This window comes from Eulemur rufifrons, chromosome 3 (genome assembly GCF_041146395.1).
Source record: "Eulemur rufifrons isolate Redbay chromosome 3, OSU_ERuf_1, whole genome shotgun sequence".
Classification (NCBI taxonomy): domain Eukaryota; kingdom Metazoa; phylum Chordata; class Mammalia; order Primates; family Lemuridae; genus Eulemur; species Eulemur rufifrons.
In genome coordinates this window covers 4,348,230-4,488,383 of record NC_090985.1, presented here as the reverse complement: position 1 = coordinate 4,488,383, position 140,154 = coordinate 4,348,230, and the positions used below count along the sequence as shown (strand labels likewise).

Sequence of the window (140,154 nt, the reverse complement as noted above, 5' to 3'; positions counted from 1 at the left end):
GAATGCTTGCTTTTTTATTTATTTATTTATTTATTTTGAGCATCTGGATGCAGAGGGGTGGAGGCCGAAAAAGGCGTCCACCTTGAATGCTTTCTTGAGCCTCTCGTTGGACTTGTGCTCTTTTCTCTGCTCTTCGGACAGTCCCCTGTGACCCTTGTGGGCCTAGGATTTGTATCTTGAGCTTTCTGCTGGATTATAGGCTGCTTGAGGGCAAGGACTGTGTCTTAGTATTATTACAGTTCTCAGAGTGCTTGGCACACTCAGTAAACATTGGGATAAATACACCAGTCTCGAAGGCTGAAAGGGCTTTTATTCATGTTTCTTGGGTCTATCTCACCTTGTTTAAATTTAACAAAATCGTTGGAGTGTGTTGTATGTGTTTTAACAAAAAGCTGAAATACCCTTAAGCCAGTGATTAATCTGTGGAGTAATTAGTAAAGCTAAATTTGGCCAAGTTGGGGTTGAGCAATGTTCCTGGGCCCCTTCCTTCTGTTCTACTTTTGTTCTGCTGTGGTAGGAGGAGTGGTAGAATATCATGTCAGAGAGCTGTTTTGACAAGTTTTGTATTATAGTTTCTGAGCTACAGGCGTCATATGTAGTTTCCTGTCCACACAGACAGGAAGGATGTTGCAGATTTCCCCAAACTTTGAGGATGACCTCAAAGAACTGGGGATGAGGGCTTGCCAGTGCTTTTGTTCTGTACGGGTTGGAAACACACCTTGGGTCTGTTGAATTCATCCTCTTTCCCTGTGTGTGTCTCCCTTTCATGTCCTATTAGTATAGCAGCTGCTTCAGCTCCTCTCTCTCTGCCAGTGGGACAGCCCAAAGGGCTGATGGCACAATGGCAGTTCCCATGTTGTCTTCAAATGTTTGGAGTTGATGGAAGTTCCCCAGGGAGGTGCTGTTGAAAGAATACAGGAGGGGCCAGAAGACGTGTCTTTTAGATGCAGTGGCTCATCCCTGTAATCCTAGCCCTGTGGGAGGCTGAGGCGGAAGGATTGCTTGAGCCCAGGAGTTCAAGGCCAGCCTGAGCAAGAGCGAGGACCCCCCCCCCCCTACAAAAGAGAAAAAAAGAAAAAGCAAAGAAAAAAATTAGCTAGATGTACTGGTGCACACCTGTAGTCCCAGCTACCCAGAGGCTGAGGCAGGAGAATCACTTGTGCCCAGGAGTAAGAGGTTACAGTGAGCTACAATGCTGCCACTGGACTCTAGCAGGGTGACAGAGCGAGCCTCTGTCTCAAAAAACAAAACAAAAGAAAAAACAGCAAACAAAAACCCAACAACTAGGTCATCTACAGCCATTCCACTTTGAATGTGCCCAATCTCATCTGATCTCCGGAGCTAAGCAGGGTTGGGTCTGGTTTGCACTCAGGTGGGAGACACGCCTTTTAGATCCAGCTGCATCAGGCGTTGCTGTGTGTTTGGCAAGTCCTGGTCCTGAGTTTTCTCAAGTGTAAAATGAGGCTAGATTACCTGAGGTTTGGTAAAGATCACTTAAAGTAATTTGTGTGAAAGTGTTTTGTAAACCTTTCTCAAAGGCAGACCTGGCTTAAATATGTCTGCTTATTTTTTAACACAAATCTCTTTGTGTTTTTGGACTCTGTGTAAGTCCATAGTTTGTTCTTTTTTCTTGCTAAGTAGTATCCTATTATATGAATAAATCACAATTATCCATTCTCTTGCTGATGGATACTAAGGCCATTTCTAACTTTTTGCTATTTGACTTAAGCTACTTTGAATATCCTAGGATAAATTGGTTTGTAGACATCGGATTTCATTTCTCTTGGGTAAATACAAAGAAGTGGAATTACTGGGTCATAGGATAGGTATATGTTTAGATTTTTAAGAAACTGCTTGACCATTTCTCAAAATGGTTATACAGGAATACACTCATACCAACAGTGTATTAATACAGTAAAAGTTGGGTTGCTCCACATCCTTGTCATCGTTCGGTATTGTGGTGTTAGGATATCTATGTTGATTTTCATCCACAGTTCCTGTGGAGCTTCATAACTCCCAGAGTCTTTGTTATAATGTTGGGTGCTTTAGGCCTCAGGAAACAGTGTCCTTCTATCTAACCTTCTCCTGTCCTCCTTTCTCCTGCTCAAGACATGATTCTAATCTGATTGTGGCTCAGAAGGCCCTCATTCCAGAGAGGGTCCTGCCCCATACCCTGGAGGAAGGAAGGCCAGGAAGAATCTGGACAGGCCTTGCTGGATTTAGATCGTGCGCTTTTTGTCCGATCACATTTCTACACAGTTGTCAATGATGCCTATGCAACGAAGCCTCCATAGAAACCCAAGAGGACTGGGTGGGTAGCTGAACACCAGAAGGTTTCTGGAGGGTGGTGTGCCCAGGGAGGGCAGAGAAGCTCCGCCCCCACTTCCCCCATACCTTGCCCTGCGCAACTCTTCATCTGCATCTTTGTGATACCTGTTATACTAAATTGGTAAATGTAACTGTTTCCTTGAGTTCTGTGAACTGCTCCAGCAAATTAATGGAACCCAAAGAGGGAGGGGGTCATGGCAACCCCAACTTGAAGCTGGTGGGTCAGAAGCCCCAGAGACCTGGACTCGCCCCTGGTGTCAGGGTGGGAATGGCGGTGGGGTGGAGTGACACATCTTCGGAACTGAGCCCTCCCGCTATGGGATCTGACACTATGTCAGCGTAGATAGTGTCAGAGTTGAATTAGAACTGTGATCCCCAACCCTGGGCCCAGTACCAGACCATGGCCTGTTAGGAAGCGGCCTGTTAGGAAGGCAGCTGCCCATCACTGTCATGAAACTTAGGAACTGGCCTCACAGCAGGAGGTGAGTGGCAGCTGAGCCTCTCATCTGTGTCATCTGTATTTACAGTCCTTCCCCATTACTCGCATCACTGCCTGAGTTCTGCTCCCCCACCCCCATCCGTGGAAAAATTGTTTTCCATGAAACCGGTCCTTGGTGCCAAAAAGGTTGGGGACTGCTGAATTAGAGGACTTCCAGCTAAGTGTCCACTGCTTGGTGTGTGGGGAAAAGCCCCAGATTTTGTCACAGAAGGCCTGTTCTGTGTTGATTGCTGTGGAGTTTAGCAGAAACCTTGGTCTGAGGGGTGTTTTCCCAAAGCAGGTGTCAGTATTTTCACGTTAGCCATTCTGGTGGCTAACACCAGATTTGCATTTCCTTGATGATTAATGACTTTGAGTACTTTTTCATGTTCTTATTGATGATTTACTGTATAAGTTTTTTGAAGTTTATTTTAATACTTTTTTTATTAAAAGGAAATAGAAATATCAAGACCTCTGGGTTGGGAAGGACTGAATAAGCAGGTTACACAAGGGATAAAGTACTTTACTATAAAGTAAAGAATTGATAAATTTAACTATGTTAAATAAAGACCTTCTCATCAAAAGAGAATGAAAAGGAAAGCCAGACACTGGAAAAAGATATTTGCAACGCATAATCCCAATCAAGGATTAGTATCAGAATATATATAGAACTGCTACAAGTCAATAAGAAAATGACAGGCCGGGCGAGGTGGCTCCCGCCTGTAATCCTAGCACTCTGGGAGGCCGAGGCGGGTGGATCGCTCAAGGTCAGGAGTTCGAGACCAGCCTGAGCAAGAGCGAGACCCCGTCTCTACTAAAAATAGAAAGAAATTATATGGACAACTAAAAACATATATAGAAAAAATTAGCCGGGCATAGTGGCGCATGCCTGTAGTCCCAGCTACTCGGGAGGCTGAGGCAGTAGGATTGCTTAAGCCCAGGAGTCTGAGGTTGCGAGGCTGCTGTGAGCTAAGCTGACGCCATGGCACTCACTCTAGCCTGGGCAACAAAGTGAGACTCTGTCTCAAAAAAAAAAAAAAAATAAGAAAATGACAGTCCAGTTGCAAAATGGGCAAAGATTTGGGCAGGCACGTCACTGAAGAGGAAACCAAATGGCCAATAACTCTACCCAAAGATGTTCAACCTCATTGGGAAAATGCCAATAAAAGGCACAAGGAAGTAACATTTTATACCCACCAAATTGGCAAACATTTAAAAGCCTGACAGTATTTTGAGGAATTCCTCAACACTAGGTAGAAGTGTAAATTAATTCCACCAGGGATTAATTCCGATGGGTGGGCAGGGAACCATTGTCATTACCAAGTAGAGTTGAACATGTTGCCCTGTGACCTAGCGATTTCACTCCTAGAAACTCCTACACATCTATGCTGGAAACACGTGCTAGAATGTTGAGAACAGCATTGATTTTAATTGCAAAGTTTCCTGTAAAACCCAAATGTCCATTAACACCGTAATGGATGACCAAGCTGTGATATGCTCTAAGAAAGGAGTACTTTACACCTGTGAAAATGAATGAATTCTAGCTCTAGGTGTCAACCTAGATCGATCTCCAAAACTTCATGTTTAGAGAAGGAAAACATTAGAGAAGAATTTATAAAGTATAATTCTTTTTATTTAAAGATTAAACAGATTTAAGAAAAAGATTAAATGAAAAGATTAAGTAAACAGTATATAGGTATATACATAACACACACATAAACATAGATGTTAAAGCTGTAAAGAAAACCAAAGAAATAATTATGATAAAATTCTGTTAAGGAAAGAAATTTTATTTTAAGGACTTAAAATGGTTAGCAGGCTAATGTGAGTACTTTATATTGAGGATATTGGAGGAATATGCCCTGCCCTGCCCTGAAGGAACAATTAGTCCTTTCTGGAAAGGTGGGAGTCGTCTCTGACCTGGAAGTGATGGAGGTGCCTTGAGGGTAGTGGGAGGGTCAGTAGCGTGGTCTGGATTGGTCATAGGCCCAGAGAGAGGAAGGGAGGGAAGGGTTTGACAAGGGCTAAGGACACTGGGAGGTTCTGGAGAAGTTATCCCAGGCTAAGGGAAAGGGTGGGAGTGTTTGTTCAGACTGTGAGGAAGGTGAGGAAGGGTAGGAGAGAAGGCCTGAAAGCCAGGTTGAGGATATTTGAAGTCCATGCTGTAACCTCAGAGAACTTCCAAAGGCTTTTCACTTTCGTATTTTATGAAGATTAGGTCACAGGCAGAAATTGCAGTGAGTGGGATGAGGGGCAGCTAGAGGTGGGCACTATCCAGGGGGGCCTGTTGCAGTGGTTCAGACAGTAGGTGTGAGCAGGTATAACTAACTTATTCCTCTGTCTTTCTTTCTTTTTCTTTTCTTTTCTTTTTTTCTTTCTTTTTTTTTTTTTTTTTTAATTCTACTGGCACTGAATTGAAGCTCGAGGTATAAGTAATTTAGCGCTGTGGTTTGGGAAATGAGGGAATGAGTGAAGGAAAAACTGACAGGCTGGGGACAGACTGGGTTGGGAAATTGGTGGGGCGAGTGGAGGGTGACTCAGAGGTTGCGGTTTGCCAGCTTAGGACTGTGATAACATGCCACAGTTTGTACAGTGCTTTGATGGTTTGCCAAATACCATTTTTATACATCATCTTATTTGATGTTTCCCAAAGCCCTGTGAGGTAGAAAGGAGGGATTTTATTTTTCCTGTTTAAGACATAAAGAAGCAGACATTCAGAGAATGAACAACTTGTCCAAGTTTGTGGTGGCCACTTACAGAAACAGGTTCGCTGTCACAGCATAGGGTAGAAGTCAGAGGAGAGAAAGGGAGTTTTTTAAAAAGGCTTTCTCATCGTTTGGTTCTGGGTTCATTTGATAAAAGTCAGCTTTTACTCTTCCTGATTGTAAACGTCATGTTCATTACAGAAAACTTGAAAAGTATAGAAAAGAACAAGGATCACTGAAATTGCACAAGCAGGAGGTAACTTCTTATAAAATGGTGGTGTGTTTCCTTCCATCCTGGTAGATTGCCTTAAGGAAGTGTAATTAACAATTATTTTTTAAACAGTTTTGTTCTTTAGTTTTAGGAAACATTTAGCTATATTTCTTCAAGTGTTATTCCCTTATGTTTTCTCATTGCTGTTCTTCTGCACCCCCCTCCAGAAGACAGCATTTAGACCTGTCCTTCATGTCTCTTCACTTTTCTTTTACTTCCCCTCTCTGCGCTCACTTCTGGGGGGATTTTTTAGCTCAGTCTTTTAACTCATTAATTCAGTCCTCAAGGTCTACTTGGCTCTTTAGCCCAGTGAGCTTTTAAATTTGACAGTTTCTTTGTGTTCAAGATTTATGGTTCTCTTTTCATAACTGCTTCTTCATGTTCTATGGTTGCAGCAGACTCCCTTATCTCCTTGAGGGTGTTAATTATACTCACTTTCAAGTCCTATTCTGATTGCTGTTTATTTAAAACACTTTTTTATTGACTTGTGCAGTCAGCAAAGTGTACAGAATCCCTAGGGGTACAGCCTGATGAATTTTACCTATGTATGTCCCCATGTGACTGCCACCGAAATCAAGAGAGACTGGTTCCAGCATTCCAGAAGGCTACCAGGTGGCTGTTCACTGTTTTTAACATTTTGTTTTGAAAAATCTCAAACATACAGCAATCTTGAAGGAATTTCACAGTGTACCCTTGTGTACCCAATGCCTGTGTTTTACGTTAGCATTTTATTATACTTGCCTTATCACAAGTGTCCATCCGTGCATCCTCTGTCTATCCATCTTCTTTTTGTTTGCTACATTTTGAAGTAATTGTCCCTGTATTGGCAGAAACATGAAAAATAATAAATAAATAAAATACTAAAACAAATGAAAAAAAAACCATTTTGAAGTAATTGCAGATCTCACTATAGTTCCCCTTAAATATTTTCAGCACGCATATCATTAATTAGAGTTCAATATTTGTTTAGAGTTTTTCTCTTTTGAGGTAAAATTTACATACAGTGAAATGCACAAGCATTTAGTGTACATTTGCTGAGTTTTGACAAATGCATACATATATCTGTGTAATCCAGTCCTCTGTCAAGGTATAGAACATTATCACACCAGAAAGTTCCATCATGCTCCTTATCAGGCAGTCTCTCCCTGGCGTTCCTGCAGCCACCTTTCTGATTTTTTCCCACTGTAGATTAGGTTTGCATGTTCTAGAGCTTAATATAGTGGAGTTTATAGTATATAATCTTTTATTTAAGACTTCTGCCACTCAGTATTACATTTTTGAGATTGATCCATGTTTTATGTGTCTGTAGTTCATAGTATTGTTGACTGTTAACCTTTTTTCTTTTTTTGAAATCCTGTATGGAAGAGTGACTATTAACGTTTAAAAGCTCATCATGTTGTTAAATTACCCCCCCACCCACATTTTAATCTCATAGGAGCATGTGTGAGAGTGCTTTTGTCCCCTTTGACAATCTGATCGTGAGAGGTGGTATTTTAGCTTGAATTTATTTCACTAATTGTTTATTATCTTTTTCCCCTCAAACATGTTTTGGACACTTGAACTTTCTCTTCTGTGAGTTGTCGATGTGTGTTGCCTATTTCTGTATTTGGGTTTTAGAGTTAAAAAATTTATAAGGACTTTCTCATATGTTTGGAAGTTAAGTTTTGATTCTTGTGCATATTGCAAATCCATTTTCTTTAATGAGCTTTTTCTTTTTATTGGCTGTATTATTTAAAAAATTGTATATATTTTATATTTTTATCCAATTAAATCTAGCAGTCATAATTTTGTTTTTTATTCGATTTATAAAATATCTTTTATTTCAGAAGCAGCATATATGCCATGTAGAAGATTTGTAAATTCTGAAATAGTTTTCATCCCCTTGAGATCATTCATTGCAACATATTTGTATGTTTCCAGATTTTTTTCTATGTGCATATACATGTGTATTCATGCACATTTTCACTGAAATTAGATCATATAGTACATACTGTTTTTTAAAAATTGTAGTAAAATATGCATAACATAAAATTTATGATTTTAATTTTTTTTTTTTTTTTTTTGAGAGATAGGTTCTTGCTTTCTCACCTAGCCTGTAGTGTACTGGTGCAATCATAGCTCACTGTATCCTCCAACTTCTATGCTCAAGTGATCCTCCTGCCTGAGCCTACTGAGTAGCTAGGACTACAGGCACATGCCACCACACCCAGCTGATTTTTAAATTTTTGGTAGAGATGGGGCCTTGCTTTGTTGCCCAGGCTGGTCTTGAACTCCTGGCTTCAAGCGATCCTTCTGCCTTGGCCTCCCGAATCACTGGGATTACAGATGTGAGCCACTGTGTCCACCGGTTTTAATAATTTAAAAGTGTACAGTTCAGTTGCATTAAGTACATTCATATTGTGCAACCATCACCACCATCTATCTCCAGAACATTTTCATCTTCCAAAACTGAAACTCTGTACCCATTAAACAATAACTCCTCATCTCCTCCTCCCTGCCCCTGGCAACCACTCTTCTCCTTTCTGTCTGTAGGAATTTGATTATCTAGGTGTGTCATATAAGTGGAATCCTACACTGTATTTGTCCTCTTTTTTTTTTCAAATCAGAGTATTACGGGGATACAAACGCTTTGGTTACATAAATTGCCCTTGCACCTCCCAGCAAGCGTGCCCATCCCCCAGACAGCACACAGCGCATCCATTAGGTGTGGATTTACCCATCCCCTCTTCCCGTCCACTTGCCTGACGCCCTGTGAATGTTACTTCCTATATGTGCACCATAGTGTTGATCAGTTAGTACCGATTTAATGGTGAGTACATGTGTTTGTTTTTTGATTCTTGTGATAACTTCACTTAGAAGAATGGGCTCCAGCTCAATCCAGGGTAATACAATTGGTAGGTCATCATTTTTTTATGGCTGAGTAGTACTCCATGGTATACATATGCCACATTTTATTAATTTGCTCATGTATGGATGGGCACTTGGGTTGTTTCCACATCTTTGTGACTGTGAATTGTGCTGCTATAAACATTGAAGTTCAGATGTCTTTTTTATAGAATGTCTTTTTTTCCTTTGGGTAGATGCTGAGTAATGGGATTGCTGGATCAAATGGTAGATCTGCTTTTAGTTATTTGAGGTATCACTCTATTTGTCCTCTTGTGACTGGCTTATTTCATTTAGCATAATGTCCTCAAGGCTCATCTGTGTTGTAGCATGTGTCAGAATTTCCTTCCTTTTTAAAGCTGAATAATATTGTATTGTATTTCTATACCACATTTTGTTCATCTATTCATCCATTGATGGACACGTGGGTTGCTTTCAGTATTATGAATAATGCGACTGTGAACAGGGGAGCATGTATGTTCTCGAGTGCCTGCTTTCAGTTCTTTTGGGTATGTACCTAGAGTGGAATTGCTGAATCGTGTGCTAATACCGTTTTTAATTTTTTGAGGAACCACCATAAGTACATGCTGCTTTGCAGTGTACTTTTTTCAGCCAACAATCTGCACATTTCTATTTCAGTCTTTTTAGAAATCTTAGCTAATATCTATATCATACTATGCCAATATCCCCTGATTCCAGAAATGTCCCCTGCATTGCATCTGCTTATGACTCTTACATTTCTTTTAGTCTGGCACCTCACACCCCCACTTTTAAAGACACAGACTTGTTAAAGAGGCCTGAGCAGTTGTGCCCCAACTTGTTTCCTGTTGTGTCATTTGGCATTCCCTCTTTCTGCCATATTTTCCATAACTGGAAGTTGTGTCTAACGTGGATTCAACTTCAGGAGTTTGGCTAGAATACATCGTTGGTGATTCAAGAATCACCTGAGAAGACATGCAGTATCTGATTGGCCATTACGGATGCTGAGATTGGCCATTGAGTTAGGATGGTGACAGTCTGATCCCTCCACTGCTGGATGATTAAGTCCCCCTCCTATGACCAGAAAGGGATCTGTGTGGCATTTGGCACCATACAAATGTTCACTTCACCGTAGGCTACTCATGTGAGGCTTATCTTTTCTTCTTACTCTCTTAGTATTAATTGATAATTCTTATCTAAAATAATAGTTCTGGCCGAGCGCAGTGGCTCACGCCTGTAATCCTAGCACTCTGGGAGGCCGAGGCAGGTGAATCGTTTGAGCTCAGGAGTTCGAGACCAGCCTGAGCAAGAGCAAGACCCCATCTCTACTAAAAATAGAAAGAAATTATATGGACAGCTAAAAATATATATAGAAAAATTAGCCGGGCCTGGTGGCGCATGCCTGTAGTCCCCGCTACTCGGGAGGCTGAGGCAATAGGATCACTTGAGCCCAGGAGTTTGAGGTTGCTGTGAGCAAGGCTGATGCCATGGCACTCTAGCCAGGGCAAAAGAGCGAGATCCTGTCTCAAAAAATAAATAAATAAATAAATAAAATAAAATAATAGTTCTGATTAGAGTTAATGAAGGATGTTTCCTTATTCAGTTACATTTCTACATGCAGTAGTTGGTGTTCTATAAAGTAGAAGTTTCCCTCATCAGTTGGGGTTATTGGTTACTATTAAATATAGTTCTTATTGGAGAGTCAGGATAAATAATACATTTTTTCCTTTAGTTAACAATTTTAAAGATAAGGAGTTTGCTGCCTCAGATGGTAAAGAACATGATGGATTTTTTTCTGGATTTCACTTTTGTTCAATTTAGTTATGGACATAGGGATTTTCATTGGGCGTTTGGATGGATCTATTACAGTCTTTTTTTTTTTTTTTATAAGACAACTTTGGCTAGTTGGGCTCCTTCATATTGACTCTTATGTGCTTTCAACATGATCCTGTTAATCTTGGAAAGCACAACTAATTGTCCCAGGCTCAGGCATGGGCCTTTTCTCCAAGGTGCCCTGATTCCTCTTAGTGGGAAATAGTGTTGGAAACTATAATTTGGGTATGACAGGTACTCATTAGTTGAGGATTGACATTGTTTTCGGGCCATTTTAGTGGATAAATCTGAAAAATATACACATCAAAACCCCCAGAACTATGTATTGATATTTCTTTTCAATTTAGATTTAATAATTCAGTGTCTTATTTCAGTATGTTTGATTTTATAATTGTATCCCTTTTCTCTTACATTGATAACTTTGGTTTGGTTTTAAGCTCAAGGCTTTATCCATCCAGATATATAATAGTTAAGTATTCATTCATACATTTAAATTTTATTTTCTTTATAGTAATGGGTTGCTTAATGACAGGGATACATTCTGAGAAATGCATTGTTAGGCGATTTTGTCATTGTGCAGACATCATAGTGTACTTACACAAACCCAGATTTCATAGCCTACTGCACACTGAGGCTGTATGGTGTGCTCTGTTACTCCTGGGTACAAGCCTGTACAGCATGTTACTGTACCGAATACTGTATGCAGTTGGAACAGAACGATAAATATTTGTGTATCTAAACATAGAAACAGTACAGGAAAAATGCACCATAAAAGATGGCACACGTGTGTTGGACACTTACCATGAATGGAGCTTGCAAAACTGGAAGTTGCTTTGGGTGAGTCAGTGAGTGAATGTGAAGGTCTAGGACATTACTGTACACTGCTGTTGACTTTATAAACACTGGTCACTTAGGCTATACTAAATTTATTAAAACAGTTTTCTTTCTTCAATGATAAATTAACCTGAGCCTACTGTAACTTTTTAACTTTATGAACTTTTAAATATTTTTAACTTTTTGACTCTTTTATAGTAACACTTAGCTTAAAAGACAACTCCTATGTTAACAATGCCTTCTTCTGGACTAGTTCCTGAAGGACCTGCCTGAGCCTGTTTTACAGTGAACTTTTTAATAAGTGGAGTACACTGTAGTGATAAAAAGTATAGTAAATTTATAAACCAGTAACATAGTCATTTACTATCATTCTCACGTATTATATATGAAACATAATTGTATGTGCTATACTTTTATACGACTGGCAGCACAGTAGGTTTGTTTACACCAGCATCACCACAAACACGTGAGTAATGTCTTGCCCTAGAATTTTATGATGGCTACGATGCCACTAGGCGACAGGAATTTTTCAGCTCCATTATAATCTTAAGCACCACCATCATATATGTTGACCTTTGTTGGCCAAAATGTCATCATGCAGCACATAACTGTATATTCTTTCATTTTTTAAGCCAATCAAATTCAGCAGTGGGGGGTTGTATACCAACTTTAGTGACACGAATGTTCGTAAGTTCTGATAATCCACTACCAAATGCACTCTCATCAAGCAGTTTTACTGTATCAGAAGCAGTAAAGAAATTGAATACCTGGAATTTCTAAGCTTGAATGTCGTTAGGGAAGTTTCTTGATGATTGCTAAGTGGCTCTGTTTTCATTTCAAAGACAAGTACGGATACCTGTTTCCTCTTCTTAGTTTGTAAGTGTACATTCAGAGTTGGAGTTGACACGCAGTGAAACCTAAAGTATTTACTTAGTCATTCATGGCATATGTGATCAGCTTCCTTTGCTGTCCTAACACTTTTTAGATAAAAGCAGGAAATGTTCCCTTTTCCTCCCCAAGTCATTATGCCATGTGTCTTTGTTATTCTAGAGTTAAGAAACAGGGTCTTGAAAAGCCAAAACTTCTATGTGGAGTGAACGATAGTAAAGCCCTGCCTTGGATGAAGAGGGCAGGTCTCGCATCAGCCTGGCCCTGCAGGCCAACAGTGTTACCAAGAGGCTCAAAACGGCTGTGCGCGGTGTCACACCTGTAATCCTAGGACTTTGGGAGGCCAAGGTGGGAGGATTGCTTGGGGCCAGGAGTTCTATACCAGTCTGAGCAAGAGCGAGACCCTATCTTTACAAAAAAGAAAAGATAGAGAAAATTAGCCAGGCATGGTGATGCATGCCTGTAATCCCAGCTACTCGGAAGGCTCAGGCAGGCGGATTGCTCAAGCCCAGGACTTTGAGGTTGCTGTGAGCTATGATGATGCCACTGTACTCTAGCCCAGGTGACAGAGGGAGACATTGTCTAAAAAAAACCCAAAAGGCTCAGCATGCCTCTGTGGTGATAAGTGATAGTTGACTTTATAAGCAAACATATGCTCATTTCAGTATTGACAAAAATCAGTGCTTCCATTAGACATTAATCTTTAGTGAGATTAGTTTCATAGACTGTGAGTTAGGAAGTGTTTTAGTGGTCTTTGTCTCACTTAAACTCCATTACAGGCGTTCTCTTGTCAGTTATCCATCTACACAGAGAATTGTAGTTTGGTACATTTTCATGGTAAGGAGGTCACTGATTCTTTATTGAGCAATAAAATGTTGCCTTGTTTATTCAACACACATTTAGTGCTTACTGTGGGCGAGGAACTGCACTGGACATTTGCCGGTAATGTGAAGATGAGTAAGATGTGGGCTCCCTTTTGAGATGATAAACTCACTAGGGGACAGGCTTGCCTCTAATAATCGTATGTGTCTCCCCCGCGCCTTGATTCTGTAATACCTGTTCAGCAATCTGAACACACCATTGCTGTGCTATAGTCAAAGAGGGCAGGGGAATCGGAAGCAGAAAACTTGGGTTCAAAGTGTGGCTTTGGCTTTGGTACTTGCTTAGCCATGTGAGCTGGGACAAACCATGTAACTTGTCTGTGAGCCACAGTTCCTCGTGTGAAATGTGGATGTGAGAGAAGGTGTGGGAAGATCCTTCTAATGTACCGTAAAAGTGACAGACTTTTCTTGTTTCTCTTTGCTTATTAAACAGAATGGTGTTTTCTGACCATTGGGTCAGTGAAGAAGCTGTGTTATCATCCTTTCAGTGCTGCTGAATGTACCGATAATGGAAAAATAAACAGCACTGCCCTGGTTTTCTGGTTGTGAACCAAAAAACCTGTTTTCAGTGCCAAAAGCTGTGTTTGCCTTGAGAGGCCAAGAATGTTTCTACAACGCAGGACAGCTTCAGATCCCATGGTGAATCTCTTGGGTAATCACAGGGTTTTGGTGTAGGTTCAGTTGTTCATAGGGCGAGCTTTGCTTGCTGTGCTCAGTTCCTGCTGGAGTGAAATAATGTAGGCTGGCTGGAGGTGGTCTCTGGTCAGGCTGTCATGAATTGAACTTGTTCTCCCAGTGTGCAGGCACTGGCTCATCGGAGCAGCGTGCCTGTCCCCTAGCCAGGCCCTGGAAGGACCTCCGAGCACGGCCCTTACACTGGGCCCTGGCTCCTCACCAGGTTGACTTGGGGTCAGTGGTTTCTACATGGTGGCAATGAGGGCTTTGCTCCAGCCCTTCCCGTTCTTACATTTTCAACTACTGTAGAACCAGGTTGCTCAAATAATGTGCTTTGTTTTTCTCTCTCATGAGGACATTTTCTGGAATTTTTATCTCACCTTATCTGTTCTTCTGAACAACATGTCTTCAGACCTCATTTCTCTAGTTCCCGGATAACCAAAACCCACATGCGGGGAGGTCCAAGAGATCTCTACCCTGCACGCAGAGGTTCAGAGGAGGAGCAGGGAGAGCACATGCAACCATGACTGTGCCATTCCCATGTCTAGAACCTCCTGTGACTCCCCACTGCCAAATTTGGACTCCTTTCTTTGGCCTACAAAGCCCGCCTGGTGGGCTTTCAGCCCCTCTCCAGCTTCATCCTGTGCCTCACAACCTGGATGCCTCAGGCACTCACACTTCCAGGAACTCGGTAACCTCTGGACTTTGTGTGGTTTCCTTGCCAAAGCTTTGCTGAGGGTTTCTTCCTGACTTAATCAGCAGAATTAACCAAGATCCTTGAAGGTAGAGCTCTAAGAATGAAGTAGGTAACTGTAAGAGGAGGTATTTTATGTCTGGACGAAATGCCCTCAGATTTTTGTGTTTGTGGCATTCCGTTCGAAAAACAAAAACAAAAAGCCAGGACTGCGATGAGGTGCAGGGTTCCAACTCTTAAGGCCATGCATGCTCAGAGGCTGGAGAGGTCCCTGTGGTGTGCTCCGGGACGGCTTTTGCCCTCCTGGCTGTTTCACTGTGGCCCTGAGAACCCAGAGAGTTGAAGGAGGTCAGCAGAGAAAGGATGGACATTCTGGGGCTGGAAGAGTGTGCTGGTGGCTGACACTGCCTAGCCTTGGTGAATTCCTGGACGCGGTCTGAGGCTGCCGAAGTGGCTTCCCCTTGTTCTTCAGATAACACCTGAAGAAGTTATCCTGTCATTACAAATCAAAGCTCTTCTGGATTTGATGGTGCACTGCCGAGTGTCGAGATCACTCATGATTGTGTGGGACAAACACCCTTTTCCATGATCAGCTTGACACCTGTTGTCATCTAGCTTGTGACACCTTATCTTATTAAAACATAAGTCACCGATCAACTAAGATTGATATAACAATGAAGCTATCATATGTTGGCTGTTCATTATTAACTAAAACCAGGTACTGTTCTAAGTACTTTGTGTATATTAACTAATTTAATCCTTATGACAACCAGTGGGCTTGGTGTTGCCTTAAAACTTCACTTTTTAAGGACAACAAAACTGAGAAAGGTAGGCAGGTCTAAAGTGGCAGCACTTGGATTCAAAACCCAGGTAACCTGTTTCCTGAGTCCATGTTCTTAATGATGATTGTATAGGAAAAACTAACTTTTTCTTTCTGTACTCAAACCATTCTCAGTACTTCACTTCTGCTGCTGGATATGTGGGAGTTTCTCCCACACAAAGCAATTTTGCAGTTTTCTGCAGACACCAACTGGGTGTCCTAGCAATCAATTCAATTCTGACATTGTAATTAGTGCAGATGGCACAGGTTAAGGGTTCAGTCCCACAAAACTGCCCCCCACTTGAGATGCCTGTCACAAGTAGTAGGTCCCCAGGTTACCCACGATTTCTGTCTGACTTGGCTACACATTGGAGGTTTTTGTGATCCCGTTCTTGAGTTTTATAATTTGTTAGAGTGGCTCATGGAACCTAGGAAAACAGTTCACTTCCTAAATTACCAGTTTATTTCAAAGTATATATTAAGGATACAAATGAATAGCCAATGAAGGACATACATACGGCAGGGTCTGGAAGGGTCCCAAGCACAGGAGCTTCTGTCCCCATAGAGTTGGGTGCAGCATCCTTCTGTCTCATGAATGTGTTCTTGTTCACAAACCTGGAAGCTCCCTGAACCCATCGTTTTGGATTTTCCTGGAGGACTCATTACATAGGCATGATTGATTAAATCAGTGGCCACTGGTGACCAACTCAACTTTCAACCCCTCTCCTCTCCTCTGGGGGGAGGGTGTTCAAATTCCAACCCTTTAATCACATGGTTGGTTCCCTTGGCAACCAGTCCCCTCATCCTGTGGTTGTCTAGGGGGCTTTCCCTAAATTACCTCATTAACATAAACTCAGGTGTGGTTGAAAGGGGCTTGTTAGGAATAACAAGACACTTCTCTCACCTTGATTGGCCTGGAACTGCTGCAGAGCTGTTTTAGGACAAAAGGCCAAGTATTACAGCAAAAGATAAGCTGTGAGCCAGGAACTGTGGAATAAAACCAAAATACGTATTTCTTATTATATCAAAACTGTACTTTGGTATTTCTGTATTTTTCATTTTACTTTTTTTGTTTGTTTGTTTTTTGAGACAGAGAATTGCTCTATCGCCGAGGTAGAGTACAATTGCGTTGTCATAGCTCACAGCAACCTCAAACTCCTGGGCACAAGCAATCTCCTGCCTCAGCCTCCCAGGTAGCTAGGACTACACGTACATGGGGGCAGGAGGAGAGACACCTGGCTGAGTTTCCTATTTTCGGTAGAGATGGGGTCTCTCTCTTGTTCAGGCTGGTCTCGAACTCCTGAGCTCAAAGGATCCTCCCGCCTCTGCCTCCCAGAGTGCTGGGATTACTGGCATGAGCCACCAGGCCAGCCTCATTTCACTTTTTTGAGTTTAGTGAGATGTCACAAATTTTTGTGTGCTTTTTCAGATAATTTTCCTGATTGTAGAGGTGAGGATTCTTTGTACTGCAAGTGACATGAAGCCAGTCTAAGCTAGTTGGAATTTGTGGCCCAGCATAGCCTGGCTGACATAACCAGACTAAAGGAAGGACAAGCTTCTGGTACAAATGAAACCAGGACTCTTTCTCCATCTTTCCTTCTCGGTGGTGCCATCTTTTGTTCTCTTGGTTTGCTTTGCACTGCTCAGTAGGAAACAATGTCCTCCAATTTCATAGCGTCATCAATGGGGAGCCTCTTCTCTTAATTCCCATTTGGAAAGTCCCAGGGAAGAACCACGATGGGCCTGGCATGGAACACTTACTCGGCCCGGTGGCCAGCGCGTGGGCTCTGTGACGGGCAGCAACTTTCACAGAATGGGGTGGTTGGAAGAGGAGGAGCAGCCTCAGAGGAAGGGAGGTGCTGGCTAGATGGAGGAAGAGCAGCCCCTGCACTGGGGTTCCAAATGCTTTTTAGCTGAAGGACAAATACCACTGTTATGTGTAATGGCAGCTATTGTGCCTAGTTTCACTACAAGGCAGTTCATATTCTGAGTTACTAGAGAAATTTTCCATTTGCTCTGCTGAGAGAATAGATAACTTGTGGGAAAGTTTCAACAAGATTTGATGTAGAAAGGGCTTCCCAGGTGACCCTCACTTTGTGTCACCTGCCTAAAAGATATTTATAGGAATTACTCTGTGTTCCTCATCACTTCTTGTTTTGCCCAGTACTGTCATGGTTATCACTTGTTCTGTGTTTGCATTCCAGTGGTACGATCATTACCTCCTGTGTTCTTATGTTTCTGTTTCATCAGCTAAGCCTGTATCTAGGGCAAGGCGCCCACCCCGCAGGTCTTAAAGTTTTTCACCTTAGGGTCTGCTGACTGTTGCAACAAACTGAAAAATATACGAAAGGCTCGACCTTGACAGAAGTTTCTCAGTCACATAAAATTTAACATAGGTGTTCTCGATCAGTGGGGGACAGTCCTCTAAGTGGTGATTCCGAGACCAAGGCAAGGCGCCTTCCACCTGTGTCTGTGCCATCTTCATCACCTGGTTGCCAAGATCACTATGCTGTCTGCATGGACAAGCTCACAGAAGGGGACAGAACGTGGAGGGTCATATGTGAGAGTTTTTTAAGAGTCGAATCTAGAAGTGGTCCACATCAGTTTGTTCACATTCCATTGGCCACATGGGCACAGCTAATTTCACTGAAGGCTGGGAAATGTGATCTAGCTGTGTGCCCAGGAAGAAGAGGAACTGGGTTTGAACAGCCAAGCAGTCTCTGCCACACTTCCTTGGTAACATGTGTCATTCTTCCCCTTTCCCCTTTTCCCCTTTCTCATGCATAGCACTTGTATAGTTTGGGTGGAATTGAGCCCACTGCCAGCTCCAGGATGGACCCCAGAATGCTTCCTGCCCCATTCCTGGTTCAGTAATCGATGGGCAACCCAGGCCTATGCCAGGCAGGACGTGGAATTCCTATGGTCCTAGTTATTAGTTCAGGGGCAGGCATGTGATATAAACTGTCCCAGTGAGACTGTGCAGTGGTTGGGGGAGAGGCCACCCTCACCCAGCCCTCTACAATGAGGACAAAGCCAACTCATGGGTGAGAAGAAGCTAAGAGAATTGCCGGGTCATAGAGTTAGAGTCCTACGGAACCTTTCCTGACGCTCGCAAGATGTGACTCTGGACTTTACATTAGCAGGAGCCCGTAAATCCACTTTATTGCATAGGAATTTGAGATTAATTTTCTTTATTTACAACCACAAACATCCTGACTGATACACAGTATAAAATGGAAGGGGAACCGGGAGGAAGGGTAGAGTCTGCACTTCTAAGTTCTGCTTCCTTTCATTGCATATTTCTGTGATGTTTCTTTGACTACTTGAACACAACCAAGCAGGGTCTGAGTTGGTGTTATCCTAGTCTGACTTCCCCATTCCCTGGAATTACAGTGGGAATAATTATATTCTTTACTGTTCTTTTTTCTACCTTTAGACAGTGATTTCTCTCTGGATTGAATGATGTAGGTACACAGTTCCTCTGAAGATTAAATTGACATTCATGTTCTAAATGAACAGGACATAGTTCAAATGATTTCCTGTGTTTTAGTGACTTCTCTGGTGTTTGTCTTTTTATCAGGAAAGTATACTGACTAGATTTCTCATACACTTTGAAGAATGCATTTGGTTTACAGCTGGGTATTCTCTCTATATTAGTATAGGAATTATTTAGATTTTGAGTCGAATGTTCTAAACCCTTTTGGAATTTTAATAGTTTGTCAAATTTATTGATTTTATAGTACCTCCATCTTGAAACAAATGCCATAGGCTTTTCCTGAAAGAACATTTTGAGAGAATTATGTGGTATTCGGTAAAACAGTTAGAAATAACCTGGAAAGTATTAATATTTAGTGACTTGCTCAGAAGTCATTAGGTCAGCACACAGCCATCTCATGCACCTGCGGTGACAAGTGAAAACCATGGCTGGGTGCAGTGGTGCGTGCCTGTAATCCCAGCTACTCAGGAGGCTGATGCGGGAGGATCATTTGAGACCAGCCTGGGCAACACAGTGAGAGGAAAGAAAATCATGGAAGTCCAGCCTGACGCATTTTTCTCAGCACATGGAGGATAGCGGAGGGTGACACCCTGAGCATTAGAGCTGCCTTACCTTGCTTTGTTTCAAAAAGGAGTTGTGGTAACTCATAGTAAGATAACAAAACAAATGGAAAGGGGAGTCAGGGCCAAGGGAACACAGGGTGGACTGAGGAGTTAAGTCAGGAGTCAGGTCAGCGTTGGAAATGTGAGCCACAGGGACATGCCTGGCTGCCAGGAGGCTGGGTCACACATTTGGCTCTGAGCTCCCACAGCCTGACCAAATAGGAAAACAGTTCGAGAATTCTGGAGACTTAAAACTAGCAAGAGACTCAGGAGAAGTACATTTTCTGAGCTGAAGCCTAAAGAAATTACTGTCCTGGGCTCTCTTGAGGGACAAGGCTCTCAACAGTGTTCCCGTAATAGACGTGGTGGTGAGTGTCCCTCAGTGCAAGCTGAGGACATGGCGCCCTGCACAGACTCCAGGTGGAGCCAAAGTCAGCGGGTGCAGCCTTTCAGCTAGTTTGATTCAGGACTTAAAATTTGGTCTGCTGGAAGCATGTGGTATTACCAATTTTTAATCTTGGCCAATTTTATTGAATTTGATGGGAGAGGTTAGTCTTTGGCCAAGTGTTTTATCAGCCATTTGTAATTTCTCTTTTGTGTAATGTCTGTTTGCTACTTTGGTGATTTTTGTTTTGGAGAATTGGAGTTTTTCTTTTTAACTTGGGTGGGTTTTTTTTTTTTTTTTTTTTTTTTTTTTTAGAATGTTAGTCTTTTTGTCATGTATGGTGAATAAGTTTTTTTTCTAGTTTGCTCCCGGTTACCTTTGGGAACAAAGAAGAAAATATATTATCACTATATAGGTTTGCATAATTCTGCACCCCTCCTCCCCTTTTACTTTGGAAACCAAAGAGTGGGGGAGAGAGAATTTTGGAGAGCCTGATCCGCTGTTAACTCTACTAACCATTTCCTGAAGAACAGACCCTTCCAGAGCTGCTCAGAAATCTGGGGATGTTATGTGGAGGTTTTAGCTCTTGTTTTCTTTTTTCCTTCAATAGCTTCAGGTTGCTTAGAATTAAGGGCTCTACTAAATGACCCTGTGTTTGTTGATGAGAAAAGGGGGAGCAGGGAGCGGTTTTGCAAGGGATGAGATGGTATTTCCATGCACAATTTACAGATTTGGACCTCAGCATCTTTGGTCCTGAAGGGCTTGATGGAGAAATTACAAGGTCAGAAGGGGTTTGAGGTGTGGTGGAAAGAACAGAGATTTTCCATATCCTGCGTCTACCACTGTATACTTTGCACAAGTTATTAATGTTTTGGAGCATCACTTTTCTTATTTGCAAAATGGGAATAATAAAGTCTACCTGATAGAATTTCTGAGAGGATTAACTGAGGTAACATGATAAATGACACTTTTCCTAAGAGACAGTGAGATAGACGTAGAACAGCGAGTTTTTATCAGCTCTTTCTTCTGCTGCTTTAGTTCAACCTATTTTATGCTCTGGCAAGAGTGAAGAAATTCTGTGTAAAAGATTATCTGTAATTATTTGGCTTAGTATTTTGAAATATTTTATTGTAGAGAATTTACAATAGGTATAAAAGTGGAATCATGTCATATTTGTTCTACAACAAATTACCCCACAACTTTCTGGCTCAGAACAAAAGTACTGATCTCTCAGGGTGTCTGTGGGTGGTGAATGTGAGAGCAGCTCGGCTTGGTGGTTCTGGTCGTCGTTTCTCGGAGCTGCAGGCAGGCGTTGCTGGGCTGCATCGTCTGGAACTTCGCTGGGCCCTGGCATTTGCTTCCAAGGTGCTTCCCCACAGGACCGGCAAGTTAGTGCGGGATGTTTTGGGGGTGGGAGAAGAGCCCACTTCCTCTCCACGAGGGCCATCTTCACAGGGCTGCTCTAGTGTCCTCACAGCGTGGTGGGTGGCTTCCCCCAGAGATATGACCCAAGAGGTCATGGCAGAAGTTACCCCCTAGCCCAGACTACGTGTCATCAGTGCTGCCATGTTCTTGTTGTCAAATGGACCAGCTTTGACTCAGTGAGACTAGAGACCACACCAGATCTTGGCCCGGTGCGGTGGCTTATGCCTGTAATCCTTGCACTTTGGGAGGCTGAGGCGAGAGGATCTCTCGAGGCCAGGAGTTCGAGACCAGCCTCAGGAAGACCCTGTCTCTACAAAAAGAGAGAAAAATGAGCCAGGTGTGGTATTGCATGCCTGTCGTCCCAGGTACTCTGGAGGCTGAGGCAGGAAGATTGCTCGAGTCCAGGAGCTAGAAGTTGAAGTGAGCTATGATGACGCCACTGCACTCTAGCCAGGGCAACAGAGTGAGACCCTGTTTCCAGAAAAACAAACAATCAGGCTCTCTGGCCCTCTCGTTCGACAGACGGCCGCCTCTTTTCGTGCAGTGCCAGCACCGTCTCCGAGATACCATGGTGAAAGTGAAGGCCGGAATAAATGGATTTGGCCGGATCGGGCACCTGGTCACCAGGCCTGCTTTTAACTCTGGCAAAGTGTATATTGTCGCCATCAATGACCCCCTCATTGACCTCAACTACATGGTTTACATGTTCCAATATGACTCCAACCACAGCAAGTTCCATGTCACGGTCAAGGCAGAGAACGGGAAGCTTGTCATCAATGGCCATCCCATAACCATCTTCCAGGCGCGAGATCCTACCAAAATCAAATGGAATGAAGTGGGTGCTGATTACGTTGTGGAGTCCACTGGCGTCTTCACCACCCTGGAGAAGGCTGGGGCTCACCTAGATGGGGGTGCCAAAAGGGTCATCATCTCTGCTCCCTCTGCTGACACCCCCATGTTTGTGATGGGCGTGAACCACGACAAGTACCAAAACAACCTCACCATCGTCAGCAATGCCTCCTGTACCACCGACTGCTTAGCCCCCCTGGCCAAGGTCATCCGTGACAACTTTGGCATCGTGGAGGGACTTATGACCACAGTCCATGCCGTCACCGCCACCCAGAAGACCGTGGATGGCCCCTCTGGAAGATGTGGCGTGATGGCCGTGGGGCTCTCCAGAACATCATCCCTGCATTGACTGGCGCGGCCAAGGCCGTGGGCAAGGTCATCCCCAAGCTGAACGGGAAGTTCACTGGCATGGCCTTCCGTGTCCCCACTGCCAACATGTTGGTGGTGGACCTGACCTGCTGTCTGGAGAAGCCAGCCAAGTATGACGACATCAAGAAGGTGGTGAAGCAGGCGGCAGATGGCCCCCTCAAGGGCATCCTGGGCTACACTAAGCACCAGGTTGTCTCTTCTCACTTCAACAGTGGCACCCACTCTTCCACCTTTGATGCTGGGGCTGGCATCGCCCTCAACAACCACTTTGTAAAGCTCATTGCCTGGTACGACAGTGAATTTGGCTACAGCAACAGGGTGGTCGACCCCATGGCCCACATGGCCACCAAGGTGTAAGAGCCCCAGACCACCAGCCCCAGCCAGAGCGCAGAGGAAGAGAGAGGCCCCAGCTGCTGGGGTGTCCCTGCCTACTCAGTCCCCATCTCACTGAGAATCTCCCCTCCTCAAAACACAGTTTCCATGCCAGAGCCCCTGAAGAATGGGAGGGGCCTAGGGAGCCCCACCTTGTCATGTACCATCAATAAAGTTCCCTGTACTCGGCCAAAAAAAAAAAAATAAATAAATCTTGTGATGATCTGATCAGATCTTTAATTCATTAGTGGCGATATGGTGGCAAATGGTGATATTCTAATTCTGTCATCTCTGGTTCATTTAATACTGAATCCTTCTACAAAATAAAACTTCCCTCATTAACTATGTGATAAAATTTGAACCTAGCATAGGCAGGATAAATGCTTGTTTCTTGCCCTTCGTTTACTGGATTTCAGAATAATGATTAGTTCTCTAGCATGCTTCAAAGGGGACTAGTTAAATTTTTTTTTAGTATTACTATGAACTCAAGGATTTAAACATATTTGTTACATTTCAATCTATTGCACTTACTACCTGTATTGATGTCCATATATTTTTACCCCCTTTTCAATAAATGGTAGCGTCCTCTACGTACTGGTCTTGACCTTTTTTTTCTAACTTAGCAGTATATCCTTGAGATCGCTTCATAGTTGTCTGTGGAGGAATTCTTCATCCTTTTTTTTAAAAAAATTGAGATATAGTTCATATACTCACCCTTATAAACTATACATTTCACTGGTTTTTTAGCGTATTCACTGAGTTGTGCAAACATAACCACGAATCCTGGAATATTCTCATCAAAGAAACCCTGTCCCCATAAATAGTTGCTCCTCATTGCTCCTGCCCACCTACCCCCGCCCCCCACACCTCAGCCCCTGGCAACCACCAATCTACTTCATGTCTCTGAATTTACAAATGTGCATTTGATTCAGATGGAATCGTGTCATTTCTGGCCTTTGTGTGTGGCTTCTTTAACTTAGCATGACCTTTTCAGGGCTCTTCCATGGTGTATGTTGGGTGAGTTCCTCATTCCTTTTTAGTAGTGCAGTGCTCTGCTGGCTTGGTCTATCTGTGTTTCAGTTAACCAGCACACTGAACATTTGAGTTGTTTCTATACTTGTTATTAAATGGCCTTGTGCATAAGTCTTTGTTTTGTGAATTTTGGTAGTTATTGCTGAATTTTCCTCTACAGGGCTTGTACCATTTTGGATTTTCACCAGCAATGTGTCGGAAAGTCTTAGTTTCCTACTGCTTTGCCATAGAGTAGTATTTTGTGGTATCTCACTGTAGTTTCAGTGGACATTTACTTATATTTCTCATATAATGAAAATTGATTGAAAATCTTTGGACATGTTGAAGGGCCATTTGCGTTCCTTTTTTTGTGAATTGTCTGTTCCTATCCCTGTAGACTATTTCTCCAAAGGGTTGTTTGTTTTTTCCTTCCATTTTTGGCTTCCCTTTTTGTATCATAAATATTTTTTCATTTCTTCATCTCCCTGTTTACTTTAGGAAGACTCATCATGCAAATCAAAATTTTTATGTAATTAATTTAAACACTATTTTTGCTTATTGCTTCTCGAGTTTGAGTCACAGTCAGAAAGTTATCCTCACTCCTGTGTTAGGGAATCTTTACCCATGCACTCAATGGTTTTACTTTTTACACTTAAATCTCTGATCCATTTGAAATTTATCTTGATGTATTACATGAAGAATAGGTCCAATTTCATCTGTTTTTCCATATGGCTATGAAATCATTCCTAGCACCATTCATTAATTAGCCTGTTTTCCCTCATTGATTTGCTACCTTTATGGTAAATTCCATTCATAATCAAATCCATTTCTGGATTCTCCGTTCTTTTTTTCTCCCTCCCTTATAACCTCCCCCCTCCCCCCCCCCAGATGGGGTCTCACTCTGTCGCCTAGGCTGGAGGGCACTGGCACAGTTATAGCTCGCTGCAGCCTGGAGCTACTGGGCTCAAGTGATCCTCCTGCTTCAGCTTCCCGAGTGGCTGGGACTACAGGTGCACACCACCCTGCCTAGGTCCTTTTTTTTAAATTGTTTTTTTGTAGAGACCAGGTCTGGCAATGTTGCTCAGGGTGGTCTCAAACTCCTGGGCTCAAGCGGTCCTTTTATCTTGGCCTTCTAGAGTGGTGGGATTACAGGCATGAGCCGCTGTGCCTGGCCTGGATTCTCAGTTTTATTCCACTAGTCTCTGTGTCTGATTGTTAGGCCATTGCTACATGTTTTAGTTACAGAGCTTTATAATGTGTTTTAATATCTTGTCCTCCCTCATCTCTTTGCCTTTTCAGGAGTCTTCTGGCTATTCTTGCTTGTTTGTGTTTACAGATGAACTGTACAATTAGCTTGTCTAGCTCTGGAAAGAAAACTTGACGGTATTTTTATTGGAGTGGTGTTAAATTTATAAATTAGTATAAGGAAGAGGTGACATCTTTATGATGTTCTGTCTTACCACGATGGTGGCTGTGGATTTCTATTTGTTTAAATCTGTTTAAATTTGTTTCAATCTGTTGTGTTTTGGGGAGTGTTTTTATATCGGTCCTCATAGAGGACCTTATTAAGTTAAAGTTTATGCTTAGATCTTTTCTGTTCTTTTATTTTCTTTTTTGCTTTCATAAGTAGAGTTTTCTCTTCTATTATGTTTTCAAACTGAATTCCTTTTTTATAAATGAAGCCTAATGATTTTGATGTTTCTTATATTGCCTGCTAAATTCTCTAATTTGTAATACAAATCATATCAATTCTTTTGAGTTTTCCCATCATATCATTATGTTATTTGTAAATAGAGTTTTACTTCTTTTTTTTCTAATTTTTAGATCCCCTAATTACAGTCTGTTATCTAATTCCATTGGATAGTATCTCCAACACAACATTAAAAAGTAGAGAAGATAGTGTTTTAATACAACATAGTGACTTGTTTTTAACTTTGTAGGGGAAGTTTTAGTTTTTCTCCATTAATATTTAGCAGACTTTTACCCTGAATAAAAGGAACAGTGGAAGGAAATTATGTGGGAATTTTTTTTTTTTTTTTTGCTTTTCAAAGTATGGGTGAGATATACTCAAGGATGATGGTAGTAAATATTGTGATGATCTCCACTGTCAGCTGCATAGTTATATTATCCTAATTATTTTCACAATAGTTGATGGATTTCAATCGTTATTGTCAATTATGTAATGACACAGAAGATATTAAGTATATTTAGGTGATTAAATGATAGAATTCTGTAACTGTATATTTTCAATTTTGAAAATAATTGCATGGCAAAAAGATGAAAAGAGGTTTAGAAAATGAAACTGCAGAGGCTTCACCATCTTATGACGTTGCCATGTCAATACCTAGCTTCAGAGTTTGTTGTGTTGGGGCAAAAAACACTAGAGGGCTTGCACGTCGTCACTTAAATGCTTCGGTGACAACTCAGCACTTCAGCTTTATTATGAGTTGGATAGAACTAGTCACACAACCTCCCTAGTCTCAATCAGAAGAAATATAGCTCCTGAACAAACCAATATCAAGTAAGAAAATTGAAGTAGCAGTAAAAAATCCTCCAACAAAAAATGTCCCAGACCACATGGTTTCTCAGCTGTATTTTACCAAAGAAAGAGAGGATCTAGTACCTGTACTGTAGAAATTATTTCATAACATCAAGAACGAAGAAATCCTCCCCAACTTGTTCTACCAAGCCAATATCACCTTGATACCAAATCCAGGAAAGCACACAACAAAAAGAGAAAACTACAGACCAATATCCCTTATGAATATAGATGTAAAATTTCTCAATAAAATCCTAGCAAACCAAATTCAGCTTCATACCAAAAAATAATCTACCATGAGCTGGTGGGCTTCATCCCAGAGATGCAAGGATGAGTCAAGATATGCAAATCTATAAATGTGATTCACCACATAAATAGAAGCAAAAACAAAGACCATATGATCCTCTCGATAGGTGCAGAAAAAGCATTTGACAAAATTCAGCATCCTTTTATGATAAGAACTCTTAACAAAATAGGTATAGATGGAACATACCTCAAATTGTAAAAGCCATATATGACAAACCCACAGCCAACATCATACCGAATGGGGAAAAATTGGAGCATTCCCACTGAGAACTAGAACCAGACAAGGTTGCCCACTGTCACCAATTCTATTCAACATAGTGCTGAAAGTCCTAGCCAGAGCAGTCGGGCAAGGGGAGGAAATCAAGGGCATGCAAATGGGGGAAAGAAGAAGTCAAACTATCGCTCTTTGCTGATGATATCATCTTATATCTAGAAAACCCCAAAGATTCTGCCAAGAGACTCCTGGAATTGATAAATGAATTCAGCAAAGTCTCAGTTTAGAAAATCAATGTACACAAATCAGTAGCATTCATATATGCCAGTAATAGTCAAGCTGAGTATCAAATCAAAGACTCAATACTCTTCACAATAGGAACAAAGAAAATAAAATACCTAGGAATATGCTTCACCAAGGAGGTAAAAGACCTCTACAGGGAGAACTACGAAACACTGAGGATGGAAATTGCCAAGGATGTAAACAAATGGAAAAACATAGCGTGCTCATGCTTTGGCAGAATCAACATTGTTAAAATGTCCATGGTACCCAAAGTGATTTACAGAGTCAGTGAAATTCCTATTAAAATAACAATGTTATTTTTTCACAGATCTAGAAAAATAATTCTGTGGTTCAAGTGGAACCAGAAAAGAGCCTGAATAGCCAAAGCAACCTTATGCAGAAAGATCAAATCAGGAGGCATCAGTATATCAGACTTCAAGCTATACAACAAGCCTGTCATAACCAAAATAGCATGATACTGACACGAGAGCAGAGACATAGACCAATGGATCAGAACAGAGAACCTAGATATAAAAACATCCTCATGTAGACATCTGATCGTTGACAAAGCAGAAAAAAAGTACACTGGAAAAATAAGCCCTATTCAATAAACGGTGCCTGGAAAATTGGATAGCCACATGTAGAAAACTGAAACAGGATCCACACCTCTCACCACTCACAAAAATTAATTCATGATGGATGAGAGATTGAAACTTAAGACATGACACTGTAAGAATTCTAGAAGAAAATGTTGGGAAAACTCTTAGAGCCATTGGCCTAGGCAAAGCATTTATGAATAAGACCCCAAAAGCAATCGCAGCGACAATAAAAATAAATAAATGGGGCCTGATCAAGTTAAAGAGCATCTGCACTGCCAAGGAAACCATCAATAGAGTGAATAGACAATCTCTAGAATGAGGGAAAATATTTGCATGCTATACATCTGATAAAGGGCTGATAACCAGAAACTACAAAGAACTCAAGCAAATAAGCTAGAAAAAGTCAAACAACCCCGTTAAAAAGTGGGCAAAAGATAGGAACAGAAGCTTTTCAAAAGAAGATAGAATAATGGCCAACAAACATATGCAAAAATGTTCAGTGTCTCTAATCATCAAGGAAATGCAAATCAAAACCACAATGACATATTACCTAACTCCAGTGAGAATGGATTTTATCAAAAAACCCCCAAAAAACAAATGCTGGCACGGATGCAGAGAGATAGGAACACTCATACACTGCTAGTGGAACTGCAAACTAGTACAGCTTCTATGGAAAGGAGTATGGCAATACCTCAGAAAACTAAAAGTAGACCTACCATGTGATCCAGCAATCCTACGGAGTATTTACCCAAAGGAAAAAAGGACATTGTATAAAAAAAAAGACACCTGCATGTTAATGTTTACATAGCAACACAATTCACAATTGCAAAGATGTAGAAACAACCCACATGCCCATCAGTACATGAGTGGATTAATAAGATGTGGTATATGTATTCCAGGGAGTACTACTCAGCCATAAAACAATGGTGAACTAATACCTCTTGTGTATTACCCTGCATGGAGCTGGAGACCATTCTTCTCAGTGAGGTATGTTTGGATGGAAAAACAAACACCACATGTACTCACCATTAAATTGGAACTAATCAAACAACACGTATGTGCACATATGGAAATAACACTCATCAGAAATCAAGCAGATGGGAGGGAAGAGGAGGGGATGAGTCAATTCATACCTAATGGGTACGATGCACACTATCTGGGTGATGGGCACACTTATAACTTTGATTTCAACTGTACAAAGGAATTTATGTAACCAAAACGTTTGTACACCCATGGTACTCTGAAATAAAATAAAATAAAGAAAGAGCTAAATGAGATGATGAGGCAAGAGGGATAGAAGGTGACACAACAACAACAAGGGAAATATACTTTAGACCATGCCAACCTGTTGGGGTAGTTGAGAAATGTTAGGGTGACCTAGGGGTATTGCTGGCATAAGAACCTCTGTGGATGTGACATTCTGCACAGGTGTGTGGCTCTTTTCCAAATGGTAAGGACATTCCAAGGGCAGGAAGAACTGAACACAGTTTCTCTCCTGGGGCAGAAAACTGCTCCAGGACTGCTATCAGGAACGCCCAACCTACTGGAAAACTAGCCTGGCGGCAATCCCACATTGATGTTCTTATTTAGCTTTAGGCTAGAAATAGCTTTGCTGAGATTATTGTGCACCTGAATATCTTAACCTTCATACACAATCTTTAAAGTTTGCCTGTGGGATATCTTTAGGATATGTAATCTTTATGGAAATCTATAGAAAACTGTTTGCCTGTGGGATGTCTTTAGAACATGTTTGTGTGATTTATGATGATCTTTTGTTCTTGGGCTGAATAAATATGATTGAGGAATTACTCTCGGGGCTGTTGGTCTGGAAAGCCTTGTGTGCCCTGACCCTACTCTTTTTCTTCTGCTGTCTCGTTTCCCACTCCTACGCGATGCCCTGTTTTTGGCCCTGTCATCTGGGGCATTCCCAGCAAGTGGCACCCGAATGTGGGACCTGAAGACAGAAGGCTTCACCGGAGTGAAGGAACTTTCCACATTATGTCGCCAGGACCTGGGGAATCGAAGCTGTTCCCGCAGAGGGTGGGTAAGTGGAACCTCGGGGATTCTATAGTCAGGGTAATGATTGGGCAAAATCAATCTAAATATTCTGAATATATTCAGCTTTTACAAACTCTCTTAAAAAGGTCAAGAGTGTCTGTAAAGAGGCAGAGTTTTGAGGAATTATTCCATTTGATTCCAAAACATTGTTATTGGTTCCTTCCTTCTAGAGTTTTGAAGCAACAACAGTGGCAATTAACTGTTCATGCTTTGCGAAGAGCCTATCAACAAAGAATCCCTCTTTCAGTGTTGGTCCTTGTGCAATTTAATTTCTCTGGCGTTAGAGCCATTGCAGTCTGATTCTGAGTCAAAGGAAGGTGATGCAGAAGATAGGCGTGAACAAGAGTTAAGTAGGGGAGAAGAAACTTTAGGTTAGCATACTGGTCCAGTCACCGAAGATGAGGACTGAAATAATATACCGGCTAAGCCATTGAGTGAGGAACATGACCCCTTAATTGCAGTTGCCAGTCCCCATTATGGATCCATGGAAAGGCTTCAGAAGGGAAATTTAAAGAAGGAAGAGTTCCCTCCACTACCTCCTTTTCCTGGATCCCCTAAGTTACAACCAACTGCCCCTCTATTAGCAGATACAAATCCATTTCTGGCACCTCCTAAAGCTCAAATTATGGTGCTGAGAGCTTGTACTGGTTTACAGGAGGGAATTAGGAGAGCCAAGTAGAAGGAGATCTTGAGGCTTATCTTTTACCAGTATCTTTGATTGATGTTCCCCCAGATAACCAATATCCCCAGGGGGGGTGTACAATATGAACACACTCCCATTCCATTTAAAACTTTGAAAGAACTAAAGCAAGTTTGCATTTCCTATGGTACTAATTCCCCTTATACCTTGGCACTTATTTAAGGCCTGGCTCAAGCAGAAAGGCTAATTCCTTGGGACTGAGATATACTTGCCTGAACTGTTCTTACATTCCCTGCATTTTTGTGATTTAAGATATGGTGGTCCGATGGGCTCAGCAACAAGGCGCTCAAAATGCAGCCCAAAACCCGCCAGTTTTGATAACAGCAGAACAGCTGACCGGTGGAGGTGCCTGGTTTCAGATACAAGCTCAAGTACAGTATACAGATGAAGCTATTGTTCAGGTTCACCTTTGTTGTTTGAAAGCTTGGGAAAAATACCACACCTCGCCCTGGACAATCTACACCATCCTTTATTAAAGTAAAGGCAATTATGAGCCATATGTGGAATTTATTTCTAGATTGGAGGATGCATTGACTAAAACTATTTCCCAGCCGGCCTTTCAAGAGTTGCTATTGCAAATTTTGGCTTTTGATAATGCAAATTCGAAATGTCAGCAGGCCTTGAGACCATTGAAAGCAAGTGCAGCCTCTTTAGAAGAATGTACTAAAGCATGCCAAGATACTGGCTCTGACGCATACAAGATGCAATTGTTAGCAGAGGCTATTAAAGGGAGAAATCTCCAAAGACTGCTACAAAATGTCTTAATTGTGGAAAAACCAGGGCACATGAAAAAGGAGTGTCGTCAGACTCCAAAGAAAATGGATTTCAGTAATAACCAACCTATTCGTCCTTCCCCTGGATTATGTCCCCGTTGTAAAAAGTGTAGGGCTACTCAATGCCATTCTAAATATCATGGTGAGGGCCACCTCCTTCCTGAGTCGGGAAATGGGAATTGGGGCCTGACCCAAGGCCCTGAGAAAAACAACACGGGCAATCAGAGTCTACAATACCTGGTGTGGCAGCCCCGAAACTCCGAATCAGTGATTTATCCCCCACCCGTGCAACAGCCAGAAGTGCTGCCTTAGACCTCCCATCTCGTGATAATATCCTACTAATAACCATCTATGGCTGTTTATCAAATACGCACTGGAGTATTTGGGCCTATTGCCCCAGCCACGGTAGGATTGATTATAGGTAGAAGTAGTGTGACATCAAAGGGTGTCCCAGTCCATCTAGGTGTTATTGATTCAGATTATGAGGGAGAAATTTCTATGATGATGAGCACGGCCCTCCAATATCAAATACAAGCTGGAGACTGCATAGCTCAGCTTTTACTACTACCTTATATATATCAAGACAGGAAATACTAACATTAAGAGACAAGGAGGATTTAACAGCACAGAAAACCGAGTATATTGGCAAACATTTATTAATGATCTAAGATCACAAATGCACTTAAAATTGAATGGGAAAACATTTTCTGGACTCGTTGATACTGGGGCTGTTACTATAATAGCTAAAAGATTTTGGCCAACTCATTGGCCTTTACAACAGGTCTCCACAGTATTGACAGGAATCGGGACATGACTAATATATTTCAAAGCCAAAATATTTTAAGTTGTCAGGGCCCAGCTGATCAATCTGCCACCTTGCAGCCTTATGTGGCTGATACTGCCATTAATGTATGGGGCCGTGATTTACTACAACAATGGGGAGCTTTTGTTAGTATTCCTTCTCTTTCTAATACAGCAAAACAAATTATGCTTAATGTGAATTTTAATCCCCGTCATGGCCCAGGCAAAAAAGAACAAGGAACAAGACATTTACAACTCCTAAAGAACATTTGGCCAAACATGGACTAGGCTGTCCAAATTTGGGATAGTGGCCACTGTTGTTAAAGAGTACCACTACGCTTTGCCCCTTAAATGAATCTCGGAAGATCCAACATGGGTTGAACAGTGGCCGCTAAATCAAGAAAAGCTTGGTGCCTTACAATCTCTAGTTGAGGAGCAGCTACAAGCAGGTCATACAGAGGAATCCACTAGCCCTTGGAATTCCCCAGGATTTGTAATCAGGAAAAAATCTGGCAAATGGCGAATGTTAACAGAACTGAGAAAAATTAATTCCATCATCCAACCTATGGGGACCCTTCAGCCGGGATGTGGGATGTCTTTAGAACATGTTTGTTTGTGTGATTTCTGATGATCTTTTGTTCTTGGGATGAACAAATACGAGTGAGGAATTACTCTTAGGGCACTTAGTCTGGAAACCCTTGAGTCCCCTGACCCCACTCCTTCTCTTCTACTGTCTCATTTCTTATTCCTGCAAGGCGACCTGTCTTCAGCCCTGTCGGCTGCAGAATTCCGGGCACCAACCAATTAAATACTGGGAAACAGTGATTCCTAAACTGCTAGTGTAAAATTCCCCCTGCCTGTGGCCTTGAACCCGCATGGCCGTGGGACCAGCTGTCCTTATTCTACCAGCCCTCTATTGCTGTGAGGGAGATGAATCCAGACTCACTGTGTCATTGTGTACTGGACAGTGGCCACTTGTGCCCAGCTGTTCCCAGTGAGTAGAATGGGTCAAGGGCTAGACTGTCTCAGGGACCCTTGGATAATCAGGCCAGGCAGGCCAGGGACCCTTGGATAATCAGGCCAGGCAGGCCAGGGACCCTTGGATAATCAGGCCAAGCAGGCCAGGGGCTGTCAGCCTCTGGGGTATTGGAATGCTTCTTTCCCCTGGGAGTGCCTGCGCTTGCTGTGTAGGTGCTGGGAGAGCCCTGTGCTGGAAGACGTGGACTAGTGCCTTCCCTCGGGAAATTTTATGAGAGTTACAAGTAGGAGGTATAAAAGCCTGAGATACTTCTTCAGTCTTTGTAGTGCTCTATGTGGTCGGAAGTTTTACATGCTTGCTGCTTTCCAATATTTCTACTATAAAGTATAGAAAGTCCACTTTTCAGTGCCCTAAATGTGAAAGAAAAAATCGCTCTGGGTGTCCTTTCTGCCAGTGATTCCAGGTTTAGGAGAGACAACGATGAGGTCATGTTCATGGAACTTGACTGGGGACGAGCCTCCCTATGTGTCCACTGCTTGGACACACGAATCAACGCGAGGAAAGAGACCTGCAAAGAGCCATGAAACGAGCGTGGGCCAAACCATGGGGAGAAAATGCGGAGACTGTGGGACCACCCTTCTGACCACGTTACTCGCACGGCTCTGAATGGCTCGCTCTCCACTTACACCAATAACCTCTTTATGGTACCAGAGCCTGGCAAGGAAAGGGATTCTCTTTAACTCTTTGGCCAAGAATCCCCCTAAAACAGGAGGAGCCAGCAGAAGGACTAAAACCATGTCACATGCCCCTGAGGAGGGGGGCAGGGTTGGGAGAGCTGGAGCCGCCTCTGCGTGATGAGCCCTTCTAAGTGCTGCTGGACTGAAAGGGAGATGATACACGGATGTCTGCATGGCCCTCCCCTCACTCTGCGCTGGCCCCAGGGGGTGGGCCGGGCTTCAGAGACTGTCCTCAGGAAACAGGCCACACAGGGTGCAGAGATGCTCTGTGGTGCCACAGCTGGTGGCAGAGCCAGGACACCTTTGGCCATCCAGCTCCCAGTCTGTCCCTGGGGGTCTCCATCCTGATCTGTGCAGCCTCCCGACCACCCTGCCTGTGGCTTTCAGCCAATTCCACCTGAAAAGAGCATTTGGCTCTTGGGGCTGCTGGTCACCCCTCCTTGAGGGCAGGACCAGGGGAGAAGCTGGGGATCTCCTGGCCTAGAGGAGGGGAGAAATGTGTCAAGACAGCCCCGGGTTGGAGCTGTGACAGCAGGGACACCTGCCAGCCTGACAGTGCTGGGCTCCCTGCCGAGCTCTTCTGAGCATTCGCTCCTTTAATCCTGACAGGTACTGTTACCCACCCCACTGCTTTGCAGAGAGCAAGGAAGTTAACTAGGGAGTCAGGAGTGAATCGAGACCTGTAGGCTCCAAGCTGAAGGTTCATCCCATGATACACAGCCCAGTAAATCCTTGTAGTGGAGATCAGGGCCCACGGCGAGGTCAAGGTTGTAAGCTGCAAAGTTGGGAATGTTTTCAAACCAGCATGGCTGCTGCTGGATGTGCTGTGCCTCCTGGCTTCCCTCTGGCACCAGGAGAAACTGAGGCAGGGAGGAAAGGGCAGCAGGAGAGGAGAGAAGGCAGGAGAGGGGAGGAAGGGATGGAAGGGGCAGGGGAAGAGCATGGTTAGGGCAGGGTAGGGGCAGAGAGGCAGGTAGAGTCCGCTTGCCCTTCAGTGGCCTTGATGCGGGCAGCTCCGAGCCCATCGCCATGGAGGCTGCCCGTGGAGACAGGTGTCCTGCTCAGGAGAAACACTGAGTTTCCCAAGGTGGCAACGGGCCCCCAGCAGGGTGTAGATCCCTGCTGGAAAACTCAAACTGTGAGAATGCTGGTGTGGCACGATCCCTTGTTGGAAAATGAATGACATAACATGATATACATTTAGGGAAAAAAGTGGAGAAAAATGCCACAAACTCAGTAGTGGCCATCCCCAGGGGGCTCGGGGTAGGATTTTAACTTCCTGTGTTCTGTGTATTTCTACAGTGTTTAAATGTTTAACAGTGCACTTCTGATGCTTTGGTAATTTAAAGGACAGATGACAACAAAAATGTTTTCAAAGAGAGAGGGTGGACCCGGTCTCCATGCGTCATCCTCTCCAAACTTCCAAACAGCCAGCACATGCAGGAAACTGCACACCCTGTGCTGCCAGGAAGTATTTCTGCATCGAAAAGGATTTTGTCCTGAGAACGCCCTATTAATTATTAAGGAGATGGTGTTAATCCTGTCCGATTAGTTTAATGTTTAGTCTGAACGTTGAAAGCTAAAGGGTTTGTCCCTTCACTTTGCATACTGTTGCTTAGATGTTAGTTTCAAAAAAGATGAAATGAGGCCAGGCAGGATGGCCCACGCCTGTAATCCCAACACTTTCGGAGGCCGAGGTGGGATGATCGCTTGAGGCCAGGAGTTCAAGACCAGCCTGAGCAACATAATGAGACCCCATCTCTACAAAAACAGAAAAAATAGCCAGGTGTGATGGTACATGCACCTGTAGTCCCAGCTACTCAGGAGGCTGAGGCAGGAGGATTGCTTGAGCCCAGGAGTTCAAGATTGCAGAGAGCACCAACCTCGGCAACAGAGCGAGACTCTGTCCAAAGGAAAAGAAAAAAAAAAAAAGAAAAAGAAAGAAAGAAAGAAAAGATGAAATGAAGGGGGAAATTGTGTGATTTCATTTTGTTTTTGTGACTGTATGAATGCTTAGGCCTGGAACACTTTTACTATTTGTGGCAGCTACACCGCTCCCATCATCGTCAAGCTTAGGAAAATAGGTTGCTGGTATAATAATTACAGATCCAGTTAGAAAGGCAGACTGAGAAAGATGCAAAATGAAAGACAAAATGCAGAAGCCTGAGCAGCAGTGAGGATGGATGGTGGGGAAAGGAGGCCACGGTGTTACTGAAAAGGTCAGCACTTGTCCTCTGGGCCACGTCAGAAGAACGAGGACAAGTGGTTTGAAGAGAAGGAAAGGGGGGTTTATTAATTTGCTGGCAGTTGAGGAAAATGGCAGATTCCCATCTTAAAGTCCCGATTTCCCTGACTATAAGCAGAAAGACAGAGCGTTTAGAGGGAGGGTTTCAGCTGCAGGCTGTGTCCCTTTAACTACAGTTGATGACTCTGATCTGTCCCATCTCAGCAGAAGACAATCTCCACCCGCCCGACAGCTGTTGGGAGGACATCTGTGTGCCCAGAGGGCTGTTGGGAGGACATCTGTGGTACAAAGGACACTCCCCTGCCCCTCCCAACCACTGGTCTGAGATAGCGATGCTGGTTTCAGTACCCAACAAGAGCGCGGGAAGTTTCAAAAAGACAGCTCATAAAACACTCATGCCCTTTTCTCAGGCCGTTTCCTCTGTTACCACAGGAGGTTAGTGGACAGAGGACAGGAGTCACCCAGGAGGCTTCCTGGAAGAGGTGAACGGGGCAGGCAGCGTAGAGAGTAGGCTTCTTGGGAACTGTGGCAGCAGTGAGGGGGAGGAGTAGCAGGAGACAGGCCTGGGGTGGGCCCCCTCCTGTATCCCCGAGATAGGCTTTGGTTCCCCGCCCCAGCTGAGACTCTGGGCTGTAGGGAGGTGTTGGCCGGAGCTGAGTTGCAGGCCCAACGTACTCCCACTCTGGACTATGCCCAGCAATTCCTGCGGAAGTGAAAAGACAGGCCACAGGGAAGGCAGATTGGACACAGCTTGTCCCCACAGAAACACTTCTGTCTCTCTGAGAGCGACCTGTTAACCACAGATCTGTAAGTAGAAATAGGACCCTGCCTCTCTCTGTGCAGCCGTGTGTCTGTATGTGCACAGGGTGTTGCAGGCTCTGTCCTTGCTTGTGTGTGTGTGTCTGCATGTGTGTCCATGCACATGCCGCTGGGCATGTCAGCTAAAGCAGGCTGGCTTTCGGATAGAGTAAGGTGTCCCTCAAGGTCAGAAAAGGTGAGGGAACAGGAGTGGGGAGAGAAGAGGCGGAGGTGTTCATGGGCACTCCTGCTTACAGATGGGCTTAAGCCTATGAACTGCCTGAGTCCTTCCGAGCTCACCCCTTTCAGCTCTGGGCCCTCCCCGATTTGTCTTGCAGCTGGAAGGTCTGGCACATGGAGAACGACACGCCAAGCAGAGGGGAGTCCGTCCCTCTCAAACCCGGGGCCAACAGTCAGGAGAATCCAGGAGCGGATACCTTGGAGAGCCTGGTCTGTCCCCTTCCCATGGGCGGTCTTGGCCTCCCCTCCTCCTCACCTGAGTCCTGGCCGCTGGTGGGGGCTTTGCTCACTCTCCTCCCTCACCTCCTCCTCTGCCGCTGCTTCCTCACCTCTTTGCTTGCACAGTTAGGAAACCCAACATGTCGGCCTCCGCAGCACAAAGCAGCTCCCTTTATTTCACTCACTAAACGTTTACTGAGCACCTACTATGTGCACGCATAGCCTGTCCTAGTGTGCAGGGCAGGGGAGGTCCCAAGAAGGAAGTGACATTTGAGCTGTGATGTAAGGAATCAGAATAGAAAGCAGATGAATGGGGCTCGCGGAGGGATCTCGGAGGACGCCTCGGCCTTCAAGGCTCTGGTCATCTTGTCCTCACTCTGAAACTGCCAGGTCGAGGCACACCAGCCAGGACCTTGGCACCTAGGATGAGTCTCCCAACCTCCGTGGCAAAAGCCCCCGCTCTTCACGGCCCCGTGTCCCACAGGGTGCACCTTTCACACCATCGTCTGCAGGAATGTCCACCCCTCGCCCCAACCACCCCACAGCCTGTGGGGTACATGGTGCCCTGAGTCACGAGATCAGGATGCTCGGCCTGGGCCTTCCTTAGAGGCTTCCTCCTGGCCCCCTGCAGCCACACCTCAGTCACAGGTGTCCCTCCCTCATGAGGCCCAGGACCCCTGAGGGCAGGATGTGTCTAGAGCAGAGCCCTACACACAGTAGGTGCTCAGTGAGTGCGTTGCGGAATTTAGTTAAGCGCCTTCCAGTTCCTTCCTGTGCAACAGTCCAGTCCCGCCTCAGCCCACTCACGAGGGGCCTGCGGGTGCCCCTGTGCGGCCGAGGTCCCCCTCTCCCGCCCCTCAGCTCTGTCTGACCTGATGGCTCCCTGCTGGCTTTAGGAGGAAGGACGGCTCCCTGGCAGCGACTGGAGCCCCACAGAGGCCGGGCACAGCTGGAGTGAGGCGGGGCCGGAGCCCTCCACCTGGTAGGTGACCTCTGTGAGGGACCGTGGCTGCTGGGGCGGAGACCGCCTTGGGGAACAGGGTGGGAGCCGCCTCCTGACCATGGGGGTCGGCTCCGCGCACCTTTGTTGGAGGAAGGGGTGATGGCGCTTCAGCTCCCTTGCAGCCAGATGAGCCTCAGAGGCGAGCCAGGCCCCGGGTTCCACACCCACTTTTAAGCAGCCAGAGTGAAGTCCCACTGGGAGGCCCACAGGTGCTGTGTGGCTGGTCTGGTTGAAGTTGGGTAGGAGGCCCCGAACCAGCCGGGCCGCCCTGCCAAGCTCTCCCACCTGCTTCCACCCCATGCAGTCTCCAGGGATCTTGGGGAGCCCCGAGGCTCAGTCTGGAAACTCCTGGACTGGGCCAGGCCCTCGTTTGTCAGGGGGCGGCCAAAGCCAAGAGAGGGAAAGGGACTGACTGGTCCAGTCGCACAGGCAGCGAGTGGCCGGGGTGTGCCCAGAGCTCTGGCTCCTGATGTCCCAGCCCCCAGGGGCCGTCACTGGCCAGATCCTGAGCTGAGGAAAGCGGGAAGGGCAGGAGTGACAGTGGTACAGGGGTCCCATCTATCTGCCCGGGTGAGCACTGGGTGAGCATATAGCGGACGCTCAGCCTAGGGCAGCCCTGGAGCTGTTCAGGCCTCAGCCTTGCCCCGGGTCCCACAAGTGACCAAATGGCCAGGCAAGAATGGGCAGCGGGGGCACGTGACTGCCAGGCAGGGGTGGGCTGCTTCCAGCATCCTCTCTAGGGAACAGGAGCTGCCGACTGGGCTGCTAAGTGTCCTGGTCACAGGGAGTAAATGCAGAGCCGGAGCCTTTGCGCCTTGTTCTGCGGACAGGTGGACGTGCGGTGGGGGAGGGGAGGCAGCCGTCCTGCGTGGGCGGGTCTGTGTGTTCACAAGGTTCTGCCTTATCAGTGAATTCCCCCCAAGCCCTGCAGGCAGGGTTATCACTGGGGTAGTGGGGTCTGTGGGTGCTGCGCCTCAGCCCTGTGGGATGTCAAGGCCAGCGCCCAGCTTGCCCCCAGCACCATTGTATAGGGGACACTCCTGAGTGGCTTCTGCCCGAAGGTGCTGAGGGATCCCCACTGCGGTGGGAGTCTGGGTGCCACTTGCAGACCTGCTGGTCCTATTCCCAGGAGGATCCTGCAGCCGTTCCAGAGAGCGACACGCTTCTGCAGGGAGCACAAGCAGCTGATTCGACGCATCTGCATAGGCCTGCTCTGTACTGGTGAGCCCTGCCCAGGGGACAGTGACTCCTGGCCCAGCTGTCCATGTCTCAGGGCAGCGTTGTTCACTTACCCGATCATTCAACAAATGTTGGCTGAGCAGCGGCTCTGGGCCTTCCCCCTTGCCGGGCACGGAGTCATCAGTTAGCAGGACCAGATCCTGTTCCCGAGGCGCTCCCTCTCCAGTGAGGGAGGGGAACGGACATTCGCAGCGAAGGCAGGAAGCCCTCTGGGAGCACGGAGTAGGGCAGCGGGATGGTCAGGGAGGACTTCCAGGAGGAGGTGACATTGGGGTCTGACAGGTTGAGCAGGAGGTAGCCAGATGGAGAGGAGGAACAATAAGAAGTGAGAGGCTCCCCATGCAGAGAGGAGCAAAGGTGAAAACTGTCGGGCTGTGGGTTTTGGGAAAGTCTAGACTTGGATTTTACCCTCAAGACCAGAGGGTGCCATTGGAGGGTTTAATTTTGTATTTTATTTTAGTTTAGTTTAGTTTGTAAGATCTAGAATGTTGGAGGTTTAAACAGGGACGTGTCCATGCCGAATTCGCACTGTGGGACCCTGGGAGGGGGCAGCACAGACAGGGAGAAGGCCGTGTCGAGGGCCACAGTGCATGTGTCAGAGCGAAGAGATGGAGGACGGCGGGGTAGAGGGGGGCCTGGGGAAGCACAGCCAGCTGAACGTGGGAGCTGGTCGCGTGTGCGGGACAAAGGAGACCCTGAGTCAAGCCTGCCTCGGTTCCTGCTTTCGTGTCGGGGGACGATGGTGCCCCCCGCAGAGCTGGAGAACATGGCTGAGGAGCTGGGGAGGGAGAACTCAGACAGTTTGCTGGAGACACAGCTGCCAGGCCACTCAGGGGGAGAGGAGGTTCCCAGGGTCACCTGGAGAACGAATTGGGAAGCGGGTTAAGGACAGAAGCCTGGGGACCAGCTGCACAGAAGGGCTTGGCCGGAGCCAGAGTCCCGGAGAGCGAAGGGTTTCAAGGAGGGAAAGACCGACAGTGCGTCCAGAGGACCAGCAGGGCGAGGACTGAGCAGCGACACAGTGTCCACTGATGTAGGGACAAGGGGCTCCTTGGTGACATAGGATGTGGATGCCACAAGTGGACTGGAGTGAACGGAGCTGAGGCAATGTAGACAGCCAGTGTAGACGGCCCTTTGGAGAAATGTTTTCTGAGAACAGGGTGGGAGTATGAGTGGGCAGGGTGTGACCAGGTGTCTAGGATGGGCACGTGTCTATGAGCTGAGGTGGGAGCTTTAGGAAGCACGTGAAGTGACAGGGGATGAAGAGGTGACAGATGGAGCAAGGTCCTCTGGGCACAGAGAAGGGCTCCCGGGCTCAGGCGGGGCAGGAGTGCCTAGGGGAGGCTGACTCGTGCCATCAGTTAGGGGTTTAAGAGGAGAGGATGTGTGTAGATGCAGAGCCCATTGTAGGTGCCAGAGAGGGGAGGGGACAGTGAGACAGGTGACAGACAGCAGTGGCCCCAGTCTGCTGAGATAGGGTTGGTCCATGTCCCTTCTAGAGAGCGTGTCCTAGACAGTGAAGTCTTCGTTTGGCAGGGCCTGAATCCAGGGCCCTCTCTGGTCCCCTTAGACTGAGATTTGTTTCTCTTGAAGAAGTGATTGAATTCTCTCGAGTAGAGAATGACAGTTGCCTCGTGTGTGTACTGACCTGCCCGCTTCTCCAGCTGGTCCGAGTTCTCTGTCTTTGCAGGCAGGTGGCCCTGGGGATGCCCCTCTCTCCAGCATGGGCCTGCTCCGGCCTCCCACCCCTGTCTTCTTCTGAGCCTCTCGTGGGGACAGCTCCTGCTGCTCAGTGCCTGCAGAGGCTCAGGAGCTGTCCCGGGCTCTGCCTGCCCACACCCGCACAGGCCCTCCCTCCTGTCTCAGAAGCCCTGGCGCCTCCCTGCGCCCTGCCCAGGAAGCCAGGCAGGGGGCTGCTCTGCCTGCGGTGCCGGGGACACAGCTGGCTTTGGCTGTGGTGTCACAAGCCAGACCCCTTCCCTGGGGCCCACCAGTGTCCTTGCTCTTGTCATGCTTTCACTAGTGAGGCAGCAGGAAAGTAAAACTAATTTTTCAGATCACTTTTTTTAGTCCACGGCTGTTAGTCCTTTCCGTTCCTTAAGGGCCCTGGGTTTTCAAACTCAGAAGCCAGAGAGAGAGATTTCCCCTTTGCTGTCCATGATCACATTTCTGGAGGCCTCAACACAGACCGGCTCAGCCACTTAAAGGAGAAAATGGCAAAGGGGGAAGAGCATTCCCGGAAGGAGATTATAGATTAATATTCCAGAATACAGGCCTGGCACACACACGCACGAACTCCTTCATGGAGCAACTGACTTGTTCGTCTCCATCCTCCATCCTAGCAGGGCTCGGATCCTGGCAGGTGCTCCGTGGAGGCCCCAGAGATTCATGCTGTTTTGCTTCACGGCCTCCTTACACATCTCCTTCCCATTTGTTCGGCACTTTACAGTTTGCAAAGCCCTTTCACACATTCTGCCAATGAGCTCATGACACCCTTTGGACACAGGAGGGATAATTGTTCCCACTGACAGTTGAGGACACTGAGGCTCAGAGAGGTTGGATGACTTTCCTGCCCTCCAGATGGAGTAAGGTGGAGTCCGTGGCGGGCTGCAGGGGCCTGGAGAGGCGGAGTGGTCATCGCGGGCCCCTGCCCGGTCTCGTCCCCCAGGGTACGCAGCCTTCCTGCTGGCTGCCTGCATCCTGAATTTCCGGAGGGCCCTGGCGCTGTTCGTGCTCACCTGTGTGGTCCTCGCCTTCCTGGCCTACGGCCTGCTGAAGAGGCGTCTGGCACTGTTCCTGCTCACCTGTGTGGTCCTCGCCTCCCTGCCCTCCGGCCTGCTGAAGAGGCTTCTGGTGCCACAGCTGGGAAGGTTTAAGAAGCCTGAGGCCCAACCCAGCCTGAAGCTCTGGGCTAAGAGGTGAGTGAGCTCAAGCTCCAAGGCAGGGCGGGGGGAGCACCTGTTGGCTGGGGGTCAGCTCTGGGGTCACAGTGGGGGCTGAGGACTTTCTGGTGTCCCCAGGGCACGATTTGCTGGCTGGCTTCAGAGGCAGCAGCCACCTCTAGTGTTTGCTAGTTCTCCTCTGGTTCTGTGCCCCATTATGACAGGTGACTATGCTGGCTGAGAACAGGACTCAGCAGTTCCCTGCTCTCAGCCCATGCAAGCAGGGAGGCCCTGTCAGTGCCTCCCCTGAGGTCATCAGGGTGAGCAGGGACCACCCCTGGAGTCTGATGGAGCAGGCTGGGTTGGGGTCCAGGTGCCAGTGTTTGTAGTTACCCCCAGGGCATTCTGACTAGCCAGCCACGCCCCTGGACAGCTGTTTGGAATCCCCTGGGTTTCCAGCTGGATTCCTTGGAGCCCTGGAAACCTCAGAGATGCCACAGGGCAGGAGAGGAAGGTTGGGAGGGGAACATCAAACTCTCCCCTTCCCATTTTAACCAGGCAGCTCTAAATTTATGTGCTTTTTAAACCAAGGTTTGCAAAAAAAAAAAAAAAATCAAAAAACTGGGGAAAAAGATTTCTGTGGTTTAAAGAAAAGACCACAGCCTATTTGAATACTGATGTGAATGACTCAACTGGTGACCAAAGACATCGAATGACCTAGTCAGGACAATGCAGGGCATATTTGTGTTTCCCAGAATGAGATTCACATAGTACAGGAAAATGATTTGACTTGGCCTATTGATGAACACATGTAGAATTTTATTTATAAATGCCTTCATTTTCAAATTTTCCTTCCCTTTATTAAAATGTTTTTTTTCTTTTTTCTTTTTTTATACAAAGTCTCACTCTGTTACCTTGGCTAGAGTGCAGTGGTGTCATGACAGCTCACTGCAACCTCAAACTCCTGGGCTGAAGTGATCCTCCCCCTTCAGCCTCCTGAGTAGCTTGGACTACAGGGGCAAGTCACCACATCCTGTTAAATTTTCTACTCTTTTGTGGAGATGGGATCTCGCTGTTGCTCAGGCTGGTCTCAAACTGCTAGCCTCAAGCTATCCTCCTGCCTCGGCCTCCCAGAGTGCTGGATTACAGGCATGAATCACCGCAATCTGCCTGTTAAATAGATTTTTTAAAGGATTTATTTTTACAGTGGTCTTGTATTTATGACAAGTCAGTGATAATGGTTTCCATTTGAGGGATTCATATAGAGTTTGCTTTAAAAATTACAGATAAATTGGACTTTATAAAAACTAAAAACTTTTGGGCCACAAGTGCTGGGTCACATCTCTAATCCCAGGACTCTGGGAGGCTGAGGCAGGAGGATGGCTTGCACCCCAGAGTTCAAGGTTGCAGTGAAGTATGATGACACCACTGCACTCTAGCCAGGGTGACAGAGTGAGACGCTGTCTCAAAAAAAACAAACAAAAAAAAAAATTAAAAGCTTTTTCAAAGGACACCATCAAAAAAGTGAAAGAACGACCCACAGAAGGAAAGAAAATATTTGCAAATCATGTATCTACTAAGGGACCTGCATCCAAAATTAGAACCCAACAATTAAAAGACAATTGGAAAATGATAGAAGAATTTGAATAGACATTTCCCCAAAGATATAGAAGTAGCCAGTAAGCACATTAGAACATGGTCAACATCACTAATTATTATGGAAATGAAAATCAAAACCACAATGAGATACCAGTCCACACTCAGTAAGATGGTTATAATGAAAAAGCAGATCATAACAATTGTTGGCAAAGATGTAGAGAAATGGAAACCCTCATACATTGCTGGTGTGAATATAAAATGGTGCACCTGCTTTAGAGAACATTTATGCTGCCCCTAAATGTAAAATGTGGAGTTATCATATGACCCAGAAATTCCACCCCTAGGAGGCTGGTGGTCAAGGTGGCTCATGCGCGTAATCCTAGCACTCTGGGAGGCCAAGGCAGGAGGATCGCTCGAGCTCAGGAGTTCAAGACCAGCCTAAGCAAGAGCGAGACCCCACCTCTACTAAAAATAGAAAAAATTAGCCGGGCATGGTGGCACATGCCTGCAGTCCTAGCTATACAGGAGGCTGCTGCAGGAAGACCACCTGAGCCTAGGAGTTTGAGGTTGCAGTGAGCTGTCATGATGCCACTGCTTCTAGCTGGGGTGACAGAGGAAGAGTCTGTCTCAAAAACAAACAAACAGAAACCATGGATTTCATTTTGGCTTCCAGTCAAGATGAAGTAATGGAGACCAGGTTTACCCTCCCACTTGAAACAACAAAAACACTGGAACAAAAATGTGAAACAAGCTGTTGTGATACTGGACATTACGCAGTAAGGGACAGTGATCTTTGAGAACTAAGAAACACATGAGATGAGCCCTGTGATCATCCCTGTCTGGAGATGTCCCTGGACACTGTCTAGAGAGGGTGTCCAGGCCCCCACAGGGCAGGAGAACTAGGAGGGGGCAGCAGATCCCCTAAGCTGAAGAGGCAGAGCTGGAAATCCGGGGAGGACAGGGTGGCTGGAGTTCACGCTGCAGAGCAGCAGAGAAGAGAGAGCCACGTAGACAGAAAGGTCCAGAGATATGCAGAGAGTCCTCCCTGAACATGCAGTGGAGTTCTGATCAGTGAATGCATATGAGCAAACTCCCCAAGGCCTAGGAGAATCACACAGGACCAGCAATAGTGTCCCAACAGTCCAGGTGGAAAAACCTCATAATTCATAGGATGCTGTTAGTAATAGCAAGGGCCTTGGCTCAGTGGCAGGAAAAAACTAACCCCAGAATAAATGCTTCTGAGGCCCTGCCCTGCAAATCTTAGACAAAACCCAAAAGAGTCAAACAGAGGAGCATCAGTTAACCACGGCATGACTTTAAGTGAGCAAATATACGTGCAATTGACATCACCAAAGGAAAAGGAGGGCAGAAAGGATATTTGAAGAAATAATTTCCAAAAAATTACAAATTTCCTGAAGATTTTATACCCAAGGATTCAAGAAGCTCCATGGACTTCCAGCACAAGAAACATGAAGACGATGACGCCAAGGAACCTCATAATCAAATTGCTTAAAACCAGTGATAAAAAGAAAATCTTAACAACTGGAGAAGAGAAGACAAAAGGTATGGATTACTAGCAGGTTTCTTGTTAAAAACATGTGAGAGAAGAGTGGAACAGTAAACAACAAAAACAAACCCCAAAACCTTCTAGAAACCTAGAATTCTTTACCAGTGAAATGTCTTCCATAAAAGAAGGGGAAATAAGACCTTTTCCAGACATACAAAAGGGGAAATAATTTTGCAGGCATGAAGCCAACTTACAGTATAAGAAATGTTAAAGGAAGTTCTTCAAACAGAAGAAAAATGATACCAGATAGAAACTTGGTTCTACACAAAGGAATGAAGAGCCTCCAAAAAGGTAACTCCATGGGTAAATATAATGACTATTTTTAATTATTTAAACATCTTTTAAAAACATAACCTGTAAAGCAAGAAAAATAATATGTTAGGGGATTTATATTTTATTTAGAAGTAAATAGCACACGCCTGTAGTCCCAGCTACTCAGGAGGCTGAGGTGGGAGGCTCACTCAAGGCCAGGAGTTTGAGCTTCCAATGCCCTATGATTGCACCTGTGAATAAGCCATTGTACTCCAGGTGACCCTACATATCAAAACCCTATCTCTGAAAAAATTTTCTTAAAAAAGAAGTACATAACAATAGCACAAATGTTGGGAGGGAAGAAATGAAATTATACTGTTGTAAGGTTTTTATAGTGTATGTGAAGTAGTATAACATCACTTGAAGGTAGATCGTAATAAGTGAAAGATGTATACTATAAATGCTAGCCACTAAAATAACCCAACAAAGAGTTACAGCTAACAAGTCAAAAAAGGAGAATCTTTAAGAAATAGTCAATCTGAAACACGGTAGAATAATAGGAAAAGGGAAACAAAGAAGCAGTGGGACAAACAGAAAATAAATGCAAGATGGTAGATTTAAACCCACCTATACCAATAATTACATTAACTATAAATGGTCTAAAACCCCAATTAAAAGTAAGAGTGGATAACAAAGCAAGACCCAAGTATATGCTGCACATAAAACCTGCACATGGATGTTTATAGTATCTTTATTTATAATTCCCCAAACTTGGAAGGAATCAAGATGTCCTTCCATAGGTGAATGGATAAATAAAATGTGGTACATCCAGACGATTTATTCAATGCTAAAAAGAAAGAAACTATCAAGCTAAAAAAAGACATGGAGGAAACTTAAGTGCATATTGCGAAGTGAAATAAGCGATTCTGAAAAGGCTCCAGACTGTGTGACTGCAGCTCTATGACATTCTGGAAAAGGCAAAACTGTGGAGACAGTAAAAAGATCAGTGGTTGCCGGGGGTTGGGGGTGAGAGGAGGGAGGGATGAGTGGGCAGAGCACAGAGGACTTTTAGGGCAGTGAAAATACTCTGTGTGATGCTGTGATGGTAGATACGTGTCATTGTACATTTATCCAAACCCATGGAATGTGCAACACCAACAGTGAATCTTAAACTATGGACTGTAAGTGACTATAGCGTGTCAGTGTAGGTCACCGATTGTAACAAATGTGCCACTCTGGTTGGGATGTTGGTAATGGGGAAGCTGTGCACACGCAGGAGTGGGGTGTACAGTACATCTCTGCTCCTCCCTCTCGATTTTGCTGTGAACCTAAAACTGTTCGAAAAAACACAACGTCTTAAACAAAAATTAACCAAAAATGGATCATACACCTAAATGTAAAGCCTAAACCTATAAAACTTCTTTTAAAAAACATAAGAGAAAATTTTTGTGACCTTGAGTTAAGTCAGCATTTCTTAGATACAAAACCAAAATCACAATCCATAAAAAAACCTGATAAATAGAATATCATGAGATTTAAGAACTTTTGGTCTTCAAAAGATATTGTTAAGAGAATAAACAGATAAGCCATGACTAGGGGGAAAGGTTTTCAGATCCCGTATCTGACAAAGCACTTGAAACCAGAATATATAAAGAACTTTCAAAACTCATTAATAAGAAAAACAACCCAATTTAAGAATGGGCTCAGGATTCGAAGACACATTTAATTAAAGAAGATACATAAGTGGCAATAAGCACATGGTAAGATGCTCAACATCGTTCGTCATTGGGGAAATGCAAATGAGAACTAGAAAGAGATACTGCTGTGTGCCCGTCAGAGTGGCTGGAGTTCAGAAGACCGACCACAGCAAGCGTTGGCAAGGACATACACCAGCTGAGACTCTTGTATACAGCTGGTGGGCATGTAAAAATTTCACAATCACTTTGGAAAGCCAGTTGGCAGTTTCTTAAAAAGTTAGACCTACCATGTAATCTACGTATTCCACTTGCAGACATTTACTGGAGAGAAATGAAAGCATGTATCTCTACAAAGACTTGCACATGAGGGTTTGAATATTCCTAGCAGCTTTGTCTGTAATAGCCCAAAACTGGAAACCACCTAAATGTCCACCCATGAATGGATGGATCAGCAAACTATGCTATATCCACGAAACAGAATAGTACTCAGCCATAAAAGGGAATGAACTGTTGGATGGATCATGCAGAATCCCAGATGAATCTCAAAATAATTACACGGAGTGAAAGAAGTCACACAAAAAGTGCTGTGTGGTTCTATTGCTATGAAATGCTATTATAAAAAAGGCAAACTAATCTAGTGACAGAAAATGGGAACAGAAAGGAGATGAGGAATCACAAAGGAGCACAAGGAAACTGTGGGGGAGGGTGGATGGATATGTTCATTATCTTGATTGTAGTGATGGTGTCAAGGGGTACAGGTGTATCAAAACACATCAGATGGGATACGTTCAAAATGTGCATTTGTTGTGTATCAGCCATTGCCTAATAAAGCAGTTAAAAACAAATAAAACCAAAAAACCAGAAACATGCATTCAACATCCAGAAAACGAGCAAAGAGATGCCCAGGTGGCACACAGGCAAGGCAAAACCTGTGCGTGTAGAGTGGGATGACAGGAGGTTGAAACATGAGCAGAAAGAGAAACGGTGGACTCTGGCCGGAGTTAGCCTGCTTGAGTTCAGATCGCGGGTCCCCTCTTAGGAGCCAGTTAAGACTGCATTGAAGAGAGTAGACCTCGCTGCATAGGCTCTGGGTTAAAATCTCAGCTCTGTGACTTTCTAGATGGGTGGTCTGGGCCAGGTATTTAGCCTCTCTGTGCCTCAGTTTCCTCATCTCTAAAAGAAGGACAGTAACAGTATTTCTCAGCCCTCAGCATATTACCTGCACATAATAGGTGTCAATGAACATTAGCTGTCATTGGTAGTACCCAGTGAGTTGAGGACCAGGTTGGAGGCAGACCTTGAGCGCCTGACGCCCAGAGCTGGGCTGTCACACCCGTTGGGCTGTCTCCTGGACAAGCAAAGCCCAGACCCGGGAAGGGAAGCGTTGCTGTCAAGGTTGGATCCAGGCCTTGGTCTCAGGTGCCTGGCTCAGCCATCCAGACTGACACTATTGCTCCTAGGTGTTTGGGAGCGTGGCCCACAGTGCTCAGTCCTGGGCTGCACAGGCCCCTCCTCCCCTGAGGCCAGAGACTGGGCTGAGCGTCATAGCAGCTGTGAGAGTCCCGTACCTGGGTGAAGCCATGTGCTGGGCACCATGCTAAGCTCCGTACACACATCCTCTTATTTAATCCTCTCAGCAGCCTCGAGAAATGAGGGGTCTTTGGCCTCATTTGCCCAGTGAGGAAAGTAGAATCAGAGAGGCCCGTGGGTCTGCCAGGGGCCACACAGCTAGAGCGGGACTTCCTAGTGTCTGGGTCCAGAGCTCGTGCTCTTGCCACGGTGCTGTATCCTTTCTCCTCCTCTCTGCCCTGAGTGCCCTTCCTCTGGGTGCTCGTGTGTGTGTGTGTGTGTGTGTGTGTGTGTGTGCGTGTGTGTAGGTGGGGACATGCCCATGTTGATGGCTTTCGCCTCTCCCCTGCAGGGGCCTAGCTCTCGCGGCTCTCTTGTTCCTGGTCCTGTGGCTGTCTCTGGACACGTCCCGGCGGCCTGAGCAGCTGGTGTCCTTTGCAGGAATGTGTGTGTTCATCGCCATCCTCTTTGCCTGCTCGAAGCATCACCGCGCAGTGAGTGCTGATCTGTCAGGCCGGGGCTGGAAGGGAGTGGACGCCTCTGTCTTCTGGCCCTGGGCTGGATCTGGGAGCTGGGGTGGGAGCAGATGCTCCTGCTGGGAGAGCCCCGGAGGCTCAGAGCCTGGGGAAGACAGTGGGTATCAGGACAGGGTCCCTGTGAGGCTGGGGAAGGAGATCCCAGGACTAGAGGCCCCGAGTGGGCTGTCACCTCTCTTAGCAGAAGTCCTCAACCTCCCCAGTGGGGCAGGGGACGCTGCCTGGATGTCTCTGCAGACTTCAGAGGCTGTCGCTTCTCGGCCACTTTGGCTAAGATCAAGTGCAGACTCAGGCATGTGTTTCCTTGGTGACAGCCCCTCTGGTCAGTCCGAGACTGGTCCTCCGATCTGTTTTCTCAGGAGGCCAGACACCCAGGCACAAGTCTGGCTCCCCCTGCCCAGTGATGGCCCAGGGACACAGTGCCGTGGCTCGCCCAAGGCTGCTCGAGCTTCACACGGGCTCCTGATTGCATCTTGCCCACTGCCCTGGCCCGCTGCTGCCTAGAGCGTGGCCTATTCTGAATCCCAGGGAGGCTGTGACCATTGTTAAGTGGCCCAGGACTCTGGATGGGCCCAGCCCCTGTCTGACAGGTGGACAAAGCTCCCAAAACCCCTCAGCGGCCCATGGCCTGTGCCCTCACCCCACCCTGTGCCCTGCCCATCCCCCAGGAGCTGAGCTCACCAGACCTTTCTGTCGGGTGGGTAACAGGTGTCCTGGCGGGCCGTGTCCTGGGGACTTGCGCTGCAGTTTGTCCTTGGACTCTTTGTCATCAGAACAGAACCAGGATTTATTGCGTTCCAGTGGCTAGACGACCGGATCCAGGTGTGTACATGGGACATCCTAGGCTGCCAGGGAATGTCGGAAAAGCCACTGGTTTGGGGGGAGATGGGTGGTGACGCCACAGAGCAGGGACGGGACTAGGCAGGTGGGTGTGAACGGGGCCCCAGACCAGGTACTGCCAGCCGGACACAGTGTCCTTTGAGAGGCTGGGTCGTCTGTGGAAGAAAATCCCAGACAGGATGATCTCCTGGTACCTGACCATGGCACATGGTCAGTGGCGATGATCAGTGATTTGTAACTTAAAATAGTTTAAAGAGCTAAAAAAAAAAAAAAAAAAAATTGCAAAGAATTTACTCTGTGAGAGTTTAAAAATAACGTTTATTGAAGTTATTCTTTTTTATTTTTTTTATTGTTCTAAAATACACATAAGATAAAGTTTACCATTTCAACCATTTTTAAGTATCATTAAATTCATGCACATTGTTGTGCACCCATCATGACTGACTTTTGTCAGAAGACGAGACGACAGCAGATTTAGTTTAAAGAGCTTGATAGGCGTTTATCTGCGATTCTAGAGTCGGGGCACAGCTGGTTCTGCAGGCTGGAGTGAGTATTCCCGGGAGGCGAGCAGAGGGCTGCCGTTTGAAGGAGGGAAGAGGGCTGACGACAGCAGGAAACAAGAGGGGGCTGCGTGTTTCGCAGTTGTCGTCCCTGCAGGGGTTGAAGCAGAGGGGACTCCCCTCCCCTGCCAGGTGGGGCTTGCCGGTGTCTCTCCCTCTCCCGACAGCGCGGGAGGCCAAGCAGCAATGTGGTTCCTGGGTAGACACGTGGAACTGGAGCACGAGGGACTCCATTTGGGTGGCTCTGTTGGGCCCCGTGCAGGAGCTCGGTTAAACCAACGGCCTCCTGTCATTTTATTCCACTTTAGGAAACAAATTATCGAGGGCACGAGTGTAACCCCCCCCCCCCCGACTCGCCTCCCGCTGGCCAGCTCGCCCGCGTGCTCTGTGTGGGGTGAGCTGGCAGTCCTGTCTGCCCGGCTGTGCACACCCGCTGGCCCCACGCCAGCACCCGCGTGGCTATTGGGGAGGAAAAGACAGAGTTGCTGCTCTGGGCCCCTCCCCATTTTACAGACTGGAACGCTGAGGCCTGGGCGAGAGACGTGACTTGTCCCTGCAATCGCAGTGCAAGTCGGGACCTAACACTGATCTCCCGTAGAATGTGTGGCTGGACTCGAACGCCCAGTCCGTGAGCCCGGGATGGGGACGATATGAGAGAAGGCTGTGCCCTTGGTTGTCAGGGGACTGAGCAGGCACGAGAGGCACCACCTTTGACAGCCTTCGCCACACATCTCGTAGTCTTGGTTCCTCACCGTCCCTTCTGTATTGTCCTAACCACTCCCGACTCAGAGCATTTCCTTAAAATTGACTGAAAAGGTGTCTCTTTGGAGAATGTGTTCAGAAGGAGCCAGTGCTCACGATCGTGGCTTTACACACCCAGCCAGGTGGCACCCCACCCTTGGTAAGGGCCCAGGGGACTACGTCCCTGGCCAACCTGCCTGGGCCTGGTGTCCCTGTCTCCCAACTAGGCCGGGCTCTGGCTACGGGGTGCTCACGGCCCCTCCACCTGACCCAGCCTGGTTCTCTGGCTACTGGTTCCTGCGTCTTCCCTTCCTAGCCTCACTCCGTGTTTTGGTTTTGTTCTTTTTTTAATTTCAGGTCTTCCTGAGCTACACCAGGGCTGGCTCTACCTTCGTGTTCGGGGAGAATCTGGTCAACGATGTCTTTGCCTTTCAGGTAAGCTTGACTCTTGGTCGTAGAGGCCTTCAGTGGCCGCTGCCCAGCCACCTCCAGCTGGCAAGGGGTCTGGGCAAGGCAACCCGGCCAAGAAGGGTGGGAGGAGTCCCGCGGGCAGAGGCTGGTACTGGGATGGGCCCAGCAGTGTGTTCAGCTGGTGATATGTTTTTGTTATATTTGGTAACATTTGTAAAAGGAAGACATTTCTATATTCTTTTCCTTAGAGATGACCCCCAAGTTACAGAATTGCTGGGAGGCTGAGGACAAGGAGCAGGGGTGGGGGTCTGTTCTGGTCTCCTGCTGAGACCTCAACCCTGATGTGTCTCCAGGACTCTGGGCCTATGAACAGTTTACAAGAACACTTAGGCTCAAATCATCCTCTTCCTTCAAGGCCTCTCAAGGCCACCTCTGCCAGGAAGTCTGCCCTTATTAATCCAGCTGCAAGTACAGCTCCTCCTCTGCGTCCTCCTAGACCCACAGTCCCTGCCTCTCTTTCTCTTTCCTTCCTTCCTTTTAACAAAACTTTACTGTGCATTTGATGCACTGCAAACTATGATAGGGGAAATTGAGACAAAGGCATTGTCTGTTTCAGAGACTGTGTTATCTAACGGCAGAGCCCCAGTCCTAAGTCACAACAGGGCGGCCTGTGTGTGCTGCTGCTGTGACCTGCCGCACTGTTCTGGTGGGGGCCGGTGGTTGAGTTTCTTCTCTGTCCCGGTAACTGCTCAAGTGCCTAAAGGATATCTTTAGCAAGAACCTTTTAGCATGGTCCTCCTGTGCCTGCCTCACGCCAAAACTGTCTGAGACCCTGAGGCTGCTCCAGGCCTGGGCTCCACTGACTGGGTAGAAAGAGAGACCTGGGACCCGCTCACTCAGCACTGACCCGGGGCCCCACAGAGGGCAATCAGGGCTGCCCGCCCTGGCCTATCCTGGACCACCGTGACCATGGAACTGCTGTGCGGGACTCCATGCACAGGTTCCAGAGGTTTCTGCTCTTGATCATTGCTCTGGCCACTGTTCCCAGGCCCGCCCCCCTCCCCCCGACCCTGCTGGGCCCAGTAGGCCTTTCAGCCTAAGCCATGGACTCGGCCACGGACTTCTGGGCTGGTGCTGAGCGCTCATGAGTCCAGAGCCTCCTGCCTACCCTGACCTGACCTCTGGCGAGTTCCCCTTGGAGCCTGAGTGTCTGTGTGCCAGCAGACCCTGTGGGGAACGCCCAGGCCATCGAGGGGTTCTAAGAGTCTCACCCTAAGCAGAAGGGAGGGAACAGGTTCCTGTCTTCTCAAGAGTCTTCTTGCCCTCCCCGGACAAATTTTCCCATCATGTTTCTGAGACCAGCTCTGTGTAGAGAGGATATGGGGAGGGGCAGCCTCTGTCAGTCCCCAAAGGTCCCCTGACCCCATTCCCTTAGGGTGAAGGGGGCTGCGCCCTCCACATTTGCATAACCAAGTAGGGAGGCCACCCAGGGTTTCAGGGGAGAGCAGTGAAGGTCTGACTTCTTGTGTCCGCCCAGACAGAAGCTCCAGGAGCTCCTCACACTTAAAAAGCAAACACACAGCGCTGCAGTTCCCCTTGGCAGCTGCATTCAAGTGCAGTAAGACAGGTGCAAAGGGCAGTGCCTGGGGAGTGGCTCTAGGGAGAGGTCGTTTACGATGAGGGATGGTGAGGAAGACTCTTTCAGAAGGTGGCATTCGATGTGGAGCTTCAGGGCAGAACAGATTTGGACACACGGAGCTAGGCAGGAAGAGGGGACAGTGAGGGACGCACTCAGCTGAGGATGTGCTGCTGTGTCCACGGCGCAGGGTGCAGGTCTGCGAGACGGGCATGTAAGCCGATCCCCAAAGGGAAGTTACAGCCCAGTGAGCCAGAGGAGCTGGCCAGGCCACGCGGCTGCCGTCCACCAGGACCCCACCCCACTACTGTCCTGTTCGAGCACTGAACTGTCACTTGGCCTGCCGCTGTGTCTGCTCCCTGGCCAGTGAGCTGTGTTTCCTTCCATCTTTCCTCCCCTTCTGGAAGAACGTGCACACACCTGCCACTTGCCTGTCGCCCCGAATCACCCTTCAGAGCCATGAACTCCTAGACCGTTAGTCACAGGAGGGAGCCCAGGGGTCCTTGGGTCTCCTCTTTGTATTGCCATGGTCCCAGCAAGCGCCAGAGAGGAGCAGGGAGCCGGCCAGGATCGCCCAGTGAGTCAGGGCAGAGCCAGAGCCCGTCCCGTCCCGTCCCTGGACTTCAGGCAAGGGATGTTTTCTTCCTCATCGTGTAAGTAGGAACCAGTGGCATCATGTCTGTCCTCCAAAAACAAAAAGGTGGGCACGGTGGCACGCGCCTGTAGTCCCAGCTATGTGGGGGCTCAGGTGGCAGGATCCCTTGAGCCCAGGAGTTGAAGTCTGGCCAGGGCAACATAGTGAGGCCTTGTCTCAAAAGCAAATGGTCCCTACATAGCAACAGCAATTTTAAAACATATTAATGGTGACAAAAGACTTTGAAACTATTCAATTGAGAGAGTAGTAACAGTGAGTGCCTTTATCATTAACCAGCCTCAGCATTTCCAGCCAAACACGAGCCATTTCCTGGCGCCTGGGAGGCCCTGTCCCCTGGACAGATTCCTGACCAGTGCGTTGGCCAATGGCATTCGCAGCTGTGTTGGGCCAGATGCAGGAGGATTTAAAGTAAGTGTTCCACAGCCCCAGAATTCCCTTTCTCACGTCTCACTAATCACACAATGTTATTCACACTCCCCATATCACACACATGCACTTGTGTGTGCACACACACCCACACACACATGTACACACGCACACACGTTTAGGACTTGTCCTCAAGGCAGGGGTGGCTTTGTCGAGTGCTCACTTCTCTCCGTTCTTTCCGTAAATCACGTGGACCTAGTCCAAGGCCTTTGGCCAAGTTCAGCTCGGGAAATTCTTCTCTGAGCTCGCTGGGATGCTCAGAATCCAAGCTGCTTCCTCTGGGCCATGGTCCAACTGGTCTCTGCTGGAGGTTGTAGCATCTCTCCTTGGGGTTCCTCAGCCCTCAGCCTACCCTGGGCCTGGAGTCCAGCACAGTGGATGTGGCAGTCACCTCCCAGCCGTGTCCCCTGGGTTAGTCATTCCTGCTTGGCTCCGTCTCCCCCTTAGCAACTTCCCAGCATGTAACCCCCGGCCCAGCCCCATATCCTTCCCGGGCCTGGCTGGCCTGGGAGCACACTTGTGCCTTCTTGCACTGTCGCTCCGCCTCTGGGACAGGCCCCCGCAGGTGCTCACCATTGCTGCCCAGATTCTATCCCTGAGCAAACCCAGGATGAAGGGAGATGTTTTCATGTCCCGAGGGTCTCAAGGTGTCTGACTGACGCAGACTGCAGTGCCAGTGGTCAAGAGTGCCAAAGTTTGCACACAAAGATCAAACAAGATAAGGTCTGAAGGTGCCGGTGGCTTTGGTAATGAAGGGGTCACCTGTAGCCTTAGTGAGCGTGATGTTCGGGGGGGAAATGGAAGGAAAGGCTGGGAGGAGGGAGGGGGGACAGTCCCAGCAGGAGAGATCTGCTGAGCACGAGGCATCCCGGCAGAGACAGGCATGAGGGGCAGAGTGCGGTGGTTCAGGGCGAAGGGATGGCACAAACGGGAAAGCAGGGGGCATGTCCAGGGCACAGCCAGGGTTCCAGCCTATCTGGACTTGGAGTCCTTTCTGCTTTTTGGTAATGCTGGTGCTGTGGACCCTGCAGCTGTTGTCTATGAGGAATCTTCCAGCTCTGAGTTTTTGTGGTTCATTGTTGCTTGAGGCTAGTGACAGGGTAGTTTGTACAGGACTTAAGCCTTGGGGTCTGGGGACATGGTGGTGGGGGTTGCCCAGACAGCCCTGGGAAGTCATCAAGAGCCCTGGCTCAGACCCTCCAGGGAGAGGAGGGGGCAGGGCCTTGTCCTTAGTGGGTTTAGTGTTGCCATCGAGGCCCGTTTCCTGGCAAGGCGATGGCGTTTGCCCGGGGCGTGGGTCTGCTCCCCGAGCACAGCGGTTCTCAGGGTGTGTGCAGATGAGCAGCAGCAGCAGTGTCTGGGACAGCCCCCCCCCCCCATCCCCCGACCAAGACCTGCTGAATCCCAAACTCTATGGTCAGGCTCGATTTCCATTTCTGACAAAGTCTCAGGTGCTGCTGGTGGTGCAGGGACCACACTGAGAACCGCTGGCCTAGAAGAGCTGGACGTTCCTTCTTCCCTGACTCTGGCACTAGCAGGCCCAGCCGACAAGGCCATTTTCACAAGGCCGAGGCCAGCGCTCACTTGGCTCTTCCTTGGAGGGGCTCGTTGTAGTCATGCAGGAGGCTGTGACGAAACCGCAGACCAGGTGTCTCAGAGACGACAGAAAGTTCTTCCTCGGAGTTCTGGAGGCTGGGAGGCTGAGATGAGGGTGCCGGCACGGTCAGGTTCCGGTGAGGGGAGCCACATGCTGGTCATAGCGATGTTCTTCTGTCTGTGTCCTCGCATGGTGGGAAGGCGGGGGAGCTCGCTGGGGCCTCGTTCATCAGGGCACCCATCGAGTTCATGAGGGCTCCGCCCCATGACCTGATCGCCTCACAAAGGCCCCGCCTGCTAGTACTGTCACCCTGGGATTAGGTTTGACCAAATGGGTTTGCTGGGACACGAGCATTCAGGCCCCTGTGGGGAGGCACGCTACCCCTGCAGACAGGGAACAAGCCTGAAGAACTGCACCCAGTGCAGACCTCGGGGTCATGGCAGGACCTTGGCAACCTGCCTGGTGGCTGGGAGGTGCCTCTGCCTCTTTGCAGGCACGTGACCTTGGGCAGGTGGCCAAGATCTCCCAGCCTCAGGGCGCCCATCTGTGAAGCATGGACAGTTGCATCTGCCGTGGTTGCTTTGTGGATCAGTGAGTCCCCACACATCAGGCACCTGCACACAGTAGGCCCTCACAGCAGGCACATAGTAGGGCTTACTGGCACTGCCTTCCCCTCCCAGGGCAGCACCCACCGCCTGGAACCACCTGCCCTGTTGTTCTGCCGTCTCACATGCTGCAGGCCCCAGAGGTGTGTCCTGGGCTGTGAGAGCAAACCAAGCACAGGGACCTCACTTAGTGGTAAACATGCCACCTTAGGAAACCGAAGGTCACCTCCGCTATCTTTCATTTCCTTACCTCCCTAGACACTCAGCACTTAACCTAGAACATAGCTTCTCTTCCACCAAAGTCCCCATCTTGCAGACAGAAAACGCCTTTTTGTTGCTGGGGGGAGAGATTCCCAGTTCTGCAGTGGGGTCCTGCCGCCCCGGGCACCCTCCTTCCTGGCTGGGGCCCGTCTCCGCAGGCCTCCCCGCTGCCCTGGAGTGGCTCTCAGGATCAGCTGGACAGGCAGTCTAGACAGTTCCTGATCCTCTGTGTGTCTCGCCCCCAGGGCGAGCAGGGTGATGTCATCACACCCTGTGCTGGGGCTGTTTGCAGCCCAGGCAGCCAGGAGGAGTTGCAGGGCAGGGAAAGGGTTTCTTGGGCCAGTGCCTGTGTTCCCTGTCAGGTGACATGCCCAAGTGCAGTGTAGCTGGTGACAGATGTGGCAAGTGGAGCAAGCTGAGATGGAACCTGCGGGTTGGTCTGGGAAGGGAGGGGAAGCACCTTGGTAGGCTTGTTTCTCGTGTCCGGCCGCAGCTGCCTGGGCAGAATCTCTGTTCTCGTCAGGGACCGTTCTGTAGTCCAGATGCATTTTCAGCTAGAGCCGCCCAGATTTGCTTGCTCAAGACTTTCCTTTCTTAAAGAATAAAAACAACCCTCCCTCGACCCCTAACCCTCCCCAGCGGTGGCTCCGCTTCTCCACAGGGCTGGCGTCCTTGCTGTCTTTACCCTGTCAGGGCCCAGGCCCTCCTTGGCTGGTGACATCAGCCTCTGTGCCCACCCTCCTCCAACACTGCTCTCACCTAGTGGCCAGCGACCCTTGAGTTGCTACGTTCCCAGGGTCCGGCTTGGTCCTTACCTTGCCCGAGATCTCTGATGCATCTGACTCAGCCCTTCTTGCAGAGCCGCCCGGCGGTTTCCATCATACTTTTCTCCTGGACGTCCTCCTTCACAGGTTGCTCCGTCCCCTCTCGCCCTTCAATGACACTGAGCCCAGGGCGCTGTCCTCAGCCCTGCTCTTTGCAGGCAGGGTGATTTCCGCAGTGAGTTGCATCTGCCCCGTGGGCTCAGCCTGCACTCCCTAGGGGCGAGCCCCAGACCCTGTCATCCAGCTGCGCACTTGACACTGCACTTGGACGTGCCACAGGCGTCTCAGACGCAGCCAGTTCACACCCAAATGGATGGTCTTGCCCAAACTTGTCCTCTGCCAGTGCTCCCTCCCTTCAGAAATGCCCGCTTAGTGTAGAAAATTACAGGAACAGATGAGAAATTCAAAACTAGAGAAAACAGAGAACACCGTGTCCACAGCTCCAGAACAGAGAAGTAAGTCCTTGACTGTTTGGGAGGACTGCCTCCCAGGCTTCTTTCTGTAATTTTAATGCTGCAGTTTTCCCACTGAACATTTTAGCATAAGAATACTTCTATGCTACTACCAAGTCTGCCTGACTCTCTTAAAACTGTTTGGAACAAATAATTCGAGACTAGAGGAGACTTTCCAACAGCACAAAAGGGTCAAAGGTGAAAAATAAATCTTCCTCTCACCCCTTATCCCCAGGGCGCCTAGTTCCCTCCCCAAGGCACCTGCTGTTGCCAGTCACTTGCGTGTCCTTCTTGTTCTCTCTCTCTCTTTTTGCTAACTTTTAGTTTTTTAAACAGGGCCTCACTCTGTCACCCAGGCTGCAGTGCACTGGCATGACCATAGCTCATTGCAGCCTTGAACTCCTGAGCTCAAAAGATCCTCCTGCGTCAGGGCCTTGAGTAGCTGGGGCTACAGTTTCACGCCATCATGCCTGGCTGATTTTTTTGTATTTTCATTGTTAGTAGCAGCACTGGCTTACTCTTGCCTAGGCTGACCTCAAACTCCTGGCCTCAAGCAATCCTCCCACCTTGGCCTCCCAGAGTGCTAGATTTATAGACAGGCGTGAGCCACCGCATCCAGCCACTTTCGTGTCCCTCTAAGATATCCCATGACCATACAAGATCACACATAATGCTCCATCTTTTTTAAATTTTTTAGAGATGTGGTGTCACTGTGTGCCAGGCTGGCCTTGAACTTCTGGGCTCAAGTGATCTTCCCACCTCGGCCTCCCGAGTACTGGGACCACAAGCGTGCCCCACCACGCCAGCTGCCCCCTGGTTTTCACTCGCATCAGAGCACAGCGTGCACCCTGTTGTGCACCTTCCTTCTTTCCTTTTGATAAACTGTCTTGGAAATCGTTCCCCAAGTGCCATAGGGCTTCCTCACTCTTGTCTCCTTTCAGGGCACCATTGTGTGGCTACACCTAGCTTATTAACTAGTCCTCCAGCAGAAGACACTTCACTTTTTACCAGTTTGTTATTATAAATCAGACCACAGAAAAGAAAAAGCACTAGGGTGGGGCCCTGGGGCTGGGAAGGAGTGAATGGACGGGAAAGAGATTTGAGGGGAGAACTGATGGATGTTGGGGTCAATGACCAGCAGTGCGGAGCCCGGCACCAGGTACTGGGTGACAGGAGGAGGTGCTGGCTGCAGGTGTCACATGAGTCTGCTTCTGAGCTTGCTGGCACTGAGTGGACCTGGAACACCGGAACGATGCAGGTCTCCTCAATCAGGCTGGAAGCAGAGGACAGGCGTGAGGGCCGAGGGCCGAGGCCAGGGATTGAGCTCGTGAAGGAGGACGGATACTGCAACCCTCACAGCAGCCCTGAGCGGTGGCATCTTACCCCATTTCCAGACAAAGAAGCAGGGGTGACAGTGGTGCCTCTGGCCCCTCCCTCCATGGCCCAGGATGGCCTGGGCATTACTCAGAGGGGAACAGAGGGGGCAGAATTGCCTCAGAGAGGCCCCGTAAGTGGAATACCGGGAATTTCATGCTGAATTCAGAGCTGCTTCCTTGACCCTGTGAGGCATCTGCGTGGGCTGTCTGGGGCTCCTGGCCCTGCCTGCCTCTGACCGGGCCCTACACTCTCTTTCCCGGCAGTATCTGCCCATCTTTGTTTTCTTCAGCTGCGTCATGTCAGTTCTCTTCTACGTGGGCCTCATGCAGTGGCTGATCCTGAAGGTGAGTCCCAGTGCTGGTGACCTCGGCTCTTCCAGAGTCACCAGCTCCAGGGGTCACGCTGTCCCAGAATGCCTTGCTCCCAGAGCCTAGCCCCTCCACACAGACCCTGTTCCCCAGACCCTCACCATCCCACAGCCCCCTGTTCCCCACGCCCTCCCAGAGCCCCCTGCACCCGAGGCCCACACCCTCCCAGGGCCCCCTACTCCCCAGACCCACACCCTCCCGGAGCCTCCTGCTCCCCAGGCCCTCGCCCTCCCGGAGCCCCCTGCTCCCGTGTTAGAAGCTCTGCTCTAAGGACTGGAGCTGTGCTAAGGTGGAATGGGTGGCCTGGGAAGTGGAAAAGCCCCATCAATGCAGGTGTGGAAGGAGAAGATGAACGGGCCTTCTGGGGACACGTGGTCAGGGGTCCCACACTAGGCTGGGAGTTGGAAGGAAGACGTGCCAGGTACTTCTACCCGACTCTCTCTGACTCTGGGGTTTGCCCATGTCAGCCCACAAAGAGCACCTTGCTTCCTTCCAGATTGCCTGGCCGATGCAGGTCACCATGGGCACCACTGCCACTGAGACGCTGAGTGTGGCTGCAAAACTCTTTATGACCAAGGTGGGTACCACAGCCTCCTGCCCACGTGCTTGTCAGCAGCTTCCCCAGAGAGGGCGGGTTCCCTGGGTCCCCAGAGCCGCAGTTCAGTTTGAGGAGGAGCCATTTGAACCTTCTCCCATGGTCCCCAAAGGCTGCTGCCCCAGGGATGCTCCATTTGGACCCCTTTGCCTGGGCCATTCCAGAGAGGACACCATGTGTCTGGCATCTCCTACCATTCTAGCTGCCTCATCAGCCTAGAGACTCCCAAAGCCTACAGATGCAGTCCCATCGCTCATTTCATACACGGGAAACTGAGGCTCTGAGGTGGCAATGAGTTGGCCAAGTTCCCACAACCTCAAGCCAGGGCTTAGAGTCCCTGTTTTCTCTTTCCTGGCCAGAGTTTGTTCCACTACATCATTTTGTCTTATCTTTTCTTTGTCTCACTGAAAATGTATTTTCCAAAGTAAATGTGGCTCTGAAGACACTGTCAGTCCTGAGTCGCTTTCAGAAGGCCTGACCCTCCTGAGGGTCAACCTCTTGAGACTGTTCCAGCATCTGTCCTGGCCCATCTGCCTGACATTTGAGTCATTAAGAGACACACTTGCCACGAGATGCCATATTTCACTGGACAGTTTAGGAAACTTTGGAGAATATTTGCATGTTTTTTAAAGTTAAATTTTTTTTTTTTTTTTTTGCTCTTGTTTTAGAAATAGGATCTCACTCTGTGACCCAGGCGTAAATGCAGTGGCGTCGTGATACCTCACTGCAACCTTGAACTCCTGGGCTCAGGCCGTCCTCCTGTCTCAGCCTCCCAAATAGCTGGGACTACACGCAGGCACCACCACAGCCAGCTAATTATTCTATTTTTATTTTTTGTAGAGATGGGGTCTTGCCCTATTGCCCAGTCTGTTCTTAAACTCCTGGCCTCAAGTGATCCTCCCACCTAAACCTCCCAGAGTGCTGAGACTGTAGTCCTGAGTCACTGCAGCCAGCTCATTTGCATCTTTTTTGTTATGATGCAAGTATGTTAATTTCAAAGGGATTTTGGTGGGTTTTGGTTTGTTTTATTTTTAGCTAATTAAGACAGATGTGCTCTCAGATTAATTACCCAAAACTCCCTTAAGGCAAAAGAAAGGGATATTAAAATACGACAGCACTTATTTTGTGTGAAAAGCTGCAATGTGCTCAGTGTTTCTTGCTGAGAACATACATAGGTGAATGTGACACTGGGTGACGTGAGGACCTCTCAAGGTAACCTGACTCTGGACAAGTTGTTGCTCAAGCTGACCTAGACCCCAGGGCTTCACCACATCTCCCAAGGGGAGGCCCTAGGGAACCTGCATGGAGCAGCGGCGTCATGTGAACCTCAAATGCCGAGGCCAGGCCTGCTGTCCTCCCACAAACACCCCTCCCCGCGCTGCAGCACCCCAGGGCTTCCCAGCCAACTCTCCTGCTCTGCAGTCCTCACCCCTGCGCTGAACTCTCCACTGCCACGGCCGCCTGGCTCCTGCCCCTCGTCTCCGGTTTCTAAGGGGCATCTCACGTTTGATACGCTCAGTCCAAGCAGACAGAACCTGCCCTCTGTCCTCACACCTGCACCTCTCCAAGTCTTTTCCTTCTCAGCAAATGCTGGCACCTTCCATGCGGGTGTTCAGACAGACCTCAGACAGCCACCTGCCTTCCTCTGCCTCCCTGGCTCCCTGCATCCCGTGAGTCCTGCAGCGCTGCCTCCAGGTGGCATCCACAGCGCCCTGCCACCCTCCTCCCTCTTCTCCCTGCTTCCAGCCCCGCCCCTGCTGTCTGTCCTGACCCTTCAAACACACAGAGCAGATGGCGCCACTCCCCACTGGAACCGGTCCACTCCTCACCTGTTTCCCAGCCCTGCTGGGGCCCTGCCCTCCTCTGCCTCCATGGGACCCGCGCCCAGTCACCCGTGTGTCTGCGGCAGACTCCCAGGCCTGCTGAGCTCCTCACCTCGCTGCGCCGATTCCTGCCTCGGGCCTCTGCTCTTCGCTCTGCCTGGTGCTGTGTCCCCAAATCCTGCAGTTGCTCCTTCAGCTCTCAGCTAACCCAGACCCAGGGTCACCTCCCCGGGGAGCCCCTTGCTGATTACTCAATTTTAAATGCCCCTGAAGCGCTAGGCGTTCTCTCTCACGTATCCTCATAGCTTTTATTAATGTTACCATTTAAAGTGCCACCGCTTATCTACTTGGTCCCTTTCTGATGAACCATGTCCCCCACCACCTGCTTAAGCCCCTCCCACCCTCCTGGGCTCCCAGGCTAGAAACTGCACAGGGCAGTGACTTGGTCTTGTTGACCTGGTACCCTTTTTCTGTGGAGCAGTGTGCGGAACACAGTAGGTGCTCAATAACTATGCATTCAGTGAACAGTGAGGGCCAGGCTGCCCAGTGCTCTGAAGCGAACACACCATCTAACGTCCCAGCCCCTTTTTTTTTGGCCACCCCCAGGGCTTCCTTACAGCTCAGGCCTGGCACCTGCTTCCCACCCCTGTGTGGAGCGGGGCTCATTCTCTGAGCCTCTCTGAGCCTCCGTGTGCTTTCCTGGGAAGTGGGGGTGACTGCTCCTCTCTCAGAAGGTTGTGAGTGACGGTGGTCAGGTGCTCCGTGGGTGCTGGCACATGGCAGGCCGTCGGCACAGTGTCACTGTGACCTGTCCACTCCTGGGGCAGGGGACAGTGGAGGGAGTGCTCAACCACTCCAGCTCTGCTTGTCTGACATCCTTCCTCTTTGCAGATCGAGGTTCCTCTACTGCTCCGGTCCCACGTGGCAGACATGACACTCTCTGAAATCCACGTTGTCCTGACCGCAGGCTTCTATACCATTGCTTTCAGTGCGCTGCTTGCCTATGTCTCCTTTGGGGTAGGTAGAGGCTCCTTCTGCTTGGCTGTGCCCAGGGCCTGAAACCCACCTTCGTGGGAGCCCCACACAGCTCCGGCCAGAGCAGCCCTGGGCTCCTCTGAGCCTGGAGCCCGGGCTGCTGTGCTGGGGAGAGGAGAGGCGTCCCCTGGGCAAGGCAGGCCTGGAGGCTGCACCATTTGCTCAGGCTTCTCCCATGGCCACTGGGGGAAAGACTCCCAGTATTCCATGTACGGAGTGCCTGCTACGTACCAGGCAATGTGCTAGTTGTTTTAATATCCCCTTTTCACAGATGAGGAAATTGAGGCATAGAGAGTAAGTGAGAAACCCAATGCCAGGATCTGAGACTGATCTGTGTGACCCCAAAAGTCATGCTCACTTCTCCACAGTCCCACACCCAGGCTGTCCCTGGAGAGCTGCCCTACTCCTTCCCTGCCCGCTCCCCACACTCTGTGGGCTCACGTCCTTCCTCTGTTCCAACATTATTGCTGGTGCAGCTACTGATCACCCGCACTTGTAGGTCAAATAACAGCGGTGTGACCCGGGCGCTTAGACCAGTGTCAGTCCTCCTCCTGCGCCGCAGGCAGAGGAACCTGCTGTGGATGCCGGTGCCTTATACTTCCTTGTGCTTCCACTTGCAGATCCTCAGAGACGGTGGGTTTTTCCTTAACTGTCAAAGAAATTCTCGGTTGTTGCAAAAGTGACAGTTGAAAATCTGTTTCTTAACCCCACTTCGCACAGGGAACTGCTTTTAACAGCTTAGAGCAGTGGTTCTCAAAGTGTGGTCCGTGGGCCGGCACCATCGGCTCACCTGAGAACTTGCTACAAATGCAAAGTCTCAGCCCACCCCAGCCCTGCACAATCAGAAACACAGGTTTGGGGCCCAGTATACAGATGGTCAATTTCAGACCCACTGACTTAAAAATATGTCATTCCAGAGCTTTCTTTGTGGCCATCTAAGTACATACACCTGAACACACACACTTGCTTTGTTTTTCATAAAAGATGAGGTGATTCTACCCGTACTTTTCTGAAACTTGCTTTTTCTTGTAACATTCTGGGCAAGACACAAAATCCAGAGGGACAAAGAAATAGTTGACAGAGCTGACTAATGTAAATGAAAAACGTGCTGCGGGTGAAAGTCACTGTTTAAAAAGCTATTCATCAGGAGAAAATACTTCGTAAACTAGGAAAACATATTCAAGCTCACTGATGTTCAAAGAAATTCAAACAATAACTTATGTTTCTTCTAAATGATACGCAATACTCTATGTGCCTGTAAATGGCCAGGGGGTAGGGTACTCACCCGCTCGTGGTGGAGGTTTAATTTGCTGTAACCTTTTTGGAGAACATCAATCAGTCAATTTTTTAAAACTTTTAGAATTACATTTTATTTTTTATACATGTATTAGTCAATTTAAAATTATTCCTTCCCTCTGATGCAGTGAGGAATATTATGATATAGAAATATTCTCACAAGGGTCCAAACAATGTAAAATTCTAACATTATTTGTAACTGTGAACAAAGGAAAGCCGGAATGTTCTGCAGGTTGCGGATGAGGGGGCGAGTTACTCCACGTGTGGCAATGCCACTGAGCCCTGGAGCGAGGACACCTGGTTTGCAGAGAGACCCTCACCTGCCTGTGCCTGTCCCCCAGACTGTCCTGATGCTGCATGTGTGTGGGTGGGAGGACCACAGAATGACCTGAGCTGTCCCCTTCTCTGGTCCCGAACTACACCTGTCTCTCTCATCTCTGTCCCTGGCGGTGGCGACGCGGTGGGTAAGAGGACAAGGCAGGCTGCCCCTCAGTCTGTCCTTCACTCAGGACACCTGGGCCACACCAAGATGCTCAGCTCCACTCCCCACAGAGCTGCCTGGGCAGAGCTGGTGGCTCGGTGACTTTTTAAGAAGGGCCCCTTGCACGCTGGGACTTTGGTTTCTGGCCAAGCGCCCGAGACTGTCATCTGCTTTGCACCTTGTCTCACTGAGGCCCGAGAAGGGCTCCTCAGAGCTGGTGCAGCCCCCACCCTCCCATTGCCAGTTGTTTTTGGAAGGAATTTGATGTTTCAGAAATCAAAACCCAAAACTTTCTTCCTGAAACTTTTTTCATGGTAGAACATTGGGGAAGGCGATGCCATAATATTTTCAGGACTTAGGCCTTTAAATGTCTTAACCTTGCTTTGGTCCCTACAGTTATGAAAACAATACCTCTGGTGTTCCCCTAGTGCAAAAGCCTCACTGCGGCCCCCAGCCACTGCTTAAAACCGAAATACTGGAAGAACATTCTCCCTTTCTACACTCTGGCTTTATACCCAGGCTCCTTCCTTCCCTTTCTCAGGCCAGAGTCCAGGCCCAGCCCTGGGTAATCTGGCCTCCCCAGGGACAGAGCCTGGGAACCTACTTCCCTTTAGCTTCAGGGAATGTGCAGGTGGCCAGGGTCAGTTGTGTGACCCTGGGCCTCTAGTCACAGCCTGTGGTTTGGAAGCCCAGGCTACAACATAGCTGGCCCAGGGGGAGAGCCTGGAACAGGTCTTCCTCTCCTCCTCCCTTCTCCCCTCCTCCCCTCCTCCCCTCCATCTTCCCCTTCTCCCTTCCTCTCTTCCTGGCCTCCTACCCCTGGATCTTCCCCTATCCAGTCTCCGGAGAAGCTCTCTTCTGCCCCCACCTGGCTGTTGGCCGCCACTGCAGCACCCTGCCTCCCCCCATCTCCCCTCTGTCCTTTAACTCCTGCCCAGTCAGGTCCTCAGTATCCTTGGCTCCGCCCTCAGCCCCCAAGTCCCAGAAGAGTCCCTCTTGCTGTCTCCTCCAAGCCCCCATATCCTTAAGACCTTTCACTCTTGTTCAGCCTCTGGCTCCCTTTGCCCCGCACCCCTCCTATTGCTGATACACGGACATTTCTAGGCCTGCGCCCTCAGCACAGTAGCCACCGACCACACGTGGCTGTTGAGTACTTGAAATGTGACATGCAGTGAGACTTAGTGCAGGAAAAAGATTGAGATTTTATTAATAATTTTATATTGATTGCATGGGTGGAAAGAAAATATTTTGGATATATTAGTATAAATATAACATTGTTAAAATTAATAGGTTGGGCACATTGACTCACACCTATAATCCTAGCACTCTGGAAGGCTGAGGCGGGATTGTTTGAGGCCAGGAGTTCGAGACCAGCCTGAGCAACATAGAGAGACCCCGTCTCTACAAAAAATAAAAAACTAAACTGAGCATTGTGGCTCAAGCCTGTAGTCCCAGCTACTCAGGAGGCTAAGGCAGGAGGATTCCTTGAGCCCAAGAGTCTGAGGTGCAATGAATTATGATGATGCCACTGCGCTGTAGCCAGGGTGACAGAGTGAGACCCAGTCTCAAGAAAAATAAATAATTTCACCTGTTCCTTTTTATTTTTTAAAATGTTGCTACTGTAATAGAAAATTTTACATTATGGATGTGTTTCCCATAATAGTTGTATTGAGCAATGCTGGTCTAGGCCTCCCCCCAGGTCCGTGGCTCCAGGGGTCACAGCTGAACCCTTTCATTGTGACTCCCACCCACAGCTGCACGCACACCGTGCTTCCCCAAGGCTCTAAGGTAGGCAGCGGCTCCCCCGGTAGCCCCTAGAGACTGTCCCTCTACCAGCTCAGGGACCCCATGAGAGGAGACCCAGATGTGAGCCTCAAGCTGCGAACACAGGCTGGGCAGGGTGACACTGAGCACTTGGCCACCCATGTTCCTCCATGAATTGTGCACAGGGCCTGTGAGACCCCGCGCAGGGCCGAATGTGAGTCCACAGCTTAGTGTCCCCATCTGTACAATGGGCAGAGTCACTGCCCACCGCACGGCAGGGCAGGGATTAAATACAGTAAGAGGCAGGGGATGCCTCGCATGGAGGTGAAGGAGCGAAAGTTCTTTCCCGACATGTTGGGGTCAGAAATCTGTCCTTCTGAAACTGTCCACTTAATGCTTTGCAGTTGTCTGGATTTACTCCCTTTTTCGGCAGAGAGCCTTTAGAAAATTCAAGTGGGGTGGTCTTATCCTTGATCCCTGTCCACATGGGATACCTTTGGGTCAGAGAGAGGAGGGCTGTGGCAGGAGTGGGCCCTCGGGTGGCAGGACAGAAGGCATTCCTGACCGGGTGCCTGGAGGCAGGGCTGGGGATGTCAGGGCCTTGCAGAGCAGCTGGCAGTGGGGGGGCTGGGTGGGGCTGACCCAGCACCCAGGGAGCCCCGCCTGTGCAGGACTCAGCCCTTTCCACAGGGAGCAGGAAACAGCCAGCTGCCACATTTGAGGCTGTGGCCACCACTGGCCCACTCAGAGGACAGTGTCCAGGAATGTGACAACTGCGGAGTATGTTCCCCGCTGGGACCCAAGTTTACAAACCAGACGTAATCTACAAGCCGGAGGAAGGGGCAGAGTCCTGGCTGGTGGAGCAAAAAGTCCCAAGATTCCGGGTGTTGGTACTGTCCCCACTGGAGCTGGGCCACCGAGGAGGAGGGAGGTGAAGTCCCAATGCCCAGCCCAGACAGTGCAGAGAGGACAGCGCCCCCAGTGGGGCTTCATCCAGCAGGGAGCAGGACCCGGGGCCCGCACACCTGTCAGGCTGTCACTGGTTCTTGTCCACGTTTTAAGGAATTTCTGTTTGTCATGGAAAAGAACAACTGGGGTTTAGAAGAGGAAGAAGGACGATCCAGGGGTTTCAGAGCCTGGGAGCGTTTCCCGGCTGGCTTCCCATCGGCAGGTCCTGGTACGTCCCTGGGGTGACAACGGGGTGTCTCTCGGGCTTCTGCCTTTGCTTTTATCAGCCTGAGCGTGGACTTCAACTTCCCTCCTCCTCCTTCACCTTTTTATTTGAAATTTGAGAATGAGGTTGGCTTATGATAAACTTTAAGGAAACAAGTGTATTTTACAATCATAAAAGTGATATTGTAGATATTTTGAAAGATACTGGAAAGCAGAAAGGAAAGAAAATGACCCCTGACCGCAGTACCAGGGACAGCTAGTGCTTTGACATTCCGGGGTATTCTTTCTGCTCTTCTTTCTGTGCATGGCTGGGGTTTGTTTTCTCCCCCGTTGTCTTGGTTATTCTCTGCGTGCGACTGTGTGGGCACATGCCTGTGTTATCACCAGGCTTTGAGCACCATCATTTTCAGTGGCAGCGTGACAGCGTGTGGCCATTGTCCTGTTGTTAGATGTTTGAGTTGGTTCAAATTTCCCCACTCAGTAAATGACACAGTTCTGGGGAAAGTTAAAGTGTCTCATCTACCTCTGTGGAAGAGAACAGGGAAACAAAGGGCTTGGGGCCACAGTAAGGATGAAAATTCAGGAGGGAGAATGCCGGGGGCGGTCCTGGGGGCTGACCCAGGGCCAAAGGATGGCTGTTGTGGGCGGCAGATTTCCTGGGAAACAGTTCTCGAACTACAGGAGCGGTGTCATGCACTGCCTTGAGGTGGTGAGTTCCCCGTCACAGTGAGCATTAAAAGTGGGATCCTATAGAGGGAGTACGATTCCTGCACTAGGACATGACCTATGCTAAGGTTGAATCGGGTTACCTCTTAAATCCATCTCAACTATCAGTTCTGGGACTTTGTTGAAAACCATCACAAAACCCTCAGCTAAGAGAGAAACTCAGCTAATGGGGATTAGTGGTCAAAGACAGATAGCTAAAAAACTTCCTAAAAAGGAAAGAAGCACCTTGAACTTGGAGCCAAAAGATGTGATAGGTTCTAACGCCTTCTCTTCTTTTATTTTGGGCAAGTCACATTTAATCCATTGGAACCTCAGTTTCCTCATCTGTAAAATGGGGAGCAGCACTTGTGTAACTGAGGGAAGTTCTGGGAGGAAGTACGAGTCCTGTACATACAGCCTGTGACCCTCTGTGCACAAAGGTATTGTTATTAGCAATGATCACAGCAGTAATGACAACGAGGACATAGCAGTGGGGAGACTACACATGTCCCCCTGCCGGCCTGAGCCTCAGTCCTTGGCCCCCAACATTTCTCTGACTGTCCGCCTGTCACCCCCACCCCCACTCTTGCAGAACGATGCCGCCTCATTGATTGCTGCGTCCGTGATGGCTGCCCCTTGTACTTTGGCCCTCTCCAAGCTGGTCTACCCAGAGGTGGAGGAGTCCAAGTTTAAGAGGGAGGAAGGAGTGAAACTGACCTACGGGTGAGCACAGCAGGAGGGCCTGCGGGAGGTGGCGGGGGGAGCACAGGTACAGGGTCCTGTTCCCTCTGCCGACCACTGTCCTCCACCAGCCCAGGCCCGCCTGTCCTCTTCTGCTGCCCTGGTTGTGCCTGAGTCCGTTCTCTGTTGCTTATAACAGAAAACCTGAAACTGGGTCCTTTATAAGCCAGGGGAATTCATTTCTTACATTGATGGGGGCTGAGAAGTCCAAAGTCAAGGGGCTGCATTTGCTGAGAGCCTTCTTGCTGTCGGGGACTCTGCAGAGTGCTGAGATGGTGCAGGGCATCGTGTAGTGAGGGGACTGAGTGTGCTACCTGCTAGCTCAGGTCACTCTTCCTCTTTTTACGAAGCCACCAGTCCCACTCCCCTGATAACCCATTAACCCATTGATCCAAAATAGTGTCAGCCCCATGACCCAATCACCTCTCAAAGCCCCCCCCCCTTACTGCCCCATTGGGGGTTAAGTTTTGACACGAGTTGCAGAGGGAACAAACATTCAAACCACAGTGCTTGCAAACATGCAGACTCTGCTTCTCACATGTTAATCTCCACTGTCTGACCAGCAGGACACAGCGGACTGGTCCAGGCTTGGGAGTGAGGCCTGGATTTGGGGGTGTGGTCTGTGGCCTGTGTATGTATGTCATGAAAAGGCTTCATGCCACCTCCTCCACGTGCCTGAGCCCTGACCACCAGGTGTCAACCACCTATTGACGTATTTTGCACTGTCTTTGATTTCACTTACCTCCTAGCATCTCTTCCTCACAGTCTTAACCAGTGTTGTGTCACATTTAATCCTTAAAAAATGTTGAAAATGCACCACCCTGTGCACTAATGTGCTTGGGGACACAGTGGGCAACCCCAATGTCACAATGTCCTGAGGCTCCAGGGCAGTGCTGTCCCATGGAAAGAGAACATGAGCTGCATCTGTCATCTTCAATTTTCTCTAGCTGTCTTTTAAAAAGCCCACAGAGGGCCAGGTGAGGTGGCTCACACCTGTAATCCTCGCACTGTGGGAGGCCCAGGCTGAAGGATCACTTGAACTCAGGAGTTCGAGACCAGCCTGAGCAAGAGCAAGACCGCATCTCTACTAAAAATAGAAAAATTAACTAGGTGTGGTAGCACGTGCCTGTAGTCCCAGCTACTCAGGTAGCTGAGGCAAGAGGATCACTTGAGCCTAGGAGTTTGAGGTTGTAGTGAGCTATGATGACGCTGCTGTACTCTACCCAGGGCGACAGAGCCAGACCCTGTCTCAAAAAGAAAGAAAAAAGGCAGGAAGAGAAAAGACAAAAGTACAAGCAAAACATTCTAATGCTGAAATGTTAAGTAGATTCTTTGTCCTTTTCTATGTGTCAGCGTCTCAAAACGACAAAGAAATGGGAGATTTTAATAATATATTTTGCTTAAGGCAATATACCCAAAATGCTGTCATTTCAACATAAAAAATTTTATATTTCAATCAATATAAAAGTTATTGAAATATTTTGCATTTTTTGATACTAAATCCCCAAAGTCTTGTGTGTGTTTTACATTTACAGGACAAGTAAGTTTGACCCAGCCTCCCTTCAAATGGTCAGAAGCCACATGTGGCTAATGGCTTCCGTGTGGGCCAGCGCCGTGCTAGAAACCTGGGTCTCATCCCAGCACTTTGACCAGCCCCTCTCTCGTGCTCCGGGTCTCAGAGGGTAAACAAGGATCTTCTGGCTCTGAACTGCTCTGTCCAAGCATGTAGGATGGGGACCCTTGTCATTAGGGGACAGGCCAATAATCTCTTTTCATCCCAACAACAGAGATGCTCGGAACCTCATAGAAGCAGTCAGCAGTGGGGCCACCATCTCAGTGAAAGTGGTCACCAGGATTGCTGCCAACCTGATTGTGAACCTCGCTATGCTGGCCTTCATCAACGCTGTCCTCTCCTGGCTGGGAAACATGGTGGACATCGACGGGCTCAGCTTCCAGGTGTGGGTCCAGCCAGCCCGCTGAGCCTGTGGAGGGGATGGCCTTGGGTGGGCAGTGGGCAGTGGCGTGGGCCCAGCACAGGGTCCCAGCCATGCCTCTTGTCCTCACGCCCTAGCTCATCTGCTCCTACATCCTGTGGCCTGTGGCCTTCCTGATGGGCGTGGCCTGGGAGGACTGCCCCGTGGTGGCTGAGCTGCTGGGGATCATCCTGTTTGTGGACGAGGTTGTGGCCTATCAGGAACTTTCCAAGTATAAGCAGCGCCGCCTGGCAGGGGCTGAGGAGTGGGCTGGCACCAGGAAGCAGTGGATCTCCGTGAGTGTCTCCATCCCCCACTGCAGCCTGGCTCCCTGGGCCTGGCTGAGACACACTGAAGTGGCACTTACCCTGCCACATCCTATGGTCCTGGGAAACAGGATGGCTTCAGGCTTTGCTGCCATCTGTCTTGGGGCCTCTCAGGAGGCCGAGGTGCAGGTGTGAAGAAAGAGCCTTGTTTGAGATAGCTGAGATCTAGGTCTACATGGGCCAGCCGCTGCGCCTTGCCCCTTCAGTTGGAACACAGGGGGCAGTACCTGCCACAGTACCGAAGGCATAGCCTGAGCTTCCCATGAGCCGGGAGAGGGAGCGAGACAGGCAGAGCTCACCGTCCCCTCCCCTGCTAATACACTGCGTGCCGTCCAGGGCTTGGCTCTTTGGTTAAAGTTTATTCTAACAAGCCTCCGAAGCTCCATAAAATTAACCTTTCTAAGTGAATGCAAGCTTGAGTAACATTACTGAGAAGGAAAAAATTACCCGTAACCTGACATCAGAAAGTAACAACTGTTGTTCTCTCCATTTTCTTCTATTCTTTTGAAGAGAGCGTTTACATTGTTGCTGTTAGAGCATCCACACTGGGGTGTGGCCAGCTCTGTTGTTTACTTACTGTTGTGACGTACGCATCATTTTCCATATGTGTGACCTAACACATTTAACATGTCCCTGCTGTTGGGCCATTCAGGTCAACTCCATTATTTGACTATTAGCCACCATGTTGAAATGAACATCCTTGTGTGTAGCACTTTTCCCTTTTCCTGGATCATTTCCTCAGGAGCTGTCCCAGATGTGGGCTGCCTGAGTCACACAGGAGTCCTCTGCGGTTGCTGCCAGGAACCTCCCCAAAGGGTGTCGGCAGCTGAGGCCATCAGCTGAAATGACAGGCCCCGGTCGTGCGGCGAGCATTTGCTTCACCGCACACCAAACAGCTTTCAGTAGCCTCTTTGCAAAAACAGGTTTTCTACTTTAATGAGCAAATAATAGCTCATTGTATTAATTCTCATTACTTGGGCGACTGGAAACTTTTAACAGGAAATATTTTTCTTGTCTTTTTGATTATTTTTTAAATGATAAAGAAATGTAGTCGTTAGTTTAAAAATAGTCTGTGTGAAGCATAAAACACAGGTTTCCCCTCACTCCTTGCCCTCAGCCCTGGTCTCACCCCTTCCTCGGAGGTAATAGCAGGCACGGCCCTTGGGGGTCGTTTTTATGAACTTAGATCCTTCAGCGGGTGTCTGTTGAGACCCCTTAGGCGCTGGGCACCAGGACGAAAGGGGCAGTTAGGCCAGACACGCTGGCTCCCATCAGTCGTCCCAGCACTTCGGGGGGCTGAGGCAGACGGATCACTCGAGCCCAGGAGCTTGATGTTGCTGTGAGCTATGATGACACCAGTACACTCTAGCCTGGGTGACAGACTGCGACCATGTCTCGAAGGAAAGAAAAAGCCAGAGGTGGGGGTAGTAATTAGACAGACGTGGTCTCTGGCCTAATGGAACTTACGTCTAGTGAGAGACACAGACAATACAAGAAAGTGAAGGAATGAAAAAGAACCACAATTTGTGGTAAGTTCTATGAAGAAAACAACAAGAAAAACCAGAGAAGGGTCTTCCTTGGCTGACCTGGTCAGAAGAGGCCTCCCTGAAGTGTGACATTTAGGCGAAGACTTGGAGAAAGGAGACAGGGCCAACCAGCAGCAGCTGGGAAGAACATTCCAGACAAGGAAAGAGGCGTGTGCAAAGGCCCTGAGGTTGCAAAGCACGTGGTCTGTTTAGGGAACAGAGAGGGGATAAGCACAGCTAGAGCAGGGGTGATTGTAAAAGAGAGTGGCAGAGGAGCAGGAAGTTACTGAGGATTGGGCCGTTTGCATGTTAAGATCACTCGGGCTGCTGTAGGGAGCACAGCTGTAGGTGAGCAGGCTGGGACACAGGTGCCTTAATACTTTCCCAGTAATACTTATATAAACTCTTTATTTTAAAGACATTAGGCCTTTTCTGTTATATTTCCTACCTGCATTTTTCCTAGTCTGTTCTTTTTTTCTCCCTTCATTTTGTAAATAGGGATTGTTTTTAAACATGGAATCTCTCATGCATCTGCGTGTCAGCCTTGTGCAAGGGCCGTGCTAACCTGCTCTGTGTCGTTCTGGGTTTAGTGCATGTGTTGCTGAAGTGAGCACAGGAATGTATTTTACACCAAAGCTTTTCTGTTGTGATTTCTTCTGTTATTTCTAAACTTAGACAGTAATTTCGTAAGCTTTAAATTCCTGAGACTATATGATGCTCTAGTTACGGCCAGGAGATTTGGAGTTAGACAGGGCTGAGTTCAAATCCTAACACAGCCTCCTTCTTGCTGTGTGAACTGCCTCAGTTCCCTAAGCTTTCTGAGCCTCACTGGCTCCTCTCCAAAATGAGAGCAGTAATACTACCTTTTAACAACAGTAATTGTGTATATTTTTATCATTTGATGATTGAAATATTAATATTTCTCTGCTTTGATGATGTATAATTAATGTTGTATATGGTCTGAGGTATGGACCTAAACCTATTTTCTTTCCAAATTTTTTCGTTTTGGCTCTTAAGACTAATTTCTGGGGCATTAAACAACTGTTGAGAACGAAGGGAAGAGCTGCCTTACTGAAACACGCGCTCTGTGCCTGGCGTTTCCCAAACACGAGATGGTCCTTAGGACAGCCCTGCCCGGCAAGCACTATCATTCCCACACTCCAGATGGGGCAGCGAAACCTTTAAAAGTCTGTTGACTTGCTCGAGCTGATACTTGGTGGCACAAGGCTGGACGCCAGGTTGGCTGGGCTCCAAGTCCCTTACTCTGTCCGGCAGGCCACACTCCCCCACTCCTGGCATGACAGCACAGCAACCAGAGGCACAGGGCTACAGAGTGTCAGGGACAGAGCTTAGTAGGGCCAGAGTGAGAGGACTGAGCGAGGCAGTCACACCCAGAACGGCTGGTGATGAAGATGAAGGGGCTGAAGGACAGGTGGGACAAGGGGGAGTGGGGGGCCTGGGAGGGCACAGCACAGAGAGCTCGAAGGGCAGGGACATGTAGGATGTGGGTGAAATTAAGGCCAGAGAGCCTGGGTGGTATGGGGGTGTCCGTCCCATCTGAGGGAGCCCCTCCCCATTCATCTGTGTGTTTCAGGTCAGAGCAGAAACCATCACGACGTTTGCCCTCTGTGGGTTGCCCAACTTGACCTACTTCGGGATGGCGCTGGGAGTCCTGAGTGAGTCCCCTCCCCCATGTCCTGGAGAGTTGGGGGCCTGAACTTACTGGGACCTGTGGGCCTCAGCTGTCTTGTCTGTCCAAGGCAGGACCTGAACAAGCCGGCCATGGAGGTTCGTCCCAGCCCATGTTCTCCGTGGCTGGGAGTCACCCAGGAGGTCAGCACCGTGGCCTTGCAGGCCAAGCCTGGCTCGGGACAGGAGGTGTGGTGCTGGCTTGTCCCCCGAGTCTTTGGCCTGCCTTCCCCACAGCTGCAGTGGGCAGGAAGGCTCTGCTCCATCCTCAGCTCTTAGCAAATAGCACATCCACTCCTCACGACGACCTGCCTGGTGGCATGATCATGCCATTTTACAGAGAGGAAACTGAGTCTTGGAGAAGTGAAGTGATGACCCAGGCTAGTCAGTGGCTGAGCCTGTGTTTAATCCCAGGTCTGCCTGACTCCAAACTCAGGTTCTTTCCTGCACCTGCCACTAATGGCACGTGGGGCATCACCTAGGGGTCCGAGCCAGGCCAAAAAGGCCCCCAAACTCAGCAAGTGGCCAGGAGGACAATGTCTGTCCCTCTGGCCACCCAGAAGCACAAGGGAGGTCAGAAGACATAGCCAGAGCCACAGAACGTGGGCAGAGAGGTACGTGGCTTCCTCAGCCCAAGCACTGTGTTCCTTTGCAGCCTCCATGGTCCCCGAACGGAAGAGCGACTTCTCCCGGATCATGCTCCGAGCACTCTTCACAAATGCCTGTATGAGTCTTGTCAACGCCTGCGTGCCGGGTGAGTGCAACCTGGCGGGTGCAGCACCTGGGGCCGTGATTTTCTAGCAGGGGCTCTGCTCACCAGCTGCTCTCCCTCGCAGGCATCCTCTACGTGCCCAGGGGGCCGGAGGTGGACTGTGTGTCCCTGCTAAACACAACCCTCAGCAGCACTAGCTTTGAGGTGTACCAGTGCTGCCGCCAGGCCTTCCAGAGGTGAGGGCCAGGCAAGGGGCCGTGGGGGCACGGGGGCACCAGTGGTGATGGCGTGTGGGAGGCCCGCGTGGCTGGGGATGCCTTTGGCACCAGGGAGAAAGGTACAAATGTCATGGCTGCAGCTGATGTGGCCAGGGGAGGAGGAAGTGAAGGCTTGAGGATCGAATTTGAAGAGGAAGGTGGACCAGAGACGTGCAGTAACTTTCCCAGGGCTGCACGGCCTGGTAGTGGCCAGCAGAGCTGGCCTGCAGGTCTCACAGAAACCTCTGCTTTCCTTTCAGCGTCGGCCTGGAGTTCGGCCCAGGGGCCCTGAACACCTGCTGTCAGTTTTACAGCCACCCGATCTGTGCGTAGCGGGAACGGACGTCCTTGTGCCTTCCGAGGGCTGTTCTTCCCCAGGAAGCCCCTGTCCCCATCTTCCCCTCTCCAGGCCCCTCCTCAGGGAAGCCGCAGGGCTTAGACCCTCAGTCCCACACTTGGCAATGAAAGCAGCCACCTTGCGGAAATGACAGGAACATACCTAATCCCGCAATTTCCTACCAGCATGTGCAGATGAGTCGGGAGTGGTGTCCCTGCTCTGTCTGTGCCTGGCTGGCAGGCACCCTGCAGGGACCCCTGTGCTCACAAAGGCCTGGAAGGAGCCAGCAGACAAGGGCCTGCAGAGCTTTCTCTTTGCATGGCCAGAATCTGCTTTTAGAATTTGTGTTACAGCCTCCAGGAGTTCCTGGGAAGCCCCTGGAGTGACAGCAGGGGGCAAGCTCCAGGCCCCAGTTTCCTGCCCAAAACCATATCTCAGGCCAAATCGCATCCCCTGCCATGAGCCTGACTACATCTCAGAGATAACCGCGTGTCCGGGAGCAGAAAAAGCAGGAAAGACGGACCAGCTGACGTTGCAGCCCCTGCTACTTACTCCTCAGCCGCCTCTGCTTTAACTGACAGCAGTCACTAATTCTCTTCTTTCTCTTTGTCTCCATAAAATCAGCAGGCCACTGGTCCTTGCTGCTGACACCCCTTCTCTTTCTTTGGGGTGCCACACAGTCTCCCTGTTCTCCCCACCTTCCCTCTCTCTTTCTCTCTCGCACTGTCTCCAAGAAGATAAACTTTTTACTTTATATATCCTAACCCCAGTGTGAGAAATCTTTCTGCACCCGCACCGTGAGCACCTACTAGGCTTTCCACACTAACAGGGCAGGGGCGATGGAGTCAGCGGGGACTTCAGTAAAGCGAGGACACCTCCCAGCCCAGCCCCTCTCTCTGCGCCCCCACTTCCTACCTCCCCCAAACGTGAGTTCTCAGGCTCACCTGTGCCTCCTTGTGTTTCCCTTCTGCATGCAAATGGCATCCTGGTCCTCTCCGTCCCCCTCTCCTTGGGGTCCCTCACATGCACCTTGTCCTTCTGCTGTGGGCCCCACACTGAAGCCTGCTCCCCTCCTCCCTTCGCGGGCACTAGGGTCTCTCCGTGGCTTCCCCGCAGATGATGTGTCCCGGACACTCCTGTCCCACTGCCTTCCCCCATGGCACTTCCTACACTGGTGTCCTGTGCAGCACCGTCCCACGAGGTGCTCAGAGGGTTCCAGGAGGCACAGGCTTGGAATAAAATTTGACAGAGTTGTTTGAGGCTTTAGTTCCGTTTTGTTATTTTAACTGTGGACTTGTCAGAGCTTGGTGTGGGTATGATATGAGGCTTTTTCCAAGGTTATTGGACCATAGGAAGTTTTCTGATGGCAGTTTCTCTTAGTTGAAGGTTTCCTGGAATGCAATTTGGTAAATGTTGGTTGATGTTCAAACTGCTTCACTGCACGTAACTGCAATACTAGCAGATATTGACGTGGCACTGTGGGCAGGCACTGTCCTCAGCGCTTTCTGTGTTTTAACTCCATCCTTACAACAACCGCATGAGGTGGGTACTATTATTCTCCCTAGTGGACGGATATCAGAGGCCCAGACAGGTGAAGTAACGTGCCTAAAGTGACAAAGACGGCAAGAGGCAGAGGCAGGATTTGAACCCAGGCCGTCTGGTTCCATAATCTGCTGTGTTCGGCCTCTGTGCTGGGCTGCTGGGGTTCAGGGAACTCCTTGTGTGGCTTGTCCTCAGCTCTCCCCGCCTTTCCCCCCACCCTGAGCTCTCTGCGCCGGTCGGTCAGGCCTTACGCCCCTCCCTGCCTGTGTTTCTGGAGTTCCCGTCTCCCTTATGTCCATGCTGCTCTGATCTCGGGGGCTGCAGTGACCTCGGATGTACCCTGTCCCTGTGGCCACTGAGCCTCACCCTCACCTGCCAGGTCCAGCTTCCTTTGCATTTGGGGACAGCCGTGACCTGACGCAGAGGAGTGTGCAGCTCTGGGCGGCAGCCCCCAGCGGAGCCCCAGTGAGCCAGGTTCTGCTTCTGCTCGGCCGCGGACTTCGGTTCCAGTGGGCACTGGCCTCACTTCTTGTGACCCTCACAGGCGGACCTGAGCCCCTGCCCTCAGGACTTTAGCTCTGCAGAGGGGAGGTTGGGCCTGATTGCTACAGCCCATAGCTAGGGCCTTGCCTTCTCTCTGCAGTGGGCCTCCCCGTCCCCGGCATCTGCCACCTGTTCCCACTCCCCGTGGGCTGCTGGCAGGAGGCCTTGCTGCTGTGGACGGCACTCCCGGCCGCCAGCGTCAGCCGTGCGCCCCTCCCAGCCTGTCTGCTGGCCTCGGCTCCCCCAGCTGGGTCGTGGAACAGTCCAAGGACTCCCCCGACCTCCCTCCCTGGACGCCCTGCACACTCGTCACATGGCCAGGGCGTTCCCGCGAGGACTGTGAGCCCCTGAACACAGGGCTCCCAATGTACCGCAGTGTCCGAGTCCATTAGGGCTGATAGAGCAGAATACCATGAACTCGATAGCTCATAGACAACAGAAATTTATTTCTCACTGTCCTGGACGGTGGGAAGTCCAAAATCAAGGCAGTGACAGATTCAGGGTTTCTTCAGAGCCTGTTTCTCACAAATGGCATCTTCTTGCTGTGTCTTCACATGGTGGAAGAGGTGAGCAGGCTCCCTCAGGCCCCTACAGAAGGGCACTAATGCCTGGCTGGGCACAGTGGCTCAAGCCCGTCATCCCAGCACTCTAGGAAGCCGAGATGGGAGGATTACGTGAGGCCTCCCTGGGCAACATAGTGAGATTCCATCTGTAAATTATATTATTATTATTATTTGAGACACAGTCTTGCTCTGTCACCTGGGCTACAGTGCAGTGGCATCATTGTAGCTCACTGCAACCTCAAACTCCTGAGCTCAAGCGATCCTCCTGCCTCAGCCTCCTGAGTAGTTGAGACTACACACAAGCACCACCACGCCTGGCTAATTCTTCTATTTTTGTAGAGATGGGGTTTTGCTGTTGCTCAGGCCGGTCTCGAACTCCTAGCCTCAAGCGATCCCTCCTGCCTTGGCCTCCTAAAGTCATGAAATTACGGGCATGAGCCACCATGCCCAGCCATACTAAATTATTAAAAAAGTAATAATAGTAAGGTCACTAATCTCATTTGTGAGGGCTCCACCTCATGACCTAATGAACTCCCAAAGGCCCCACTTCCTAATACCATCACCTGGGCAGTTAGAATTTCTGCATATGAATTTTGGGTGACATGAACATTCAGACTGTAGCACATAGTGATGTAAGATGTTAACAGTAGGGGAAGGTGGATGTGGGGTTTATGGGAGCCCTGTATTATTTGTGCAAGCTCTCTGCAAATCTAAACTGTTCTAAAATGTTAAAGTTGATGTTAAAAGTTGCAGTGTCACTTGTAATTCAGCCCATGGGTAGCTCTGTCCTGGCCAATGCATGTCTCAGTAGGTGACCACCAAGGTCTGGGAGTTGACCAGGGGGCTACATTGATCCCCTTTCTGTCCCTTCTTCCCAGGGCTCTGCTCTTACCTCTGCTGCCCCCTCAGTTCAATTCGAGCTCATGCCTTCAGCTGAATATTAATTGGTCCTGATCTCTTTCCAACCACGTGAAGAACATCATGTGCTTGAAATTACTCTTGACTCAGAATCAGTGAGCCCTGAGTTTGGACAGGACCTTAGACATCACTGTGAGGGTGTCTGCCTCCCCACCCAACTTCTGTGAGAATTTTTACACCCACCGCACGGATGGTCTCTGTCACCAGGTTTTTATGTTTGAATCACGAGACTCCACTCCCACGAGTGAACCAGCACTGAACGCCTGACTCAGGGAAGCCAAATCCACGTTCTTGCCAATGGCCTTTCAGAATCTCAGGAACGGGTTTGAATTATAAAACCCAGAAACAGCTGGGAGCCGAGTGACCACGGTGGGGCTGTGTCCTGGAGCTCATCTCATTCCCACCCTTCCCGCAGCCCAGTTGTTCAGCTCTTCCTCGGACTCGATGAGAACCGAATTCTTGCCCCAAATCCCCTTGAACTCAAGGTAATTTCAGAAGGTTCCTCTTTGCAATCAAAGGGTCATTGCCTGGGATAGCCACTTTGTTAAACCCCTCATTTCTCTTGCAATCAAGTGGTTATTCATCATTTGTTTACATCTCATCAAAAACAAGAACCTCTCTACCTCTCAGAGCAACTAATTTCATATCGGAGAGCTCCAACTTCTGAAAAGGTTCTTTTCTGATTTTGCATGAAAAAGTATTGTGCTTTGATCTGAGTTTTGCCGTTCAGGGCCATTCATGGGCCATTCAAATCTCATCTCATGTGTATATCTTTGTTGTTTGTTTTCCTACACACCAAAGTAATACTCATTATTTTTAAAAAGTCAAATTTTATACAAATCTTACAGAAATGTTCTTCCCTTTTCCACATGCCAGCCCTTCAGCTATTTGAGGATGGTGACCCCTGAGGCTTCCACTCTCTGAGCCAGGAGCCCTTAGTTCTTTCAGTTTTTCCTCACATGACGCATAGCAAGCTTTCAGCATTTACCCCAGACCTGATTCTCGGTGGTTCAGCATCCGTGCGCAGACAGCGTGTGCGTCGTGAGCAAGTCCAAGATGAAGCCAGAGCACAACACGGTAAGTACGATCTCCTGGGTGTAACCCAGACGACGTGATGAGACGACAGATTGGACACGGCCTTGGGAGGGGATTCAAAGGGGGCAGACTTGTTAGGAAGGAAGCGTGTTAAGAAGCTTCATGCCTGCTTGAGAAATCCTCCATCCTGAGGGCTTTCATGTTGGGGACGAGCTGTCATTGTGGGAGAGAATGGTAGAAAGTCCTGGCCCAGAGCACACAGGGACAGAGATAGGCTATAGCAGGAACAGGGATGGGGGTAGGACCTCATCTAGGGGCCATCGTACTTGCCCACCAACAAGGGGGGCAGTGAGTTCCTGACTTGCCTGGGGACTGCTGCCCACTCCCACGGGGGGAGGGGAATTGCTGCCGTGGACCAAGTTCTGGTAAAGACATGGAATGGTGACATAAGCTCAACCGTGCCAACCCCGACTTTGTGACTGGAAGTGGGGGACAGGCTGCACAGCCAGGCGCCTATTCCACACTGGAGTCTGAAGGCATTCAGGAAAGAGACTCTGCAAGGAAAGTCAGCCCTGCGTGGACCCCTGGCTCTGCTGTGGCAAAATGTCCCAGTGAGGAAGGAAAGGCAGAGATGACAGAAGAAACCAACATGGGTATAAATGAATGGCCGGGACCTCGTTCATAAACTCAGATTGGAAGTAACAGGTACCACCATCTGGCTGAAGGACACATGACCATGGGTAGAATGACAGCTGGATGTCCTCTAGTAGCCACTCTCCCTGTCTTCCTTTAGTAAAGACTGGCAGTCAGCGGGGCGTATGGCCACCAAGATGAAGACTTCATCTGTCCCCCTTCCTGTCAGCTAGCGGTGGCTGTGTGACTACGGTCTGGCCAACGGGGTGTGAGCAGAAGTCGAGCAGGCAGCACCTGATGGTGCCCTTAGGAAAGGGCTCGGCAGACTTTTTCTCACAGGGTCATATTAGAGAGTGGCTGTGTTCCAGTAAAACTGTGTCACAACTGCTCCACTCTGCCCTTGTGTGTTGAAAGCAGCCATAGGTAACACCTAAACAAAGGACAATGGCTGTGCTCCAACAAACCTCTGTTTAGCAACCAGGTGGCCAGCAGCAGGCTGTGGCTTGCTGACCCCTGCCTTAGACAAAGGGGCTCACCCTGGGCATCCCTGGCCCACTGTGCTCCCTGCCAGGTGGAATGCAGCGGGGAGGGAGGATGAGCTGTCTGGGACCAGGAAGACATAGGCAACACTGGAGGGATGGAGCAGCTGCAAGTCAAAAGGAGCCTGGCCCTGATGTCTTCGCAGGGCAAGGCTGCCAGAACAGCAGGGACTTTATGTGAGAGGGGCAAGAACTTGTGTCTCGCTTATGTTATTGCTGGGGTCTGCGAAGCAGCCTGCCGGTAGACAGGAAGAGCAAGATGAGCAGCAAGAAAGAGCAGATTTGCCGCTTTCCTGTGGGGCTCCCGGTGAACAAACGGAACAAGATACCATGAACCAGGTGCCCGGCTCCCCTGGCACTCCTGGTTCTCTGACCCCATGGGGCTGGCACATTCCCCGAGAGCGATAGGTAGACCCACTTCCTGCCACAAAGTCCAAATCTGAAACAGACACCCTGCTGGCCACCCAGACTTCAGGGAACAAGAGAATCCTGACACCACATGTGAGAGGGAGTGGACAGAGGGCCAGATGGCCAAACTGCAAGGGTTTCCAATTTAGCCTCACAACAGGACAGCACCAGAGAGAAAGACGCGGGAAGGTAGCCTCGTGACAGCTTGTGCCTCAAGCACCCATAAGCAGGAAGAGGAAGGGGCGGGTCCACCCGTGTCACCTGTCTGGACAGACCGAGCTGCTCCCCGGTGAGCGTGGCCCAATCTGCCAAGTGAGGTCCCTGTTCCCTCGTCCTGGAGAACAGCAAGGTGGAGCTGGAAGGACTTTCCTCTCAGCTCCCTGACCAGCTCCCGTCCCACCTGCCAAGCATTGCAAATCACGTTCAGAGTGAGAAGAACAAGGAAAAGGTAAGCCCAGGAGACTGTGGGGAGCAGTTTGCAAATCCTCACGCAGGTCATGTGGCTCTCTGACTGCTCCCCATACAGACACCTTTCACATCTTTCCAACATGGGACTCTGGATTGCTCATCCACAGTAAGACACGCTGCCCAGCACCCCGACACATGGGCTGCCACCCGTTCTCCTGAGTGCCCGTAAATACCTGGCACCAAAGACTTTCAAGGCATCCTTTCCTGGGCAGTGCACAGAGGGTAAATATACGGAATCTCCTCTAATCTCCTTTGGGCCCGGGGCACGTCCTTGGTTCAGTGCCAGCTGCTCTGAGCCAGCGTGTGGGCCCAGCGCTGCAGGGGGGATCAGGGGCTTCTGGGTGGGAACAAACCAAAGGTGGGAAGTCCGCTGGCTGGTATGGGAAAGGCAGTGGCCGCCTGCTGAAACGTTCTGCCATTCAGTGAATCATCTCTGGCTTCTCATGCTGTAATGAATTTCTGGAAGCTCATGTCAGGAGCTCTCCAAAGCTAGTGGGTTGTAGCACTTAGAGCTGTGTCACAGTAGTTAACTAGTTCCCTTACAACAGTGAAAGTGTGTGTATATACATAAAATCAGAGTGGTGTGTTACTCAGGATTCTTTTGGTTGCCAATGAGAGAAAAATGAAATAGCTTAAGAGCAGAGGATGATGGTAACCAGGAAGGACAGGGTGCAGCTGTGGGCCACTGGACCCAGGCACTTCACGACTCTAGGACTCCCTCTACCTCTCGGTCCCTGCACTGGATTTCTCCAGAAGCCTGGGACCATGAGAAAATCATGTATTGACATGTTATCCTGCTTCCCTGACGGCTAGCTGTGGGGGAAAGCAAACCTCCAAGAATGTGATTGTTCCATCGGGGCCATGTTCCCTCCTCCGGACCATCATTAAGGCCAGAAAATGGGGTGTGATGATCAGCGCAGTCTGGCCCTTCCGTCCGCCCCAGAGCAATCACTGTGACAGGGAGGGAGAAGCTGGCAGCTCCCACAGGCACAGCTTGGTTGGAAGGGGAGCGGGGATCGGGTCCACCACAAAATGGGGGTGCTGTTCCCGCAAGAAAGGCGACCATTCTTTCCAGTTACCTATAATGGCTTGCAGTGACAGCAAATCTTAAAGATTCTAAGATGATAGGAGTAACTGAGGAAAATGGGACTAACGTGTTCTGAATGCTTACCGCGGGACAAGTTCTTTTCACATGCTATCCGTGTCATCCTCAAACACAAACACTGTATGATGCAGGTGTTATTATCCCCACTTTACCAAGGAGGAAACTGAGATGTAGACAAGTGAAGTGGCTTGCTCACGGACACATAGGTCCTGAGCCAGGTTTTGAAACCAGTTCTGTTTGATTGTAATCCCAGACACTTAACCATCACGATACATTGGCTTCCTTGTTATTCTACCCAACGAGCATGTGTATGTGTAAAATACTTTAAAGTAAATTATTTTTATGCTAATTAATAATATTGGGTCTCAGTGGCGTGTTTGTAACATGGCTGCAAATTCTCAACACTCCTCCCATGGAGCAGTCAGGCCTACGTCCTCTCCCTGCTAATCTGGGCAGACTGTGCCTGCTTTGGCCAACATAGCACAGTCAGAATGAGGCTGTGTGACTTCCGAGGCTGCGTCATAAAAGGCCAGGCAGCTTTGGCTATGTTCACTGGGACGCTCACTCTTGGCACCCTGATCCGCCACACGAGAGGTTTCACTGCCTGAGGCTGCCATGCCGTGAGGAAGCCCAAGCCACATGAATGAGTGACATGTAGGCACCCGGTCAACAGTCCCGGCTGATCCCGGCCTTGAGGTCACCCTAGCTCAGGTGGTAGACATGAGTGAAGAAGCCCCTGGGTGCTTCCAGCCCACAGCCATTCGAGTCTTCCCAGAGAGACCTCCAACATCAGGGAACAGAGACCAGCCATCCCTATTGTGTGCCATGCAAATGCCTGAGACAAGGAATCCAACAGCACGATAGATGGGGGCTGTTGTATGCAGCTGGGTTTGAGATGGTTTATTACCCAGCAACAGATAACCGGAACAGCCCCAGGATCGGAATCAACAATGTCTGGGTATGGAATACCTGGATTTTGAAGATGCAACTGAGGACTGTCTTGTAACAGTAGAGTAGCAAAGTAGCGATTCTTCCCAACAGGGAACTGTTGGGAGAATCCTGACAGCCTCGTGCTGCAATCTCCCTTCTTCCACCAGGTGGGGTGGACGCATTGGTCATGGCCTCCGCAGCAGTGGCCATGACGCCTGCTGTGGGGAGAATGGCTTCCTCTGTTTCAGCAGGACTGTGGCTGCCCCACCCCAGCCCGGGTCCCTGGGCTCCAGGGCTGCAGGGCAGAGCCCCAGGAGGGCTGGGTGTGGCTGCTACTGGGAGCCTCCCCCTTCTTTTGAGGAGCTCATTGCTTTTGGAGGAGGGTGGGACCCGGAGGCAAAGTCCTCCTCTCCTGCCTTCCCACTGCCCTCCTGTCAGGTGTCCTGGCAGGATTCTCTCTCCCACTCTCAGTGCTGCTCAGTTGTCCCACCCGGGGGACCTTGGGTCGGGGCATCAGGGATGGGCTCCACGGAGAATAACCCATTTCCTCCCTCCTGCCCCACTTCCTTTTCTCCTTCCATTCAGATCAAAGCACCAGTCAAAGTTATAAGTGTGTCCGTCACCATATAGTGTACTTTATACCTGTTAGGTGTGAATTTACCCATCTCCTCCTTCCCCTCCCACCTGCTTCATTTCTGTTGAATTTTACTACCATATGTGTGCATGAGTGTTGATCTGTAAGTTTCCATTTAGTGGTGAGTACATGCGGTTTTTGTTCTTCCATTCTTGTGATACTTCACTTAAAAGAATGGTTTCCAGTTGATTCAAACTGTACAAAAGCAATTCATGTAACCAAAACATTTGTGCCCCCATAATATTCTGAAATTTAAAAAATGTGGTGTCTGTATACCATGGAATACTACTCAGCCACGAGGAAGGATGGCTTAATGCCTTTGCAACAGGGTGGATGGAACCGGAGACCCTTATCCTAAGTGAGGAGTCTATGGAATGGAAAAGCAAACACCACATTTAAATTGGGACTAACCGATGAGCACACCTGTGCACGGAGGGAAGTATAACTCAGTGGAAGTCAAACAGGGGTAGAGGGGCAGAAGGGATGGGTGACAACCTACCTAATGGGTACATTGTACACTATCGGGGTGAGGGGCACGCTTGTAACCCTGACTCCAGCGTTACCAAAGCAATCTACGCAACCCAGAACATTTGTACCCCCATATTACATTGAAATTAAAAAAAAAAAAAAGGAAAAGAAACAAAGTACTACATATACATGGTTTTAAAGTCAAACAGGGCCAGGCACAGTGGCTCACGCCTGTAATCCCAGCACTTTGGGAGGTGGAGATGGGAAGATCACATGAGGCCAAGAGTTGGAGACCAGCCTCGGCAACTTAGCAAGACCCCATCTCTGCAAAAAGCTTAAACATTAGCCAGGTGGGGAGGCGCATGCCTGCAGTCCTGGCTACTCGGGAGGCTGAGGCAGGAGGATCACTGGAGCCCAGGAGTTTAAGGTTCTGGTGAGCTATGATCACAGCATTGCACTCTAGCCTGGGTGACAGCGAGACCCTGTCTCTAAAAGAATAAAAAAATAAAGTCAAACGGAACCATCATTACAACAGCAAGAACAGTAATAGAAAAACATTTCAGTAGTCCCCTCCTCATCCCTGAATTCTCCCCTTCAGACTTTTTCAGTCACTTCTGATACTTAACCTCCACATTTCTCAATGATGTGCCCATACTGCTGTTTTCTGGAATGATTGATTTTAGATGTTGTCTTTTTCCTCCTTCTTTTGGAAGATGAAATGTTAACTCTTCCGCAGCAGCCCATATCCTACTTCTCCTTTTATCTGCCCATGATGGCGAGATCAGTGTTTTTGGGAAAAGCCACGTTCCGTTCCTGTTTCTCTGGCTCATGACGGCTGTATGTCGTGTGCATTGCTGAGCTGCGGAACACACTACAATCACATTTCCTTTCTTACACATCTTGTCCTTCCTTCTGGACATACCACTGTAATTCTTCTAATCTAAGCTTGCACATGCACTATTCTTAATATTCATGCGCCCCTGAGAAAGAACGCTCCCAACGAAACTGAGATACTCCAGTGTTCACAGATGCGTCTCAATATCAGAAATGTTAAAATGTGAACAAACTGTGCATTTTCAAATTCATATAATACCACTTTTTTTGTTTTTCTCTTCTTTTCTTTCTTACTTTTTTAAGAGACAGGGTCTTGCCCTGCCATGCAGGCGGGAAGATCACTGCTCACAGCAACCTCAGACTCCTGCGCTCAAGCCATCCTCCTGCCTCAGCCTCCCTAAGTAGCTGAGACTACAGGCATCGGCCACCACACCTGGCTATTTCTGTTTCTTAGTTTTCTTTGTGACTGTCATTAATTCTTCCCAAATTTTGTAAGAAAATTATTTTCTTAATTTTTAAACCATTGACATATAATTATATACTGTAAACTTCAGCTACAGTGTAAAATTCAATGGCATTTCATATATGTAGTTACACAGCCATCACCAGAATCTGTGTTAAAACATTGTCATCGCCCTAGAGAGGAATCGTGTACCCATTAGCAGTCACTCCCCAACTGCGTTCTTTTGCGTGTGATGTGCAGTTGTCCCCGCACCTTCTGTTGAAAAGACTCTTCTTTCTCATTGAATTATTTTGCTACTTTTGTCCAACATCAACTGACCATAATGTGAGGGGTTATTTCTGAGCTCTCAGTTCTATTTTATATCTGATCTATGTTGTCATGCCACAGCACACTGTTCTCATTCCTGGAACTTTGTAGGATGTTTTGAAATCAGAAAGTGTCAATCCTCTAATGTTGTTCTTCTTTTTTTAAAGATTGTTTTTGGTTGTTCTAGTTCCCTTGAATTTCCATATGAATTTTAGGATGAGCTCATCAATTTCTGCAAAAAAATACCTAAGGGGGATGTCGATAGGGATTGCATTGAATCCGTAGATTGATTTCGGCGACGCATCATCTTACCAATATCAAGTCGTCTGATCCATGAACGTGGGCTGCCTTTCCATTTATTTAGCTCTTCTTCAATTTCCTCCAACAACGTTTTGTAGTTTTCAATAGACAAGCCTTGTACTTCTTTTGTTCAATTTATTCCTAAGTACTTTATTCTTTCTGGTGCTGTTGTACATAGAATTGTTCTTTTTCATTTCATCTTTGGATTGTCCGTTGTAGAAATACACTTGATTTTTGTATATTGACCTAATATGCTGAGAAAAAAAAATTTAATATTGAACCACTTCCCCTCCACTGTGCCTGCTTCCCTGAGTCAATCTCTGCACAGAAGAAAACTCCAGTGTCCTGCTGGGGGAGAGACAGCCACCTGGCTGTATGGGACAGGCAAGGGGCCTGGGGCTCTTGGCTTTCAGCCCAGCTCCCTGGCTTCAGCCCCCAGGAGTCACCTGCAGTAACAGGCGCCTCCGATTCCGGAGCTTCGGTGCTCTGCTTTCTCAGCTCTGCCTCCCCTCCTGCTGCTTCTCATCTTCCCAAACTTTGTCACCGTGTCTTCTCTCTGCTGTTGCTGCTCTCATTCTCTTTGTCCTCATTGGTTTACAAATCTTTTATTTCTGTTCTCTCTATTCAGTGGGAGTTCGATAGGAAGTCGTGCTAACTGCCTGTGCTCGGTTCACTGTGCTTACCTGGCCGGTCCCCAGTCCCCTTTGCAGGGACAGAATAGCGGGCTGAGCGAGCCCCCGGGCCCTGCAGCCAGACAGACCCGAGGTTGAGGTCCGGCTCCACTTCTTCACCTCCTCGTGTGTCCACGTGCGAGATGATTACTCTCTCTGAGCCTCAGGTTTCTCATCTGTAATGTGACAATAATGTCACCTCCGAACTCACAGGGCTGTGGTGGGCATGGACTGTGACGATGCGGGATGCTCACGCAGCCTGTCTGCGTGCAAGGCTGTGCTCTGAGCTGCGGGTCCCGCCTGCCTCCCCGGAGAACAGCGTGACTCAGAAAGGGGCTTCCCCTTCCGCCCGGATCCCAGGATAAAGACGACTCAGGGAACAGAGCCACAGCACCCGGCTGCTCACACCGTGAGTGAGAGATGCATCTTGATGGTTGTCAGCCACTGAGAGTCTGAGATTGTTACTGTGATGTCATTTAATGACATTTGACTAACGAAGCAGCATTTGACGGTGGTCCAAGTCCTCCAGAATATGTTGCATGAGGGAAGCTCAAGCCAGGGACAGTCACCAAGTGAGGTCACCAGGTGAAAGAGCCAGGCATGGTGTGAGACGCACAACAGCACTACCCGTGACAGCGTGACACGTGCCATTCATCAAACAGCTGAGGCAAGATAATTGACTGAGACATTAACCTGTGCTCATTTGCTTTGTATTTCTCCCTCCCCTGGCTCTTTCCAGCGGACAGTCAGTCCCTTGGTATTTCCTTGCCTTGGGTATTTCTGGTGGCCAGAGCCTAGAAGCTACTGGAAGCTAATGGATCTTTCCGTCTTGCAATAACTTTGACTCTATAGGGATTCTGTGAGCTTCTGTGACATGTCCTGGAGGGAGGAGGAAAAGATGGGCCTCTGAGAGCAGGGAGAGGGATATGTTAGGATTTTTACCCCAGAAGGAAAAGGGGCAGAGCGTGAGTAGAGCTGGGAGTAGCGGGGACAGTCCCACACTCTGATTCCAGGCAGCGTCCAGAGGTGACAAGGCCTTGGAGGGAACGTCCTGGGACCTGAGGGAGAGCAGACCTGGAGCATGGCGCTTTGGCCCCTCCCCACTGTTCCCATATCCCCAGGCTTGTGGCTCTGCTGAGGTGGCAGAAGGGCTGCAATGATAGATGATCCTGTAGTTGCTGGTGCGACCAGTGGGGCCACCCCTAGACCTTGGCACTGCCTGAGACCCTGGGACCTTGACAAAATACTGAGTCTGGGGGAGAGAAGTGCAGTGATATGCCTGGGATGGAATTTCTTGCCAGCTCAGTGGGATGGTGGCTTGGAGTCAGATTTAAATTGAATTAGAACAAAAAATCAGGAAATATGCCAAAGCACTACAGCTTTGCAATCCCACGGGCTGTCGCTAATTATACCCCTGACGCCCATGCCCACCGGCAAGCAGTGGCTACCAACACTGGACACTCCACGTGGCCCATAGTCTGGGGTTGTTAATGTTCCCTCTGGCCAGGAGTGAATGCCACCACCTGTGTTCCCCTGGACAGGGGCCCCCACATCTTCCATCCTGCGGTCCTGCTAGAACGGCTGTCAGGACGTGTCATGACCTGGGGTCCAGCTGCACCCCAGCCTGTCTCTCGCCAGCGCACACCAGGCCGGTTCCTGGGGGATCCGCCAGGACGAGACCCGGACAGCGGCTGAGCCGTGCGGGAAAACCGGGTGGTTGGGAGGGATGGTCGAGCTGGTGCTTTCGGGCCAAGCGCCCACTCCTGCTCACGGCTCATGAGGACACTGTGGTCCGGCCCCTGGTGACCCCTCCCTCCACCTCTGGCCGTTTCCCAGCAGGACCCTCCCCGGTCTCGCTCCAACCCCGCTGCTCTGCTTCCAGCCGGTGAGGGAGCCCCGTTCGCCTGCCCGGCTCTTCTCCAGGCTGCTCCATACACGCCAACACTCCTGCTCCCACCGCCCAGCCTCCACTGCTCCCTCAGGCCCCATGGGTCACCTTCTCTAGGAAGCCCTCTGAGCTGACCTCCCAATGTGCTTGGGGCTGCTCTGGGTGCCCCACAGAGCCCTGGTCTTCCTGCCTTGGTCCTCATTGTACCTGTTCTGCGGGATCCTTTAACCCTCTGTCTCCTGGGCCGGCCTGTGAGCTCCTGGAGGCGGGAACTGTGTCCATCCTGTTTATCGCAAGATCTTTGCTGCTTGATGTCTGCTGGGGGAGGACAGGAAGGGGACGGAAAAGAAAGAAAGGGAAGGGCAGGGTGAAAGGAAGGAGGAAAGGAAAGAGAAAGAAGAGAAAAGAGGAAGGAGGAAGATGGAGGAAGACCGCCCCTTCCTTTCTGTGCAGCCATTGCCCTGACACAGCTTCCCAGCAGGGAGGAGTGCACAGGAGTCCCCACCTCCTCCTCTCACTCAGCAGGGGACACGCTCCTTATTGTTAAAATGACTGACTCATTCAGCAGCCATTGCAAGTGATAGTGCATTCAATGGAAAATGGTTTACATGACAGGAGATTTTCATTATCTCACACAGTAGTAACTAGCAGTAAGTGGCTCCAGTATTTAATTCAGCAGGAGCCCAGTGTGGCAGCAGGGACCCTGGTTCTTTGCATATCTCTGCTCTGTTATCTAAAGTGCTGTTGGTTTTGCACTTGGATTGACCCCTTCTGGTCACAAGTTGGCCAGTGTACTTCTAGGCCTTACATGCCTAGAGGACCACGACCAGTAGAAAAGGCTTTTCCTCCCATGCATCCGTTAAGTGGGAAGAATCCTTTCCCAGAAGTCCTCCAGCAGATGTCCCTTTACATCCCCGGATGAAACCAGGGGCCTATGCTCCAGCTGCAAGGGAGACGGGACAAGCAAGTGCCTTTGCAGCTGGTGGGAGAGTGCGCCAGCAGGGGGGGCAGGAGGGGATGGTTGTTGCTGTCCTCCTTGCCTTGCCTGCTTGAGCCTTCTTTGCCTTTGGAGCTCCTCTGTAGGAAAGCTCAACACCCAGGCCTGGACGGCAGTTGTGACAGGGGGCTCAGGAGGCTGTGTCTCCAGCAGCCCATGGAGTCTCCTTGCTGGACTTGGGCCAGAGACTGCTTGATTCTAATAGCTGTTAATAGCTGTTTTCCATTCTTCCTTCCTTCCTGTTTTTGTTTCTGGAGACAGCTTCTCACTCTGTCACCTAGGCTGGAGTGCAGTGGCACCATCATAGCTCACTGAAATGTCAGCTCCTGGGCTCAAGAGATCCTCCTGCCTCAGCCTCTCAGATAGCTAGGACTACAGGTGCATACCACCATACCTCATTAATTTAATTTAATTTTTTTATAGAGACAGAGTCTTGCTATGTTTCCAGACTGGTCTGGAACTCCCGGCCTCAAGCAATCCTCCTGCTTCAGCCTCCCAAAGTGCTGGGATTACCGGCATGAGCCAGCGCGCCCGGCCCCTTCTTTTCTTACACTAAGTGCACAGGTGAACATAGGGCCGCCCAGAGGAATAGCTTTCCTGGCCTCCTTGGCGATAGATGAAGGCATATAACTAAGCTTTGGCCAATGGGACGACAGCAACATGTTGTATAACTTCCAAACTGTGCCCTTAAGAGAGGGGCCACGTCCTTCCCCCAGAGTGACCAGCTTGTCCCCGTGTCCCTGTGACCTTACTGGTTTTAGCACCGAAAGTCCCACATCCCGGGCCAGCCAGGAGAGTTGGTCATGTTCTCCATCCCTTCCTCCTTCCCTCTGGCTAGACTGAAGGTGTGACAGAGGCCATCTCAGAAGCAGGGGGTGGAAGCCACACACTGAGGATGTCACAAGACTGGTGCTTGGATGGCACTGGCACGTGGATTTGCGGTGACTGAAACTATTTCTGTAGAGAGGGGTCCTGAGCCTGGATCTCTGGTTAATTACTTTAGGCTGTCATTCATCTGGGAGAAAAATAAACTTCTATCTGTTTAAGCTTCTGCTATTTTGGATTTTCTGTCACCTGCAGCTGTGCCAAATCCTAACTGATGCAGCAACTGAACCTTAGAGGACGCTGGGGCGTTGGGACCTGCTGCGCTGCGGTGCCAGCTGTGCGAGCTGGGGGGGTCAGTTCTGAAAGGCTGCGCTGGGGAGGGCGTGGCTGCCCTCATGGTGAAGGTTCCACCCCCAGGGCACCAAGGCTGCAGCCAGGGGGGTTCTGCTCTCAGTGCCTTTAACAAAATGCTCCCCTTCCTAAAACCAATTTCAGAGCCCCTGGTTCTTAAAGGGATAGGGACAGCCTGACCCTCTGCCACGCTGTGACCCTGTGTCACACCCTGACTCTCCCTTCCCAGCTGTTCTTTACATATGAAGTGCACAAAATTCATGGAGACACAGATACAATAGTGACTCTAGAGACTAAATCTAATGTACAGAAAGAGGAAGGTAAATCTCAGGAAAACTTGTATAACCCTAAACCCTCAGGAGAGACCTGGCACCAGAGGGTGTCACTGGCAACAGCCTTATATGGGACTTGTTGCTATGGGGACCTCCCTGGGGGCCACCACCTTGGGAAGGGAACCTCTGCGACCCAGGGGTGTGGCATCTTGCCCCAGGTGACAGTTGTTTCTAACAAAGCATCCTTGTTCCTGGAGACTCTGGCTCCAGGCGCAGCTGTGCAGGCTGGGAACTGTCTGGGTTTGTGGGCGAGTCCGAGGGTGGCTGCCAGGCCAGGGCTAGGGCACAGCAGGTTAGGTGTAGATGCGCTGGAGAGGCTGGAGCAAAGGGCGGAATCAGATTTAGGGAGCGTGGGAGTCGGGCTTTCCTTTCTGGCCCCTGCTTGGTGGGTGGGGAGATCCAGGCAGGGCCGGCGCCTGAGGAATCACTGGGGACCACGGCGCAGGGCAAGCGGCGGAGACCGGGGAGTCCTGAAGCCCACGGGGAAGCAGAGCTGGGCCATCTCTCCCCGCCAATCCTCGAAGAGGGGGATTTGTTGTGTCCCATCTCTGCCACTTTCTGTTTGTGCCTCAGTTTCCTCCTCTGCCACGTCGGGTAACAATAAAGCCTATTCGTGGCTGTTGTAAGGATAGGATGAAGAACTCAGTCCAGCGCGTACTTTCCTGAGGCTCAGGCGGTCACTCCAGCTTCAGGGTCTCTCGTGCTACAGTCATCTGAAAGCCTGGCTGAGGCTGGAAGGTCCACGGCCAAGACAGCTCACGCACGAGGCTGTCGTCGGGAGGCCTCAGCTCCTGTCTACACAGCTTCTCCACGGGGCAGCTTGAGAGTCTTCCTGATATGACAGCTGGCTTTTTCCAGAGTGGGTGACACGAGAGAGAGACAAGGTAGAAGCCACAGTGTCTTTTATGGCCCAGCCTTGAAAGCCACATGCTGTCCCTTGTGTAGTATTTTGTTGCTTACACAGGCCAACCCTCCTTAACCTGGGAGGTGTGAACACCAGGGGAGCCCAGGCGCCATCTTGGAGGCTGCCCCCAGAATGACTTCATTGAGCTGCTAGACCAATCTTAGGAACAATCTGTTGTTTGACTTCTTGTGTGACATGAGAAGTCCTATTGTTATTGGGATACTTGTAGCCCAGAGCATCCTGAATCTCTTCCCAAAAGTCTCTTTTCTTGGTTAAGGCAGCCAGAATTAGAATCTAAAGCCCACGACTGATACCAAGAGGAAGCCCAGCCTGGCAGCCCTGGTAGGGGAAGGGGACAGGAGGCTCCTGGCCTGCAGGCACCCTCTGGGACTCCCACTTTGAAGCTCACAAAGCTGACCTGGTCTTCCAGGGTCCGAGCACAGGCACTGCGAGGGGAGAGGAAGCCTGGCCTTTGCATGTGTCATAGTCATGCTTAGTTACAAATCAAAATGAAGAAAACGCTGCAGTAATGATAGGACTCTGGTGCTGCCAGCTCCCCCAGCTGGCCCCGTGGCTGAGCCTCTGTGGGTGGACAGAATCCTTCTCCTTTCTCTGCTTTCTAAGATTGTCTGCTGAACTTTGCGATTGGGCTGATTCCAGCAGAGATTCCCAGGCTCTGTCGCTTGGATGGCCAGCAACCAGGAGAAGCGCTGAGAGGGCCACCGTGGGCCCGGGGAACTCTGCATTTATACGAGTCTGGTCTCCTACCACAGACAGGCTGGCAAATCAGGACTCCCTGATTGGCAGTGCTCGGCAGGGAGTCCGGCACCATCAGGCTGGCAGGTGTCACTGCTGTCATGGCTCCATCCCAGGGCTGTCTTGACACTCTGCTCCCCTCCCTCCAGGCCAGGAGACCCCTGGTTTCTGCCCTGCTCCTGCCCTCAAGGAGGGGTGGCCAGCAGGGAGCCCAGTCCTCAGAAGCCACATGCTCTCTTCAGGTGGAATTGGCTGAAAGCCACAAGTGGGGCCACTGAGAGGCTGCACAGATAGGGATGGAGACCCCCAGGGATAGACTGGGAGCTGGATGACCTTGGGTGTCCTGGCTCTGCCCACCAGCTGTGGGACCCTTGTGGCCTTGTCCCTGAGGAGACAGTCTCTCAGGCCCGGCCCACCCCCTGGGGCCATCTGAGTGAGACCCGGGACTGGTCCCGGCCAGCGCAGCATGAGCGCAGGACTCTTGTGATTAGATAGCGACACGGCCTGTCTGAGTAGACCCATGACTGTCTCCAGAGCCACACATGACTCCCTCACACTCCCACACTGCTTCTCCCCAACTCGCAGCTGAGTGGGGCACGATTTAGAGGGTGGGCAGGACCGGCTATGCGATGTGTGAGGCCCAGCGCAAAAGGAAGGTGCGGGGCCACTGATGCAACAATGATTAAGAATTTCAAGATGGTGACATCAGGCACTAAACCCAGAGTGGAACCCTGCTAAGCACGGAGCCCTGTGACTGCACAGCTCTCAGACCCATGACGCCAGCCCTGGGAGTAGGGACAGACACGCCCTGGAACACTACCCATTAAGAACCTGGGACAAGGACCTCCTTGCTGTGGTGGAAACCCACAGTGCAGTCACAGGCTGTGAGGGTAGAGGCCAGGGATCCTGAAGGCCGTGGCTCCACCCTCACAGAAAACCTGGCCTGGAGCGTCAAGCTGTCAGGACCGTGACAGGTCTACTGGCCTCTGGGTCCCTGGTGCTGAGTTCACGCTGTCCCTCTTGTATTTGGGGTAGGAGAACCCCGAAGCCCAAGCCCCTAAGTGCTCACCTTTGCTAAGCTAGAGCTGGTTTCTGACATTCACGACCAAGCCCAGCAGCCCTAGGGATCCTGCACTTCCTCCAGCAGCAGGAGAGGAGCTGCCACACTCACTAGTGGGAAAGGGCAGGTGGAGCCAAGGCCAGGCACGTGGGGAGGACCCTGGGGACGGAGCCCTCTGATGGACGTGGAGGAGCCTGAGACTGCGGCAGTCAAAAGTCCCGTGGAGAAAGGGAGTCCACGCTGAGTGGTTAGCCCAGGGCTGCAGGTGCAGCACAAGAGCCAAGGGCTGCAGCCCAAGGGAGCAGGAGCTGCAGGCGCACACCTGAGCTCTGGAGGTAGCGCAGGCTCCTCCTGGGGCCTCACTGCTCTACCTGCCAGTGTCGGGGCGCTGCTCCTTCCTTGCAGGTTTTGCCTAAGGGTGGTCACCCAGTCCCTCCCTTATCTGAGAAAGGCCGGAACACTCCCAAACACTTGACTAAAGGCCGGAGAGTATCAAGAGGAATAAAGACAAGGAGGTCGAGGGATCTGGAGACGACCAAGAGAGGTCTTGCATCTGGGACTGGACTACACCCCCTTTTTCTAGGGGCAGAGAGGGCGTCCAGGGAGCTCCCCCTCAGTCTCTCAGGGTCAGATGAGCTCTCATTTCCCCTCTTCCCTTCCCGAGCTGAGGTGGGGTACATACCTTCCGATCAAGCAGTTCCCCCTTTGGGAGTCCATCCTACAGAAAACGTTACACTCAAGGACGTTAACTGCAGCCGCGTCTGTAATATTGCAATAGCAGTGCCTGTGCATGTGTGCGTGTATGTGTGTGTGTGTGTGTGTGTGATGTTTGTGTACTATAGAAACAGGTCTGGAAGCACACAGTCCAAACTACTACAGCATTTACCTCTACGGAAGGGAGTGGGGAAGGAAGAGACTTTCCTCTGCCCCTGTGCCCTTCCTAAACTTCTGCAAAGTTTGAATTTTTTATTATTTTTCCAGCATGTATTCAGGTATAATTTATAGAATGTGTAGTTTTTAAATAATGACAATAAAAAAAAAATAACATTATACCAAAGGTTGCAAGTTAGAGAAAAGAACATGAAGTTGGATGTCACAGATTCGAAGGGGGGTTGAGCCTCGTGGTAGTTTCATTTCCTGCTCCGGTTTTTAGCGGTGTAGGGCAGGACCTGAGGAAGGGCTGCTAAGATGACCCAGGAGAAGGCAGAAAGCTAAGGTGTGGGGGCTCAGCAGTGGAGGGTGGGGAACCCCTGGCCTCAAGGCCACATGGGGCCCTCCGGATATCCAAGTGCAGACCTTGGACCGAATCCAAACTTCACAGAACAAATCCTGTCACATTTGCATTCAGTGAAAAGGCCAGATGAGGCCCCAAGCCCCCAGGTTCCCTCCCCATTGTCAGTCAGCACATTTAATCTTCCTGAGGTAGATGGGAATCCTAGATTTGCAGGGGAGGGAAGGGGTGAGAGAGGCACTCAGGAGCCCAAGGTCTAGGAGACTGCGGGGCTGGGATTCAGATCAAGAAGAGTCCCCCGCCTGTGCTGCCCCAGCCCAGGTCCATGGGGGAAGAGCGGGAGGGGTGAAGGACTGGGTGCCAGGGGCACAGTGTGGGAATTGCTGCCCCCTGGTGGAGAAGGGAAGCCAGGAGGCAGAACTGGCTGTTCAGAGGATGGACTCTAGCAGAAGAGCTGTGCACACAGGGAGCAGGTGTGGGTTTCAGAGGAGCAAAGCTGTGTGGGACCAGTGTCTTCGTGCCTCTGACGAACTGGTGAGGGCCCGTGAGGGCTGAGATGCCTCCTGGAATGGACCGACCTGAACCCACAAAACGTGGTGGGGGGCTGACGGGGGCCGGGCCTAGGTCCCTTGGTTGTCCTCCTTCCCAGCCCCTGGGAGTAAGAGCTGGAGTAAGCATTCCACTGGCCGTCTGAGCCTTGGGGGTCAAGCAGCTCTGGCCGGGGGCGCTACCCCTGGGTGCAGTGGACGGGGGCTGCCGACGGAGTGTGTTCTACTTCCTGCCACAGAACCCTGAGGCTCCCACGTGGGTGACGTGGTGGCTGTGCCTACCTTCCGAAATGCCTGGGGCTGTTCATGGGCTCCCGAGTCACCTCCTGGGGGTGGGATTCTTTGCAGGGGCCTGGGACACCTGAGTGAGTTAGTGAGTGGCCCAGACCAGTGAGGTTTGGGTTGCATCAGTGTGATCCTTTCCATGTCCCCTGTCACTGCAGCCTGGGGAAGCTGTGGTTTCACAGGGCAGAGGAGTGCGCAGGGACCTCAGGTGGAGGTCATAGGGAAGGAGGGCGGGCAGAATGAACTGTGACCTCCTGGAGGGTCCCAGGCTGAGCTCTGGGTGTGAGAAAAAGGGGGCTGAGACCCCGGGAGCACACAGGTGACTCCTCCCGTTCCTATGTCCTCCTGCCCAGTTCCTAGCCTTAGCCTAGGACTTACTCTGTAAGTCCAGGGACCCCAAATTGCAGAAGTGGCGATCAAGCAACACAGCTTTTTGGGAACAGAGAGGGCAAAGGACCAGCTCCTGATGGCCCAGCCTACCCCAAGGGCACCAGCCTGCTGGGGGGCAGGGCGGGCTGGTTTTTCATGCCAGCCCTAGTCCCCACCCTCCTCATCAGTGCCTGGCCCCAGGACTTTCAAGGGGAGGTGGAACGGGGAGGGCCTGCCTGCAAGGGGACAGCCCAGAGGGCTGGAGCAGGCTGGAGCCCCAGGGGCGGCAAGGCCAGCGCCCAGTCCTCAAGGCCGCACTTCTCCCAGGGCAGCGAGGAGATGCTGCTTTGGGCGGCCTTGGACTCTGGTGCTTCAAAGCATTTTCGCCACCAATTATCCTTTATTCCCTGGGATCCAGATTCTACATGAAAAATTATCTCCTTAAACTGCAGATCAAAGGCGGGGAAGACCCTATAGTTTCGGTGGAATAAGGGGTGATGTTAATCACCTTTCCTGTGTTTTCCAAGACGTCTTCATGGAGCAGGTGGTGCCCGTACAAGGCAGAGGCATAAATATTATTATTGCTTAATGTGCTTAAATCCTGGAGCCACGTGCCAGTGGTTTGGGCCAGTTTGGCTGCTAAGGGGGGGCAACTCGCTCAGAACCGCTCTGGGGTCCCTGGGTTTTGCTCTGACGCCCTGGGGAACCTCCTGGTGCGCACCCCCGGGGGAGGGGCGCTGGGCTGCCACAGGGGACCTGGCTCCTGAGCCTGTCCCAGCGCTAAGCAGGGACTCCAGCCTGGGGCATGCCTGCGGGTCTTTACAGTAGCCAGGCCTGGACCAGGAGCCAAGGCCTCTCGGGGTTGCTCCTGGCCTCGCTGGGAAAGGTGTGGACCACAGCAGAGGAAGGGAAGCGGCAGGCCGCGCCCGCGCCAGGGTCCTGCAGACAGGAAGCCCAGGGAGGGCAGGAGGGCTGGCAGGGGTCCCAGGTGGCCTGTTCCGGGGTCATGGGCCCTCCAGCTGAAGGGGAGCAGCCCCAGCCACAGAGACCTTAAGTGACTGGCCTGAGCTCACACAGCAAGCTGGTGGTGGTGTTTGAGGCCGCCCTGTCCAAGGGTGCTAACAGGCTCCAGCTCCCTCCCCAGGTCCTGCTCCTGCCAGGAAGGTGCCTTTGGGGTCTCCAAGGAGGAGGGCAGGTGCCCCCAAGCCTGTCAGGAAGCCTAACTCCGCAGCCGCCCAGACGCCTCGGAGCCCAAGGCGCGGCTCCCCGCAAAGACACCGCACCCCGGCCCGGGACTGGAGCACCTGGTCCTCGCTGACACCGGCAGGGCGGTCCTTGCACCCGCCTTGTATAGGTGACAGCTCCGAGGCTCAGACACAGTGACCAGAGCGAGGTCACGTAGCTACTAAGTTACAGAGCCTGGATTCAATCCCTGAGGTCTGGCGGCCCCGCGCCAGAGGAGGCTGTGTGTCCCTGGGCAAGTCCCTTTACTTCTCTGGGCGACCTGGCCAAGCGCCCTTGTCCCTGGCCACGCATGCTCAGTCGCAGGGGGCGCCAGGAGGCGGGGGCGCCAGCTGTTTTGCATTGAGGCCTGCGCTCCCCAGAGGTCACCGCTGGGGGTAGAGCGTGGGCCAGTCGCAGGCAGGACCGGGCCCAGATCGCTGAGAGGGAGCTGCACTCCCGCGACCTGCTGTATGCACGTAGCCGCTTCCGTGCTGCTCAGTGGCGTGGCCCCAGGCCAGGGCAGCCCAGGAGCTCCCCTCCCTGCTCCAGCGGACATGGCCGGGCCGCCCCGACGGCTCCTCAGGGCTGCGCGCCTCCAGGCCCGGACGGCGGGAGCGTCTAGGCCAGCGTCGTCCCCACGCGGGCGGCTCTGCCCGGGGCCGCTTCCTCGAGGGCGGCAGCCCAGTAGGCGGGGCCGCGTGGGTGTCCGCCGTGAGGTGGAGTCGGAGCCGGGGCGGTGGCGGAGCCGGGGCGGGGCCGGGGCCGGGGCCGGGCGAGGCCGGGAGCTCCCTCCCCTGGGGGTCGCTCGCGCAGCGTGGACTCCCCGGCTCCGGGGAGCGGAGCGCGAGTCTCAGCCCCGCCATTCCCCGGAAGCGCGGCGCGGCCGTGGCGAGCGCGGCGAAGTGAGGGAGGCGTCCGCGGCGGCCACCTCAGGAAGGGCACGTTTGGAGGGGCGGCCGCGGGTCGCCGCCCGCCCCAGCGCCCCCTCCTCAGCTCCGCGCCCGCAGCGCGGTAAGAGTGGCGGCGCCTCCTGACGCCAGAACCGTGCTCGCACCGCCGCCCTTCAGGCGGCGCTGAGGCGCCGGGCTGGCCGTCTGCTGACCGGATCGCGGCTGCCCGCCAGCGTGTCCGCGGCGCCGCCGCCGGCATGGGTTGCGCCCCGAGCACCCACATTTCCGAGGGCCGGGCGGTGTACCAAGGCGGCAAGGAGGCCGAGGTCGCCCCGGGGCCCGCGGCGCCGCCGCCGCCGTCCGGCCGGCCGTGCCTCACACAGGGCCAGAAGATGACCGCCCTGCGCCCGGCCCGCGGCGCCAGCCTAGCGGAGTTCGAGCCTCGCGACGGCAGCGGGAAGAAGGTAAGGGGCGCCGGGCGGGCTGGGGCCCCTCGTCCGCGGCGAGACGCGGGCAGCTTTCCCGCGGGGGCCGGGCGGGACTCCCGGCCTGGCCGCGGTGCCCTCTCGGCCCCTTTGGGCGGCTTCCACAGACGCCCGCCGCCCTTCTGGCCGGGCAGCGTGCAGAGGACAGACGCCATCCCGGGGACGCTGCACGGCAGGCTCGCGGTTAGGACGGTGGCTGAGCCCGGGGTCGGTTCCGGGGACACTTCGGACGCCCAAGCAGCAGGGCTGCAGTGAGCCTGAGGTGGCTCTTGAGTGAGTTCCCTGTCAAAGAGCCAGCGGTGCAGAGGAACCCCCAGGGTCTCCTGGCGCTCCCTGAAATGCGACATCAGCGTGCACTTTGTTCTTTGCGTTCCCTGGTAGCAAGGGAAGGACAGCTGGCCCCGTGAGCCTGGGCACTGGACCCCGCCACCGTTCGCCCCGTGTCGGCTTTGCACACGCAGCTGCAGTTTTCCATGTTCTCTGGGGCTGCAGAGGTGGAATCTGGAAGGTGAGCTCTGCTTTGCTGCAGGTGTAGTGGAGGTCACGGTTATTGGCATGCATTCCGTATTTAAAGCGCGTGTAATCAGAAAACAGTCTCCGAAAGGCGATGTTTGAAGCGCTCAGCAGAAAGAAGCCTTTTATTCAGCAGTCTTACTGGACATTTTGTAACTGTTACTGTCACTTTTTTGAATTGCGCTTGTTCTCCAGGGCATCTTGCCTTGGCTTATGTTTTGTCAAAGTTTCTGGGCTCAGTCTTTGTTAAGGTTTTCTAAAAGAAAGCGAAAAAGGCAAAATTGGTTTGCTTTCCAGTTCTCCGATTTAAAATTTTAAAGCTCAAACTCATGTGTAGGTTTATGTTTTATTAAACTGGTAAAAAATAAAGCACCTCGTGTGCATGGCTGCAGATTGTTGACTATCATCCCTCTCAACATCAATTTTCAAAAGACTTAATTTGCCAAATTTTCTTGATGTTTCTTGCTTTCCAGGGACTGCTAAACCTGGGAAGTTTGAGGGATACAGCTTGATCTACTTCCTGTTTGAAGGTTCTAGCAGTCATCATGATACTTTTCCATACGCAAGGGAACAGTCTTTTTCAGTGTTGCAAAACACAGTTGGAGTGATTTCCCCACTCCTCTCACACCCTAAGTGAAAACTCAGCTTCGCTCTAACTGTCACAAGTTGAATTCCTTCTCCTGTGGAATCTTTGAAGAAAGTGGTGGTGTAGGCTGTTAACCCAGGCTGCTCTTAGTATCCGTGTAAAGCTCATGCATTAAGCCTGCCTCGCTTAGGAAAAAACAAAAGCATTTTGTAGGCAAAGTTGAATGTGGCAACTTTCAAGCTTTCAAGTGTTTGACGCAAATCTAACATTGGTTTCTTTGCATTAAGTAGTATTACAGTTTTAGATTATCAAAGGAGCCCTTTTAGTACGAGGCCCGTGTGTGTCTTACGGGCCTTTTTGCAGTGGGCGAGGCGTCCTGAAATTCACCTGGCTGTCTTGTAAGCCTCCGAGTGCGGCACCTTGCTCTTCTGCTACCCACAGTGCCTACTGCTAAGAGTCCCTGCGTCACGTATTCCGCCACAGTGGCAGACCATTGCCTTGTGTTGGGGCCCCAAAACAGATTCATACTTACAGTGCCAGTGCAGTGGCATGCTAAATAAATGTTCTTTTTTTTTTTTTTTTTTTTTTGAGAGAGAGTCTCGCTTTGTTACCCTGGCTAGAGTGAGTGCCGTGGCGTCAGCCTAGCTTACAGCAACCTCAAACTCCTGGGCTTAGGCAATCCTACTGCCTCAGCCTCCCGAGTAGCTGGGACTACAGGCATGCGCCACCATGCCTGGCTAATATTTTCTATATATATTTTAGTTGGCCAGATTATTTCCTTCTATTTTTAGTAGAGTCTTGCTCTTGCTCAGGCTGGTCTCGAACTCCTGACCTTGAGCGATCCACCTGCCTCAGCCTCCCAGAGTGCTAGGATTACAGGTGTGAGCCACCGCGCCTGGCCAATGTTCATTTTTTGTGTGAACTGAATGCTGAGACATTTTTAGTCATTGTAATTTGATGTCATAAAGCCTCCAATAGAGGGTTTAAGATATTAGTATTTTCAGAGCAGGAGTCAAATTATAAATTATAACAACAGAATAATACTTGTTATTCATGAACTGTACATATTGATAGCACATCTCAGCTACAGATATTTGTCTTTAGGTGTAGCAGAGAATAGAGCAGAGGTAAATATCAGCATTTTTTTAGTTCATTATTTTTTGTTTAAAGGAATGAATCTTATAAGATATTAAATATACTCTAGAAATTAGTGTTTAGAGAAGATAAACTTCCAGCAATTTATCAAAAGCAAGTTATTATAAAATTAATTTTAGCTTATATGAACCTTTCAAGATCCAATTTTAGTTCATTAAAGAAACTCTTAAAATGCAGCAAGTCCGTATATCTTTGAATTTCAACAAGAAATTCACGGCGGGGGGGGGGGAGTTTTTATTGTCCTGTAGCGTATAATAAACACCAGTTCTTGCGAATGCTTGGGAGACTGATAATTAATTGTGTTTTGAAATTAAGCCCTGTGTGCCCTACGCTGCAGCGTGTCCCACATGTGTTCCATGGAGCAATTTGTGGATTGTTAATCAGTATTACGTGAAAGAAGAGTTCCATGGTCAAGTAAGTTTGGGAAATACAGGTTGAACATTCCTAATCTGAAAATTGGAAATCCAAAATGTTCCACAACTCTGAAACTTGTTGAGCGCTGACATGATGCTCAAAGGAAATGCTCACCAGTGCATTTCAGATTTTGGATTTTCACATTAGGGATGCTGACCTGGTTAAGTATAACACAAATATTCCAAAGTAAAAAACAAATTCTGAAATCTGAAACCCTTCTGGTCCCGAGCATTTGGGATAAGGAATACTAGATAACCTATACTGGCTCCAACTACATTCGTCAGAGTACTTTCATCCAGGACTTGTCAGAGAACTTAAATTTCTTAAAATGCTTTGTGAATCTGTAATTGCTGTTTGGAGTGTGCAGCATTTCCTAAACTTTTTGATTATGAAGCCTTTTTCTTGAGGCAGGCCACATGCCAAAACCTGATTCCTTATGTGAGCTACCAATATTCAAAGTAGAAGAAATATACTTAACAGTAAAAACAAAATGTAATTTGCTTCTTATTGATTGCAGAGGTACTTTAGAATCTTGTAGTGCCTTAGGCTAGGTTGTCTGTATGAACTGATTTAAGTATGAGTAAAAATCCTCTCTGGCTGTTTGTTCAATTCAGGAGTTATAGTCTGTGTGGTTACAGATAATGAATGCTGTGTTCAGTTTGAACACTTACAGTTTTGTTTATTTTTAATCAGTGTGAGTTTTAACTGTAACATTTCAGTATTTTCTTGTCAGTCTTTTTACCCCACTTCCCCTTTCCTTAGCTAGGACTTGAGTTGTCCTTGAGAGATTTTCAGGTGGTGTTAAGGGGGACCCTGTGCTCACCCTCCCTCGTGTTCCGCAAAAGCCCATTTCACGCTGATTGCTACAGCCCTCTGGCTGATCAGCTCTGTGAGGTGGCCATGGCCTCTGTTTTGTTCACTGCTGTATCCCCCAGGCCTGGTGCACAGAAGGCCTTCCATAAACATTGGCTGCATTTGAGAATTGCATGAACCAGGCTGTAGAAGTGGAAAATCCACCCAGGTTTTGTAAAGTAGGAGAAGAAGCAAGTTTTAACTAGATTAGAGGCTGCTAAGAGTGGACTTGGTTTTGTGGAAGAGTCTCTGCTTATTGCTTTTCAGAGCACTGTAGGTGGTAATAATATATTTCCACCCTGGTGAGCTGAGTAGCTTTCCCTAGGAAGAGTTAAGGATTAGTGCAGCTGGGTGGGCAGGACAGAGCAGGTGACAGATAATAGTGCTGCCACACACTAACCTCTAACCAGGTGTTACTGCCTCCCCCACTCAGGTAAGATCCTCTCAGAGGCTTTCCCATTTGTCAGTCTCGATTGGCTTTGCCTGTCATTTATTCCTTCCATCTGCTTTGCTTTGCTCTTTACCCCCTTCTGCCCTCTTCCCGGCTTCCTCCTCGCTCTTTCTTTCTAGCACCTTCCTGCACACAACTGGCTGAACTGGCCGTCACAGTCAACCAAGGTTTCTTAGTGTTTCTTAGCTACGGAATAAAATTTCTTGCCTGTTCTTAATTTACCAAGTGGATTGATCAAAATTTCATATTTTTGTAAAGTAAAACAGTTTTCCCTTTGTCTGTGATCTGACTGAATTTTTTGCCCCTCCACTAGGGGTCTCTGACCCTTGCTAGTTTATATGAAATTACTGACGGTTTCTGTCTGAAAGTGAAGTTGAGAAAATGAGGCCGAACTTTCTGCTCCCGTCATAGCGACTGTAGTTTACCTCCGGAGCTCAGGGGTGGTGAGTTCCCTGATCATTGTGTTCTTACGCCTTTCGGTGCATAGAATCTTCCTGTCTTGCTAGGCCGAGCTATAAAGTTATTTCTTTTTACATTTTCTTGAATTTGTATTATATATAAAAATACTTTGCATTTGTATTATTTTTTTTAGTACTTGCTATCATTGCCACCATAACTTTTAAGTGTGAGTCTTAAGATAGACATTATGTCACAATTCTCTCAGCTCAGACTTGCCCCGGCCAGCTTGACCCTCTCCTTGCTGAAGCGACGGTTGTGATGTGATGGGGCCTGTGGTCCCTTCTGGCACAAATGTTTCCTGTCCAGTGGCTTTTGACACTGGTTTTCCTTGGCTTGCCCATTTGGATTGTGTTCTTTACTAGGGAGGGTTCATGATGTGAAGCAGACAGCTCAGAATAACCTAAACTGTCTTAAAGGACAGAATATTTTTAAAAATTAAAACAAAAGAAAAAAATGAAAGGACAGAGGGAGACGTTCCTGAGGACATGAGTAAGCCCTCAGTCTCGCCCACGGTCAGAGGCTTTATCCTGGTTTCTTACAGTGCGGCGAGGCTGTAGGCCGAGACGGACTCTCAGGTTCTTAGAGAGCAGACTGTTCATGTTAGGAACACCCACCATTTCTTGAATGCCCTTATGTCACAAGCATTGCACTGGATGCCTGACAGATCATATCTCATGTAATCCTTGTAACCCTGTGAGGTGGCCGTTATCATTCCCTTTTGCAGATAAGACACCCGAGGTTAGAAACTCACCCAAGGTCATATAATTAAGCTGAGATTCAACCCCGTTGGTCCTGACTCTCACCCCGTGGGTGGTGGTTCTCTGTTAGCTACCTATGGCTGTTACATTTCCCATTCTCTGGCCTTCTGCTAAGCTGTGGATGTCTGAGGTCACCTGGGTTTTATTTAAGCAGGTATCCTGAATCTGCATTATCTGGATTTTGTCTTCCTGAGGAAGTTGGTTACCGTCCTACCTTAGGTTCCTGTGTTTGTGGAAGTTTCAGCCATCTTCAGCTCTGTCCCAGTTGACTCCTGAAGTCAGGCATGTTGTGACACCTCCAGCTGTCCTGTTTGCTGTCTGAAATGAGTTGGCAGGGCATCCCCTGGGAGTCTCTTTCCCTTCCCCTTCCTCCTGCTCAGGCTCTAGGCAGCCTTCCTTAGCCAGGAGCTCCCCAGGAGCTAGCTCTTTCCATTGACCTTTGCCTAGAGCTCCCCCACCTCAGTTCTGCATGTACCTCTCCTCCTAGAGTTATTCAAGTTCCAGTTGAATGCTTGCTTTATTTATTTATTTATTTATTTTGAGCATCTGGGTGCAGATGGGTGGAGGCCGAAAAAGGCGTCCACCTTGAATGCTTTCTTGAGCCTCTCGTTGGACTTGTGCTCTTTTCTCTGCTCTTAGGACAGTCCCCTGTGACCCTTGTGGGCCTAGGATTTGTATCTTGAACTTTCTGCTGAATTATTGGCTGCTTGAGGGCAAGGACTCTATTATTACAGTTCTCAAATAATCTTAGTATTATTACAGTTCTCAAAGCGCTTGGCACACTCAGTATACATTGGGATAAATACACAGGTCTCTAAGGCTGAAAGGGCTTTTATTCATGTTTCTTGGGTCTATCTCACCTTGTTAAATTTAACAAAATTGTTGGAGTGTGTTGTATGTGTTTTAACAAAAAGCTCTAATACCCTTAAGCCAGTGATTAATCTGTGGAGTAATTAGTAAAGCTAAATTTAGCCAAGTTGGGGTTGAGCAATGTTCCTGGGCCCCTTCCTTCTGTTCTACTTTTGTTCTGCTGTGGTAGGAGGAGTGGTAGAATATCATGTCAGAGACCTGTTTTGACAAGTTTTGTATTACAGTTTCTGAGCTACAGGCGTCATATGTGGTTTGCCTGTCCACACAGACAGGAAGGATGTTGCAGATTTCCCAAACTTTGAGGATGACCTCAAAGAACTCGGGGATGAGGGGCTTGCCAGTGTTTTTGTTCTGTATGGGTTGGAAACACACCTTGGGTCTGTTGAATTCATCCTCTTTCCCTGTGTGTGTCTCCCTTTCATGTCCTATTAGTACAGCAGCTGCTTCAGCTCCTCTCTCTCTGCCAGTGGGACAGCCCAAAGGGCTGATGGCACAATGGCAGTTCCCATGTTGTCTTCAAATGTTTGGAGTTGATGGAAGTTCCCCAGGGAGGTGCTGTTGAAAGAATACAGGAGGGGCCAGAAGACGTGTCTTTTAGATGCAGTGGCTCATCCCTGTAATCCTAGCACTGTGGGATCCCGAGGCGGAAGGATTGCTTGAGCCCAGGAGTTTGAGGTTACAGTGAGCTACAATGCTGCCACTGGACTCTAGCAGGGTTACAGAGCGAGCCTCTGTCTCAAAAAACAAAACAAAAGAAAAAACAGCAAACAAAAACCCCAACAACTAGGTCATCTACAGCCATACCACTTTGAATGTGCCCAATCTCATCTGATCTCCGGAGCTAAGCAGGGTTGGGTCTGGTTTGCACTCAGGTGGGAGACACGCCTTTTAGATCCAGCTCCATCAGGCATTGGCTGTGTGTTTGGCAAGTCCTGGTCCTGAGTTTTCTCAAGTGTAAAATGAGGCTAGATTACCTGAGGTTTGGTGAAGATCACTTAAAGTAATCTGTGTGAAAGTGTTTTATAAACCTTTCTCAAAGGCAGACCTGGCTTAAATATGTCTGCTTATTTTTTAACACAGATCTCTTTGTGTTTTTGGACTCTGTGTAAGTCCATAGTTTGTTCTTTTTTCTTGCTAAGTAGTATCCTATTATATGAATAAATCACAATTAACTTTTCCATTCTCTTGCTGATGGATACTAAGGCCATTTCTAACTTTTTGCTATTTGACTTAAGCTACTTTGAATATCCTAGGATAAATTGTTTTGTAGACATAGGCTTTCATTTCTCTTGGGTAAATACAAAGAAGTGGAATTACTGGGTCATAGGATAGGTATATGTTTAGTTTTTTAAGAAACTGCTTGACCATTTCTCAAAATGGTTATACAGTAATACACTCATACCAACAGTGTATTAATACAATAAAAGTTGGGTTGCTCCACATCCTTGTCATCATTCAGTATTGTAGTGTTAGGATATCTATGTTGATTTTCATCCACAGTTCCTGTGGAGCTTCATAACTCTCAGAGTCCTTGTTATAATGTTGGGTGCTTTAGGCCTCAGGAAACAGTGTCCTTCTATCTAACCTTCTCCTGTCTTCCTTTCTCCTGCTCCAGACATGATTCTAATCTGATTGTGGCTCAGAAGGCCCTCATTCCCGAGAGGGTCCTGCCCCATACCCTGGAGGATGGAAGGCCAGGAAGAATCTGGACAGGCCTTGCTGGATTTAGATCGTGCGCTTTTTGTCCGATCACATTTCTACACAGTTGTCAATGATGCCTATGCAATGAAGCCTCCATAGAAACCCAAGAGGACTGGGTGGGTAGCTGAACACCAGAAGGTTTCTGGAGGGTGGTGTGCCCAGGGAGGGCATAGAAGCTCTGCCCCCACTTCCCCCATACCTTGCCCTGCGCATCTCTTCATCTGCATCCTTTGTGATACCTGTTATACTAAATTGGTAAATGTAACTGTTTCCCTGAGTTCTGTGAACTGCTCCAGCAAATTAATGGAACCCAAAGAGGGAGGGGGTCATGGCAACCCCAACTTGAAGCTGGTGGGTCAGAAGCTCCAGAGATCTGGACTCGCCCCTGGTGTCAGGGTGGGAATGGCGGTGGGGTGGAGTGACACATCTTCGGAACTGAGCCCTCCCTCTATGGGATCTGACACTATGTCAGCGTAGATAGTGTCAGAGTTGAATTAGAACTGTGGTCCCCAACCCTGGGCCCAGTACCAGACCATGGCCTGTTAGGAAGCGGCCTGTTAGGAAGGCAGCTGCCCATCACTGTCATGAAACTTAGGAACTGGCCTCACAGCAGGAGGTGAGTGGCAGCTGAGCCTCTCATCTGTGTCATCTGTATTTACAGTCCTTCCCCTTTACTCGCATCACTGCCTGAGTTCTGCTCCCCCACCCCCATCCGTGGAAAAATTGTTTTCCATGAAACCGGTCCTTGGTGCCAAAAAGGTTGGGGACTGCTGAATTAGAGGACTTCCAGCTAAGTGTCCGCTGCTTAGTGTGTGGGGAAAAGCCCCAGATTTTGTCACAGAAGGCCTGTTCTGTGTTGATTGCTGTGGAGTTTAGCAGAAACCTTGGTCTGAGGGGTGTTTTCCCAAAGCAGGTGTTAGTATTTTCACGTTAGCCATTCTGGTGGCTAACACCAGATTTGCATTTCCTTGATGGTTAATGACTTTGAGTACTTTTTCATGTTCTTATTGATGATTTACTGTATAAGTTTTTTGAAGGTTATTTTAATACTTTTTTTATTAAAAGGAAATAGAAATATCAAGACCTCTGGGTAGGGAAGGACTGAATAAGCAAGTTACACAAGGTATAAAGTACTTTACTATAAAGTAAAGAATTGATAAATTTAACTATGTTAAATAAAGACCTTCTCATCAAAAGAGAATGAAAAGGAAAGCCAGACACTGGAAAAAGATATTTGCAATGCATAATCCCAATCAAGGATTAGTATTCAGAATATATATAGAACTGCTACAAGTCAATAAGAAAATGACAGTCCAGTTGCAAAATGGGCAAAGATTTGGGCAGGCACGTCACTGAAGAGGAAACCAAATGGCTAATAACTCTACCCAAAGATGTTCAACCTCATTGGGAAAATGCCAATAAAAGGCACAAGGAAGTAACATTTTATACCCACCAAATTGGCAAACATTTAAAAGCCTGACAGTATTTTGAGGAATTCCCCAACAGTAGGTAGAAGTGTAAATTAATTCCACCAGGGATTAATTCCACTGGGCGGGCAGGGAACCATTGTCATTACCAAGTAGAGTTGAACATGTTGCCCTGTGACCTAGCGATTTCACTCCTAGAAACTCTTACACATCTATACTGGAAACACGTCCTAGAATGTTGAGAACAGCATTGATTTTAATTGCAAAGTTTCCTGTAAAACCCAAATGTCCATTAACACCGTAATGGATGACCAAGCTGTGATATGCTCTAAGAAAGGAGTACTTTACACCTGTGAAAATGAATGAATTCTAGTTCTAGGTGTCAACCTAGATCGATCTCCAAAACTTCATGTTTAGAGAAGGAAAACATTAGAGAAGAATTTATAAAGTATGATTCTTTTTATTTAAAGATTAAATAAACAGATTTAAGAAAAAGATTAAATGAAAAGATTAAGTAAACAGTGTATAGGAATATACATAATACACACATAAACATAGATGTTAAAGCTGTAAAGAAAACCAAAGAAATAATTATTATAAAATTCTGTTAAGGAAAGAAATTTTATTTTAAGGACTTAAAATGGTTAACAGGCTAATGTGAGTACTTTATATTGAGGATATTGGAGGAATATGCCCTGCCCTGCCCTGAAGGAACAATTAGTCCTTTCTGGAAAGGTGGGAGTCGTCTCTGACCTGGAAGTGATGGAGGTGCCAGTGGGAGGGTCAGTAGCGTGGTCTGGATTGGTCATAGGCCCAGAGAGAGGAAGGGAGGGAAGGGTTTGACAAGGGCTAAGGACACTGGGAGGTTCTGGAGAAGTTATCCCAGCTAAGGGAAAGGGTGGGAGTGTTTGTTTAGACTGTGAGGAAGGTGAGGAAAGATAGGAGAGAAGGCCTGAAAGCCAGGTTGAGGATATTTGAAGTCCATGCTGTAACCTCAGAGAACTTCCAAAGGCTTTTCACTTTCGTATTTTATGCAGATTAGGTCACAGGCAGAAATTGCAGTGAGTGGGTAAGGGGCAGCTAGAGTTGGGCACTATCCAGGGCCTGTTGCAGTGGTTCAGACAGTAGGTGTGAGCAGGTATAACTAACTTATTCCTCTTTCTTTCTTTCTTTTTTCTTTTCTTTTCTTTTCTTTTTTTTTTTAATTCTACTGGCACTGAATTGAAGCTCGAGGTATAAGTAATTTAGCGCTGTGGTTTGGGAAAGGAGGGAATGAGTGAAGGAAAAACTGACAGGCTGGACACAGACTGGGTTGGGAAATTGGTGGGGCGAGTGGAGGGTGACTCAGAGGTTGCGGTTTGCCAGCTTAGGACTGTGATAACCTGCCACACAAGCCACAAGGCTTGATACCATTTTTATACATCATCTTATTTGATGTTTCCCAAAGCCCTGTGAGGTAGAAAGGAGGGATTTTATTTTTCCTGTTTAAGACATAAAGAAGCAGACATTCAGAGAATGAACAACTTGTCCAAGTTTGTGGTGGCCACTTACAGAAACAGGTTTGCTGTCACAGCATAGGGTAGAAGTCAGAGGAGAGAAAGGGAGTTTTTTAAAGAGGCTTTCTCATCGTTTGGTTCTGGGTTCATTTGATAAAAGTCAGCTTTTACTCTTCCTGATTGTAAACGTCATGTTCATTATAGAAAACTTGAAAAGTATAGAAAAGAACAAGGATCACTGAAATTGCACAAGCAGGAGGTAACTTCTTATAAAATGGTGGTGTGTTTCCTTCCATCCTGGTAGATTGTCTTAAGGAAGTGTAATTAACAATTATTTTTTAAACAGTTTTGTTCGTTAGTTTTAGGAAACATTTAGCCATATTTCTTCAAGTGTTATTCCCTTATGTTTTCTCATTGCTGTTCTTCTGCACCTCCCTCCAGAAGACAGCATTTAGACCTGTCCTTCATGTCTCTTCACTTTTCTTTTACTTCCCCTCTGTGCGCTCACTTCTGGGAGGATGTTTTAGGTCAGTCTTTTAACTCATTAATTCAGTCCTCAAGGTCTACTTGGCTCTTTAGCCCAGTGAGCTTTTAAATTTGACAGTTTCTTTGTGTTCAAGATTTATGGTTCTCTTTTCATAACTACTTCTTCATGTTCTATGGTTGCAGCAGACTCCCTTATCTCCTTGAGGGTGTTAATTATACTCACTTTCAAGTCCTATTCTGATTGCTGTTTATTTAAAACACTTTTTTATTGACTTGTGCAGTCAGCAAAGTGTACAGAATCCCTAGGGGTACAGCTTGATGAATTTTACCTATGTATGTCCCCATGTGACTGCCACCGAAATCAAGAGAGACCGGTTCCAGCATTCCAGAAGGCTACCAGGTGGCTGTTCACTGTTTTTAACATTTTGTTTTGAAAAATCTCAAACATACAGCAATCTTGACGGAATTTCACAGTATACCCTTGTGTACCCAATGCCTGTGTTTTACGTTAGCATTTTATTATACTTGCCTTATCACAAGTGTCCATCCGTGCATCCTCTGTCTATCCATCTTCTTTTTGTTTGCTACATTTTGAAGTAATTGTCCCTGTATCGGCAGAAACATTAAAAATAATAAATAAATAAAATACTAAAACAAATTAAAAAAAAACCATTTTGAAGTAATTGCAGATATCACTATAGTTCCCCTTAAATATTTTCAGCACGCATATCATTAATTAGAGGTCAATATTTGTTTAGAGTTTTTCTCTTTTGAGGTAAAATTTACATACAGTGAAATGCACAAGCATTTAGTGTACATTTGCTGAGTTTTGACAAATGCATACATATATCTGTGTAATCCAAACTTCTGTCAAGGTATAGAACATTATCACACCAGAAAGTTCCATCATGCTCCTTATCAGGCAGTCTCTCCCTGGCGTTCCTGCAGCCACCTTTCTGATTTTTTCCCACTGTAGATTAGGTTTGCATGTTCTAGAACTTAATATAGTGGAGTTTATAGTATATAATCTTTTATTTAAGACTTCTGCCACTCAGTATTACATTTTTGAGATTGATCCATGTTTTATGTGTCTGTAATTCATAGTATTGTTGACTGTTAATCTTTTTTCTTTTTTTGAAATCCTGTATGGAAGAGTGACTATTAACGTTTAAAAGCTCATCATGTTGTTAAATTACCCCCCCACCCACATTTTAATCTCATAGGAGCATGTGTGAGAGTGCTTTTGTCCCCTTTGACAATCTGATCGTGAGAGGTGGTATTTTAGCTTGAATTTATTTCACTAATTGTTTATTATCTTTTTCCCCTCAAACATGTTTTGGACACTTGAACTTTCTCTTCTGTGAGTTGTCGATGTGTGTTGCCTATTTTTGTATTTGGGTTTTAGAGTTAAAAAATTTATAAGGACTTTCTAATATGTTTGGAAGTTAAGTTTTGATCTCTTGTGCATATTGCAAATCCATTTTCTTTAATGAGCTTTTTCTTTTTATTGGCTGTATTATTTTAAAAAATTGTATATATTTTATATTTTTATCCAATTAAATCTAGCAGTCATAATTTTGTTTTTCATTCGATTTATAAAATATCTTTTATTTAAGAAGCAGCATATACGCCATGTAGAAGATTTGCAAATTCTGAAATAGTTTTTATCCCCTTGAGATCATTGATTGTAACATATTTGTATGTTTCCAGATTTTTTTCTATGTGCATATACATGTGTATTCATGCACATTTTCACTGAAATTAGATCATATAGTACATACTGTTTTTTAAAAATTGTAGTAAAATATGCATAACGTAAAATTTATGATTTTAATTTTTTTTTTTTTGAGAGATAGGTTCTTGCTTTCTCACCTAGCCTGGAGTGTACTGGTGCAATCATAGCTCACTGCATCCTCCAACTTCTGTGCTCAGGTGATCCTCCTGCCTGAGCCTACTGAGTAGCTAGGACTACAGGCACATGCCACCACACCCAGCTGATTTTTAAACTTTTGGTAGAGATGGGGCCTTGCTTTGTTGCCCAGGCTGGTCTTGAACTCCTGGCTTCAAGCGATCCTTCTGCCTTGGCCTCCCGAAGCACTGGGATTACAGATGTGAGCCACTGTGTCCACCGGTTTTAATAATTTAAAAGTGTACAGTTCAGTTGCATTAAGTACATTCATATTGTGCAACCATCACCACTATCTATCTCCAGAACATTTTCATCTTCCAAAACTGAAACTCTGTACCCATTAAACAATAACTCCTCATCTCCTCCTCCCTGCCCCTGGCAACCACTCTTCTCCTTTCTGTCTGTAGGAATTTGATTATCTAGGTGTGTCATATAAGTGGAATCCTACACTGTATTTGTCCTCTTTTTTTTTTTTTCAAATCAGAGTATTACGGGGATACAAACGCTTTGGTTACATAAATTGCCCTTGCACCTCCCAGCAAGCGTGCCCATCCCCCAGACAGCACACAGTGCATCCGTTAGGTGTGGATTTACCCATCCCCTCTTCCCGCCCACCTGCCTGACGCCCTGTGAATGTTACTTCCTATATGTGCACCATAGTGTTGATCAGTTAGTACCGATTTAATGGTGAGTACATGTGTTTGTTTTTTGATTCTTGTGATAACTTCACTTAGAAGAATGGGCCCCAGCTCAATCCAGGGTAATACAATTGGTAGGTCATCACTTTTTTATGGCTGAGTAGTACTCCATGGTATACATATGCCACATTTTATTAATTTGCTCATGTATTGATGGGCACTTGGGTTGTTTCCACATCTTTGTGACTGTGAATTGTGCTGCTATAAACATTGAAGTTCAGATGTCTTTTTTATAGAATGTCTTTTTTTCCTTTGGGTAGATGCTGAGTAATGGGATTGCTGGATCAAATGGTAGATCTACTTTTAGTTATTTGAGGTATCACTGTATTTGTCCTCTTGTGACTGGCTTATTTCATTTAGCATAATGTCCTCAAGGCTCATCTGTGTTGTAGCATGTGTCAGAATTTCCTTCCTTTTTAAAGCTGAATAATATTGCATTGTATTTCTATACCACATTTTGTTCATCTATTCATCCATTGATGGACACGTGGGTTGCTTTCAGTATTATGAATAATGCGGCTGTGAACAGGGGAGGATGTATGTTCTCGAGTGCCTGCTTTCAGTTCTTTTGGGTATGTACCTAGAGTGGAATTGCTGAATCGTGTGCTAATACCGTTTTTAATTTTTTGAGGAACCACCATAAGTACATACTGCTTTGCAGTGTACTTTTTTCAGCCAACAATCTGCACATTTCTATTTCAGTCTTTTTAGAAATCTTAGCTAATATCTATATCATACTATACCAATATCCCCTGATTCCAGAAATGTCCCCTGCATTGCATCTGCTTATGACTCTTACATTTCTTTTAGTCTGGCACCTCACGCCCCCACTTTTAAAGACACAGACTTGTTAAAGAGGCCTGAGCAGTTGTGCCCCACCTTGTTTTCTGTTGTGTCATTTGGCATTCCCTCTTTCTGCCATATTTCCCATAACTGGAAGTTGTGTCTAACGTGGATTCAACTTCAGGAGTTTGGCTAGAATACATCGTTGGTGATTCAAGAATCACCTGAGAAGACATGCAGTATCTGATTGGCCATTACGGATGCTGAGATTGGCCATTGAGTTAGGATGATGACAGTCTGATCCTTCCACTGCTGGATGATTAGGTCCCCCTCCTATGACCAGAAAGGGATCTGTGTGGCATTTGGCACTATACAAATGTTCACTTCACCATAGGCTACTCACGTGAGGCTTATCTTTTCTTCTTATTCTCTTAGTATTAATTGATAATTCTTATCTAAAATAACAGTTCTGGCCGAGCGCAGTGGCTCACGCCTGTAATGCTAGCACTCTGGGAGGCCGAGGCAGGTGGATCGTTTGAGCTCAGGAGTTCGAGACCAGCCTGAGCAAGAGCGAGACCCCGTCTCTACTAAAAATAGAAAGAAATTACATGGACAGCTAAAAATATATATAGAAAAATTAGCCAGGCCTGGTGGCGCATGCCTGTAGTCCCCGCTACTCGGGAGGCTGAGGCAGTAGGATCACTTGAGCCCAGGAGTTTGAGGTTGCTGTGAGCAAGGCTGATGCCACGGCACTCTAGCCAGGGCAAGAGAGCGAGATTCTGTCTCAAAATAAATAAATAAATAAATAAAATAAAATAATAGTTCTGATTAGAGTTAATGAAGGATGTTTCCTAATTCAGTTACATTTCTACATGCAGTAGTTGGTGTTCTATAAAGTAGAAGTTTCCCTCATCAGTTGGGGTTATATTAAATATAGTTCTTATTGGAGAGTCAGGATAAATAATACATTTTTTCCTTCAGTTAACAATTTTAAAGGTAAGGAGTTTGCTGCCTCAGACGGTAAAGAACATGATGGATTTTTTTCTGGATTTCACTGTTGTTCAATTTAGTTGTGGACATAGGGATTTTCATTGGGTGTTTGGATGGGTCTATTACAGTCTTTTTTTTTTTATAAGACAACTTTGGCTAGTTGGGCTCCTTCATATTGACTCTTATGTGCTTTCAACATGATCCTATTAATCTTTGAAAGCACAACTAGTTGTCCCAGGCTCAGGCATGGGCCTTTTCTCCAAGGTGCCCTGATTCCTCTTAGTGGGAAATAGTGTTGGAAACTATAATTTGGGTACGACAGGTACTCATTAGTTGAGGATTGACATTGTTTTCGGGCCATTTTAGTGAATAAATCTGAAAAATATACACATCAAAACCTCCCAGAACTATGTATTGATATTACTTTTCAATTTAGATTTAATAATTCAGTGTCTTATTTCAGTATGTTTGATTTTATAATTGTATCCCTTTTCTCTTACATTGACAACTTTGGTTTGCTTTTAAGCTCAAGGCTTTATCCATCCAGATATATAATAGTTAAGTATTCATTCATACATTTAAATTTTATTTTCTTTATAGTAATGGGTTGCTTAATGACAGGACTACATTCTGAGAAATGCATTGTTAGGCGATTTTGTCATTGTGCAGACATCATAGTGTACTTACACAAACATTTCATAGCCTACTGCACGCTGAGGCTGTATGGTGTGCTCTGTTACTCCTGGGTACAAGCCTGTACAGCATGTTACTGTACGGAATACTGTATGCAGTTGGAACAGAACGATAAATATTTGTGTATCTAAACATAGAAACGGTACAGGAAAAATGCACCATAAAAGATAAAAGATGGCACACCTGTGTTGGGCACTTACCATGAATGGAGCTTGCAAAACTGGAAGTTGCTTTGGGTGAGTCAGTGAGTGAATGTGAAGGACATTACTGTACACTGCTGTCGACTTTATAAACACTGGTCACTTAGGCTATACTAAATTTATTAAAACAGTTTTCTTTCTTCAATGATAAATTAACCTGAGCCTACTGTAACTTTTTAAGTTTATGAACTTTTAAATATTTTTAACTTTTTGACTCTTTTATAGTAACACTTAGCTTAAAACACAACTCCTATGTTAACAATGCCTTCTTCTGGACTAGTTCCTGAAGGACCTGCCTGAGCCTGTTTTACAGTGAACTTTTTAATAAGTGGAGTACACTGTAGTGATAAAAAGTATAGTAAATTTATAAACCAGTAACATAGTCATTTACTATCATTCTCACGTATTACATATGAAACTTAATTGTATGTGCTATACTTTCATACGACCAGCAGCACAGGTTTGTTTACACCAGCATCACCACAAACACGTGAGTAATGTCTTGCCCTAGAATTTTATGATGGCTACGATGCCACTAGGCGACAGGAATTTTTCAGCTCCATTATAATCTTAAGCACCACCATCATATATGTTGACCTTTGTTGGCCAAAATGTCATCATCCAGTACATAACTGTATATTCTTTCATTTTTTAAGCCAATCAAATTTAGCAGTGGGGCGTTGTATACCAACTTTAGTGACACGAATGTTCATAAGTTCTGATAATCCACTACCAAATGCACTCTCATCAAGCAGTTTTACTGTATCAGAAGCAGTAAAGAAATTGAATACCTGGAATTTCTCAGCTTGGATGTCATTAGCGAAGTTTCTTGATGATTGCTAAGTGGCTCTGTTTTCATTTCAAAGACAAGTACGGATACCTGTTTTCTCTTCTTAGTTTGTAAGTGTACATTCAGAGTTGGAGTTGACACGCAGTGAAACCTAAAGTATTTACTTAGTCATTCATGGCATATGTGATCAGCTTCCTTTGCTGTCCTAACATTTTTTAGATAAAAGCAGGAAATGTTCCCTTTTCCTCCCCAAGTCATTATGCCATGTGTCTTTGTTATTCTAGAGTTAAGAAACAGGGTCTTGAAAAGCCAAAATTTCTATGTAGAGTGAACGATAGTAAAGCCCTGCCTTGGATGAAGAGGGCAGGTCTCGCATCAGCCTGGCCCTGTAGACCAACAGTGTTACCAAGAGGCTCAAAATGGCTGTGCGCGGTGTCACACCTGTAATCCTAGCACTTTGGGAGGCCAAGGTGGGAGGATTGCTTGGGGCCAGGAGTTCTATACCAGCCTGAGCAAGAGCGAGACCCTATCTTTACAAAAAAGAAAAGATAGAGAAAATTAGCCAAGCATGGTGATGCATGCCTGTAGTCCCAGCTACTCGGAAGGCTCAGGCAGGCGGATTGTTCAAGCCCAGGAGTTTGAGGTTGCTGTGCGCTATGATGATGCCACTGTACTCTAGCCCAGGTGACAGAGGGAGACACTGTCTAAAGAAAACCCAAAAGGCTCAGCATGCCTCTGTGGTGATAAGTGATAGTTGACTTTATAAGCAAACATATGCTCATTTCAATATTGACAAAAATCAGTGCTTCCATTAGACATTAATCTTTAGTGAGATTAGTTTCATAGACTATGAGTTAGGAAGTGTTTTAGTCGTCTTTGTCTCACTTAAACTCCATTACAGGCATTCTCTTGTCAGTTATCCATCTACACAGAGAATTGTAGTTTGGTACATTTTCATGGATAAGGAGGTCACTGATTCTTTATTGAGCAATAAAATGTTGCCTTATTTATTCAACACATATTTAGTGCTTACTGTGGGCGAGGAACTGCACTGGACATTTGCCGGTAATGTGAAGATGAGTAAGATGTGGGCTCCCTTTTGAGATGATAAACTCACTAGGGGACAGGCTTGCCTCTAATAATCGTATGTGTCTCCCCCGCGCCTTGATTCTGTAATACCTGTTCAGCAATCTGAACACACCATTGCTGTGCTATAGTCAAAGAGGGCAGGGGAATCGGAAGCAGAAAACTTGGGTTCAAAGTGTGGCTTTGGCTTTGGTACTTGCTTAGCCATGTGAGCTGGGACAAACTATGTAACTTGTCTGTAAGCCACAGTTCCTCGTGTGAAATGTGGATGTGAGAGAAGGTGTGGGAAGATCCTTCTAATGTACCGTAAAAGTGACAGACTTTTCTTGTTTCTCTTTGCTTATTAAACAGAATGGTGTTTTCTGACCATTGGGTCAGTGAAGAAGCTGTGTTATCATCCTTTCAGTGCTGCTGAATGTACCGATAATGGAAAAATAAACAGCACTGCCCTGGTTTTCTGGTTGTAAACCCAAAAACCTGTTTTTACTGCCAAAAGCTGTGTTTGCCTTGAGAGGCCAAGAATGTTTCTACAACGCAGGACAGCTTCAGATCCCATGGTGAATCTCTTGGGTAATCACAGGGTTTTGGTGTAGGTTCAGTTGTTCATAGGGCGAGCTTTGCTTGCTGTGCTCAGTTCCTGCTGGAGTGAAATAATGTAGGCTGGCTGGAGGTGGTCTCTGGTCAGGCTGTCATGAATTGAACTTGTTCTCCCAGGGTGCAGGCACTGGCTCATCGGAGCAGCGTGCCTGTCCCCTAGCCAGGCCCTGGAAGGACCTCCGAGCACGGCCCTTACACTGGGCCCTGGCTCCTCACCAGGTTGCCTTGGGGTCAGTGGTTTCTACATGGTGGCAATGAGGGCTTTGCTCCAGCCCTTCCCGTTCTTACATTTTCAACTACTGTAGAACCAGGTTGCTCAAATAATGTGCCTTGTTTTTCTCTCCCATGAGGACATTTTCTGGAATTTTTATCTCACCTTCTCTGTTCTTCTGAACAACATGTCTTCAGACCTCATTTCTCTAGTTCCCGGATAACCAAAACCCAGATGCGGGGAGGTCCAAGAGATCTCTACCCTGCACGCAGAGGTTCAGAGGAGGAGCAGGGAGAGCACATGCAACCATGACTGTGCCATTCCCATGTCTAGAACCTCCTGTGACTCCCCACTGCCAAATTTGGACTCCTTTCTTTGGCCTACAAAGCCCGCCTGGTGGGCTTTCAGCCCCTCTCCAGCTTCATCCTGTGCCTCACAACCTGGATGCCTCAGGCACTCACTTCCAGGGACTCGGTAACCTCTGGACTTGGTGTGGTTTCCTTGCCAAAGCTCTGCTGAGGGTTCCTCCCTGACTTAATCAGCAGAATTAACCAAGATCCTTGATGAAGATAGAGCTCTAAGAATGAAGTAGGTAACTGTAAGAGGAGGTATTTTATTTTATTTTTTTTTTTTTTGAGACAGAGTCTCACTCTATTGCCCAGGCTAGAGTGAGTGCCGTGGCGTCAGCTTAGCTCACAGCAACCTCAAACTCCTGGGCTTAAGCGATCCTATTGCCTCAGCCTCCCGAGTAGCTGGGACTACAGGCATGCGCCACCATGCCCGGCTAATTTTTTTTTTTTCTATATATATTTTTAGTTGTCCATATAATTTCTTTCTATTTTTAGTAGAGACGGGGTCTCGCTCTTGCTCAGGCTGGTCTCGAACTCCTGACCTTGAGCAATCCACCCGCCTCGGCCTCCCAGAGAGCTACGATTACAGGCGTGAGCCACCACGCCCGGCCTAGAGGAGGTATTTTATGTCTGGATGAAATGCCCTCAGATTTTTGTGTTTGTGGCATTCCATTCGAAAAACAAAAACAAAAAGCCAGGACTGAGATGAGGTGCAGGGTTCCAACTCTTAAGGCCATGCATGCTCAGAGGCTGGAGAGGTCCCTGTGGTCTGCTCCGGGATGGCTTTTGTCCTCCTGGCTGTTTCACTGTGGCTCTGAGAACCCAGAGAGTTGAAGGAGGTCAGCAGAGAAAGGATGGACATTCTGGGGCTGGAAGAGTATGCTGGTGGCTGACACTGCCTAGCCTTGGTGAATTCCTGGATGCGGTCTGAGGCTGCCGAAGTGGCTTCCCCTTGTTCTTCAGATAACACCTGAAGAAGTTATCCTGTCATTACAAATCAAAGCTCTTCTGGATTTGATGGTGCACTGCTGAGTGTCGAGATCACTCATGATTGTGTGGGACAAACACCCTTTTCCATGATCAGCTTGACACCTGTTGTCATCTAGCTTGTGACACCTTATCTTATTAAAACATAGGTCACCGATCAACTAAGATTGATATAACAATTAAGCTATCATATGTTGGCTGTTCATTATTAACTAAAACCAGGTAGTGTTCTAAGTACTTTGTGTGTATTAACTAATTTAATCCTTATGACAACCAGTGGGCTTGGTGTTGCCTTAAAACTTCACTTTTTAAGGACAACAAAACTGAGAAAAGTAGGCAGGTCTAAAGTGGCAGCACTTGGATTCAAAACCCACGTAGCCTGTTTTCTGAGTCCATGTTATTAATGACGATTATATAGGAAAAACTAACTTTTTCTTTCTGTACTCAAACCATTCTCAGTACTTCACTTCTGCTGCCGGATATGTGGGAGTTTCTCCCACACAAAGCAATTTTGCAGTTTTCTGCAGACACCAACTGGGTGTCCTAGCAATCAATTCAATTCTGACATTGTAATTAGTGCAGATGGCACAGGTTAAGGGTTCAGTCCCACAAAACTGCCCCCCACTTGAGATGCCTGTCACAAGTAGTAGGTCCCCAGGTTACCCACGATTTCTGTCTGACTTGACTACACATTGGAGGTTTTTGTGATCCCCTTCTTGAGTTTTATAATTTGTTAGAGTGGCTCATGGAACCTAGGAAAACAGTTCACTTCCTAAATTACCAGTTTATTTCAAAGTATATATTAAGGATACAAATGAATAGCCAATGAAGGACATACATACGGCAGGGTCTGGAAGGCTCCCAAGCACAGGAGCTTCTGTCCCCATAGAGTTGGGTGCAGCATCCTTCTGTCTCATGAATGTGTTCTTGTTCACAAACCTGGAAGCTCCCTGAACCCATCGTTTTGGATTTTCCTGGAGGACTGATTACATAGGCATGATTAATTAAATCAGTGGCCACTGGTGACCAACTCAACTTTCAACCCCTCTCCTCTCCTCTGGGGGGAGGATGTTCAAATTCCAACCCTTTAATCACATGGTTGGTTCCCTTGGCAACCAGTCCCCTCATCCTCTGGTTGTCTAGGGGGCTTTCCCTAAATTACCTCATTAACATAAACTCAGGTGTGGTTGAAAGGGCTTGTTAGGAATAAGAAGACACTTCTCTCACCTTGATTGGCCTGGAGCTGCTGCAGAGCTGTTTTAGGACAAAAGGCCAAGTATTACAACAAAAGATAAGCTCTGAGCCAGGAACTGTGGAATAAAACCAGAATACGTATTTCTTATTATATCAAAACTGTACTTTGGTATTTCTGTATTTTTCATTTTACTTTTTTTTTGTTTTGTTTTTTGAGGCAGAGTCTTGCTCTATTGCCGAGGTAGAGTACAATTGCGTTGTCATAGCTCACAGCAACCTCAAACTCCTGGGCACAAGCAATCTCCTGCCTCAGCCTCCCAGGTAGCTAGGACTACATGTACATGGGGGCAGGAGGAGAGACACCTGGCTGAGTTTCTATTTTCGGTAGAGATGGGTTCTCTCTCTTGTTCAGGCTGGTCTCGAACTCCTGAGCTCAAAGGATCCTCTCGTCTCTGCCTCCCAGAGTGCTGGGATTACCGGCATGAGCCACCAGGCCAGCCTCATTTCACTTTTTTGAGTTTAGTGAGATGTCACAAATTTTTGTGTGTTTTTTCAGATAATTTTCCTGATTGTATAGGTGAGGATTCTTTGTACTGCAAGTGACATGAAGCCAGTCTAAGCTAGTTGGAATTTGTGGCTCAGCATATCCTGGCTGACATAACCAGACTAAAGGAAGGACATGGGTACGTTGGCTTCTGGTACAAATGAAACCAGGACTCTTTCTCCATCTTTCCTTCTCGGTGGTGCCATCTTTTGTTCTCTTGGTTTGCTTTGCACTGCTCAGTAGGAAACAATGTCCTCCAATAGCTCCTGGCTTCACATTTCATAGCGTCATCAAGGGGGAGCCTCTTCTCTTAATTTCCATTTGGAAAGTCCCAGGGAAAAACCACGATGGGCCTAGCATGGAACACTTGCTCGGCCCGGTGGCCAGATCGTGGCCTCTGTGACGGGCAGCAACTTTCACAGAACGGGGTGGTTGGAAGAGGGGGAGCAGCCTCAGAGGAAGGGAGGTGCTGGCTAGATGGAGGAAGAGCAGCCCCTGCACTGGGGTTCCAAATGCTTTTTAGCTGAAGGACAAATACCACTGTTATGTGTAATGGCAGCTATTGTGCCTAGTTTCACTACAAGGCAGTTCATATTCTGAGTTACTAGAGAAACTTTCCATTTGCTCTGCTGAGAGAATAGATAACTTGTGGGAAAATTTTAACAAGATTTGATGTAGAAAGGGCTTCCCAGGTGACCCTCACTTTGTGTCGCCTGTCTAAAAGATATTTATAGGAATTACTCTGTGTTCCTCATCACTTCTCGTTTTGCCCAGTACTGTCATGGTTATCACTTGTTCTGTGTTTGCATTCCAGTGGTACGATCATTGCCTCCTGTGTTCTTATGTTTCTGTTTCATCAGCTAAGCCTGTATCTAGGGCAAGGTGCCCACTCCGAAGGTCTTAAAGTTTTTCACCTTAGGGTCTGCTGACTGTTGTAACAAACTGAAAAATATGCGAAAGGCTCAACCTTGACAGAAGTTTCTCAGTCACATAAAATTTAACATAGGTGTTCTCGATCAGTGGGGGACTGTCCTCTAAGTGGTGATTCCGAGACCAAGGCAAGGTGCCTTCCACCTGTGTCTGTGCCATCTTCATCACCTGGTTGCCAAGATCACTATGCTGTCTGCATGGACAAGCTCACAGAAGGGGACAGAACGTGGAGGGTCATGTGTGAGAGTTTTTTAAGAGTCGAATCTAGAAGTGGTCCACATCAGTTTGTTCACATTCCATTGGCCACATGGGCACAGCTAATTTCACTGAAGGCTGGGAAATGTGATCTAGCTGTGTGCCCAGGAAGAAGAGGAACTGGGTTTGAACAGCCAAGCAGTCTCTGCCACACTTCCTTGGTAACATGTGTCATTCTTCCCCTTTCCCCTTTTCCCCTTTCCCATGCATAGCACTTGTATAGTTTGGGTGGAATTGAGCCCACTGCCAGCTCCAGGATGGACCCCAGAATCCTTCCTGCCCCATTCCTGGTTCAGTAATCGATGGGCAACCCAGGCCTATGCCAGGCAGGACGTGGAATTCCTATGGTCCTAGTTATTAGTTCAGGGGCAGGCATGTGATATAAACTGTGCCAGTGAGACTGTGCAGTGGTTGGGGGAGAGGCCACCCTCACCCAGCCCTCTACAATGAGGACAAAGCCAACTCATGGGTGAGAAGAAGCTAAGAGAATTGCCGGGTCATAGAGTTAGAGTCCTACGGAACCTTTCCTGACGCTCGCAAGATGTGACTCTGGACTTTACTTTAGCAGGAGCCCGTAAATCCACTTTATTGCATAGGAATTTGAGATTAATTTTCTTTACTTACAACCACAAACATCCTGACTGATACACTGTATAAAATGGAAGGGGAACCGGGAGGAAGGGTAGAGTCTGCATCTCTAAGTTCTGCTTCCTTTCATTGCATATTTCTGTGATGTTTCTTTGACTGCTTGAACACAACCAAGCAGGGTCTGAGTTGGTGTTATCCTAGTCTGACTTCCCCATTCCCTGGAATTACAATGGGAATAATTATATTCTTTACTGTTCTTTTTTCTACCTTTAGACAATGATTTCTCTCTGTATTGAATGATGTAGGTACATAGTTCCTCTGAAGATTAAATTGACGTTCATGTTCTAAATTAACAGAATATAGTTCAAATGATTTCCTGTGTTTTAGTGACTTCTCTGAAGTTTGTCTTCTTATCAGGAAAGTATACTGACTAGATTTCTCATACACTTTGAAGAAAACATTTGGTTTACAGCTGGGTATTCTCTCTATATTAGTATAGGAATTATTTAGATTTTGAGTCGAATGTTCTAAACCCTTTTGGAATTTGAATAATTTGTCAAGTTTATTGATTTTATAGCACCGCCATCTTGAAACAAATGCCATAGGCTGTTCCTGAAAGAACATTTTGAGAGAATTATGTGGTATTCAGTAAGGTAGTTAGAAATAACCTGGAAAGTATTAATATTTAGTGACTTGCTCAGGAAGCTAATTTGTACCACCAGAAGTCATTAGGTCAGCACACAGCCACCTCATGCACCTGCGGTGACAAGTGTAAACCATGGCTGGGTGCAGTGGTACATGCCTGTAATCCCAGCTACTCAGGAGGCTGACGCGGGAGGATTATTTGAGACCCACCTGGGCAACACAGCGAGAGGAAAGAAAATCATGGAAGTCCAGCCTGACGCATTTTTCTCAGCACATGGAGGATAGCGGAGGGTGACACCCTGAGCATTAGAGCTGCCTTACCTTGCTTTGTTTCAAAAAGGAGTTGTGGTAACTCATAGTAAGATAACAAAACAAACGGAAAGGGGAGTCAGGGCCAAGGGAACATGGGGTGGACTGAGGAGTTAAGTCAGGAGTCAGGTCAGCGTTGGAAATGTGAGCCACAGGGACATGCCTGGCTGCCAGGAGGCTGGGTCACACATTTGGCTCTGAGCTCTCACAGCCTGACCAAATAGGAAAACAGTTCGAGAATTCGGGAGACTTAAAACTAGCAAGAGACTCAGGAGAAGTACATTTTCTGAGCTGAAGCCTAAAGAAATTACTGTCCTGGGCTCTCTTGAGGGACAAGGCTCTCAACAGTGTTCCCGTAATAGACGTGGTGGTGAGTGTCCCTCAGTGCAAGCTGAGGACATGGCGCCCTGCACAGACTCCAGGTGGGGCCAAAGTCAGTGGGTGCAGCTGTTCAGCTAGTTGGATTCAGGACTTAAAATTTGGTCTGCTGGAAGCATGTGGTATTACCAATTTTTAATCTTGGCCAATTTTATTTAATTTCATGGGAGAGGTTAGTTTTTGGCCAAGTGTTTTGTCAGCCATCTGTAATTTCTCTTTTGTGTATTGTCTGTTTGCTACTTTGGTGATTTTTCCTTTTGGAGAATTGGAGTTTTTCTTTTTAATAAACTTGGATGGTTTTTTTGTTTGTTTGTTTGTTTGTTTGTTTTTTAAGAGAATGTTAGTCTTTTTGTCACGTATGGTGAATAACTTTTTTTTCTAGTTTGCTCCTGGTAAACATTTTTAGGATTGCTCACTGAAATAGGAGGGGGACAGGCTACTGTATTGAGAGTGGGAGGATGGGGTTAGGGCAGTTGGCTTGGGAAGAGGGAACATGTGGGGTCGCCCTAGGAGGAGGAGAACAGTGGCTGGACACATGGGGAAGGCATCCCAGGCAGCGCTTGGTGCCCAGCTGCAGTGAGATGTTGTGTATTTATATTATATATTGTTCTTTCTCAGGAGTCTCTGTGCATGTACAGGTAGTGGCCCAGGGAGGTGTCAGAAGCCAGGGGACTTTGCTATGTTGGGGCAGTGAAATATGGGGTAATTCCATCTGCTTCAGTGTATTTTCAAAATTCCATTCTTAGTCTGCTAATATGTGTAATGATCTGCCTGGCTCCCCATTACTGCCTTTCTCCTTAGCTTTGGCTGCATTTATTTCACACCACCAGACCCTTCCTCCATACTGTGCAAATCCCTTCTCGCCCTCAGTTCAATTGGACAAAGTTAAAGTCATTCTGGTTGCACACTGTGGGCCTCCGTCCCACTTGTACTCACTGGGCCTTGTAGCTGTGGACACAGTCCCATCTAAAACTGCACTGCTCTGTGTCCCTGCTCCTACATAGCTGTAAGTATGGTCTTGCTCTTGTGCCCCATCCTGGCTACCAACCAGTGCTCCACTTTCCCCACAAATGGGGTCTTTTTTTTTTTTTTTTTTTGCATTCAGCCAAATCCTCTTCTGACCTCAGGTCCCAAGGATGAGAGCCTGTCCCTGGGCATGGATTTCCTCCCCTCTGCTGCTCTGCCTGAATCCTTTGCTGCCACCTTCATGCTACCCATGCGGCCCTGCCTGCTGAGCCATCTGCCTCTTGCTGAATGTCCCTAAGGCACTGTCTGCCAGCATTGTCTGCGGGGTATACAAAGGGGCTTCCTCTCCCTGCGTCCCAGGAGTCAGGCACCTGCCCCACCTTGGTGAGCCTGGGAGGCTCCTTTGGCACCTCCTCCCAGTCCTTTGTCTCAGGGTGCCTGTACTGACAGTGAGCACTTGGGAGGGACAGGTTTTGAGTCCTGTGAAAAGAAAAAGAAAGGAAGTGTCCTCCACACAACTTCTGCCCTTTTTCCTCATTCCTCCTGGTGTGTTAAATTTGTGTGTGTGTGTGATGTTCTCTTGCTTAGAGGCTGAGGATATTCAAAGTGGAGGAGGGTAGAAGAGTTGAAAAGTGATTTATATTTTGTGACTAGGCAAAGTAATTTTAAAAAGCCAAACTATGGAGACCATTCTAGTTCTGTTCCACCTGTTAATACATTATAATACAAGTGATGTGAAAACAAGGCCTCTTTCTTTTGAAAGTAACTGTTAGAAAATGCTTTGAGGCTGTAGTTGATACAGCATGTTTTATAATCAGACCAAAAAATGTTATTCCTACACATTGTTTCCTATGACGTGGAAATAAGGATGGTACAGATCACTCTTCATAATGGAATTTGTTGTCCTAAGGGCTTACCCATTGCAGAAGTTAGGAATTTGGGGTGGTAAATAATAAAATTTATGTGAAAGAGTACACACAGGATTTCGGGCTGGGGAGGGACCATTGGCTGTAGTTTTTTCCTGGCCAGTTTTCATCAAAAGTTTAGATTTTCTCCAGACTGTGGTAGGTTCTCTTTTCTGTTATGACAAAAACCAACCAAACAAAACACAAATGTCATATGCTGTTAGTAGGAATATAAATTAGTAAGATTACTTTGGAAAACTGTTGGCAACACTTACTGAAGTTGTAAATATGTACGTTCTCTCACCCACCAATTCTACTTCTAGGTCTATAGGCACCAGAAATGTGTGCATATGTTCACCAAAAGTCACATGCTAGAATGTTCGTTGCAGTATTATTGATACTAGTTAAAAACTAGAAATAACCCCACAGTCCATCAAAAACAGAATATATTGTGGTATATGTGGTCTGTGAAATTCTTGATAACAACGGGAATGAAAGTGTCATTGCTGCATGTCGCAGCATGGATGAATCTCATAAGCGTGGTGTTGAGTGAAAGAAGCCAGACAAAAAAGACAACATGCATGATTTGGTTTATGCAGAGTTCAAACTCAGGAAGAGCTGTGGCGCTGGGAATCAGGATGGCGCCACCCTTTGGGGAAGAAGAGGGAGGATAGTGATCTGGGGAAGGTGTGAGGGCTTCTGGGTGCTGGTAATGTTCTATTTCTTGACCTGGGCGGTAGTTATGTGGATGAGTTCACTTTGTGATAATTCTCCAAGCTATATACCTATGACTTATATTCTTTTCCAATATTAACCTTCAATAAAAATATATTCCTAGTTAAGAAAACTTGCAGTATGTGTTACACTTGAGCTAGAGTTTTCACATGTATATGACCCTTCTGGAGTTAGGGACTTGGCGTGTACTTTTGCCTCAGTCTCCAAGGGTCCTTCTTTCTTTGCACCCAATTCCTGCTCATCCTTTGAGAAATCTTTCCTGGCAAGCTGTTGCCCTCCCTTCCCCACACACTGGGTTGTGTCCCTGTGATCTGCCCACCTCGGCCTCCCAGAGTGCTAGGATTACAGGCGTGAGCCACCGCGCCCGGCCTGCATCACTTTTCTTATTTGCAAAATGGGAATAATAAAGTCTACCTGATAGAATTTCTGAGAGGATTAACTGAGGTTATGTTGAGCCTTAGAATACTGAGTTATAGAAATGCCCCCTGCATTTCTGGAGACAAGATTTGATTTCAGAAGTCAAATAAGGCTTTGCCTTAAAGAAAAGATAAATGTGTTGCTGGTCAGTAGAAGCTGCACTTCAAAGAGACAGCTGTAAACTGGGCCTTTGGTTCTCACCTGTTTTGAAAGACAAGGGAGGCCTTTTCCTTAGAACCAAAAGGTTGCCAGAGCTGACAGGTAGACCCCCCCGAGATGAGAGCTAATCAGATAGATATGCTAATGCCCAAGCCGGGCCCAGATGGAACCATGTGGTTAAAGTAATTAACACAAAGCACAGCCCATGTTGACTTCTGGGATCATCTCTGTCCCCAAGAACACAATCACTGGAGCCAAGATGTCTTTGTTTGTTGTTAAAGTAATAGCCTTATCATAAAACTTAGAAGTTTGCCCCAAGATGATTTTATAACTCATTGTTCCCCTAGTTAGAGTTAGTTAAAGGATCTGTAGTAGCCTTTTAGGAGACTTTGACCCTAAAGTAAATTGCCTGTTAGTATGCAAATACCATTGCCCTTGGCAACGGGGAACCTGTATGTACCCTATATAATACCTGTGTGGAGTTTCAGTCGGGGGGATATTTTATGCGGGTAAAATATTTCCATCCGGATACCCTCCTTTATCTATTTTCATAAACTTTTACTTTATAAACTATATCTTTGGCTCTGTGTATTATTATTGCCATTACTTTATTTTTTATTTCTGTTTCCTACTATATTTTTCATCCTTTGCGATGACCCCTGCCTGAGAGACCTGATAGGAAGAAAAAACCTCTTTGCAGGGAGTGTAGCTAACTCCCTGCAAACTGGCGTAGTCAACTTAAAGACCTGATCGGAGTAAAAAGAAAAAGACCTCTTTGTGGGGAGCGTAGCTAACTCCCCGTAAACTGGCGTAGTCGGCAGGATATTCCGATAGGGTCTTGAAGGCAAAAGGCTTTGCTGGAGTGAAGAAGTTCCCGAATTGCATCGCAAGGGACCTGGAGTGGATTGAATGTCGCGCACGTGTCTTACCTAGTGAGAGGTAAGTGAACATCTCCAGGGCAAAGTAAATTATTATTCTGTCCGGATTAAAATAATGAGGAAGACTATCTTTTCTGAGTATGTGGAATTGTTGAGAGCTTATTAAAGAGTACTAGAGTAATTGCCAAAAAGAAAAATCTTGAGAAATTGTTACATTTAATTTCCAAGCACTGTGATTGGTTCCCACCTCCGGGTGAGTTCAAGCTACAGCAAAAGCAGTTGGCGCTGAAAATATAATGAAAAGTGCTCCGAAAAAAAAAAAAAGGTTCCTCTATGTATTTGAAAGCTCTGCTCTTTAATTTCTCAAGCTCTACAGCTGTCTCATTCTAACTCAGAATTCTCTTTTAGCCACACGGAGGATATCCGTCCTAAAATAAGCTTAGTAAAAGATCTGGAGCCTGTTTTTAGCAGAAAAGAGAAGGTCAATTGGGACCTTCCGTCTGCATTGGGCCAGGATAAGACAAAGCCAATAAAAGTAGGTACCGACCCTCTTCTCGGGTCTATAAAAAATATAGAAAAGAGAAAAAGAAAAAATTCTAAAGGAGAACTTTCACTTTAAGAGCTCTCTGCACGGCTCAAGCCAGCTGCTTTAAGCTTGGGAACCCTGCAGCCAGGACTTCCCTCTCCAGCTATGGTCCCTAAAGATTGGCATATTATAATAGTAGATTTAAAAGACTGCTTTTTTACAATTCCTTTACAAATATCTGATAGAGAGAAATTTGCCTTTACCATACCTGCATTAAACAATCAACAGCCCACTAAGTCATACCAATGGAAAGTCTTGCCTCAGGGCATGCTTAATGGCCCAACCCTGTGCCACCATTTTGTTAATCAGCCTCTAGATATATTAAGAAACTGTTTTCCTCATAGTTATATTATTCATTATATGGATGATATTTTATTTCCATGTTCATCAAAACAAAAATTGGAACAACTGTACCAACAGGCCAGACAAATTTTGCCTCACTTCGGTTTAATAATTGCTGAAGATAAAGTCCAACAAGATTACCCCTTTACTTATTTGGGGTCTCTCATTGATAGAAACAAAATAATTCCTCAAAAGGTTCAATTACGTATTGACAAATTGCAAACTTTAAATGATTTTCAAAAGTTGTTAGGAGACATAAATTGGCTTAGACCTATGTTAGGGATTCCTACTTACGCTTTAAGTAATTTATTTGATATACTAAAGGGTGACTCTGATCTTAATAGTCCTCGCCTACTAACTCAGGCAGCTCAAGAGAAATTGGCATGGATTCAATCTCATATTCACAAAGCTCAACTTTCTAGAGTAAATCTTAAAAAAGGAGTAGATTTAATTGTTTATCCATCAGAACATTCTCCCTCTGCTACCTTAATTCAAGAAGAGGGTATAATTGAATGGATTTTTCTCCCACATAAACAACAAAAACGTCTTTCGACATATTTGGACAAAATTGGTCAAATGATATTTAAAGGCCATCAAAGATTAAAACATCTAAGTGGCCTGGATCCTGAAAAAATTATTGTTCCTCTTACTAATTCTCAAATTCACATGGCTTATCAGCAAAACCTAGATTGGCAATCAGGTATATCTGATTTTATAGGAATAATTGATAATCACTATCCAAAAAATAAGTTGCTCCAATTTTTAAAATTGACTCAATGGATATTACCTAAGATAATAAAATCCATGCCTATACCTCATGCTCCTACCTTTTTTACCAATGCCAGTAGCAATGGTCAGGCAGGTTATTCCGGTCCTTTAACTAAGGTATGGACCACCCCTTACACTTCAGCACAAAAAGTAGAATTGCAGGCTGTTACTCAGCTTTTACTAGATATTACTTCACCCTTAAATATTGTTTCTGATTCACAATATGTTGTACAAACAGTTCTAGCCTTAGAAACAGTTACTATTACAGAAACTGATGAAATTTCCAAACTATTTCAGCAACTTCAATCGATTATAAGGAATCACCAGTTTCCACTTTTTATTACCCATATCAGATCTCATACTAACCTTCCAGGCCCATTAGTGGCTGGTAATGAAAAAATAGATCAATTGCTTGTTGATTCTGTTCAAGAAGCAGCTAAATTTCATCAACTGACTCATATTAATACTAAAGGTTTAATTAAAAAATTTCACATAACCAGTAATCAAGACAAACATTGTTTCTCATTGTCCCACTTGTCAATTAATTAATCAGCCTAAATTTTCTGTAGGAGTTAATCCTCGAGGTCTCTCACCAAATGAATTATGGCAAATGGATGTTACTCGTATTCCTAAATTTGGCAAGTTAGGTGTTGTACATGTGACTGTAGATACTTATTCCGGTCTTATTATGGCTACTCCATCCTCTGGAGAAACTGTTAGACATGTAGTTTCACACTTACACTCCTCTTTTGTATACATGAGAGTCCCAGCCACCATTAAAACTGACAATGGCCCTGCTTACACTAGTCATTCTTTTACAGCTTTTTGTATTAAATGGGACATCAAGCACATTACTGGCATTCCTTATAATCCTCAAGGACAAGGTATTATAGAACGTACAAATCAAATCTTGTCTCCAGAAATACAGGGGGCATTTCCATAACTCAGTATTCTTAGGCTCAACAAGGTTACGTGATAAATGACACTTTTCCTAAGAAACAGTGAGATAGACGTAGAACAGTGAGTTTTTATCAGCTCTTTCTTCTCCTGCTTTAGTTCAACCTGTTATATGCTCTGGCAGGAATGAAGAAGTTCTGTTTAAAGGATTATCTGTAATTATTTGGCTTAGTAATTTGAAATATTTTATTGTGGAGAATTTACAATAGGTACAAAAGTAGAATCGTGTCATATTTGTTCTACAACAAATTACCCCACAACTTTCTGGCTCAGAACAAAAGTACTGATCTCTCAGGGTGTCTGTGGGTGGTGAATGTGAGAGCAGCTCGGCTTGGTGGTTCTGGTCGTCGTTTCTCGGAGCTGCAGGCAGGTGTTGCTGGGCTGCATCGTCTGGAACTTCGCTGGGCCCTGGCATTTGCTTCCAAGGTGCTTCCTCACAGGACCGGCAAGTTAGTGCGGGATGTTTTGGGGGTGGGAGAAGGGCCCACTTCCTCTCCATGAGGGCTGCTCTAGTGTCCTCACAGCGTGGTGGCCGGCTTCCCCCAGAGATGTGACCCAAGAGGTCATGGCAAAAGTTACCCCCTAGCCCAGACTACGTGTCATCAGTGCTGCCATGTTCTTTTTGTCAAATAGACCAGCTTTGACTCAGTGAGACTAGAGACCACACAAGATCGTGGCTCATGCCTGTAATCCTAGCACTTTGGGAGGCTGAGGCAAGAGGATCTCTCGAGGCCAGGAGTTCGAGACCAGGCTCAGCAAGACCCTGTCTCTACTAAAGGAGGGAAAAATGAGCCAGGTGTGGTAGTGCATGCCTGTCGTCCCAGCTACTCTGGAGGCTGAGGCAGGAGGATAGCTCGAGTCCAGGAGCTAGAGGTTGCAGTGAGCTATGATGACACCGCTGCACTCTAGCCAGGGCAGCAGAGTGAGACCCTGTTTCAAAAAAAGAACCAAAAAAATCTTGTAATGATCATCAGATCTTTAATTCATTAGTGGCGATATGGTGGCAAATGGTGATATTCTAACTGTGTCATCTCTTTTCCATTTAATACTGAATCCTTCTTTCTATAAAGAGAAACTTTGCTCATTAACTATGTGATAAAATTTGAATCTAGCATAGGCAGGATCAATGCTTGTTTCTTGCCCTTCATTTAACGGTTTTCAGAATAATGATTGGTTCCCTAGCATCCTTAAAAGGGGACCAGTTAAATTTTTTTTAGTCTTATTATGAACTAAAGGATTTTAACATATTTTGTATGTTTCAATCTATTGCACTTATTACCTGTATTGATGTCCATATATTTGTACCCCCTTTTTGATAAGTGGTAGCATCCTCTACATAGTGGTCTTGACCTTGCTTTTGTTACCTAGCAGTATATCCTTGAGATCACTTCATAGTTGTCTGTGGAGGAATTCTTCATTCTTTTTTTTTAAAAATTGAGGTATAGTTCATATACTCACCCTTATAAAGTATGCAATTCACTGTTTTTTTAGCATATTCACTGAGTTGTGCAGACATAACCATGAGTCCTGCAGTGTTCTCATCAAAGAAACCCTGTCCCCATTAATAGTTGTTCCTGATTGCTCCTGCCCACCTACCCCTGTCCCCCAAAGGTCAGCCCCTGGTAACCACTAATCTACTTCATGTCTCTTTGAATTTACAAATGCACATTTGATTTAAATGGAATCGTGTAATTTCTGGCCTTTGTGTGTGGCTTCTTTGACTTAGAATAACATTTTCAGGGCTCATCGATGTAGTTTGAGTGAGTTCCTCATTCCTTTTTAGCAGTGCAGTGCTCTGCTGGCTTGGTCTATCTGTGTTTCAGTTAACCAGCACACACTGTGAACATTTGAGTTGTTTCCATACTTGTTATTAAATGGCCTTGTGCATAGTCTTTGTTTTGTGAATTTTGGTAGTTATTGCTGAATTTTCCTCTACAGGGCTTGTACCATTTTGGATTTTCACCAGTAATGTGTCGGAAAGTCTTAGCTTCCTACTGCTTTGCCATAGAGTAGTGTTTTGTGGTATCTCACTATAGTTTCAGTGGACATTTACTTATATTTCTCATATAATGAAGATTGATTGAAAATTTTTGCACGTGTTGAAGGGCCATTTGCATTCCTTTTTTTGTGAATTATGTGTTCCTATCCTTCTAGACTATTTCTGCAAAGGATTGTTTGTCTTTTCCTTCCATTTTTGGCTTCCCTTTTTATATTACAAATATTTTTTCATTTCTTCATTTCCCTTTTTACTTTAGGAAGACTCGTCATGCAAATCAAAATTTTTATGTAATTAATTTAAACACTATTTTTGCTTATTGCTTCTCGAGTTTGAGTCACAGTGAGAAAGTTATCCTCACTCCTGTGTTATGGAATCCTTACCCATGCACTCAACGGTTTTGTGTTTTACATTTAAATCTCTGATCCATTTGGAATTTATCTTGGTGGATTATATGAAGAATAGGTCCAATTTCATCTATTTTTCCATAGGGCTATGAAATGATTCCCAGCACCATTCATTAATAAGGCTGTTTTCCCTCATTGATTTAATATGCTACCATTGTGGTAAATTCCCTTCATAATCAGATCCATTTCTGGATTCTCTGTTCTTCCTCCCCCCGCCCCCAGAGATGGGGTCTCACTCTGTTGCCTAGGCTAGAGTGCAGTGGCACGATTATAGCCCACTGCAGCCTGGAACTACTGGGCTCAAGTGATCCTCCTGCCTCAGCCTCCCAAGTGGCTGGGACTACAGGTGCACACCACCATCCCTAGCTAATTTTTTTAAATTTGTTTTTTTGTAGAGAGCAGCTCTAGCTGTGTTGCTCAGGGTGGTCTGAAACTTCTGGGCTCAATCGGTCCTTCTACCTAGGATGCCTCAAGTGCTGGGATTACAGGCTTGAGCCACTGCGCCTGGTCTGGATTCTCTGTTCTGTTTCATTAGTCTCTGTGTCTGATTGTTATGCCATTGCTACATGTTTTAATTATAGAGCTTTATAATGTGTTTTAATATCTTGTAAGGCAAATCCTCCCTCATTTCTGTGTCTTTTCTGGGGTCTTCTGGCTATTCTTGCTTGTTTGTTTTTACAGATGAACTGTAAAATTAGCTTGTCTAGCTCTGGAAAGAGAACTTGACGGCATTTTTATTGGAGTGGTGTTAAATTTATAATTAGTATAAGGAAGAGGTGACATCTTTATGATGTTGTGTCTTATGAAGAAGGTAGCTGTGGATTTCCATTTGTTTAAATGTGTTATGTTTTGGGGAGTGTTTTTATATCAGTCCTCATAGAGGATCTTATTAAGTTTAAGTTTATGCTTAGATCTTTTCTTTTCTTTTTTGCTTCATAAGTAGGGTTTTCTCCTCCATTATATTTTCAAACTGAGTTCCTTTTTTATAAATGAAGCCTAATGATTTTGTTTCTTATATAACCTGCTAAATTCTCTAATTTGTAATACGAATCATGTCAATTCTTTTGAGTTTTCAAGACATATAATTATGTTATTTATAAGTGGAGTTTTGCCTCTTCTTTTCCAATTTTTAGATCCCTAATTACAGTCTGTTGTCTAATTGCATTGGATAGTACCTTTAATACAATGTTAAAAAGCAGAGAAGATAGTGATTTAATACAACATAGTGACTTGTTTTTAATTTGTAGGGAAAGTTCTAGTTTTTCTCCATTAATGTTTAGCAGAATTTACACTGAATAAAAGGAACAGTGGAAGGAAATTATGTAGGAATTTTTTTTTCCTTTTCAAAGTATGGGTGAGATGTACTCAAGGATAATGGTAGTAAATATTGTGATGATCTCCACTGTCAGCTTCATAGTTATATTATCGTAATTATTTTCGCAATAGTTGATGGAATTTCAGTGTTTATTTTCAATTATGTAATGACACAAAAGATATTTAGTATATTTAGGTGGTTAAAAGATAGAATTCTGTAACTGTATATTTTCAATTTTGAAAATAATTTCATGGCAAAAAGATGAAAAGAGGGTTAGAAAATGAAACTGCAGAGGCTTCACCATCTTATGACGTTGCCATGTCAATACCTAGCTTCAGGCTTTGTTGTGTTGGGGCAGAAAACACTAGAGGGCTTGCACATCCTCAGTTAAATGCTGCAGTGACAACACAGCACTTCAGCTCCACAGTGAGTTGGGTAGAACTAGTCACGTGGCCTAACTGCAAGGAGTGGGGAAGGGTAGTCCTCCCGCGTGCCAGGAAAAGAGGAAAATCAGATGTGGGTAAGTATTATAAGACCCTATCACAGTTTTGAACCTTTTTTGGTACTAATTCTTTGATCTTTTTAGATTCTTTTGTGGTTATTGGCCTCTTTTGATTTTATTCTGCTTTTGTAAATTTCATGTTGTTTCCAGAAAATTGTTTTCAAGATTTTAAAATGTTTTATTTGCATCACATCCTAAATAAGCCTAGTTTGATGGGCATTTCAAAACAATCACTTTAGTAAGTGAGTGGAAAGTAGATTGTAGGGGCACAGAAGTGGCAGTAGAATAAACCAACTAGAGAACTTCTGCAACTGTTCAGAGAGGTAATTTGGGTTTGGTGGTAGCAGTAGATGTGGAGGGATGTGGGCAACTTGGGATATATTTCGGACGTAGTCTGTAGTGGTGCTGTTCAAAACAGTCATGTAGACAAACTGTTTCTTACTGTTTCAGGACAAGATAAGGAGTCTTGTGGTACACATCAGCACACTGATCTCTTCATTGAGGATGTCTTGCTGTTAAAGACATTTTTTGTGATTGATTCACATTCTAGCTCAAATTCTTTTTCTCAAGGTGGCCTACTAACAATTGGTCCACAAACCATACATAAAGCAGCATCAATCAATGGTATTTCCATCTTAGGGGTGCACCATGATTTCTTTCTTAGACTCTTACTGTTGGACATTCAGTTGATTGGCCCCCACATCATCTTTTTCTGGTATTAGAAATAAGTAATATTTCTAAGAAAAACTTATTTATATAATGATGTATATATACCTTATGATTTCTTTAGGATAATTTATGGGAATATAACAGAATAAGGATTTTGGAACACCTTGACAAATTATTCTCCAGAGAGGTTGTATCCATTTACAAGCCATATTTTTGCCATTATTGAATTTTTTTTCAAAAAAAAAAATTCTATACTAACTTGGATGACATGTAGCAAGTAATTATTTGAATATGTACTTATTTGATTACTAGTAGGAGTATTTTTATGTGTTTGTGGTGTTGATATTTGCATCTCTGCCAATTGTTTATGCTCTCTGATCATTCATGTTTTGGTCTATAAGTACCCTTTACATTAAGGATATTTATAACCTTTATAACCCTACAATAGAAATATTTTTCTGTGTTTTAAAAATAGATTTTGGTGTTTTTGCATCGTGTAGAAAGTTGTCATCATTTGTGGGCTTTCATAGTAGCACAGTTACTTGGTGGTGGGGTAGGCAAGGCTTGCTTGCTGCCTCTCTGCTCCCATCTGTGAAGAGGCCACCCTTTCGAGGTAGCAAGTTCACAGTTGGGCCACGATGCCGGGGTGAAGGCTTTGGTGTGAGGAGCTTCGGAGTTAAAAGCTCTTATGTCAGGGGAATTTGTATGGGTAATAGATGATAATGAGGGGTTATTTTTAATTTTGTGAGGTGTAATGATGGAATTGTGGTTGGGTAGAAAAATCTCTACACACCCACATAGAAGTATTTAGCGGTGAAAATGTCAGGAATTTTCTTGAAAATACTGTAGCAAAAAGATGTAGCAAATGTGTCAAGATTCTGATAGTTATTGAGTGTAGGTGATGGGTATATGGGGGTTCTTAATACTATCCTTTATTTTTGCATATGTTTTAAAACGGCTTTTTTGGGTCTTTGGAGACTTTTGGAGGTTTTTCCTTTGGCTCCTTGTGACCAGGATTCTCTTGGCTCCTCTCGCCTGGCACTCTGCAGGCAGGGTGGTCATCTGTACCACACAAGGAGCCACCAGTAAAGTCAAAAATCAGTCCAGGGCAGAGGCTCATTATTGCCTCTTTATTTAAATGTTCATGGTCATTACAAATAATATATATTCTCTCTAAGGTACAAAATTCTAAGTTGATCAGTTAAATCAAGCTTACTAGTCTTCAAGATTCTGTGTCTATTAATCTTTTTATATGTGCCTTACCTGGCAAAGGAGGAGAGTGGCATTTTGCAGTCGTTTACCCACAGTTGTGGTTTTGGCCAATTTCTCCCTATAATTTTCAGAAGTATGGGTTTTTTTGAAAAAAACAACAACAAATCTTTCTAAAAATTTTGAAATAAGTTTAGACTTACAGAAAATTTGTAAAAATATAATAAAAAGAATTCCTGCATAGACTTCACCCAGATTGCCCAAATGTTAACATTTTACTATGTGCTTTTATTATTACTACTTTTTTTTTTTTTTAAGAGATAGGGTCTCACTCTTTTGCTCAGGGTGGAGTGCAATGGCACAACCATGGCTCACTGCAGCCTTGAACTCCTGGGCTCAAGCAGTCCTCCCATCTCTGCCTCCCAAAGTGCTGGGATTACAGGCATGAGCCACCACACCTGGCCTGCTTTTATTTATTCTTTATATGTATCCATATTATTATTTTCTTAACCATTTGGAAGTAAGCTGCATAGCTGATGTCCCTTTGCATCCCTTCCATGCATATTTCTTAAAAATAAGGACATTCTCTGATATCAATTCAGTTGTCAAATCATGACATTAACATTGTTACAGTACTGTTATCTCATCCACAGACCTGATTCGAATTCTACCAGTTGTCCCACTAATTTCCGTTACAGATACTATGGCCTGAATATTTGTGTCCCCTGACATTCA

At 47.5% G+C, this 140,154-nt stretch overlaps 1 protein-coding gene, 1 non-coding gene and 1 pseudogene across 3 annotated transcripts; 2 read left to right on the top strand and 1 right to left on the bottom strand.

Moving 5' to 3' along the window:
• Positions 1 to 21,739: 21,739 nt before the first annotated feature.
• On the top strand, positions 21,740 to 22,955 carry LOC138381443 (glyceraldehyde-3-phosphate dehydrogenase pseudogene; annotated as a pseudogene).
• A 6,075-nt stretch (positions 22,956 to 29,030) lies between these two features.
• On the top strand, positions 29,031 to 77,469 carry LOC138381924 (sodium/nucleoside cotransporter 1-like). 2 transcript variants are annotated; one of them, XM_069466569.1, is made up of 18 exons: positions 29,031 to 29,758; positions 37,148 to 37,259; positions 38,165 to 38,250; positions 39,401 to 39,492; positions 42,179 to 42,428; positions 49,429 to 49,570; positions 50,321 to 50,434; positions 52,111 to 52,188; positions 60,261 to 60,341; positions 60,862 to 60,942; positions 63,675 to 63,800; positions 69,830 to 69,960; positions 71,766 to 71,934; positions 72,050 to 72,247; positions 75,398 to 75,479; positions 76,148 to 76,246; positions 76,329 to 76,440; positions 76,722 to 77,469. In XM_069466569.1, exons 1-18 carry the CDS (start codon positions 29,664 to 29,666, stop codon positions 76,792 to 76,794), a joined length of 2,121 nt encoding a protein of 706 aa, XP_069322670.1. In that variant the 5' UTR covers positions 29,031 to 29,663; the 3' UTR covers positions 76,795 to 77,469. The 2 variants fall into 2 exon arrangements, with proteins under 2 accessions (XP_069322670.1, XP_069322671.1); XM_069466570.1 differs by lacking the exons at positions 75,398 to 75,479; positions 76,722 to 77,469 and having other exon boundaries at positions 76,329 to 76,386.
• Positions 74,311 to 74,417, bottom strand: LOC138382088 (U6 spliceosomal RNA). Its single transcript, XR_011233259.1, has one exon. It is a non-coding gene; the product is annotated as a U6 spliceosomal RNA (small nuclear RNA).
• Positions 77,470 to 140,154: the final 62,685 nt, after the last annotated feature.

What these genes read in the sequence shown, in the direction of transcription:
- LOC138381924 (XM_069466569.1), top strand. Translation starts at nt 29,664, where the DNA reads ATGTGGGACCTGAAGACAGAAGGCTTCACCGGAGTGAAGGAACTTTCC. An exon ending in TGCAGTGGCTGATCCTGAAG is followed by an intron (nt 60,342 to 60,861) that starts GTGAGTCCCAGT and finishes GCTTCCTTCCAG; the next exon opens with ATTGCCTGGCCGATGCAGGT. An exon ending in CCAGGAAGCAGTGGATCTCC is followed by an intron (nt 72,248 to 75,397) that starts GTGAGTGTCTCC and finishes TGTGTGTTTCAG; the next exon opens with GTCAGAGCAGAAACCATCAC.